Raw genomic sequence first — 101,732 nt, forward strand, 5'->3', positions numbered from 1 at the left:
TTGAAAATAAAATGTTAAATTAGTTATTTGTTTGTCTATTTGTTTATGTTTTTAGAAATGTCTTCAAAGTGTACACTTACTTAATTGAGATTTAGAGGTTTCCTAAATTCTAATCTTCTAGTGTGTGTGTGTGTGTGTGTGTGTGTGTGTGTGTGTGTGTGTGTGTGTGTGTGTGTGTGTGTGTGTGTGTGTGTGTGTGTGTGTGTGTGTGTGTGTGTGTGTGTGTGTGTGTGTGTGTGTGTGTGTGTGTGTGCAGCTGGCGAGAAGGATCTATAAGGGAATTCCTCTGCAGCTCAGAGGTCAAGTTTGGTGTCTGCTGCTCGACGTCCCCAAAATCAAGGAGGAGAAGAAGGACTTCTACGAGGTAAAAACAGTCTCTCCATTCCAGCATAGCCATGATTTTCTTGGTGTGTGTGTAAGAGAGAGTCAATCTCTTTACTTAAATATGACTTTCTAAACTAGCCAGTCCCTGAGGTTTTCAATGTAACACTTATGTGGTTTGACACACACACACACCACAGAGGGAAACATCACCCCAAACGGACAGTAGCAGCTTTACTAAAGCCCTGCAGCATCCAAGCAGACAGAAAACATGATTTGTAGGCTGTATTCTCCTTTAACTGGAAGTGTTTGTGTGTGTGTGGCAGAAATCATGATGTGGTCTCTGCAGAATGTTTGACTATAATTCACTGCTAGTTAATATGTATTATGAACTCAATGACCTCTCTTTATTTCTCCAGAAACTGAAGATCAGAGCGAGGGGGTTGTCTCCAGATGTCCGTCAGATTGATCTGGATGTCAATCGTACATATAGAGATCACATCATGTTCATGCACCGTTATGATGTCAAGTGAGCATCCAAAGACACATCAACAGAAATACACACACAGATACACAGGAAGATTTAATGTTTCATGGTACGATGGGCACACTGTATAAGATGACCACTGGGCAATCTAGGGCCCTTAGTGCATACAAAAAGTCAGACTGAAACCGGTTTCCACAAATGCGATTTGAATAGGATTTCAAACAACATGAATGTAGCTCAAAACTGATATTTTGGTAAAAATCACATTATGTTCTGTTTTGTTTTTTGCCATTCACACTTGCTAAATATGATCAGAATCAAATCGGATATCCACAAAAAATGGATTTTAACTGACAGTCTGAACATAGCCTAAATGTTTGTTTTTTTGTTTGTTTTTGTTTTTATTCTGAATTTTTGCTTCTGAACAAGATATTCAAGTAGCCAAATATTTTGTTTTGTTTTTCAGTTTTGTACCCGTTTTGTTTTCATATAATCAAGTATTAAATTAATTTAATGTAATATAATATAATTTAATTTCTTATATCTGAACAATTCATTCAAGTAGCCAAACATTTTATTGCAAATATTGCATACATTGTGGTGTTTTAGCAGGCTTTCATACTAAATTGCTTTGCTGATGGGGACTCTTTTTTTATGTAGGGCTTTAATCTGTCTGTGTAAAATACATTTTTTATTTCACCTCGGAGGTGCTTCCATTTCTCATGGCCATAAAACTGCTACATTTAACCAGCATGTGAAATGGAAAAGTTGCGAACGCAATGGAGCGATAGAGAGAGACGCCCACACCCCACCGTTTCTCTCCGAGTCATTGGTGTATTGAATTGTGGCAGGGCTAAAGCGCTCATATTGATTGATGTGACATTTACCTGTGGAGATTTGAAAGGGTCAGATCATTCTCACAGTGTGGCCTTAGACATCCACAAGACAGAAAGGGTGGGTAGGGGGGGGGGGGGGGGAGACATTGAGAGAGGGAAAGGACAGAACATGCAAAAATGCGCTAAAATTGAATGATCTATGGCATTTAAAATGAAAAGGAGAATGGAGGATGATTGTTTTGTGTGTGCTGTGTTTCAGACAGCAGGATCTGTTTCACGTGCTCACTGCATACTCCATTTATAACACGGTGAGTCAAAAATACCACTTTTTAAATAGCCACGCTGATTTCAGTTTGCTTCCCATTATTTTATTAAATTGCTGTCTCAGAGTCAGCAATCATTTTTGAGTATGATTTTGGTTTATGTGTGGAAAGAAGCTGCACACAATGGATTCTCACTCTTATGGTGTGTGTGTGTGTGTGTGTGTGTGTGTGTGTGTGTGTGTGTGTGTGTGTGTGTGTGTGTGTGTGTGTGTGTGTGTGTGTGTGTGTGTGTGTGTGTGTGTGTAGGAGGTGGGCTATTGTCAGGGCATGAGTCAGATCACTGCTCTGTTACTCATCTATATGAATGAGGAAGATGCTTTCTGGGCACTGGTTAAGCTGCTGTCTGGACAGAGACATACCATGCACGGTACATGAACACTCTTTTACCCACTCTAGAACTGTGGTACTGAAATGGTGTTGAGAAGTAATAATAATAAAAATCATCATCATAACAATAGTGTATATTAGTTTGCAAAATAATAGAATCTATGTAATGGAGGAGAAAAGAAATGGAAGAGAAAGTGCATCCATTTCAATTCAAGATAATTCAAACAATTATAAAATTAAATAAATATCTAAATTAAATGACAACTAATACTACTAATAATAATATCGTTATTGTTTATGTATGCATTTTTTCAAAGAACTGTGCGTCCACTTACATTACATATAATACAAACAGCCTGCAATTATAACATTAAATACATTTCTAAAAGAAATAAATTATTAATAATAATATATAATTATTTTATTTTTATTTATCTTTTTTTTTCTTCAAAGAACTGTGTCCACTTAAATACAAGATAATCCAAACAGCCAGCAATTATACAATTAAATAATATCTAAAATAAACAAAAAAATAATGTATTTCTATTATTATTATTATTGACTTTAATTTTTATTTATGAACTGCAATTAAAATAATTTATAAAATTAATCAAAATTGAATAAATATCTGAAATAAATTAACAAATTAAATAATAATTATTAGTAATAGTAATACATTTAGGCTTATCTTATTTATAGTATATAAGTTCATAAATTCATACTATTTTGTTTTACTTTTTTTTCTATGATTACATTTTGGTACTGTCTTCAGTCACCACTTGATGTCCAATGTAAAATCTGGGTCCTGAAGCATAAATTTGTTGAGAACCATTGAGCTAGAAAACTAATGTTTTGTTTACCTTTGCACTTCACACACAATTTCTTTACCAAATTGAAAAATGTTGTTGTGATCCTCTAGGTTTCTTCGTACCAGGGTTCCCTAAACTCATGCGCTTCCAGGAACATCATGATCGTATCCTCCAGAAGATGATGCCTAAGCTCAAACAACATCTAGTAAGACAACAACAACAAAAACAACTCCAAAACATCATGTTCTAGATTCAAAAAGTGACATTTGAACTCATCCGGGCCACTTGACTCATACTTTAGAAAAATTCCATGGAACAGTTAGTTATCAGATAGTTGCATGCCGAGCTGTTTTGTTAGTGTAGATACACTTAGAAAAAATGGTACAAAAGCTGTCACTGGGGCAGTACCCTGTAAAAAGGGTTTACTATGTACCATTTAGGTACTAATATGTACCTTCGAGGTGCTAATATGCACTATTTTGGTACAAAGGTGTACCTTTTTAAAGGGTACCACCCCAGTGACATTTTTTGCACAGCTTTTGTGTAATCATTTTATACTGATTGATGCGGTGTCCCCTAAATTAACTTCACAATGACTGAAAAGCTTCATATGCAGTATAATTTTTGGCCTATATTGTGTTCTCAGTGTATTGGTGTCTTTTCGGAAGTAACCCGAACAGAACAGCTGGCCAACCCTGAGGGCTCATGTAACAGAGAATCCACAAAGAAATGCCAGCAGGGATACATTAAAGGGCAGAGTAATTAATAAAAGGCAAAATTAATTAATAAAGAGATGGATAGAGTGATGAATTAATAAATTATTAGTGTGTGAGAGTCAGCCTTTGATGTGGGTGGATTAGAAAGAGGATAAAAGAGAAGGATAAGCTTCACTCTTTAATGTGTATGTGTGATTATATGGCCATATGACACTATACAAACGCAGTACTTGCACTATTTTTGCAGTATATACACTGTGCACAATTATATATGAATCATCTATATGCATGGGATGCATGTACTTGGATGACCTACATTTTAGGAATACAAATGGTGCCGTATACAACCAAAGATCACACACAATGTGTGAGAGTGTATGTACATTGCAAAGACTTGACCTCCCAGGTATAGAGTGAGAAAAATTATATTTTTTTTAATATTATTATTTATTTATTTTTACAAAAGTAGGATTCTAGGTGGAAAAAATAGAAACTCAAATGTGTAACGTACTACTTTTTTTTAAACATTCACCCATACAATTTAAAGAAGTACACGCTGTGCATTGGGTTATACAGTAGTATTGCTTGTGTGCGCATGCACAAAATGTTTGTATCTGTCTTCTGTTGCCATTCACTTATTAATAACTGTAACTTTGCTGCCCTCTACAGGATAACCAAGAAGTGTTCACCAGCTTGTACACTATGAAATGGTTCTTTCAGTGTTTCTTGGATCGGGTATGGACACTTAAAACATTATTTCAGTAAATCAGAGCATATTATCTTTTTCTGTTGTAATATTATTTGTGAAACCTCACTGATTTGAGTGCATTTCTATGTGTTTTGAATAGACTCCATTCACGCTCACGCTGAGAATATGGGACATTTATATTTTGGAAGGAGAGCGAGTTCTGACTGCAATGTCCTACACCATCCTCAAACTACACAAAAGTAATTAATGTGTGTGTGTTGTGTATTTGTGTGCCTTTACTTGGCTTTGTGGACAAAATTGCTTCTAAGATACAGGTATATATAAGGTTTAGATGCTAGCTAAAGTAGTAAAATCTCCTTAAAAACATAATTAAAGCTAAAAATGTTTCAAATATTAATATATTAAATAAAATGATTGATATGTGAAAGGGACAATGGGCAAAATAAACCCTGAACGGACTTAATCATAATAGACTGTATAGTTGTTATAATTATTCTGTGGTTCTTCTTAGGATTCAAAGACTTTGAACGTGTGTGTGTGTGTGTGTGTGTGTGTGTGTGTGTGTGTGTGTGTGTGTGTGTGTGTGTGTGTGTGTGTGTGTGTGTGTGTGTGTGTGTTTGCATGTTAGAGACCCTCTTGAAGTTGTCTATGGAGGATCTGGTGAAGTTTCTGCAGGTGACTCTGTCAAAAGATTTCTGTTTTGAGGACGACTTTGTGATAGAGCAGCTTCAAAACTCCATGTCTGAGCTCAGACGATCTAAACTGGAGCTGCCACCTCCAGGTACTTTAAAAACACACACACAAACACATACTAAAATCATGGCAAATCATAAAATGTATGGCTGTGTGTCACCACTCATAGAGGGAAGCATCCTGCTGCACACACTGTCTCCTGGTAATCTCTCTCTGACTCTATCTACTTTATCTTTTCCTTTATCTCTTGCACATACAGACACACAGACAGACACACTCATTCACTGCTGCTATGTATTGTTTGTCTAATCTGCGTTCTCTCCCTTTCGCTTCAAACATAGCTTCTGCTTACACTAGTGGGTCTGGGAAAGGAGGGCGCCAACCCTCCTACAAAACCAACCGGTGGGCAAAAACACACTGACTACTTTATCTGTCAATCAACCAACCATTCGTTCGTCTACCCCTATATACACACGTCCCTCTCCCCTCGTTTGTTTCTCTGTCTCACACAAAACCTGGGTTCTTCACCAAAACATTTTTTTGGGGGGGTATGTATTGCAACAAGCTGAGTTATAAAATTCAGTTGACAGAAAATGCTTATAATAAACGCACTTAGATTAGTTCACTACAAAAATTAGCTATACAAATATTTTTAACCTTTGTGTTTTTGAGTAATAGAGTGTTTCCTCATTACCTTAGGAATGTGCTAACACCAAACTATTAGAATCAATTCTAAGTCTCCTAGCTAACAGGGAACATTCCCAACGTTTAGAAAAAATGTTTTCATAACTTCATGGGAACATTTTTTTTTTTTTTTGCTGGGCTCATGTTCGATTTAAAAGGGACTTATTATGCAAAATTTACTTTTACATGGTGATTGAACATAAATGTGTGTCGGCAGTGTGTGTACACAACCACCCTATAATGGTAAAAATCCACCCACTTCTTTTATTTAATCCCCATAAATAATAAGCAGGGCAAATAAGCCGTTTGCAGTTTCTATGCAGTGTGACGTCACACTGCACATGCCCCGCCCACGACCGCTGACGGCCTCTGCCGTATTAGCATAGACCCGCCCTGAGCATTTTCAAGTAGAAATAAAGTAAAAAATATTATATTATCAAAGCTACTAAAGTCATTTAGTCAAGAGCAGTAAATGATTTTCTGTTTTTCTCATTGTTTGATTCATATTAACAGCATATATAGCAGTAAGTACTTTATAATACACTGCTTTTTACACAGATCTAATATACACATGCAATTTCTTTACTTGCTGTTTACGTTCACAGACAAAACCGACTGCGTTTATGTGAACTTTGTGTGTTTTTGACATAACCTTGGTTATTATTAAATATGGCTTTAAAACGTATGCAGATAATACACTTTCATGATGATGAAGAACTGCAATGTCACATGATTGGGACCGCGATAAAGATGATAATCAAAGCCAAACAGATGTTTTAGTTTTTGTCAGAGTATCCGAGGCATGAGCTGTACAGGCTCCGCCCTCTTCTGGAAAGTGGGGTGGGGAGCAGAAGCTCATTTGCATTTAAAGATATATACACGAAAACAGCATGTTTTTCCTTCCACTCAAAAATGGGCATTTACAATAATGTTATTCTAAATTATCTGTGGGGTATTTTGACCTAAAACTTCACAGGCACATTCTGGGCACACCTGAGACTTATATTGCATCTTGTAAAAAGGGGCATTATGGGTCCCTTTTAATGAGAAATCATACCTAACCATTCTTGATTTAAACAATACATGCCATTTGGCTTGTAACCTGCATTTGTGCTTGGCAAATCTTAATTTTGGAACTAAAGTATGATAAACTAGCACCTTTAAAGGTGGTTTGTTTGGATTTGACGTTTCCGTTCCTCTCAGCCCTTTCTCAACGCAAACCAAGAACCGCCCCAACCATCACTATCTGTGTGTAAACGTTCATCATTCCCTTGACGTTTTCTTCAGTTTCCTTCACTGCGAACTTGAATATCGTGCACATTCTGTGTATTTCAAAACGTACCTAACACATCCTTTCTCCACATGATTTGAATGTTCACCGTCAGGCTTGAACAGTAAGTGTTGTGTTAATATTTTTATTTTTATTTTTTAGCTTCTTAAATCCTCAGTGTTCCCAATCTGAGCTTTGATTTGACACCAGCCGTGGATGTTTGTGGTTTGATTTTCTTTCAGTGAATTGTCAACTGTAACTCTTGTTTTATTTGGCAGTTTGGTTCTGCTAAAATACATTCAGCTGCATGACTGTTGTGTGTGTGTTTATATTGTCATGGTTTAAAAACTCCATGAAATGCAGTTTGCTTTCCAGGGGACATTCTCGTTCTACAGAGTATTTTATTGTTCATAAATTTGTTTACGCCCCTGAGAGCAAGAGTCGTCATCAATATTTTGATCTGTTTCGTATGAAGAGAGAGACTGCTTATAAAGTTTTCATGGAGTCTTTAATACCTAGCATTTCTGTGTTGATATTGGTTCTGATTGGCTGCTCTGCTGTCACCCGTGCAGGTAAGGAGGATGAGTTTCCTAAGAAACCATTAGGTCAACTTCCACCTGAGCCTCCAGGATTGGCGACAGGAGCAATCAATCATGTGGCTAACGGGCAGCCGGTCGGACAGACAGGTTTGGGTCTCCCCCCTCGTGGTCTGAGCCCTGCCGCAAGCACCAGTAAACGAGCAGAGTCTGGTTCCATCACTGATGGAACACCAGAGAGGTACCAAGAGAGTCGGCCACCCAGCTCACTGGACAAGGTGCCTCATCCAGACAAGAGCGAGAGGGATGCACGGGGTGTGGACACTCAAAAGGAAAGAGTCCAAACCCACATGCCAAACAGCAGTGCAAGAGTTGGTGGGAAGGCGTCGACCCAGAACCAGACAAATCACAACTCCAATGTTAGATCCAGCATGCGCAGGGAAATTGGACCTCGCTGGGTCAAGCCTTCCGAGGGCAAACTGGAAGCAGTCAAAGCTGCAGCAATTCGGGAAAGTCAGTCGAGTCTAAATACGGGTGTTCCACCCTCGCCCAGCTCCCTAACTCCAGAGGAAGCCGCTGGGGCACAGCGCCGACCCCATTCTCGTACATTTGTTTCAGGCTCCAACCGCGCTTCTAATGCCTCACAATACGACAATGTCCCGGGACCAGACGGAGAGGTTATGGAAATTATAGAGCTGGAGAAACCACCATCTCGCCCCCCAACCCGACCATACACTGGACCTTCTTTGAGACAAGGTAGTCCCACCCGTTCTCCTAGTGGTGTAACTGGTGTTTCTCCCTTTAGAATGCCCAAACAGAGCATGATGCAATCTAAACCAGAACCTCGTGCACCTCTGCACTATCCACCTGGCATGACGCCTGTCTACACTACCTACATTTCGGATTCTCGGCCAGAGGACAGACTATACGCGACTACGGGACGTGGCTCATCTAACCCTTCGCCTGAGAAAACTCTGATGAACAACAGCTACTTAACCTACCGACGGCCTCCGCCAAACATGCCCCCGCTCAGGGTTGCTCCGGCTGAGCTCTCTTCCCAGATAGACAGTGTTGGCGAGGGCGGGTATTACATGAGACAGCCCACCCGACTGGGGTCTCCAGCTTACCTGCCCACAGAACTGCGTTACGAGGGACACAGACAGAGAGAGGGCTGGTATGGGGACATGGAGGCAGGGCCTCCGCGATCTCCTGTGGGACTACCTCGATCTCCCAGCTTCCAGAAGGCTCAGCTGTCTCCCATTCAACCAGTTCAGGAGTTTAACTTTGCTCCTGCAAATATCTCGGACGCTGTGCTCCATTTCAGAGGACACTACCAAGAGCACTCCAGCAGGCAACAGCTCCCCCCACTGTTTGGAGGAGCACACTACAGGCAAGCACAGGAGGCCTTCGCAATGCAGGAGTCCATGCTGCTCTGAGAGGGACAGACAGAGACCGGAATAGAGGGATACACTGTATGAGTGATGGCTAGCAACCAGTTATCTGTTGGTTTAATGCTTTTGCATTATGTTTAGTTTGTTTGTTTGTTCGTTTTGTCAGGCAAGTCTTACTAAACAAGAGTTGCCAGTTTCAGGCATTTGTACTGATCAAAGACTGACTGAAGAATTGTACTTTTTTTTTTTTTGCCTGTAAAATAATCTTTAACTGCCAATGTGAGTTATATAACAGAGCTTTAATGTGCAAAGATAGGTTTTTGTTGTTTGTTTAATTAGTACACTGAGATATTTAAATGGAGGGTTAAAGACAAACTCAGTTACTGATCTATTATCATCTATTTTTTTAATGCATTTCAGACATAAACACATACTTTAGAGGACACTTTATTCCTTGATTGTGAATATATATTTTAAGAACAAAGATGTGTGTAGGCTAGATACAGTATGGATAATTATGAACAACTAAAACAGTGAACATAATTGCTGTTGGATAGAACATTCCGATGCGTCACAACAGTGTTCAAGCGAAAGTAAAAACCTTGTTTGTAAGGCTTGTTTTTGAGGTTGTATATAAAAATGCAGATATTTAATTTTAAATTGAAAGGGAAGTTTAGGGGGTATATGCATTCTCAAAATCTGTTAGGCACTGACCAGCAAGTAGATTTTATATTGTCAGTTCATCAAGGTTAAAACATAAAATAACAGATCAAACCGATTGATACTCGAGTTTGTTCAAATTCACTAACAGACGACTCTGTAACATAGGGTGAAATAAAGTACATTGGGACGCTTTCGGCAGTCAAAAGTGGCCCAATTTACCCAAATTCATCCAATAAATGTCTGTGATGCCCAGTGCAAGTTATGCAATGAAAACTCTGTTAGTATTCAATAATATGGCTGCTAGTTTGTTGTAGCATGCAGCTGCTGTGTTAAGTTGGTTGTACCTGTGCTGTTACTCAGTGGAATTCTTCTAATAATGGACCTTTTTTTATAGCAGCAAGATTATAAATTTCAAATTTTACAAAAGCACAGGTTTTACACATTATAACACAATCAACTCATTGAATCTACAGATCTATTGGTATTTTTTTCCCAGTCCTTGCTATTTCCTAATCTTATTTAGGAAACTAGATTAGGCTGCTAACCCACTAACCTGTTTTTGAGTGAATATTTTCTTCTTCTTCTTTTTTGCATCAGCCTACTTGACATGATTATATGGCATGGCAACACTACCAACTCATTCATTTTAATATTACACACCAGTATATTTGCTACTGAATAAGCAGATGGATTATTTCATACTGTAATATACCCTAATGACCAGCCCAAACAGCTTTCAGAACACTCCACGCGACACTCACTCTTTGTATCCCTTTCTGATGCCATCTGCAATCATATCACAGCAACAAAAAAAATGTAAAAAATATATTTTTTATGTCTTATTCATGGACAAGCAAACTAATTTATTATCTGCTCTAGCCCCAATTGTTTCCTTCTTCCATGCTTGTCGTTTCAGTATATAAACTGGTTTAGTGCATTTCATTTTGACACCACATTCCAGTTCAGATTGTTGGACTGAACATTGTCTAAACTACTAAATGCAACTTGATTATCAGATTTCCCCTTCTCTAATAAAGCAACATGGGGTGATTTAAAAAAAAATGTGGCCCCTGTGTTTTGTTCTGGTGTCTCAAATTGTTTAATGAATGTAATATGTGAGATCTCAGTCAATTCTAGAGACTGCAAAATGTATGAATTTATTGCAACCACCAGATGTCTCCATCTGCTTGAACACATTGTGCAATTTGAGACAAGATATCATTTTCAAACTTAACCATTCATGAAGCTGTAGGTAAGGGTGGTGTGGGACCGAAAAATGACACTTAGTATAAATGTTTAATCTTTATCGTATGAGACTAATGACGCCTAGTTTAGTTATGTAATTGAATAAATGTCATAAAAGACATTTAATTCAGGCCCTGGTGACATTTTGGTCATTCATTTAAAACTGTTCACCTTTAAGAAGCTCAACATGTATAGAGTATGGCTCTAACACTTCATGGGTTCAGTTCCTAAACACACTTACAGATAAATGGGACTTTAATATACTTTAATAATAAGAGTGATTGATGTTTATCATGTCATGATGATGACAGCCTAGATTGCTTTCAGTTTCCATGACTTCTTTGTCTCAGCCATAGATGTGGAAAATGTTTATTTTCATTTGTTCATTCTCCAGCTGTGCATCTCATTTAGTATGAAAACCATCTACAGCCACCTTTTTAAAAGCCAGGAAATCAAACTTCACATATGAACCAAAACATAGAGGTTGCCTGGTGTTGAAATTAAACTGTATGCGTGTCAACCTTTTTCCTGGAACAAACAGAGGAACCTTCAGGTCACTGGGAACTATTTGTTGTTGTGTTTAGTGTGACATAATTTATGGGCGTTCCGTCAGCGTTGACTCGAGGCTTGATCTGTTGATTTATGCTGTCAAATTTGTTGATGCGACTCATTGTTTATAAAAAAAATGAGCTAAAATCTCTAACACAATGAGTCGACCACAGGCCAAAACATAAAGAGAAAGACCCAACTGATAGAAACAGCTTAAGTCACCCTATGGTGGTTTGTTGGTCTAACTGGTTTCTCAACTAGACCAAGCTAGTTTTGAAACTAAAATGTGACATTTTGAAGAACTTTCAAGGACTTTTACATCAATAATACTAACTATTATTATTTTTGTTAATAACATAATTGTTTTTTTTATTGTACAGTGTAGGGTCCTTCTCAAAAAATTAGCATATTGTGATAAAGTTCATTATTTTCCATAATGTAATGATAAAATTAAACTTTCATATAATTTAGATTCATTGCACACCAATTGAAATATTTCAGGTCTTTTATTGTTTTAATACTGATGATTTTGGCATACAGCTCATGAAAACCCAAAATTCCTATCTCAAAAAATTACCATATTTCATCCGACCAATAAAAGAAGTGTTTTTAATACAAAAAAAGTCAACCTTCAAATAATTATGTTCAATTCTTGGTCGGGAATCCTTTTGCAGAAATGACTGCTTCAATGCGGCGTGGCATGGAGGCAATCAGCCTGTGGCACTGCTGAGGTGTTATGGAAGCCCAGGATGCTTCGATAGCGGCCTTAAGCTCATCCAGAGTGTTGGGTCTTGCGTCTCTCAACTTTCTGTTCACAATATCCCACAGATTCTCTATGGGGTTCAGGTCAGGAGAGTTGGCAGGCCAATTGAGCACAGTAATACCATGGTCACATTTACCAGTAATTTTGGCACTGTGAGAAATGAAAAATGAAATCTTGAAATCTTCATCTCCATAAAGCTTTTCAGCAGATGGAAGCATGAAGTGCTCCAAAATCTCCTGATAGCTAGCTTCATTGACCCTGCCCTTGATAAAACACAGTGGACCAGCACCAGCAGCTGACATGGCACCCCAGACCATCACTGACTGTGGGTACTTGACACTGGACTTCAGGCATTTTGGCATTTCCTTCTCCCCAGTCTTCCTCCAGACTCTGGCACCTTGATTTCCGAGTGACATGCAAAAATTGCTTTCATCCGAAAAAAGTACTTTGGACCACTGAGCAACAGTCCAGTGCTGCTTCTCTGTAGCCCAGGTCAGGCGCTTCTGCCGCTGTTTCTGGTTCAAAAGTGGCTTGACCTGGGGAATGCGGCACCTGTAGCCCATTTCCTGCACACGCCTGTGCACGGTGGCTCTGGGTGTTTCTACTCCAGACTCAGTCCACTGCTTCCGCAGGTCCCCCAAGGTCTGGAATCGGTCCTTCTCCACAATCTTCCTCAGGGTCCGGTCACCTCTTCTCGTTGTGCAGCGTTTTTTGCCACACTTTTTCCTTCCCACAGACTTCCCACTGAGGTGCCTTGATACAGCACTCTGGGAACAGCCTATTTGTTCAGAAATTTCTTTCTGTGTCTTACCCTCTTGCTTGAGGGTGTCAATGATGGCCTTCTGGACAGCAGTCAGGTCGGCAGTCTTACCCATGATTGCGGTTTTGAGTAATGAAACAGGCTGAGAGTTTTTAAAAGCCTCAGGAATCTTTTGCAGGTGTTTAGAGTTAATTAGTTGATTCAGATGATTAGGTTAATAGCTCGTTTAGAGACCCTTTTCATGATATGCTAATTCTTTGAGATTTTGAACGGTTTGGGGTTTTCATGAGCTGAATGCCAAAATCATCAGTATTAAAACAATAAAAGACCTGAAATATTTCAGTTGGTGTGCAATGAATCTAAAATATATGAAAGTTTAATTTTTATCATTACATTATGGAAAATAATGAACTTTATCACAATATGCTAATTTTTTGAGAAGGACCTTATACCTAGAAACCTCTCGTCAGATGTGGATGTGTACAAACACATACCAGTGAACACCTTCAGATAGATATCCACATGCATGAACACACTCTCAGTTTCATACATGAAGCACAAAATGAGACTAGATTTGTGTCAGGACTAATGATGTGCAAGAGATACTATAGAGTTTTACATTGAAACTGGAATTATGGGCTTTAATGGACACCGTGTAATGATTAGTCCACTGAAGGAGAGCTGAATTGAACCCATGTGCAGTTTCTAACAAAAACAACTTGACAAACATGACTTGAAACATAAAACTCAACAAACAGCAGTTACAAGAAACAAAGCACAAAACTAAACAAGAGACAATAACATGAGGGCTGTATAAGGACTAATGACATAAGACACCTAAAAGCAATGAACCAATGAGAACATGACTCATGAAACAATGGAACCAATCAGAACCTGACAATACAGTTTGACTTCATACAGCGCTGCACAGACCGATTGGCGGCTGACTTGAAGCAGTGCATGCCGGTTTCCTGGTATCCTGACAGCATCTTTTGCACATAAACATTTCAGAAAATCTATAATTAGTATTAATAAGAGTTCCTGGATCAGTATCTTTGTTGATCCTGGGACAGCATTCCAATCAACGAGTCAGATTTGAGAGACAAGTTATGTTTGTTTTGTCAAGTTCAGGCTTCCAATTCTACATCAGGGTTATTCACCTGTCATGTCCCTGTGATTTTATGGATAACTTATGGGTAGGGTTTGGTTTAGGGGTAGGTCTAAGGATATTGTTAGGACCAAATTTTCAGACAGAAATTTTGTTCTATGGTCAACAAAACATGGTGACCCAGAAACATGTCGTACAAAATCATGGTGACCATATTGGCCAGCTCACACTGAGGTCACTTTCAAACCAAGCAGCGTTCTGTTGGTCAACGCGCCAAATTTCACGTGACCAACTGTAAGCAACTTCCAAATCACATGGATTCCAATTGAAATGACCCGCTTAAAAATACGCTGAAAGGTTCAGTCACATTTACTATCGTTCATCGAATTTCCATGGGCAAAATCCAGTCATTTCAAAAGGAATCCACGTGAAACTTTACGTTAGAAATTTGAAAATTAGGACATCTGCGTGGTTCTCCAAATGTGGCACGTTGACCAACAGCAATTCAAACATCACTAACTATGAATATACAATTCAATTTGTTTTGCCTGGGGAATTTCGTTAATGTGATCTTACCCGAACAATGGTGTGACATCACCTTAATGATATGCTATTAACCGTTTTTGGAGTGTTAAGGTAGGACAGTAATACTACCTTAGACATGACTCATGCATGAAAACATCACTTATGTTTATGTTTACTGGTGTAATCAAGTTTTGTGTATAGGACAGAAAAAGAGGCAGGAATGCAGGCCAACTGTTATTGGAAGAAAAAAAACAGCAAATACTTGGTTTTCTTTAAAACGGATAGGTCTAGTTTAAGTTTGTAGAGGAATGACCTTTTTCTTCCAGAGAGCTCACACTTGTTATCCTAGAAACCTGGGGTGGGCCAAGCTAAAGTACCTTTTTAGATTATTATAATGAACAATGAGGAAACGCAAATGTGTCTTAGTTTATTTGCAACTACTTTGTGATCGATTTATGTGACAATTAGTACACATTCCTGTAATCTACTCACTAATATGGAACATTTTACAGTAGGTGAGGGTAAACTCAGCAGTAAAGAATGTGCTTGCAACCGGTATGCTATTCATGGCAGTACTGTCGCCCTGAGGGACTCTGCTACACCTTGAATTTGACAGCAGAATTTAACAGATCTTCTTATAGTGAAATGAATACGTTCCACATACATGAGACGAAATGATATGGTCGCACAATCCATTTCATTTTCTTTCATCTTTGTGATGCTTTCTTATATGAAATTTGCATGATACTTAAACCTGTTGGTCATAACAATGGTTAAATGTCTGAATTTATTTATTTTCTTTATTTTTGGGGACTGTTTGTTAACCCTTTGATGTATGATGTCCATATCTTTAAAACTAATTTTTAGCCATGCATGTTAGATCCAAACTATGGGCACCTTTAACCATTTCCCATAAACATGACATAATCTTAAATTAAATTAAATTAGTTAAAACATATATTTGAAACTACTTTTAAAAAAGTAAAACTTAAGAGTATTTTTAAGGTAATCGTGGACAATATTAAAATGTCATGATTTATGACAGCCATACGTCAATCAAAAGTAAAATATGCAAATTGAAGTATATCAAGAATCTTGATTGGTCGAGATGTCACGCATTCCTGATGGCATAAGCAAAGTGAGCTTCATTTAATGCCTGTCTCTGTACCGACTGCTGAACGGTACGTACAAAGTACATTTTAAATAGATACAGTAGGTCACTGAACACAATATTAAGTTAGTTTAACTTTCAAGTGTCACTGATTCAGTGTGTGTTTGCACGCGCGTCCGCGTGTGTGTAGAGGCGCTCCGCCTCCACGGACTAGTACACCAAACACACGAGGCTTGCTTGAGTCAGTAGAACTCACAGCGGTATGAAACAAGACACCTTCATTTCATCAATGACACGAACTGGAGGGGTACATATGCACTGTATTAACATGATGTGAGATGTTATAATGACAGCGGAGTAACTAAACAAACAGGAGAAGGTCTTAAGTTAAACTGTGCCGGAGAACAACCAACGCACAAGAGGTAAAAATGCTCATTAACTCATTAACTACTTTTTTACAGTGAATATACCTTAACTACTGCATTTTGTTTCACTTTTATAAAAAAAAAAACATTTTATTTAGGTGCAGTAACGTTACTTGTTAATTTGTTTAGTACGGTTTTAGTTTTTGTATTTGTTGATAGTTCATTCATGCTACACATACTGTATGGTTTAAACAGGAGATTTCTATCAAACAACCATCACTGTATCATGTTTCTACTACAGTATATATATATATATATTTATATATATATATATATATATATATTTTTTTTTTTTTTTTTTTTTTTTGTATGAGATTCATGGCTACCTTAACAGGTAGGCTATGGGCATAATGGGTGTTTGTTTTACCCGCAGTAATAGCATATTTTATATTTTAGTTTATTTAGGTATATACAGTTCCCTACTGGGAAAGGCAAACGTAAATATTGAAATACTTAAAAACAAACACAAAGTGACTTAAGAGAGTTTAAAGCAGATAGATAAAGTAGTAATGTAATAATATCTATCTATCTATCTATCTATCTATCTATCTATCTATCTATCTATCTATCTATCTATTTCTGTCTGTCAATTGATTTGTCTGTCAATATGCCTGTCTGTCTCTGTTTATATATCTATCTGTCAATCTGACTGTCAGTGATATGTCTGTCTGTCTGTGAATTCATATAGCCTACCTATCTGTCTGTCTAATCTATCTCATTTGATATGCTTATCTATCTATCTGACTGTCTGTCGATATGTATGTCTTTCAATTATCTATCTATCTATCTATCTATCTATCTATCTATCTATCTATGCCTCATGCGATTAATAAATCGTGAGTTTAGAATCATACGGTTCTATCTCCACTTTTGGTCGAAATTGAGTTTTTGACATTATCTTATCCATTGGGTGTTTATTAATGCCTGTGTGGTGTTATTTTTGTAACAAAAAAAATATTTTGTTAGTAGTTATTAATAAAATAAAAAGGTACCATCACACAAAACACCAGGGATGTAAAAACTTTGATGCTCAATTTCTCAGAACTACCCTAAACGGAGATAGAACTCTATAATTCTAAGCGCACGAAATGCCCTTAAAGTACTGTGGTGGTACTATGGTATGATATAAGTATGATGATATTAATGCTATAGTACTGAATTTACTCCATTTAAATGGTCGATAGATTATATTAAATGAATGTTATATTCATTGAATGTCTTTCTAAACTTACAGACTTTTAAACATATGTGGTATCCATGTTTGACAGACAATGTCACATCACATCATTGTTGTCTCTATTTTTTCTTTCTGGAAGAGGTTCTCGCACTTTTCTATTGTGCTGGCTCAAAGGATGTTCGTCTTCACGCTCTCCCTGTACTTATGCTCCTGGCTGTCATCCATTCACGGTCTGGATTTCCGCTATCATAACAGCATGGAAATGGAGCAGTACTTGAAAGACGTCAATAGGACGTATCCTGAGATCACACATCTACACAGCATCGGACAGTCTGTTGAAGGTAAAACAGCTGTGGTGCAGCGTTAAACACAATCATGACAATATTTTCCTATGTTTGTCTTCTGTGAGTTAAATTCTTCTCTGTCCGTATGTGTTACTGCAGAAGAGCACACGGTGTTGTACAGTTTGAGGGCATTTCAATTTTAACAAATGCATGCAAAAAGTTAAACTTATTGACTGGCCGTTCATTAGAGAGCTTATCGTGCAACACACATTTTTGTATGAGTCTACAAACAGCAGCAGTACAGTGAGCCATATGCATGTATGTATGCATGCATAAAATAGTAATTAATTTGATTGGCCTTTTGATATACAGTCCCTCAACACTGGGATTTTTCACTGTTTGCATTGTCTGTGTTTGCGCGATCTTGTAAAAATTTAGATTTACAACAGACACATTAGGATAAAATTATTAAAATAGTAATACTTATAAAAATAATGTAAAATAACTAAATAAAATAGATAGAAAAATAAACATAAAAATAAATAAAAACATTTAGATATAAATAAAACATTTGGAAATATTATGTTACATCTTTCATTATTTTTATTTGTGATTATTTATTAAACATTTTATGTGTATAACTATTTACAACAAATCCAAAATATCCTCCCACAATCATGAGACTAAATACAAATACATTAATAATATGACAATAAAATGAAACTGTGACCAAAACAATTGAGGGATCTCAAAGTCTCAAGATCTCAAACCTTTTGTTAAAATCTTAATAAGGCCCAACCAAAATTGTATTGTCCTTCTAGTGGCGCCGTTTACTTTAGCTGTGGTACATTACAAAAGAGCAGCAAATAGGACATCCAAAGAGACATAGCTGGGGTAGTTGATTCAAACCACAGTTTTAGGATAACCTTTTTAGCCTTTTTAGACATTTTATTAATTTATATTGATTATGGTATTTTCGAACTGCCTTCAGAATTAAAAACATTAATTTCCGCCCATATTTACATTTGTGTAAATAAATTTCGATTATAGATGATGCAGATTAATTAAATAATATTCCTTATAAGACAAAACATGGCATAAGTAAAATAACCAAATAAAACTTTTTTCAAAAAAATAGTTGGGCTAGATGTGATGCCGACTTTTTGGGACTTTATCTTATTCAGCATATCCCACTGAGTTAGATAAGTCCATACATACCTTTTTCATCTCCGTGCGTGCTGTAACTCTGTTTGACGCACCCACCGCTAGCCTAGCTTAGCACAAAGACTGGATGTAAATGGCTACAGCTAGCATACTAATCCCAATAAGTGACAAAATAACGCAAACATTTTCCTATTTACATGTTGTGATTTTTATAGTCACAGAGTGTACAAATAACAAGGTCATATGAGACACAGACATCTTTTAACCATATAAATACTGGGAGCTATATTCTCAGAAGGCGAAGCACTGCTACTTGGGCGGAGTGATAACCGCAGCACCTGAGACGCGCCGTGCTGAGGAGCAGAGAGTATGTTCAGAGTTGGAGTAATAGAGTCAGCAATTACTAGATAGTAAAAGCATAGTTTACAATCATGGGTGTTCGCTGTATTGTAAAGAGCTGCGACAATAAACAGGAGAGACCAGGTAATGATGTTTCATAGAATTCCAACCAAAAACGCTGACCTGATGAATCAATGGCTACTTGCTCTGGATATCGATCCAAACACACCTGAAGAGATCATCAAGGACCATCGTGTTTGCTCAGTACATTTCACTGAGGACGACTATTTTGAAAAAATGGAATTTGCCACACGGACCATGAAACGTGTGCTGAAGGATACGGCCATCCCATTGATAGCACAGACAGGACAAAGTGGATCACCTGTGGCTGTGGTAAGTGTTCCGTTATGTTTTTAGATGACTATCTTGTCTATCAAAAACGTACTCGGTTACTAACGTAACCTCGGTTCTCTCTAGAGAGGGAACGAGTACTGCGTAATATCTTACGCAATGGGGAAAACCTCTTTTCCACGAGATATTGAAGCCAAAAATTATCCTTTAATTTTGATTAATGTAAAACGCTGTGCGGCAGCGTGCAGACATAGGCAAGACGGCTCGCGCGCCTATTGGCTGCCCTGCGGCAACAGCAGCAAGCCTATCGAGAGAGGCCCTGCGTGACGTGACATCCAATGGGGGTGCTTCGCGCCTTGCGCCTTTTGGGCCTTAGCGCGTTGTCTACTGCCAGCATTTCTAGACAGTTTATGTGTAGGAGCTTCTCCAATTCTGACCACTGGCCAAAGAAAGGTCTGCCCTCGAGCAGCGCTCCCCATCCCGAGGTGGAGGCGTCCGTGGACACCACCATCACACTCGAGGGAGTCCCCAGACTCACGCCTGACTGGTACCAGTCGGCTTTTTTCCAAGGTTTCAGAGCCGAGACGCATTTCCTGTCGACCCTGAAGCAAAACAGACCAGCGGCCCAAGCCCCGGGCGGACCTCGTGCTTTCAGCCATAACTGCAGTGGGCGCATGCGAAGCAGGCCCAGCTGAAGTACTGAGGATGCTGAGGCCATGAGGCCCAGCATTTTCTGAAACCATTTGAGCGGGACTATAGAGCCGCGGCGGAAGGATTTCACGGCGCGCTGAATGTTCAGTCCTCGCTCCGGCGACAGACGTGCTGTCATAGACAGCAAGTCCATCACTGTTCCCAGAAAAGAGATTTTCTGGCTGGGAGACAGCGAACTCTTCGCCCAATTGACTGTGAGACCCAAATTCTCGAAGATGCTCGAGTAATGCGGTCTTGTGTTCTATGAGCTCTGATCGTGATCAAGCTAGAATCAACCAGTCGTCCAAGTAGTTCAAAATTCGCATGCCCTGAAGTCTCAGGGGTGCGAGAGCCGCGTCCATGCACTTCGTGAATATACGGGGTGCTGGGGACAGGCCGAACAGTAGGACTGTGTATTGATATGCCTGGCCCTCGAAGGCGAATCTCAAGAATCGCCTGTGACGTGACGCAATCTGTATTTGGAAATAGGCGTCTTTCAGATCTATTGACATGAACCAGTCTCCCTGGCGCACGTGCGCGAGGATTTTGCTGGTTGTCAGCATTTTGAACTTGCGTTTCAGAAGCGCTTTGTTCAATTGTCGCAGATCTAGAATGGGTCTGAGACCCCCGTCTTTTTTTCGGTACCAGAAAATATCTGCTGTATACACCCCCTTCGCTCTGAGCCTGAGATAAAGGTTCTACGCCCCCTTTGCTCAGTAGTTTTGCTATTTCGGTTCGAAGTAGATGAGATACTTCGTTGTCCACCGTGGTTTCGACACGCGCCGTGCAACGGCGGGGACGTCGAGCGAACTGTAGCGAATAGCCTCTCTTTATAGTGTTCAACACCCATTCTGATACCCCGGGAAGCATTGCCCATGCATTCGCGTGGATAGCTAGAGGCAGAATGATATCCGGGCTCTGGCCGCGGCACAGCGGCGGCTGCAGAGCTTCGGTGTGCTGAGACATGAACACTGTGTTTAAAGTGTGCGAGGCGGGGGGCGCGCCGATCACGGTGGGCAGCCTGTTCGCACTCGCTTTCTCTATGACAAATTGTGGAGAGAGAACGAGCGGGACAAACCCCGTAGGGTTCAGCGTGTCTGTGAGTGAATGTGGGCGCGGGACAGCGGGCACATTTACTGCACTGAAAACACCGTCGGCTTGCGCTGACTGAATATGTGTTGGTTTCGTTTTTACAGAAACCGTGGGACACGCACTGTGTAGTGTTTGTGGGCACTGTGTCGTGGGCACATTCACTACGTTTGCACAATCGACATGAGTCGATTTTATTTGTGCTAGCCCTGAACTGTGGCGGGCTGTGTCTGCGTGTGGGAATGGGCACTGTGACGTGGGCATTCTTACAACACTCATAACACCATCGGCTATGGCCGGGACACCAAAAAATACACTCTTTATTGGATTTATCTGGGTCTTCGTAAAAATGGCGTTAATGTGCAGGCAAGCGGGCTGTGGTACCGGCTTGTTTACTGCGAAATACACTGGAAAAGTCACATTGTTTGGAACTGAAGGAGCGAGAGGTTTCGGTGGAGTCTGGCCGCGGCGAGACTTAAACACTGTGGGTCTTAGCTGACTGTATGTGTGTTGGTTTCGTTTTACAGAAAACGTGGCACATGCAGTGTGTAGTGTTTGTGGGCATTGGGTTGTGGGCACATTCACTACATTTAATGCACAATTGACATGAGTCGATTTCATATCTGCGAGCCCTGCACTGTGGCGGGCTGTGTTTGTGTGTAGAAATGAACACTGGGCTGTGGGCATTTTTATTACACTCATAACACCATCGGCTGTGGCCGGAATACCAGAAAATACATTGCTTATATGATTTTTCTGGGTCGCCGTGGAAACGGCATTTGTGTGCAGGCAAGCGGGCCATGGTACCGGCTTGCTTACTGCAAAATACACTGGAACAGTCACATTTTCTTGGAACTGAACGAGCAAAAAGTATCAGTGCAAGTCTGGCCGCGGCGAGACTAAATTTTATCTGCTGCTAGAGCTGGGATCGAACCAAGTCTCCCGTGCGATGGCTGTAGGTTTCGCCACTGAGCCACAGGGGGAAACGACAAAAGCTTAAAATAGCTCGAGCACATAATAGAGCGTCATCACAGTTTTGTGTGTGTTGGCGTTTGTTTGCAGGCGTGCGTGTTATACAACAGGCTCATTGCTGCAATATTGACATTTTCAGCCGCTCAAACTAAGAGGAGCTGAGAAATGTTTGAGAAATGGAGATTGGTCCGGCCTCGGCGAGACTAAAAATACACTCTTTCCTCATTTCGCCGGTGACGCATGCCCACGGGGGGCGGGGTAGCTTTCTTATAACGTAAAGAAAGCTAGCCGCGGTTTTGATGCTGGCCCGTTTCCCTGACGACTCGCGGGCAGAAGGGGGAGATCCACAGAGCTCGCCCAATCCTCACTGTCCAACGCGGGGATATAGCAGCTGGCCTCCTCTACAGATGCAGCTATCTCGTCGTCATTAATGGCGGAAGCGGCGGCGCGCGGCGGCCGTTGTCCGTCAGTGAGCGACTCGATTGAAGCTGGTGAAGCTGGCGGGCGAACCGGCGAGCTTTCACGGCTGGAGAAGGATCGGGGACCCGCTGAGTACGGCGCTTTGCGGCGCGGCACTACAGCGGGCGGGAGTCTCACTCACCATGGCAATAGCTGGCCTCCTCTACCGATGCAGCTATCTTGTCGTCACTAATGGTGGAAGCGGCGGCGCGCGGCGGCCGTTGTCCGTCAGTGAGCGACTCGATTGAAGCTGGTGAAGCTGGCGGGCGAACCGGCGAGCTTTCACGGCTGGAGAAGGCTCGAGGACCCGCTGAATACGGCGCTTTGCGGTGCGGCACTACAGCGGGCGGGAGTGCAGACTCGGAGAAAAAATGCCAGGCAAGTCCTCAGAGTCACCATGGCAATAGTTCCACAGGAACGAAGCGTCTTCAAAAAGACGCTGCTCTTTTAGATAGAGAGAGAGAGAGTGTGAGTCGCGACGGCGTACACACACTCTAGCAGTGAAAAAGGATATTAACGCCGGAAAGCGTAGCAGGTACGGCGGCTGAAGGCGGCGAGGTGAAGGCCAGCGGCTTCAGGCTCGAAGGCTCGTCCCGCAGAAGGCTTACTATCAGACGGCGCGGCTTCTCACTCCGGATCCAGCGATGCAGTAGTGCTTCGCTGAAGAGATGAAAATCAGTTTGTATCAGCCTGTCGAGCGTATTTATAGGCCAAGGCCACGCCTATTCTGGCGGGACGCGACGAAATGGGCGCGAAGCACCCACATTGGATGTCACGTCACGCAGGGCCTCTCTCGATAGGCTTGCTGCTGTTGCCGCAGGGCAGCCAATAGGCGCCAGAGCCGTCTTGCCTATGTCTGCACGCTGCCGCACAGCGTTTTACATTAATCAAAATTAAAGGATAATTTTTGGCTTCAATATCTCGTGGAAAAGAGGTTTTCCCCATAGCGTAAGATATTACGCAGTACGAGAGATACTCTTGTAAGAGAACCAAAGTTTTTAACTCCTCGTCTGTGTTTTCTGGCTCAAAACGACATGGTTCTGGATCTTGGTTTGATAACAAGTAAAAATCATCCGACAATTCCTCAAAGTCAGCCATGATCACCATTCACGTCAGCTACTAGCTAGTTAGTCACGTTGGTTTTGTTGACGTTAGAACATCAGTGCGTCTCTCAGTTGCTGCGGTTATCACTCCGCCCAAGTAGCAGTGCTTCGCCTTCTGAGAATATAGTTGCCAGTATTTATATGGTTAAAAGATGGCTGTGTTTCATATGACCTTGTGATTTGTACACTCTGTGACTATACAAATCACAACATGTAAATTGGAAAAAATTTGCGTTATTTTGTCACTTATTGGGATTAGTATGCTAGCTGTAGCCATTTACATCCAGTCTCTGTGCTAAGCTAGGCTAGCGGTGGGTGCGTCAAACAGAGTTACAGCACGCACGGAGATGAAAAAGGTATGTATGGACTTATCTAACTATGGGGGATACGCTGAATAGGATAAAGTCCCAAAAAGTTGGCGTGTTCCTTTGATAAATGGACAGAAATATTACCAAAAACAAGCCAAATGAGGACAACTCCAAAAATGAATGAGATTCTTACATTCTATACATTCTGCATATAGCTTATATGCAAACCAAACAAATATGTAGGCTTCGCACATTTGTCTCTGATACTACACAGAATAAGATATGACATTGGACACTGTATTTCCTTATTAAAAAACATAAATTCAACATATATAACAATTAAATGAAATGCAAACCTGCTGCTTTAAATTTGGCATATTCAGCTAAGAAGAGGTCATTGGTCACACTTCGTAACATAATTCGCAAGTCTGAGTTTTCCAAAATTTGGAACGTGTCGAAATGCGAAAATTCGCATGCTTATGAATGGAAGTCAGTGGAATTATGAAACGAAAGGCGTAGTGTGACGCCCCTTTAGAGGCACGGATATTCGGCGGCTGTAGGTTACAACCTCACGCCAGTAGGTGGCAACATGTTTTAGTTGGTTGAGTTTCACGCGAACGGAGCACGATTCATACTGCGTAGTATGTTTCTTGGAGGTCCTTTTCGTTGCACTCTTTGTTTGAATTTTTTAAGGATTGTAAAAAAGCAATATTACTATCAATCACAGTCTGAATATTACCTGCGCCCTCATGTCTATGGTCGAATTACTCGTTTGATATTCCTTAAAAGAAAAATTGTATTTATTTTAATTAGCAAAATGCTCATATGACTGGATAAGCAGGTGCCTTTTAAATTTGTGAATTGTTTACTGACAGTTGTTTAATGTTTACATAAACAGTGGCATCAAAAATATCTAGTACTTTTTAAATCTGTTTGAACATCATTGCATTAACTAATGTGGTTAACTTTAGGGCACTGATCTGCATCCACTGAAAATTAGTCCTGAGAAATGCTCTAGCAGTATTTGTTTGCTTATGAGGGGATTATATTAATTTTCTAATGCAATTACATTCAAAACACATCATTACTTACTATGAGTGAAGCCTTATTAGTTTTATTGCAATTCCAGGAGCATTCATGCATATTAAAACCACAATGCTTTCAACCCTCGAAAGAGTGATTAGGTTTTTGATTGATATAGTCTACTTGTATTTTAATAATGTTCAAATTGGTTTAATCCTTCTTCCACATCAGATAAACTGTTTTGTTAATTTAGTGATATATACACAAAATTTGATAAGAATTTTGGCCTCTGTCCGAACTTCACGTCTTGTAGTTTCTAAGCGCCAAATACCAAAACGGTTGAAGTGTAGCAAAGCGGTTCATATCAGCGGCAAAATCACAACTCGCTTGAACACTAGTTTCCCATGGTTCTACTCAGGTGCTTTGAAAGACCAGCCAGTTTTACTCTATTACCCCAACAAAAGGATCATGGGTAGCTTCAGTGCCATGCTTCAAAGGTCTTTCTCTACGCCTATACGGTCATACTGAAAGAACGTTTTGAAGCAGGCTGTTTTGTCTGGGGATGTTTGAAAGGATAGTTTGCTCATCCCATTTGTTATTTGAAAGGGAAATCAGTGCAGCTAAAGATTTGCTGTTTTTCCACAGACGGTCAATCTGACAGTGTTAAACAGAGCCGGTAAACACTTGCCCGCACAGGAGCACAATGCAGCTCCTGTGCTGAGAGATTTGTATAACAAATAAAGCTGACATTTGATTTGCATTTGGGTGACAGGACAGTAGTTTTACAATTAACTAAAATGATTGTCCGCAATCATTAAGATTCCATGCTAAAGGTTTAGGCTTTTTCTTATTTTAGTGTTGCTCATCCTGGTCCTGTATGACAGTGATTCCCAACCAGATGATTTCGCCCTGTTTAAAGCATACAACTTTAACACTTTTAGAATATTAAAAATATTAGGCTGATGTAAAAAAAATCAAATAAATAACATTACCTTTCAAACATTTGGGGTCTGCAAGTTAATGTATGGGGGTGGTGATGGAGCAGTGGATAGGACACATGCCTTTGGTGTGAGAGACCCGGGTTTGAATCCACTGTGAGACACCAATGTGTCCCTGAGCAAGACACTTAACCCCTAGTTGCTCCAGAGGCGTGCGACCTCTGAAATATAGCAATTGTGAGTCGCTTTGGATAAAAGCGTCAGCTAAATGAATAAATGTAAATGTAAATGTAAATGTAATGTTTTTGAAAAGTTATTCTTACCAAAGATGTATTTATTTGATAAAACAGAGTAAAAACAGTTAAGAAAAGGGACTTCAGCAACCATTACTAATATTATTCTTATATTCTGATTTGCTCAAATATTTCTTATTATTATCATTGTAGAAAACGATTGTGCTGCTTTTTTTTCATGATTTTTTTATGAATATGAATTTCAAAAGAACAGCGTTTTTTTTAAATGGATCTTTTTGTAAAAATGTAAAAGTCATTACAATCACTTTTGATGTATTAAATACATCCATGTTATTATATATAATTTTTTTATCATCATTATCGTTGTTATATTTATTTATTTATTTATTCAAAATGACACAATTACTATTGATCTTTCGTACTTTCCTTCTTAATCTCCCATTCAGTCAAGCCAATATCAATCTAAATGCTCTTATAAAATTACAGACTATATTTCTCTGCTGTTTCATTTTAAAAGGAATAACAATGTATAATAATTTGTAATACATTTTTGTAATACATTTTGGGCTATTTTATATTATAAATGAGAGTTTTAAATATATCCTGTGTAATACAGGTTTGGGGTTGATTTTTAAATATATTCTAAATATATCCTTTAATACAAGTTTGTCTGGGGATGTTTGAAAGGACCGTTTGCTCATCCCATGTATTATTTGAAAGGGAAATCAGTGCTGCTAAAGACAATAAGATTGAAAAAAATTAATGGGGTGATATTTCATTGCATGCTGTAAGACATAAAAGTTGTGATATAACCACTCCCTGCCATTTGTACCCTGATTTTCCTTTTAAGTAAGTTTGATTAGTTTCTGTGGCCGCCTAGCTCACAGTTACGGTGTTTAGGATTACAGAGTGATGGAGACATTGGCTTATCTTTGGTGAAGGTGCTGCTAGTCCGTGACATTTTAAGTTGATTTGGTTCATGGATCAGGTTGCTCTTTTCGCTCAGCACAAAAACATCATTGAGTAGAACACATCCGCTGCCAACTCTCTCTCCCTCCCTCTCTCTTCTCCTCTCTCTCTCTCTCTCTCTCTCTCTCTGTTTTCTCCATCTGATTTAGATGCTAATATCATGCTGTACACATTCTCTCAACCTTTGTTTCTACAAGGGTGGTCCTCCGTATGCTTCAGACCAAATCTCGTTTACTTCATCTCCAGACAAGAGGAGTGCCCCAAGGCTGACTCCTGGGCCCACTTTAGTTGATTAAAACCTCAAGTAAACCTCTGCTTCCCCCGTTAAAAATCTCTTTCTGCTAATGTAGGTAGTGCCCAAAGCTAATCCAAGGACACTGCGGTACCATACCATTTCATTTAGCTGATGGAGTCTCACTTCAAGAAAGCAACCCCTTATGAAGTTGTTCCCATCTCCTTCATCCCTTAGAATCTTTTGTTACTAGCTGATTGTAAAGCCCATTTCTCCAATCACTTCAGACCTCAAGGAGATTGTGTAGCCATTGTACGCTCTTACCCTGTCAAGCTAACCCCTTGTCCTAATCCCACTGTGTCGCCTATTTAAGTCCAGGAAATAAGAGACCCGAGCTGACTAGAGGTAATCTAGGACACCAGCTGCTTAGCCTGGAAGACCGACCTTGTTTGTTGACTGCCCTGTCTTGGCCTAATCAGTGTTACAGTTGCCCACTAGGGTAAGAACGGGGGTGGAGGCTGACTATGATTATTTCTGATGTAATATTATGTTTCATATGCTTGATTAGTTGGGCCTAATTAGCTAAAGCGCTTGTAGGGTGATTATCAACCCAGACAAATGCCAGTTGTCATTTGGCAACATCGTTGGCTTAATCAAGATTACACTACAGAAATCCTTTAAGCATTCATAATTCTGTACATCATTTTGTCTTGTTTGATAAACAGCAGTAATTGGATTTCAGTTCTGGTAGGAAATGCAAAAACAACTTTTTTAATGGAAGAAGTGGCATGTAGCGGCTCTTGTGATTTGTGTAATAGGGAGGTTGACTCTTTGTAACCTCTGTTGAAGTTGCAATGAAATGGAAGAAGCGACAGATGTTTTCTTAATGTAACTACATCCGAGTGTAACAGATTATCTAAAAAGAAAAAAATTGCATTGTTCTAGAGGTGGCCATAATGGCAAAAATATATCTTACAATGATTCTTTACGTTGTTTTTTAAGACTGGTTCATTTGTTACTAAACAGTAATTTTTAAATAGGGAACTCATGCGTTTCAGGTATATCATCAACTGTATATCAGAAGTTTGAACTGGCAAGGTTTTAAAACGCATGCAAATAATAAACTTTGATGATGATGGAACAACTGCATGTGAGTGTAGCGCCACATTAGAAAATTAAAAACCATAATAAAAAAACCTTTGCACTGTAGCACTACACTATGATATCTATGTAAAGGCAGATTGTGAAGACATTTTAATCTTTCACCATCTAATATAGTCATGCTGTACACCTTTAACTTGGTTCTATGCATCGGTTGTTGATTGAATTTGCAGATGTGGACGTTGCACTCAAAAGTGGGTTTACAGAGGTGAGGTTAAAGCAGATTACATGATTGGTTAAATGAAGTCCTGCATACATCATCTGTGATTTTCACTGGAAGGTCCAGCTATGACATTTTCATTAAACATTATGTGGTCAAAATTATTATTTTTTAAAAATAAAACCCATGACCATTGGTTTGTTCACAGTACGATCTATAGCTTGCAATTATAAAATAACTGGGGTGAAATTTCATTGCATGCCGATTTTAAAGAGTCAAATTTAAATCTCACAAAAAAACACATTAGAGATCAATCCTACACTCTTCTGTTGCTTTGGGAATAAAAGTCCAGGGACTTTAATAGCTGGGCTGATATTATTACAGTATATTGAAGCTTATTGGACCAGAAGTCCGTTGACTTTTCCGATGACATGTAGACTTGGCTCTAAATGTTTTTTGTGGGTTTTTTTCTGTTTGGATGTTGTGTGTGAACAGGACTCGCTGTCAAAATGTCATCAAATAAATGCTGGCAATGCCAAACCAAGCTGTTAAAGTTCTCAATCGATGTGTGAACAAAGCCATACTATTAGGCATGCACGTTGGAGCATGTATAAGGTTGTGATGCTCTGACATACTGCAAGAAGTCTGCTTTCAATGAGTTTGACCCAGTCACAGAGATTGACGCAATTAGGACTCGTTCACACCAAACGCGTTTTTGCTTTGAAAGACACAAAACGCAGGCAGTGGAATGGGGAAAAAACACAAGATCTCGAGAGGCATTTTTTAAAAGTTAAACTGATTTTAACATTTTTAGAATGCTGTGTCATTCGCAAACGCAACGGTTATACAAGTCCGTCTAGCGCGAGTTTACAAAGAAAAGGAATGGGAAAATAGCACATTGGAATGGAAAAATGTGTTCTGTGTGAATGGCCCCTTACAAGTAAATTTTATGGACTGTGACACATCATGAACAACTGTATAAATTGTGCATTTAACAGCATTTTGGTGGGGTGAATAACAGATGCCTTTACCAGAAAAGTTAATCCAGTAATATTACACGAATTTAGAGTAAAAGTTGCTAATCTGTTGGAGGTAGAGAACCTGACACTCTTTCTAAAAGTAACTAAAGAAACTATTGTGGACTTGGAGAGAGGCCCACTAGTGAGAGTGAAAGGCTTCATGTATCTCAAGGTCCACACCTCAGAGAGCTTTACATGGACCACACACACCACAGATTAGTTGGGAGGCCACAATAGTACCTCTACCTTTGGTGCCTGGGGATGTCCCGGATGGTCCCCATGATCTTTGTAAAGGTGCACAATAAAAAACGTTCTCACAGGTAGTACTACTGACTGGTGTGTAAGTTCCACACAAAAAATGGTGGGATGTGTGGATGGGGGTATACATTTTTGCATTTTAAGAAGTCTGGAGGGCAAAAATTGGATAGCAATAGCTTTAAAAGCATGTATTTTCACTTTTCGTCTTGTTCACTTTGTCAGTGAAGAAAAGTAAACACATGGCTGTGAAGAGTTGCATTTGTTTTTTGGAATAACAAAATTACAATAAATTTTACTTAAATTTTCACTCAGGTGAAACTATTCATTCCGATTTTGAGCACAGGACAGCAATGTACGTACTCTATCAATATGCAAAGGTTGCAGCGATTTCAAAAAGAGAAAATATTTGGATTTTATTTTTTAATATATTTTTTAAAAAAAGACTAAGTGACTGTCCTAACCACAGCCTATTAACACACTTGTCAAAGCCATGCATTTTACCTGTTGTGGTCTATGTATGCATTACAAGTGAATTTACTGCAAGGCTGTCAGGAAATATTATTAATTATTAATTATTAATATGCCTAGTATGTTATAAATGGCTCTGGCACTCGAGTTGTTTGCATCACTGAAAATTAGGCTACTGCTAGTTGAATTTAACATTTCGGTAGCACTTTATTTTACAGTCTTGTTCCCCATGTACATACTTATAGTAATTGCAATAACTGGGTAATAATAACACTGTAACTACACGTAAGGTCATGACCTGTAAAATAAAGTGCACCCTATTGTAAGCTAAAGCAGTTGTCAAATTGTAAATGTTTAGCTTAACTTGCACCAATTTTAAATTTGCTATATACGGTAAACATTATGTTCACAACTTGTATACTTCAGTGAGCTCATTGTTTCTAATTTAAATTAATACATGATGTTAGGTAACTGCGTGATTTATATATGTACATTTCTGAAATGCTTAACTTAGAAACAGTCACCTCTGATAACAGATTACTCTGAATTGTAATGTAGACATGCATTTTCTGTAAAGCTGCCTTAAAACGATATGTATTGTGAAATGCACTATAAAAGTACATTTGAATTGAACTGAATTAGCTACGGGCATCTTACATCTCAATTGCAGGATGTAAGTTCAGCTTTGCCATCACAGGAATAGCTACATTTCATTTAAAAATAGACTATAATACAAAAGTTTTAGTAAACTGTAATATTACAGTAATCTTGGTTTGGATTACTGTTTGGATTGAAGCTCATCTTGAAGATTTATTTATTTTAGTTTGTTCTGAAGCAAGCATGCTTTAACTTGCACAGTGAATGTGAGATCTCCATATTCAGTAATCCTCTGAAAGACAGAGACCGAGACAGACAAATAGAGTGAATAAGAGCTAGACGTGAGATTACACGGGATTGGGTTGCCAGGTGCCTACCCAAACTGTGCAAAAACATTATTTGAGTATCTGGTTAACCCAGTAAACAGTGAGACATTAATCATGTGACTGGCACAAGATCCACACTACTTAATTCAGTTGCAAATGCACTGATTCACTAATTGAAATATTTGTTTGCAGTCGATTAACATATACATTTTGTCTTTCTAGGACGAGAACTCTGGGTCTTAATACTGGGTCAACATCCGAGAGAACACAGAACAGGCATCCCGGAATTCAAATATGTGGGAAACATGCACGGAAACGAGGTAATGCAGCTGTGTTCCTTTGTTATTTATTACAGAACATGGTTCTATTTTCAATTGGTCTCGCATTGTAAGCAGTTCAGTATTACTGATCCGCTTCTAAAGAACCCAGTCTGGCATGTCTGTTTTCTTTAGATCAGGCTAAATTAGGAATTGGAGGCTTCTTTAAATAGATCTAGCTCTTCGTTTGTTTAGGTTTTTTTTTTTTCCTTCTTTTTTCTTGTTTGGGCGCGAAGGGGCCAGCGCTGGTCTGAAGGGGCGTATTCGGTAAGGGGTGTGTGGGAAAAGCGGTCTGTGCACAAAAGCATTACAGTCCGAGGAACCGGCCGGGACGCCAGGGAGGAGCAGTGGACTGTGACCCTTACTGGGAAAAAAATAAAATACAAGGTGGGCTGTATAGGGGGGATCTTTTCACCAATGTGCTCCTCCTCCAGAACCACTCAGAACTATTGTGAATTCAGTACTTCCTGTCTTTGTGAGAAGACTAAACCAAATTTGCTGAAGAAAAACTGTGATTGGAATTACTATTTGAGTAATGGGCTAAAAAAAGCTTTAGGAGAGAGATTTTTTTGGGGGGAAAGGGTAACACTTTAGATTAGGGTACAATTCTCACTTTTTACTAAATATTAACTATAGCCGTGTTAACACCGCAGGAACGTTCCCCAGGAACTAGTAACTTTGGGTTGGGACTCTGTTACCCCTTTTCCACCAAAAAAGAACGGGTTCGGAACTGGTGCTGGTTCAAAGTTGGTTCGGAGTTGGTTCAACTTGCGAACCTCCTCAGAACCTGTTTGTTTTTCCACTTCTAGAGCGCCCAGCGAACGACGTCGTTACGTCACTGTGTACGTCGCTTTACGTCTCAGCTAGAAACGCTTGCAAGTACAACATTACTTTGGGATTATCTCTAACTCGTGAACCAAGAAGGCTTTAAAAACAATTGAAATATGTAAGTCTTTTAATCTTTTCCTTTGATATGTAATCTTTTCTGATTAGTTATGTACACCTGTCTTGTCTTTTTTTTCTCTCCGTTTATTTGTTCTATTTTGTGACTGTTTTCTTCTTTGGGTTGGGACTCTGCATTATGTAAATGTACATAATGTTTTCAATAAAATTTTTTTAAAAAAAGCTAGAAACGCTTGCGCCAACTTCAAGCATAACAATTACAATGGCGGACTACATCGTGTTTCTGCAAATGTTTCTCCTGGCTTTGCGGTCAGAAAAGATGTTTAGGACACATCTAAACCCGCCCCCAGCCCCCCAACGTAAGCATGACGTGCCAAAAGAACGGTTCTCTGGTTCTAGTCCAGCAAAAAGTTGGTGCCGCTTTGGAACCAGTTTTCCTGGCCGAGAACCGGTTCTTTGGCTGTCGAAACACAAAGAACTGGTTCGCGCGCAGGCACCGGCTCCGAACCGGCTCTCAAAACGCTTTGGTGGAAAAGGGGTATGTGTGTTTTCGACCACAGGAATCAGGGTCTAAATGAAGTTCTGGGTACAAATTTCCCCCTCAGAATGTCCCTGCTTGCGAGGTAGTACTTTTTCAAAGTTCAGGAACTTTCGGGGCTGGGACTTCGGCACCGAACATGCTGATTGGCTGAGTTCATGCCACATTTTGATTGGTTGACTCCACACAGCATTTCATTTTAATCACCATTTACACAAATCTATTGCGGTGCGTGCAGTTCTACGTCATCTGACTAATTTGCTTAATTTCACGGTGCTTTAGACCACGTTGGAAACGCAAAAAGCAACCGGTCTGGGGGAAAAAAAGTTTCTAGGACAAATTGTCAGGGGTAATTTTGGTGGAAACACTGCCCATGCCTTTTGCCTCAATAAAATCCTAATTACTGCTTATTAATAGTAAGGTAGTTGTTAAGTTTAGGTATTGGGTAGGAAAATGGGATGTTGAATATGATCATGCAGAATAAGGCATTAATATTTGTTTTATAATAAGCCAATATCCTAGTGATATGCTAATAAGCAACTTGCTAATAGTGGGAATTGGACCCTAAACTAAAGTGTTACCAAAAATGTACTCTGTCCTAGTTTTAATTTGCAGGGATGACTTTCCACATCTACTGCATTTTAAATTATGGGTGGCACTTCTGGTTTGGGGAACTTCAAATCAAAAAGACTGAAACAACTCATTCCAAATAGGGTTGCACTTAACTTACTCCTTATCCATCAGTTTGACTGAATAAGCATATACATTTTCCATCATGCTTTATTTTTATCCATCAGAAAAATAATGTCAATCTTGAAATTGTAATGTGACATTGGTATAATAAGAAGCTAATGTCAGTCTGCTGTGTTCTTTTCTCCCAGATTAGTTTATTTTTATTTTCCGCTGTGGATATGGAAAAGACAACAGATGCTGCAGTATTGTGGTCTACTCTCCCGACAAATCCACGTTTTTAAAACTGTAAAAACTCTTATCATGTAATCTTAATCTTATATTGCTTTATTGGTATTTAAATAACTTTGGAATTTGAATTTAAATTAAGTTCTTGCACATATGTGCGTTCTACATAAAGCAGCACATAAAGTACTGAATGAAGTGCTACTGTTGCTACATAAAAATGTCTTGTATTTGACATCATCAAATCCACTTTGCATATTTCATTAATCCGAACGTCACTAAGGGAAGCAGACATTTTTTAAATTGACGTCTCGGTTTTCAACTCGGCAATGGCAAGCTGCAAATCTTTCTGACCGGTTAAACCCAGCTAAAGTCCAAGTTCCTTTGACTTTTGATCTGACTTTGATTTTAGTCAATAAGCAACCACCTAGAATGCAATAGCAACACATTAAAAAGCACTGTGAACATCTGTGATCATCTTCGAACATCATCAGTTTGCATACTGTCATTTTGTAGTCAAGTTTTCTTTGTTATTTTTTATAATATAAAAAGAACACAATTCAGATTCAAATGATTTCACATATATCAGTAGCTACTGTACATTTGTGAAATGACCTTTTACATTTAGCCAGTCAAAGCTTTACTTGTATGGCACCATGGTGTCACCTAATGAGACCGCATCCTGTCTGACGTTTTCAAATCACGCAAATGCAAGGAAGGGAGGTGAATTTCATAAAACTGTAAACATGTAAACATTACTCAAATTAGTCACGTAAGCATTACCCATCCGCCTCCATGAGTCATCTCATAAAAAGAGGTGTGCCAGAATTTGATACACCACTAAAGTGCTCCTATAATGGTCCGAATCTCTTAATGACCCCATAAGACAGAACATAATCCTTTTGTATAACCCCGAATTGCAAAAAGTCTCTTTTAAACATCTAGCTAAAGAGAGCATACAGACTGTAAACACAGACAGGGCTAGTATGGATTACGGAGGGATGAAAGAGGAGAAGAGAGGGGAATTTTGCATTACATTAATGCATTACTCAGAATAAATGTAAATAATTGCATTACTTGGGGCATTCATTTATGAAACAAAAATAATTAATCTGTGTTGAATCTATTCCAACAATTGCTTGTTTGTTCATAAAAAGCTCAATTAAAGAGCATAGGTTTAGCAATATCAAGCAAGGTTGTACGTTTCTCAGTTTGTGTTTGTATTGGGAAATATTTCTTTAGGCAATTGATTGATTAAACATTGATTAAAATGCGTGGCGCGAGTGACAAATCTCCGACAGTAAACGGATGGACCATTCTGCTCTGTAACGGGTGCTTTTCCGCATCTCATGTAAACAGCTGTTGCGACTCACGCGAGCAATAAGGGCCGCGTCCGGTGTGTAGACACAGTGTTAAAGCTCATTCTGCCTATAACGCTACGTTACAACATCAAGCAATATTCCAATAATTTATATAATTATAACACTTTATAAAGGGCCATTTTGCATTAAGAGTAGCCTAGTTTCACGTTTAGTAGGTACATTTTGCTTACTAATTTAAAATAGTATAAAAGTCTGTACATTATGTAATTAAAAACGTTTTCATTATGATAATATACATTTTACCTTAGTAAAAAGATCTGAGTTCTTCCTCCACCAGTTTGGTTACAGCTCAAATGTATCATTCTCAGTCTATCTTTCCCCCTGCCTCCATTACATATCTTTGTCACACAAGTGTTTGATCACCACAAAACTTTTATATACTTATTCTGTTTAAATACTGTGTATTCTATATACAGTACCCATCAAAGGTTTGTACACCCCAATAGGAAAGTGTGTCCAAACTTTTGACTGGTACTGTACTATAATACACATACATAATATTGCTATTGTACACATAAATAATATCGGCCGATATATCGGTATCAGGCTTTTTTTTATCGGTATCGGCATCGGCCCCCAAAAATCCATATCGGTCGGGCTCTAGTTTTGATAGTATTTTGGGTGCTGGGTCATATTGCTATACCTACACCATACACCTATACAATTATACAATTTGCAGAAAGAGAAAGCTGTAAATCATCAGAAGAGCGAAAACAAAAATGATTCGATGGAGATGGGTGACATGTATAGCAGCATGCGGTAAGGAACATTCTTCTGTTTATGATATATCATACAGCTAGACCTATAATAACGTCAAGACATTTCCAAGCAATTGCCTATTGACATCTTATCCGGGGGGTATGTGTGAAGGTATTGGAGGCGATTTTAAATACAGCCCAAGTTTCGATGATATTCTGGTCTGTATGGCTTGGGTCCCTTTATAAAGTCTATTGGATTTTCCCAATAGAATAGTGTTATCATCCAAATTAAATCCTTTTCAAGAAGCTTCACCATTTGAGGAGCATTCATGTCTATAACATAAACAGAATGCCAGCATACAGTAGTAGCTCTATCATCTTCAAAGTATCATCTACAGGCATGTAGAATCAGCATTATTTTGCATTCAAACAGTGATCCCATTAAGTAACCAACAGTGAGAGAGAAATTCATGGAAAGCTAAAGTCTAGTGACTGTGTAACAGTCAAATGACCTTCGGCCTTAGTTCAGTGTGACTGACTTGTCTTTTTCCAGCTCTGGTTTTACTTCAGTCTTAAATTATTCTGCTGCACGCTGCTCCGGCCAGAGCGGACTCACCGCCTGCACAAGCTGCGCTGCATGAAAGCACGATTGTGAATATACAGACTGATCTTAGTCCTACCGGAGGTTTTCAACAGTAGCTCCCTTTTTTCCCTGGTCTCTCTCTCTCTCTCTCTCTCTCTCTCTCTCTCTCTCTCTCTCTCTCTCTCTCTCTCTCTCTCTCTCTCTCTCTCTCTCTCTCTCTCTCTCTCTCTCTCTCTCTCTCTCTCTCTCTCTCAATGTTGTTCCAACTGTAGCATGATCTTTTTTTATTGTAAAAAATACATTAAGATTGTGATGAGTCAGTGTTTGAGTGGTCTTGACATGAGGCTGGGGGTATAATGTGTGTTTGTTTATTTAAATCTCTTGTTGTCTGTATGCCAACCTAAAAAAGCAGCCCACATCCCTCGGGAATCAGAAATAGATCCAAAAATATTCACTCAATAAAAAAAGGAAGCTTTTATAGGCAACAGTGAAGTTCAGGAAAAAAACTTACAAAGTTTTACAAAGCCAGATTTTTGACCAGCAGTAATCAGCATAAAGTCTGGTAAAGAATTGCCTACTTAGACATGACAAGACCACCTGTCTGACATGTAAGGGACAAATCAGTTCAGTTGTTTTTTTTACCAGTGGAAATAAGAACTGCTGAACAGAGGGAAAAAAATGATTTTAGTGATAGAATTTAAAACAAGTGGTCATTTTATTAATCGCTTTTCTGTTTTGAGTCTTCTTTTAAACACGAGATTACTTAGATTTTTCATCCGATTAATTGTGCCTAACTGGATATACATTAAGGCAAATAGACTGTCACAATCATGGCATTTAAACATTAGTTTTGGATTTATTTTTGCCACGTTGTTCTAAGCACTTGAGGTACCACTGTTAATGTCCTCTCTCAGGCTTGTTGGCAAACATACTGCTGTTCTCTTTTAATGCACCATTTAGTCAACATAATAATAATTGTATAATTACAACGTGTTTTGTAATGTTCTATATACATAGTCAAAGTTTTAAATCTTTATCTGTGTATTCAGCTTTATGAAGATTGTAGCGTCATGTCTCATGTGTCAGAACAAACAGCACGAGGCTTCAGTGATAGTTTTAATTTTGCCTCTTTTACTGTGTAATGACAGCAGACTTTTCTCAGCCACTCCCGCAATGGACGCAGCCAGGAAAAACTATCGGTGTGGATTGTTGCCGATAACCGATAGTTCCAGAAATCTGTTATCGAGGCAGATAAATCTGCAAAATCGATATATCAGTTAACCTATACAGCCAATCATTTATTCACAGCATAATATGATATAAAATAGAACATTCAGTGCTGGCGTTCTGTCTGTGAAGAATCTCGGGTGAACACACACCCGAAACAGAAAGCCTCTTCTCAGACAGGACGCAGCAGTCCTCTTTTGTGATTTATTAAGCTTGAGTGACAAAAAAACACACAAAATTATGTCGAAGCCCTATTTTTTGCGAGTATCCTCATAAGCACTGTCTTAAATTAGTTAAAGTCTTAAGGGTCATTCCATTTCAAATCAACCAAATTTCAGAAACTTCCCCGGCTCAAATTTAATTTATTTTTCTTATTTTTTTTATGAAGAAAGACCAACATAAATGGTGATGAAAGCCAAAATGTCAGTAATCCACTCAAATAACCATAATGTAAAATCATATTGAGATAACTTTAATAATTGAGACATGACGTATGACACATTGACATATGATGTAATAATTTGTAACCCCCTGTAATCTGGCTCCAAATATCTGCTATTGGATTAGTCAATATTGGATTACTCAGTTAATATCCATCCATGACATTTAATGTTTTGACTTTCTTCTTCATTTATCTGTCTTTTCAACAAAAGAAATAATCAAAATCAAAGTTTTTAGCCAGGAAACTATTGTCTTTTCATATTAACAAAACATTTCACAACATAAAGGGATAGTTTCCAGGAATCTACAACCAAATATACTCACAGCTGTTTAGTATGTCAGCAAAATCCTGTGTGGGTGTGAGAATTCCTCCCTAAATTATTAAACTGGACCCTTCTTCCTTTTTTTTTTTTCTCTCAAAGGTGTTTTATTTCACCAACAAGTATAAGCTTGGCCTCAAATGCATCACCCCACAGGTGTGAGAGATCTGTCTGTGCCCTCACACACATGCTGAAATGTTTTGGGAGTTGATCTAGAGGTGTTTTAGTGTGAGCATCAGGGTACCGCATGAAGAACATCATGTTTTTCAGGCCTGGCGTGTGGCCCTGTAGTCATTTCTGGGACGTTGAAGGGACTGAGGGTGTACTGTTTGTTGTGGTCTTTTGAAAGGAAATGGTACACAGTTATTGGATCTTGTTGTTGTTCACTTTTTTCAACTACAATAGATGGACACTATGTAAATTGAATGGTAAACAAAAACCAAACCACATCAGTAAAGTTTCAACCACATCACTGAACGTTTTAACAGAGAAATGTAATGACATGTCAACATATGACCACTAAGTAAAGCAATTTGCAGTAATGCAAACATGACGTGACGTGTACAATGTTCAAGGACTATTTAAGATGTGCCAATGAACCGTGAAACCAGACTTTACTGTTTTCTTCTGAACAGTATAATTGCCACTGGAGCAGATGTTTTTGTCTGAGATGAGTTGGTCACGTTGCTGATGGGGACAGGGAGAACTACATGACTCAATATATCATCATCAGTGTATGTTTTCAGCTCTCTGTATTTACAGAATTTGCTTAGAGGTCTTATTGAGCCAGTGGTTCTTGTGTGGACTTGAAATGCTCATGGTCTGATGAAGGAACAGGACAAAACTTAGTATGCCACTAAGTCCTCAAATGAAACTATTAAAAAGATGAAAAGAATTGTGATATAACAGATTTATAAGCTGATGTAGTTGAATAGTTTATAAAAGTCCAATTAGGGACAGGACAGCAGTAAGCCTTTTTTCTAATGCCGATAATCATTCAAAACAGAATGAAACCATTTAAATTACACATTAGGAAGGAAACTGTATATTTAAACTGTTGTTTGATAAATGTTCAAAACGCCTCTACATTTTTCATTGTGCTTTTCTGGGAAATTAAGCCCTATTAACATATATATTATAAGGATGTATGCTTTGTGCTTATACGCATTGGCATGTTTTGTTTATGGGTGTCTGTTTGTATGAGTGAGGTTGTTGCTACTCTTTTGGAAAGGTGTGTTATCACATTCACACTGATGAACTGATGTGTGCTGTGGTCTGTTTCACAGTTAAAAGCAATCGTACACACCGTGACCCACTGTTAGACACAGACTACAACACTCCAGGACAGACAGTTTAACCCACAACTCTGCTGGTCTGAACTTGTGCTTCATAAATACAGGTCTCACGGTGTCATGATGTGTATGACGATGCACTGTAACTTCAGAGTCTCATTCAAATATAGATTTCTAAAAAATGGGTTGTCCTTGGGACAAACAGAGGCAGTCGTTTCTTAGGAAGAGTACAGAGATATTCACACCATACCGATACTATCTATCTGTAGTCTCAATGCTTGCATGTTGTCTTATATACGCACCTCGGGCATCAGGTTCTGTAAGTAGTTTCTGGTATAGCTGCTCCTGTAAGATGAGAATAGCCGTGCGAACTCTCCTTTAACCACATCAAACCGCCCCTGGCGTCCTGTGACGTCCAGAAGAGACAACACCGATGTGGCATTAACTATCTATTCAGTGATCTCCTACTAGGAATGGAGCAATTCATTTCCTGCGGAAGATTCTGCCATTGTTCTGTTAAGCATGACAAATACTAATGCAATTTGTGTGGATTTATAATTGAAGATATTACATTTGAATGAACAAATATAAGTTTGATGTATTGAATTGAATTAAACAGTTACAATGCATCACTTCGACTCCTGTGACGTAAACGGCCCGTGCATGACGCTATAAAGCAACAAGATAAAAGCCATCTATGTTCTGTTTATATAAACGATATACATTACATACATTTGCTACTGTATATCTAGCAAAGTAAGGGTGATTCTCACAAAATTGTATTCTTTTCACGCTTTTTTCAGGGTAAATTTAGGTGTCTTTCCAAAAAAGGAGACTTATGGCGCTTTTCCATTGCATGGTACGGTACGGTTCGGTTCGGTACGGCACGCTTTGGTGCTTTTCCACTGCATGGTACGGCTCGGCTAGGTACGACTCACTTGTGGCGCTTTTCCACTGCATGGTACGGTACGGCTCACTTCGGCTCGCTTTAAATGGTACCACCTCTGTTGAGGTTCCAAGTGTACCGTACTGTAGTGGCTTTCCTTAAGCCCAGGGCAGGTGGTAAGGCGTTCTTCACACATAAAACACTGCACACACCGATATCCGTTTGAACAGTTGTTTTTGTCCATTTATTGAGATGTTACAGAGGTTTTACATTGCATTGCTTTCTATGGTAAGAACCATAGATTCCCGCAACCTGTCCCTTCTGATTCAACCCAACTCAGTTTTAATACCATGTGAAGGAACAGGTGTGGCTTTCACCTGCACCACAGATGCACAGCGCCATCTAGTGGTGGAACAAATTTCATTTGGCTCCTACAGATAATAAAATGTGACGTGAAAACACTGCAGATCACTGGTTGGTCAGACAGACAGAATCGTCACTACCAGTGTCATTGTATTTGCGAGACATCAAACCCGCTGGATTTAAGTAGCCAGTAACAGCCACCGCTGTAGCACCTGTTTTAAAACGACTTGTTTGATTGCTTGAAGAAAAAAAACTTCCAAAAAAGAAATGGCTGAATTGTGGTCAGTGGACGAAGTGCAGACGTTCTTCTTGTTTTTTGCTGAGGAGCGGATAAACTATAAAGATCAGTCATAATCCCACCCACTTTGAAGCGGTACTAACTGCAGTGTTAAAGCAACCGAGCTAAAGCGAACCGAGGCGTGCCGCGCCGAGCCGTACCATGCAGTGGAAAAGCGCCATTAGAGACTCCGAAATGATATGAGCCCATATAATTCATAAATGTATGCACAGCGAAACAGATTTATCAAAATAGCAGTATTATCAAAAATCTTTAAAGTTGAAACTTTTTTCTTTTTGACTATGTATTTGTTTCTCTGTGTGCAGGTTGTAGGGCGTGTGTTACTGCTTCAGCTGATCAATTATCTGACCAGCCATTACCTGAGTGATCCGCTGGTGACACATATGTTGAACAGCAGCCGTGTGCACATCCTGCCATCCATGAACCCGGACGGCTTTGAATCATCTGCCCGGGACTGCGTGAGCTCAGTGGGGCGGTAAGTGAGAGAGAGATAAATAATACAATTTGATATGAATATCCCACATTTGTGCCACAATACCATGCTTGTAATACTGTTACAACTGTAAATCCATGGTGAATGTTGGTGATTTGTGGTTAAAAAAGCCTAGATTGTTGTAGCACAATGTTTCTCCTGTCTGATGTGCAAGTCAGTGCGGTTTCATGTGGCTTTAAACTAGTTTAAATCACCAAGACATTTGTGGTTTGTTTTTGAGAACTTGAATACTTCTCACTGAATCTCGCTATTATTGACACCAGTCAGCGACTAAACGCATTTGCTCTGCGCTGTCTTTTGGACCGAGATAATAATCGGTGCAGTTCAAATGAATAGTGCCGTTTTGTTCTGCTTTTGGCAAGTTTGCCATTGGATGTTTTTAAGACGCAACAGAAATGGCAGCGCTTACCATTTAGGCAAATAAGTAGTGGGATATGTGCGACCTCTAAAAAAATGCAGTGGCACCGGCAGGAAAAAGTCACAAAATGTGACCATATAGTCGCAGTCTGGATCCCTGCATTTAAATCGAAATGGGAAAACCAATGATATTGGTGAATTGTAGCCTCGAGCTTACAGCTGATTGGTCCGTGGTGACTTTCAGCTTCAACACTTCTAGTGGCATCGGTCATAGATAGAGACATAGATAGAGTATACATGGTTTAAATTAATGATGTGGTAGAGAGGTTTACATATACGATATAAGTTAGTATATCGGAAAAAGCAGGGAAAATCTTTTTTCCCATGAAGTGACCCTTTAACATCCAATTGAACAATTTATTTTTGTCTTTCAAAAGCTGAATGTATTTTGCTGGAAGGAATTCAGAACAGTTTATTTCCAAGTTGTCAGAGTCTGTAACTGTCTGCCCAGAGAAACCATGGCTCAGATGAGACGTTTAGAGATAGAGCCTACTTTTCCCACAAATCATCCAAAACTTTGCTGATAAGCAGGATACAAAGACTCAAACACACGTCTTATCTGGCATGAGGGATCTTACTCACACATACACACACACAAAGATAAACATCCATTATTGCAAACTCAAACTATTTGGCCCACAGGCTCCCAAACAGTGGTACATAGTTTTTCCAGAGTAAAGGGGTGTCAAAAGCCTGAGGCAATGGGAAATATCTTCTTGGTCTGTTGCCACAACATGCTGACAAAAAATCTACCCAACTGGAAATCTATAATCTGTAAGATATGAAAACCTCTATCTGGATGACTAAGTTTCATTCATCCTGCTTTTGATTAGACCGTGCCCACAATGCTGTAAAAGTCTGCTGTTTTTTGTCAAAAACCTTACGTTGTCTGTTTTTGTTCAGAAGAACTATGATGTAGATAGATCGTATCTGTGGAGGCTCCCACTGGGTGACCTCAATCTAGAATCGCTCTGTATGATTAGCAGTAAAGTAAATTTAATTAGCCAAGCTCAAACATTGAAGACAAATAGAGATGAATAGTTGGATGTCATTCATGTCAAGGGAAAAGGGGATATGTATGACATTTATTTAATTTAGCTGACGCTTTTATCCAAGCGAGTTACAATTCGGATTATGTCAGAGGTCGCACGCCTCTGGAGCAACTAGGGGTTAAGTGTCTTGCTCAGGGACACATTGGTGTCTCACAGTGGATTCGAACCCGGGTCTCTCACACCAAAGGCATGCGTCTTATCCCCTGCGCCATCACCACCCCTATGACTTTTCATATATATACGGCGTACGGTATATATATTCATATATATACATTCGTTATACGGCGGGCTTTTGACAGCTCTGTTAAAACTACAGATCAAACTTCCACATTTTTGTATTCCTGCCCACAGACAATCAGATCGTTGGGTGGCACTAAAATCAGAAGTGCATTATGGGTGTTGAAGGTTTTGGTAAAAGGGAACATCACAGCCCTTTTTCTCTGTTTTCTGTAGTCTCGTAGCACTGATTTATTCATTTATTTAGTTTCATTTCCACTGTATAGTCAAAATTTTAGTAAAAGCCCATCTTTCCGTCTTGAAAAATAATGTATAACGATGTTCAGTAGTTTTTTCTCATTATTAGAAGTGTTTCAATTCATATTTACTTTTATACTGCATAAATAAACATGTGTATCGTTCCAAAGCAGCTTTACAAACAATATATCCTTATAATATAATTGAATTGCCTTATCAGTTAATCCCTCATGATTTCTGACAGGTGTTCAGATAGCAGAATCATATACAAATATTGGTGAATGTGTAAAATCGTTTCATATTTAATATGCGAACAACCCTAAGAAAATACATTTTGTAAAATCTTTGTATTCTCAGACTTTCAGCAGAGCCATTGGGCCTGTATTACGGTCACAGTGCACACATATATCGGTGTTATTCATTCTCAGCGAGTTTGCATTATTGATGTAAGTCACAAAGACTATTAGTGAAGTGAAAAACATTAGCTCAAAATTATACAAATAGCTTCTTTTATATAATGTAGACTGAAGCAACTCCCTAGTTTTTGAAAGGCTATGTGAGACCAGTGTCAACCATATGTCCATCTCCAAAACTTTGGAGACACACCAGACCTCATCTAATACCATAGAAGCCACATCCTTGAATACAAACCATCCTGCTCCTGCAGTCTGAGACCACATAAGCGCTCCTGCTCAGATGGGGATGCAATTGGAAACAGATCTGATCTGGATTTGATGATATGGTGGGTAAACTCGGAGAGAAAGTGATTGTGCAAGAGTCAAAGCGAGAGAGCACACTACAACAGCAGCTGTGCACATTGAGGACGATGATTGTATTTTTACACGGTGTGGTTCGCCCTTATTGCCGTGGCTCTCGCTATGAGCTTCCTGTGAGGTTTGGCACCAGTCTCAACCAAGTGAAACAAACACAATCTCTTATTTCAATCCAATGGATCATGCTTAACCTGTGACAGTTCACATTGTAAGGAAAAGTGATGGGAATCACAAGCAAATGCATCCCTCTTGATTCCAGTTCTGATTGAATTAGGCTACTTTGCCTGTGTGAGCTGGAGCAGAAGGAGCTGGGTGAAATATTCTGAATGATACCAATCCTGAATGATTTATGATGCCGCCCAGAAGCATAATCACATTATGTTCTTTCATTTGGCCAGATGATGACTGGTCCCCCGACTGAGTCTGGTTTCTCCCAAGGTGTTTTTCTCCATTTCTGTCACCTGATGGAGTTTGGGTTTCTTGCCAATATCGCCTTTGGCTTGCTTTGTTGGGGAAACTTAACATTCAGCAGTATTATTGATTTGACACTACTGACACTATTGGATGAGAACTGAACTGAGCTGGATGGCATCACTATTTTCCCCAGAGCTGCTTTACAGCAGAATTAAAGGCTGTTTGTACCATCGATCATCATCTTCCTGCTTATCACTGTAAATCTGTTTTGCATACAGCGCTTTATAAGTTAGGGTGAATTGACTTTAATTGACTTAGCACTTACATAAATCCTTTTACTAACTGAGCAAGAACCAGAACTTATTCAGTAACTTTGTCGGTAGTAATGCCTTGAAATACTCAGGAAAAGTTGTTGCATTGTATTTAAGTTTATACATGCATTTGAATCATTCTCCTTATGCAAGACATTTCTTACCCTGCTGTACCACCACTTCATGTATTTCTCGTAAACCCTTACCTTAGATTTTTGTATGTGCCAAGTCTGCAAAGAAAAATATACATGCCACGGAAAACCGTTTATACATTTCACAGGAAACAATGAATCAACACTTGTAAGTTTGACACAAAAATACACAAGCCGATCACCGTAAAAACGTCCTGAAAGGTACTATATGCAAGTACATGTTTGTGTATAATGTAGTTCTTGAAACAATGCAACAAAACAAGTTGAATTCTCAGTATTGCTACAAGGGGCGCAATAAAAGACATTAGCATGAACTTTTACTGTTTGATGTAAAAATGTTTAACAAGCGCGTTCCAGAACTGCACTGGTTTAATTTTTTTTTTTTAATGCAGTTTATTCCTGTGATGGCAAAGCGAATTTTCATCAGCGAAAATTGTCACATGATCCTTCAGAAATCATTGTTTGTTTTGTTTTTTTGATTATTTGCTCCAATCCCCTTAAAGTCACAAACTAGTCGACTAAATCAAATCATCCTTGGGATCTAATAAATTATATTGTAAAATCTCAGATATTAGTGTGTGGGAAAAGGTTATATTAGTCCTTTGCAGATAGGAATTACAGATCAAAATTAGCAATATCATGTGGTCACTCTTAGGATTCAGAGGAAATGTGTCATTCTCAAAGGACTAATTGACAGGAAAAAGATGTTCTGATAAATACATTTGGGCAACGGTCTATATTTGGAAGCTAATGAAATCCGTTCTGTGGCAACATACAGTATGGCAATGATTTGACCTTCCAATTTAAGAAAAGACTCTTGAGGTTTTAGACATTTAGGGAGACTTGACTCGATCAAAAGGTCCACAGATGTTTTGGCCTGGCATTCGTAGTTTTCTCAGCGGAAAAAGGCAAATACGCATCCGACTGGTCAGTTTGTCATTGGCGCAAATTTAAGTCATCTGAGGTTTCAGTGAAAGTACTATAATTTGATGCCGAAAGCACAGCTGGAGTGCAGGAATTTTCCATTAGGTCGAGTTTTAGAGTCTGCAGTGGAACGTGGTCACTATATCTTCATTCCATATATCCATCATATCTCTCTCACACCATAAACATTGAGGGTATTTTCCTTGAAAGGGCAACCTGCAATAATTTCTGTCTCATTTTAACATACAGAGGTAATTAGAAGTAAGTAATTTCTAGGTCGACTTCCTGAGTAGTGTAAACACTGCGGCTCTTTTAAAACATTTGCGTTTGTTTGAGCGGTCGGACATGTCAACCTCTGGCTCTGAACAATGGCAGAGACGGGGCGGGGTGGAAGGAGGATTTGGGAAATCCGGCTATGTTTGGAATCGAATACAATTATACTAATTAGTGAATCCTGTGTAAGATATACTGTGTATCTAAAAAGTGAATCCTTAAGTATTGTACCTCATCACACTGCATGCAAGTGGTATCTTGAAAATATAAAGCATTATTTTGCTTTTTTAGATACATTTCTCTTCATACATCAAATATATTTTCACTTTTCAATGTACACTTTTTTTTTTTATACTTATGGTGACGACTTGTAATTTTTGCCGTTTGACAGAACCAGTCCCCGTTTAGTTTCATTGTATAGCAAAGAGCAGCTTGCGCATTCTGCTAAACAAATACTTTTGTGTTCTGTTGATGGTTTGTAACACTATGAGAGTGAATAAACAATGACAGAAGTTTTGGCAAATTATTCCTTTACAGATCAGTGAAACACACCAGCAAAATTTCCATTCTGCACCGATCACTCCACAGCCACAAAGCACAACATAAACACTATTTAATGCTTTTCACTCAGGGATTAATGGCTCTCACACATCCTGGCGCCCCGTGACAGCCCTGATACTCCTCCAAATTAAACTGACAGACTTAGAGTGCAAGTTGACAGAGATTTTATGGCTGTGCGCATGCATAGAGATCTAAGTGTGTGGCATGGCGTGTGTGTGTAAAATTGTACTGATACAAGTCATCTTGAAAACACCATGATCTAAGCTGTCACTACATATAAACAGTGGTTAAAGGAAAGTAAACCACACTATCTCTGTTATATAGAGTGGAGATATGATAATTCTAGATATCACAGATGGAACAATGTGTCTTAGTCTGACCCAGGATCAGCTACCCTAACAAAACCATATCCTGAGCTTACTGTATATAAGAGAAATGGCATACATTGATCTGATCACAAATGCTGAAAGCGTCAGACAAGATGAAGGCCTTCAAACGATCTGTTCTGCCCCATCAAACTAACAGCTCACCACTAATGGAAACCTCAAGAGCTCTTTTGGACAAATAGTTTATGGAGCTGAAAGCAGTTAATCAACCATTTTAACGACAAAATGTGGTTTGCGGCACATCGATCAGCTGAAGTGTCTGGCGTGATTTAGATTCTAGGGTCTTAAGAGAGAAATCAGGTGTCTGGATGAAGCCGGCAATCAGCGAAAGAAAACAACCCAAGTCCAAACCGAGCCAGAGACACAAGAGAATCTGAGTAGATTTATAAGGTGCTTAATCAGTTTTCAAAAAGCTTTCAAACAAGTTGAAGAGCTCCAATATTTGCGAGAGAACCCTGGCATAAACAAGCTCATCTCTGCCATTAAACTACAACCGCAATCAAGGCTGAGAGTGCAGGCCAACTTTTTTTTTTTTAAATTGTATTGTGAAAGCAGGAAGAAACAGCTCTGTGTTCAAACGCCAGCGAAATGTGGCACAAACACATCCTGTTTATTGCGTCTAGGTTGGTTTCATATGCACTTGACGTTGACCACCCAGGAAGGCTTGATTGTTGAACCTCTAAACCTCTGTACAAAACTCAACCTAACCATTTAAATCTGTTTGTTTGTTTTTCCCCATTGGCTTCTGATCAGCATTGGACCTTGTTTGATGTAATTTGGGTCATTTTCTTTTTGTGATAAATATATTTATTGATTTTTATATACTGTATGGTTGTATGTAATAATTCAATATATGAGCCGGTATCCAGACATGCTGCTTTAGCTCAGCAGCATTTGTTGACTTGAGAGAGGCTGTTTAAAAGCACTTCAAAGCATTGCAACAGTAAGCAGATAGGAATCCCTGAGGGAAGCACTTCTATATGGCGCTCCGTGTTCGGGATTAAGAAGGATCGCTCCATCCGATGGTGTCACACACTAATCCACCCACACAAATTTAGACCTGCCAGTGCAAACTAATGCAGAGGGCTGTCACTGGCCTGTTAGTTTGCTAGTTAGTCGTTTGATGTTCTTCATCCTTGAAGATTTTAGTGTCAGCTGACAGTCAGGTCTGCTGTTAAATATGTCCACAAAAGAGTCAGGTTAAGTGTTGTGAATGTGTAAAAAATATTTGCAATTATTCCACAAAAGCCATTATAGGCCATAGTTTCCTTGAGTAACTAGTTCCTCCTCCCCTCCAGGTATAATAAGAACAGCGTGGACCTGAATCGTAATTTTCCGGATGCATTTGAGAGTAATACCGTGCAGGAAAGTGAGAAAGAAGTCAAGGCAGTGATGGACTGGCTGAAGACGGAGACTTTCGTCCTGTCGGCCAACCTCCACGGAGGTGCAGTGGTGGCCAGCTACCCCTACGACAACAGCAACAGAGGTCAGTTGCTTGTACACATTAATGAACCCTTTTTCAATTGCTTTCCCCAGTTAAAAAAAAAAAAAAAAAAAAAGCATAAGGGATTCATGTTAAATGACAACCAAAAAAATATTGTCAGCTCTTAAAAGCCACATGAAAAATTTTACCAGAACAACGAGCTGATGACCGAACAGCAATTCAGTTGGATTTGTCTCGAGTCCAGCATCTGAATCTGCACGGCTCACCGCTGGGACTGCAAACACGCCGTGATCATGAGATTAACAGGAATGTCATTTGCTGTCTTCCAGGAAGCGAGCTGCAAGGAGGCCAGAGCATCTCCCCCGACGATGACGTGTTTGTCCACTTGGCAAGGACCTACTCCTACAACCACACTGAAATGCACACCGCAAAAAGTTGTTCCGAATTGGTGGGCTTTGTCAACGGCATCACTAACGGATACTACTGGTATCCTCTAAAAGGTAAAAGTGTTGTAGCATTTTAATATTTATGACCTGTGTGCTAAGTGCTGTATTAAAAAAGCTTGAAAAAAAGTAAGTTTTGAGAAAAATCTATTAAGTTTTCTGAAGGTTCCAAAACAAAATCACCTAGGAACCATACCTTAAAATCACACACCAAGTCAAAACTAAATATCTATAGAAAAAAAAATATATTCAACCTTTTTACCAGTATACCACAATTGTTTGATTAACATTAATTAAAACAGACAGCTTATATTAAGACCTACAGTACCGCATGGATCTAATAATGTTATACTGTTATGGCGCTTTTCCACTGCATGGTACGGTACGGTTCGGTTCGGTACGGCACGCTTTGGCGCTTTTCCACTGCATGGTACGGTACGGTCAAACCTGCTAGATTTAAATAGCCAGTAACAGCCTCCAATCTTTTAAAACTACTTGCTTGACTTGCTTGAAGAAAAAAAACTTCCAAAAAAGAAATGGCTGAATTGTGGTCAGTGGACGAGAAGCGCAGACGTTCCTCTTGTTAGTTGCCGAGGAGCGGATAAACTATAACGATCAGTCATAATCCCACCCACTCTGAAGCGGTACTAACTGCAGTGGAAAAGCAACCGAGCTAAAGCGAACCGAGCCGTGCCGCGCCGAGCCGTACCATGCAGTGGAAAAGCGAAGCGAGCCGAACCGTGCCGAGCCAAGCCGAACCGTACTGAGCCGTACCATGCAGTGGAAAAGCGCCATTAGTACCACTGGATGGTTCTGTACTAATTGAATGTGTTTTTCTCTTAGGGGGAATGCAAGACTATAACTATGTGTGGGCACAGTGTTTAGAGCTCACACTGGAAATCTCTTGCTGCAAGTTTCCTCCCGAGTCACAGCTTCCTGCCCTATGGGAGGCCAACAGACCTGCACTACTGGCTTACATGCAGCAAGTACACCTAGGTAGGTTCTGATTAGTGTCAATCCTCACACAAGTCACTTTCTAATCACTCAACTTTGTGTTGGTCAACGCTGTGAATTTGAACACAATCCAAACTATACAGAGAACTCGTTTGCCCTTGCGTGAAACTCCCGATTGTCCAGTTGCAATAAGTGTATTTCTCCAAGTAACGGTAGATGTGACAACACCTTTAGCTCTTTCATTAACTCGAGAAGGTAGGAGATTTCAGATTTTACCAGTGAAATGTCCCACCCACACTTAAGTGGCCCCTAAATAAACAAACAAGCTAAGCAAACATTTAAAAAAAGCAGTTTTGCCAAACCATATAATTGTAGCCATCAAATAATGAGCTAAATTTCATGCGGTATAGGGCTCTGTATTATTACAACACACTGAGCACAGTAAACATATTCTGTTACAGTCGCAATGAAATTACACACACAGCACCATCCTGACCGTGATTGTCCCACATGGACAAAGCTGCCGTGCACACCCAGCATTGACACAACTGTCCCTGTAACCCAACCACAAGCAAAACATCCCAACATTTACTACCACACCTCTTAAACAGTGTTGTGAAAGAAATGGCTAACCAACTAGAGAGCACCTTAAAGGGTTAGTTCACCCAAAAATGAAAATTAAGTCATTAATTACTCACCCCCATGCTGTACCAACCCCGTAAGACCTTCGTTCATCTTCGGAACACAAATGAAGATATTTTTGATTAAATCTGAGAGGTGGATCACTGCTACATAGGCTGCCAGAGGGAATGAAACTTGACGGCCCAGAAAGTCATTAAAGAAAATGTTTAAATATTCCATGTGCCTACAGTGGCTCAACTATAAGTTTATCAAGCGACGAGAATACTTTTTTCCCGAAAAAAAAACATAATAACGACTTTATTCGACTATTCCTTTTCTTCCTTGTGGGCCTGAGACGAGAGTTCAAGAGATTTCCACGACGCATGCGCGAGAACTGAGAAGAGAACGTTCTTCTTCTAATACTTCTTGTTCAGTTCTCGCGCATGCGTCGTGGAAATCTCTTGAACTCTCGTCTCAGGCCTACAAGGAATGAAAAGGAATAGTCGAATAAAGTCGTTATTATGTTTTTTTTTTTCGGGAAAAAAGTAGTCTCGTCGCTTGATAAACTTATAGTTGAGCCACTGTAGGCACATGGAATATTTAAACATGTTCTTTAATGACTTTCTGGGCCGTCAAGTTTCATTCCCTCTGGCAGCCTATGTAGCAGTGATCCATCTCTCAGATTTAATCAAAAATATCTTCATTTGTGTTCCGAAGATGAACGAAGGTCTTACGGGGTTGGTACAGCATGGGGGTGAGTAATTAATGACTTAATTTTCATTTTTGGGTGAACTAACCCTTTAAGTTTTGTAATACCAAGCAAGTAGACCCGACTAAAATGTTTAATGTCAAGTTATTTGCATTTATCTACTTGTCAGATGGTGCTGTGCACCTTTTAAGGTGACATATTATGCCCGCTTTCACAATATGGTGCCCTCATAATGTGGTCAAATAATGTTATGTGCTGGTCTGTGCTGCCAACGACTGAACAGTTTGCATGCTTTGAGCTAACAAGACAATACTTTCGCCTTTGGTTTTGACGCTTGCGAAAACAAAATGGCGGCGTCGTGAGTGGAAGTTTTACGTTACAGTCTATGGTGGAAACGTGTAACTTAGATTAAGGGGCGGTAATATTACAATGATCGTTTCATCTGCTTATTTTTTTTTTAAATGCTTGCAGAAAGGCTTACCAAATCAAAAGTTACTAGGTTGTCACTTTTCACGTTGTCTAGATTGGTAGATCATGCCCGATTACAGCTCTTAAACACAGAACAAGACAAATTTTCATGATATGTCCCCTTTTAAGTATCATTTATGTCAGACAGTTATGTCACCTGTGTACACAGACCAGCAACTACAGTGTTTACATGCGACTCAATAATTGATGGAGGTCATGCAGGTTTACAGAAAACCAGGAGAAGAATTATTTTCCATTTAACTAGAATGGTGGATGATTGATAGGTGGCCGCTTACTGGCCCAGGTGAAGCAAAAGTGGTTAATCTACCTTATATATCAGGTCCAGTGTGATATTTTGCAAACAGAAATCAAGTCAAATAGTTTGTATGTATGTTATTTTGCACAGGAGTGAAAGGAGTAGTGATGAACTCAGACGGGAAACCTGTGCAAAACGCTGTAGTCGAGGTGTCAGGAAGAAGAAACCTCTGTCCATTCAGTAGCGATCGCAACGGGGAGTACTTCAGACTCCTCCTGCCCGGCAACTACACCATCACGGTACGATACCGCCCCTGTGTGGTCAACATCAAATCTCATTTCTCTCAAAGCTTTGCAGATAGGTTACAGCATCATTACAAAAAGACTCCATATTCAGGCCAAGTGTGATAAGCAATCACATTTTAAAGCGCTATTTGAGTTGAGTCTCTCCGGCAGTTAAAAAACACTTCCAAAATACGGCACCTCGGGTTTTGAGTTAGCCAGGGGTTTATTGAGCAAATAAAGACGGAGCACAGTATGCACCACGTATAAACGCACGGTTTTGGTGTGTCCCAAATAATCATTGTGAAGTAATGAATTAGACTTAACTGTAAATTTGGGCTAAATGGCCACAGCAACTGGTGATTTAAGTGAGTCAAATCACTCAGACTAAATACAAGATTGAGATTAGGAAAAACAATAAGCATTTAAAACAAACTCCTCTAGGTTTGTTTAAAATAAAAAAGATTGTGGCCTTGCAGGATCAGTTATTTAACCTGTTAACATACATCAGGATGAACTGATGTTTACATTAAATCAGGTTAGTAGTGATCAGAGTTATGCCAAATCAAACAGTGAGTCCATACCTTTAAAAAGAAATATGTGCTTAAATTAATTTATTACCGGTAAATTGCTCCACCGATTATACCAATTATTCTGAATCATATCTGCTGATAACAATAGTTTGATTTTCTTAAAGGTACAATATGCAAGGATTTTTCACCACCAGGGGTCGCTAACCTCTTACAATAACAAAGGCGTATACTGATGACGTATATTCCACATTAAGCTGAATTATGGATCTTGTCGTCAAGCTGATGGATCTTTATGGATGAGTGAATACATTGATGTTTTTAACATAACTGTGGTGTGAAGCAGGGTGCGATTGCTAGACGTATACCAGTGCCACACACAACGCGAGTCCCGTGGATATAAAGGAATAAGGACATTTCATTCTACCAAACTACACGCAAGTGCTGAATTAATACTCACACAGGTCAGTTTATTAGGCCAATTAAACTTGAGGTAATGCAGCGCTGTTTCACTTGCTCTAACAGTTACACTATCACACTAAACAGCATTTGAGTGTGTTGAATGTTGTTAGTTAAGTTGTGTGTTGGCCGTGTGAGACTAACTAAGCTAGATCAACATTAGAATAACATACAGATCATATTCTAACATTTCATCATGTTGAACTAAATAACATTGATAGTTTTATGGACATTTGCCCACCTATCTAAAAGTACATGCAACACTCGCATCTGTCAAGTCGAAGTTAGTCGCAGACGTGGAGCCCTCGGCATCTCGAAAGATGTTGATCTTCGTTTTAGTCCTCTTTTTGTCTCAAAGTCTGCTTGCCATGATCCATAATGTTTGAACGAAACAACAACAGCGTGAGCGTCCTGCTAGGCATAACGGGCCGTTTGTCAACGTCTGTCGCCATGGTTACTATCGCAGTACGAGGTCAAACCTGGCGAAAACCGAGGGTAACGCGGATATGACGTCATTGACTGGCGGCGACTCACCCCTGCTTTCCTTGGTTAAAATCGCAATTTTCTCACGATTTACAAATTGTTTGAAACATTTGGGATATTGTTTGCAATCAACTAAACAAAATGCAAAATAACATTGGCCTAGTGGTTTTTGGATATTTTACTGCAAAAATCCTACATATTGTACCTTTAAGGGAAAAATCCTAACTGATGGGATTTGCTAACAACTTACTTTGTTCACAGTCATTGAGAGTAATGCATTACTAAGCAATAAATTACTGTCATTTAATTATTTTTCCCTTAGGAAATACTCGCAATTACATCAGAATAATTCTGATGTAATTGCATGTAATACTATTCAAAATTTGGTCATTTCAAGAAAAATATATGCAATCATTTAAAAGAGCATTTTTGTACTATATGGTTACACGTCAAGTCAAGTCATCCTCATTTATATAGCGCTTTTAACAATGTAGATTGTTTCAAAGCAGCTTTACAGAGATAAACATATAATTTAAGGTAACAGAGATTGGTTTAGTTTTATAGTGGCTCTTGAAAAATGTTTTTTCCAGCTAAAGTTAGTTTTGATTGATTCACTTCCACCTAAATGATCATTTGTTATTAAATTAGGGGCCGCTAAGACGACACCGTTCTCTCTAAACAGACTTTAAACGTGAACCTGTGATAGACGCTGATGGCGTTCACATGCGCATTAAGAATTGATTCTATAGTTATGTGCGTTTGAATATATGTGCGCAGGTTTGTAATTCCTTACAAACCATGCCTAAAAAAACTACTTGTCTATAAATTTTGATGCAGAATTTTTATTTTATCTTATCACTTCGGGTAGGTACGCGAACCGAAAAATTCCACAACGCTTTATCTGTAGAGTGGTATAGGGATCCTCCATAGGGAGAGGCTAGTTGGCACTTCAGCACTTCATTGTCATCAGGGGTCCAGGCGAAAGTCCTTCGTCAGATCTGGAAACGGCCTGGATCCGGCAGGCTGCGGGAAAACCTCGAGATAAACAAAGACACTAAAATTAGCGTAGATGCCATTCTTCTTATGATGTAACGAGTACATCAGGATTTGAGGGAAGTGTTCCCAGTTCCGGCTGACCTAATCTAAGCAGTCTAATATTGAATTATAGATTCTATAGAGTGTTATGTGAATGCTAGGTCAAAGAGATGTGTTTTTAGTCTAGCTTTGAACTGACAGACAGTGTCTGCTTCCCGGACAATGTTAGGAAGATTGTTCCAAAGTTTTGGTGCTAAATAGGAAAAGGATCTACCGCCAGCAGTCGATTTATATATTCTAGGTATTATCAACTGGCCGGAGTTTTGAGATCGCAATAGACGTCAAGGACTATAATGCGTTAAGAGCTCGCTCAAGTACTGGGGAGCTAAACCATTTAGTGCTTTGTAAGTAATCAGCAATATTTTAAAATTTATACGATGTTTAATAGGGAGCTAATATGGTCGTACTTCCTGGTTCTGGTAAGAACTCTAGCGGCTGCGTTTTGGACCAGCTGTAGTTTGTTTATTAAGTGTGCAGGGCAACCACCCAGTAGAGCATTACAATAATCTAGCCATGAACGCATGAACTAGTTGTTCCGCATTTGTCAATGAGAGCATATGACGTAATTTAGATATATTTTTAAGATGGAAAAATGCGGTTTTACAGACACTAGACACGTGACTTTCAAATGAAAGATTGGTATCAAAGAGCACACTTTGAGCACACACATACATAAAACAAATGTATTAGTTTGTTTTCACAAGTATAGGGTTAAGTATTTGTTCTGTTTATGCAAATTAGCTCATGCCGAATGAACTAACATGGTAATTAAAAAAAAAACTTAATTGTACATGATATCTTATGCATAGCTTATATGAACAGAAAAGTATTTGAATACATACAAATATATGCTTGTAGGCCGCCTTTGCAGAAACATCAGAATCAGTAAGAGCTTTATTGCCACGTGTGTTTGCACACAGTAGGAATTTTCTAGGTTAATGAAGCTTTCAGTTCACATGTATAGACATATGAACATTTTACAGTATCATGGATGATAAATTAAAGACAATTAACAAGACATTGCACTAAACAATGCCTTGGGAGACGCCTTACTGTTCAGGAGTAAGAAGGCGTTCCTGTGCGATCTAGTGTATTGAATCGCCGGCCGGAAGGCCAACAGTTCAAATAGGTTGTGGACGAGTACAGGTCCTGGAGGGTGAGCAGGGGAGCACCAATAATCCTTTCAGCAGTCCGGACTATGAAGGTAAAAGAGTAGCAAAACTCTGTAGCTGTATAATTGATAACTTGTACGCTGAAAATTACACTCGCGGGTCGTGTAAAATGCCGTTTGCAGTACAATCTCAATTAGGCACTTGCAACTCAAATTAAGAAAAATTAAGACCCGTTTAAAAATGATTTAAGACCCTGCCAGAAAACGTGGCTTAATGCATTAAGACAGTATGTGTTTACTGAGTTTGATCTTTTAATTCCACTATGTACAGAAAAGCAGATGAGCCAGGAATGAGACGAAAGAAAGCGCAAATGTGCAATGGAATGGTTAATGGATTAAGCCACGTTAGCGTTTCAGAACGTCCCTAAGGACGCGGGTTTCGTGACATCATCGCATACAAAAGTACCATTTCATTTAGGCTTGGGCGGTATCCAAATTTTGATACCGTCAAACCTCCTCCCTATTTTACCGGGGTATACGGTATTACCGTGACTAATTAAAAATTATGACATAAGGCTCAGACAGCGTCACCAAACTGTTGGCTTGTGTCTACACCGTTCAGAAACTGAATACCAGATCGGGCATAAAAAACACAAAAAAAAAAATCAAGGCCAACCCGTGCACGTTGTGTCTGATCCCTGTTGACGGCATTAAATGTAATATGAGCCGGAGCCCTATTTAGACTCGACTATTTTTAATACGTGGGCCGTTATAATATGGTGGCGCCAAATAATTGTTTAACCCAGATGCTGGGTGGTAGATATAAATACTATTTTTAAATGAGCAAAAATGGGACAATTAATAATATTTAATTATTTTAATTATGACAATTGTATTCATTTTATTAATTCATTTAAATTAAATTAACAAGCAACAAGCAACAAGTGCATTTGTAAATCCGGTCACACGGTCCATTGATTTTTATTAATACAACTTTTCTGTCAGTGCTGCAAAGATTAAGCTGAACGCCCATATATAGAGAGAAATGCAAATCATGGATTACATAATCAGAAGGTATAGGCTAGCCTTTTTCTTTTCCTTTTGAATTGTTTCGTTTAAAGAAATTGACGATTGATATCTCCGCAGTGAACGCGCCTATAGAGAGAAATGCACATCATGGATTAATCAGAGAGTATGCTGCCTATATTTCTTTTCCTTTTGAATTGTTTAGTTTAAAGACATTGATGAATCGCCATCTTCATAGTGAACAATAGAGAGAAATGCACATCATGGATTAAAATAATCAGAGAGTAGGCTAGCCTATTTCTTTTCGTTTGGAATGGTTTCGTTTAATTTGATGATCGCCATTTCCGTATGAACACGCATAGAGAGAAATGCACATCATGGATTAAATAATCAGCGAGTGGCCTATTTCTTTTCGTTTTGAATTGTTTCGTTTTATGAAATTTCAAGCTTTATTTAGATATCTGTCATGTCTGTGAGACATACACTGAGTTTCGGTTAATTTATGATGAGATTTCAATGCAAGTGACCGCGGCGCGCCAGCGCATGATCAAGTCATGATTATGTTGTCTGATATATTTGATTCTTATTTATTATTGGTTGATAAAAAAAAAAATTAAAATTAGGATACAATTTATACAAAACAAAATTCCCTTTAAAGAAAGGCCTTTTACAAAATGAAACTTAATTAATTGGTCAATGTCTGACTCCCGATGCATCCCATCTTACTCGTGCTCTTCAGTTTTCATTATCAACGTAAAAAAAATAACATTATAATATTTTAACAAATATAAACTAATGCACTTATTTAATGAACTCGGGGCAAAATGCATCCTCGCAGCGGTGAGTGGGTCTTTGTTTCGGAGATGCGACATTAGGTTAGAGGTGTTTCCATCTCTCGCGGTCACCTTTTTTATTGCAACATTTACAAATTGCCTCGTCAGTATTTACCCTTCTCTCTCTCTCTCCTTCTCCTCCACACTGTCACTTGATGACAACTACATAAGCATTTTTAGGCATTGAATAAATTATATTTATTTATTATATATAAGTGCCGGTAATGACGGTATTGAAACTGATACCGTTGCTATTTTAAGACCCCGCGGTATACGATATTACCGAAATACCGCCCAACCCTAATTTCATTGGTTAAACGCCAACCAATAAAACGACTCCTTTGTGCCCTCCACCTCTCTAGCTGCCACTGAGTTGCAAAAGCCTAAGTGATGTAGTAATGTGAATGTAAGAATAAGTGCAAATATTATGTACTACAAGTTTGTGTCTATGTCTGTGAATGACATTTTACACATCGTAGTTGTGAGTGTAAATTTTAGCGTACAAGTACGAATAATTACTGCTACTCTTTTACCTTCATACCGGACTGTCTGGTGTAGTCTTCTTACGTGACTGTCCCAATTCTGGCCCTGGAAGTGACTCCCCGACGGCCACAGTGCTTATGATAAGATAAGGGAGTGTTGGGGTGTTCCTCCTGAAGTCCACTATCATCTCCACTGTTTGGGTTAGGGATAAAGTGTGTTCTCCTCAACCATGTAGGGGTGTAGTGGGGCACCAGTGCTGATCGTCCAGATGTTAGATGAGAATTTTCCCAGCCTCACTAGCTGTTACCTCTCTGTCAGGTAGTTGGTGACACAGAGAGCCCAGTTAATTTGGGCAGGAGAGTTCGGAATGAACGAAATAACATTCTGGAAGAAGGAAACACAATATGAAAACAACATCACAACATTTTAGCATCCTCACATCAAATCCATTTATATTTGGAATACAGACATACACTTCACTCAAGACAATTCTGCATGGACAAATTCACATACATCTTAAACAACTTGACAGCCATGACTAAACAAATAGTGCCGGGAGCACACAAGTGGTTATATAGACATGTTATTAGTCTTTTGTCTCCAGCTGCATTCAAAATTACTAATTGGTTATATTGTATTACCCTAGTGATGCGCAGTGACCGTCTCTTCTCCATGAGCTGTAGGACTGAGAGGTATAGGAGGTCATTTGTTCCGGCCGCCATAAGACTGTATAATGGATCTGTCTGAAGTGCATTATTTACTACTAATGATAGTATTTTGTTTTTGTGACTTCTTATTTTGTCTCTTTAACTGTTATCATCCGTGTTTTTATGAGTGTATTGCGGTGAGAATGCTTGTTGGTAGTCTACACACATATATGCTGCTGCTGGACATCTGAATTTCCCCTGTCGGGATGAATAAAGGCATCTATCTATCTAAATTTAATATACATAAAAATTGAGTAAAATTCTCCCTCCCAGAAACACTCAGAGGATTTGGTGTTGGATACATTGTTTTAACTACAGAGGTTACTCATTGTTGCTTTGTCTACAGGTGACACACCCAGGACACAACACCCTCACACAGAGCATTAAAGTGCCATATGGTCCCGACTCGTTCTCTGCCCTGACACACAACTTCCTCCTCCAGCAGAGCACAACAGGAACAGCACAACCCCAGTCCTGCACCACTGCAATCACGACACTTACCTTATTCATCCTACAAAGACTGCTGCTGTCCTGAGAGGGACCAAAGACTCTTTTAAACATTAAGGACAAAGTCAACTAGTTGCCTTTCTTGCACATATATATTTTTAATTCTGTACTAAATCATGATGCCATATCTAGCATTGTCAAACAATCAGTAGTACGCATGTAGGCAATTCTTTCACCAAGAACTGCTCAACCACTTTTAATTTAGGGGTTCACAGTTAATGCTTTCAATATTGGAAGACCAGTTGCTATGATACTGACATATTATGAAGACTGATAAAAGTTGAAGGATATGCGTGTACAATTTTTAACTCTTGGAAAAACTTAGTAGACATAATTGTTTTTATTTGGAGATGCTGCAGATAGTTTGTCAGGAAAATTACCTTAACCTTTTGCATATTAATGTGTATTTGCAGCTGTGTAACATGAAGACAACCAAGCCAAAAAAACTGGTGCTCTTTCTACCTCACTCTGTCTTACTCTTTTTTAAGACTGGCAGTGCCTTCAATAAACATCATACACAGGATCTAGTGTCAGATTTTTCATATGTAAGATACTGTATTTAAAACATGAGTAGTGCTGTAAAATCAATTAATCGCATCTAATAATGAATCTTACTTTTAAAGGAGTAAAAAGTCCAACACTGCTAAAATGTATTGCATGTTCACATTTGGAGACCCAAGTCAGGTAATATAAAAAAAAGGCCAACAAATATTTCAGTAACACTTTACAATAAGGTTCATTAGTTAATTACCTTGTTGACCTAAGAATACATGAATACTAATTAACATGACCCAAGAATGAACAATACTTATTCAGCATTTATTAATCTTAATATTAATATCAACATTTAATACATCATTAAAATCAAAGGTTTTATTTGTTAACATTAGTTAATGCACTGTGAACAGCTGTATTTGCACTAATTAACATTAACAAAGATGAATGAATACTGTAACAACTATTGCTCATTGTTAGTTGATACAGTAACTAATTTAATGAACCTTATTTTAAAGTGTTACCAATATATAATGACATTACAAACATTTACAGTCTTCTCTATTTTCCAAAGCCGTATGCCAGTATTTTATTTAAAGACGTGAGCTAATACCAACACTATGAATTAAAATTTCACTCAATTAGCCTATAGGTTTTAATGAAAGGCAAACATGTCTGAAATGTACATCTAGGCCTATCTCATGAAATTACTGATTAATAGCCCTATGAGTCATATAAACTTTTAAAAAAATATTTAAATACTAGCTACACTCAATTATTGTATCTATTTTTTCAGTTGTGTGTTTAGTATTACGGACTGCTTATTCAAACAACATGCCAGTGTATTTATTTACCGCACGATCCCTTGCGTAAAGGACATCGTTTTAAAAGGATTTCCGAATTCACCGTGGCTCACCATTGTTCCGAGTCTGTGGCAGGGTCTGCTCCCTCTCACTCCAGCAACGGTCAACTGTGTCATGTGGTACAGAAGTGCCATTCCAGCAACCAAGACAAACTGCTAACAGGGGGGAGTCCTTCAGTACATGCAAAGTCATCTGTGAAGATACAACATGAAGATACTCAAATCAATCAATGGAAAAACTATGTCATACTTAAGAAACATTTAATGAAAACGTAAGCATCAATATTATGCAACTATATTTTGTAAAAGGGACGCCCATCGACAGCAATTTCAAAGTATTCCTTTGCCAAACAATTGTTAGCATATACTACTTGATCTGAGATAGTATAGCTGCCTGAAACCATCAATTATTCTTGTCCGCACTGTTTGAATTGTCTTAAATAAGATAACCTCAAAATGTATCCTGGTTTCACAGACAAGGTTTAAGACTAGTCCCAGACTAAAATGCATGTTTTAACCGAAAGCAACTTGCACTGATATATCCTAAAATATATCAGTGCTATTGTTTTATCTTAAGATGAACACCAGTAAAAAGAAAAGAAATCTAAGGCACGTTTATAAAAGCTTCTTTAAATGTCCTAATTGAACTAAGGTCTAATTCTGGCTTAATCTAAACCCTGTCTGTGAAACCAGCTCTATGCTACTTTAAGGGCCATTACATGGGCCACACACACGTTAAGATGGGCGAATATCCTCCACATGCATGTCACACGTCGACACGACTGTAAGCTTGGTTAGAAAAGAAATGAGAGAAGAAGAAAAAAAAAACGCAGCGTGAAACATTTCACAAGCCAGTTCAGTTGGGCACTTGGGGAAGGATTAAGGCTACGTTCACACTTCAGACTGAAACGACCCAATTCCGATTTTTTTGCCCCTATGCGACCTGTATCTGATCTTTTCATGACAGTCTGAACGACCCAGATCCGATCTTTTCAAATGCGACCCAGGCCACTTAGATATGTGGTCCAAATCCGATATGTATCCGATCTTTTGAAACGCGACTTCAATCTGAACGGCCAGGTCACATGTATCCGACCCGCACGTCATTGATATGCGACAAACGTCATAATTCTGCGTTGAAGTAGGCGGGAATGAGAAGATAAACAACAACTATGGCGGACGATGCTGAGACCAGTCAATGGAAGGGAAGCGAGGTTTCTGATTTAATTAATATTTGGGGGGACAGCTCTATTCAGGCCATGTTTACTTCCGAAAACAGCAAGTGACGTCGTTGAACGTTGAGTACTCTTCTGCGCATGCGGGTCACTTCTGGGTCATTTCACGTTCAAGTTCACGTTCACACAGGAGATCACAAAAGGTCGCATTTAATTGGAAATGTGAACGGCCTTGCAAAAAAATCGGATTTTTTCAAAAAATCGGAATTGAGCATTAAGCCCCTGCAGTGTGAACGAGGCCTAACTGACCAAAACTGTACTTTGAAACCTTTCTCATACTAGAGTAGTTAAGTTAGGCACTCAGGGAATGGTAAAGTGACCAAAACTGCACTGTGAAACATTTCACAAATCTATTTGGTGGAAATTAGCACAAGTGCTCCAACCTGGTAAAATGCATCTCTCCTTTCATGTATATTTTGCATTGTCCAAAAATAAATAAATGGAAAAAAAAAAATTTCAATCTTGTCTGTCATTTTTTTTTGTCTTATGAATTGTATCCTATTTTCCGTTATTACAGTTAACTACGCGAAGTGATATGGAACGGTAATGCGGTCAAGACCTGCCTGGAACTACTTTAGCCCTGCGTTTCCCTGAAAATAATTGCAGACCTTAGAACATTCACAACCAATCAGAATCATGCATTCAACAGCCTAGTAGACATATTAAGTTGACTTTTGAATTAAATGTTGTTTGGCCAATATTAAACAAGGATTTGATCATGCCTTAGGCTTAGTGTAACCAGGCCATTGGCGCCCTCTGTGGGCATTTGTTTCAACCCATATGATTACTTTGATACTTTATTTGAACCAATAATTATTGCTTGTTATATTTGGGTAACAATAAGGTTATTTTAGTTAGGCTAACACTAATGTAGCCTATTAACCAACGTGAACTAACAATGAACAATATATGTAACTATTTATTAATCTTTGTTAATGTTAGTTCACAGAACATTAATGTTAACAAATACAACCTTTGATTTTAATAATGTATTAGTAAATGTTGAAATTAAAATGAACTAAGATTAATAAATGCTGTTTAAGTATTGTTCATTCTAATTAACCTTATTGTAAAGTGTTACCTATATTTGTATTTTAAGTCATTTTAAAGGCTGTTGTTCACTCCGATAACTCGATTAAACAATTGACTAATCGATAGCTACAGCCCTTTAGCAATATACCTTGGATATATTATTTTTGCTATAATAGGGTTAGCATTATACCATTATACTTTTGGCTTTTGGCAAATACTAAAAACATGCACACTTTGTACTGAATAACAGTATACTTTATTACACTGCAAACCCCTGTAAGTTAACAGAACTCAAATTAAGCCTTTTGTTTTTGAACCTATAAATCTAATGTTTTAAATAGTTGATCCCATGCTACTGTCCATGATTACAGTAAAGTTATGTTCTTACTCAAATATTTTCAGTTAAAGGAATAGTCTGAATGAAAATTATGTCAACATTTACTCAACCTCAAGTTGTTTCAAACCTGTATGAATTTCTTTCTTCTGCTGAACACTAAAGAAGAGATTTTGAAGAATGTCGGTAACCAAACAGTTGATACACCCCATTGACTTCCATAGTATGAAAAAAAAAAACTAAAAATGGTACCCATTAACAGATTGAATTTAGGCTTTTATTCACATATAAACATCAACTCACACTGTGGTAATTCGAATCTCAAGCACGTTCACTTGACAGGAACCAATGAGGTTCATTCTAGTTTTAAAGGGTTAGTTCACCCAAAAATGTAAATTCTGTCAGTATTTACTCACCCTCATGTTGTTCCAACCCCGTAAGACCTTCGTTCATCTTCGGAACACGAATTAAGATATTTTTGATTAAATCCGAGACCTGGATGGTCCTTCATTTCAGAGTCACACTCAGGACCTTCAGGTCCAAATGGGCCGGAAGAGTGGGTTTCATATTTATTAAAAGAAAATCATAATTTTTTTTTTTACTTGTTTTTTATAATATTTTTTCTTTTCTTTTTTGGTGTTTTGAGAATTGTATGATTTATAATTAATATTTATCCAATAAATATGACCCATTTCCCCCCAGTTTTCCCCCCATTGAATATAATAGAAAATTATAAATAAATAAAAAAAATATATATATTTTTTTAAAGCTGTATTTCATTTTAGAAAGTCAAGCCTAGACCTAATGAAAGCAATTTTTGAAATGAGATGGATGCCATCTGGTGGAACAACTGAGCATTTTAAAAATGCAAAACACATAGGTAATCTGAATTTATTAGTTTGTTTATGTATAAAAGTGTGTGTGTGTGTGTGTGTGTGTGTGTGTGTGTGTGTGTGTGTGTGTGTGTGTGTGTGTGTGTGTGTGTGTGTGTGTGTGTGTGTGTTCGATATCCTACTAGTACGCATTTATTTCATCTTACTTTTGTAACTAGTTTGAACAAAAGTCTTACTAGTAAGATGAAATAAATGCGTAATAGTAGGATATCGAATAAATGCTCAAGGGGCTTTCCATATGCCATTCAAAATGAATTGTTGATATCAAGAATTGATTTCTTACTAGTAAAAATAAATGTTGATATCAATAATTACATTGTTACTAGTTGAAATGTCTATTCTTGATATCAACAATTAAATTGCTACTAGTAAAAATGTTAATTTTTGATATCTGAAAATGTATTTCTGATATCAATATAATTTCAGATATCTAAAATGGCTTTCTTACTAGTAACAATTACATTCATGATATGAGAAATTAACATTGTCGCTAGTGAAAATGGAATTATTGATATCAAAAATGAAAATTTTTACTAGTAGCAATTCAATTGTTGATATCAAGAATAGACATTTCAACTAGTGACAATTGAATTATTGATATCAAAAATAAACGTTTTTACTAAGAATTGTATTTCTGTTATGTGAAATTGGAATTTCAACTAGTAAGAAATCAATTCTTTATATGAACAATTGATTTTGAATGGCAGCCTATGGTGACTTTTCAGTAGTGAAAATACAATTACAGATAAAGAATTATAGTTCTTACTAGTTGAAATTCAGTTGCTGATAGTAAAAGTTATAATTTTATCTAGTGAAAATTAATTTGTGGATATCAGGAATTAGCATTGTTACTAGTGGAAATGTAGTTTCTGATATCAAAAATTGCCATTGTTACTAGTAGAAATCTAATTCCTGATATCAATAAATATTATTTTAACTAGTAAAAATTGAATTGTAGCTAAAACGGCCTGCCATACCGGCGTGCATGTTAATCACTGAGTGCATTCACACCGGTAGCAGGAGCAGCGCGTGAGCGTCGAGCAGGAGCGTCGCGTGAGCAGCGGGGAAGCGGGGTTTCGGCGCAGAGTCTAATTTTGCTGCGCTGCTTGTGCTCAATTAAAGTGATTGTTTAGCCTGGCTGGACATGTGGCAGACGAGAGAACAACTGTTTGCGAAATAAAACTTGCCATTGATGTACAAGTGATTGCAATAGGCCTGTGTGTGTGTGTGTGTGTGTGTGTGTGTGTGTGTGTGTGTGTGTGTGTGTGTGTGTTGAAAAACATCTTTATACTGCAAGGCTATATTTATTTTATTTTTATTTGCTATTTATATATTATTTTATTGCCATTACCTGTTTTCATACAGAAGTTTAGTTTCCTAAATAAGTAAATATATCACTTTTATTTTAGTTAAATATATGGAAATGAAAATGGTTCTTCCATACCAAAACACTGCACTTAGATGTGTGTGAATTTCCCACACCAGGAGTAATAATTTATATAGTTCTATTTTATTTAATTTATTCAATATATATATATATATATATATATATATATATATATATATATATATATATATATATATATATAGTGGTTAAATGGGGCCAGGGCTCTCCAGGGCTTAGCCCCGGCACATAAGCCTGCTCGTTTGCAGTCAGTTGTCTACTGGAAATTATGTCACATACAATTTGATGAAAGTGATGCTTTTGCATAAAACATATTTCTGACAATAAATGAAAGATTTTTAAAATGGCATGTCTATTTTGTCTCGGCAGAGCTGAGATGAGTACAATCGGAACACGGCCGTATTCTTAATCGACCATGATCGCGCACCGCTCGCGCACGCGCATGCGCATCTAGGTGACACGGATAAATGTTCCTGGGAGATCCGTAGTTGCGCGGGATCATAGATATAAACACTAGATGTCGGCTTGGCTACGGCAGTTCATTGGAACGAATGCGTCAATATAGCCGCCATCTTGAAACAGGGGAACCCCTCATCAGCGTCAATATAGGAAAAGGTCTAACGGAAATAAAATCACTATAAATCGTCATGAATGCGATTTTCTAGTTGTTTTCGTTCGTTCCAACGGTCAGACATGTATTTATTATAGAGTCCAAAGTAGGGCTGAACGATTATGTAAAATAATCTAATTGGGATTTTTTTAACCAATATTGCGATTGCGATTTAATATGCGATTACTTTAAGTTCTTTACCTTCTGTATTAGTCGACAAAGACAAGCAATAAATCATTGTACAGTAGGGATGGGAATCTTTAGGCAGCTCATGATCTGATCTAATTTTTTTCTTATTAATTAATCTTAACACTTAAAATATATATATATATATATATATATATATATATATATATATATATATATAAACATTTAATTAAACCTAGGGCTGCAACTAACGATTATTTTGATAATCGATTAATCGGACGATTATTTTTTTGATTAATCGATTAATCGGATAGAAATTAAATTAGATTTGTTTTTTTATTATAACTAAATAAAACCGTAAATCAGGGTATTTATGTGTAAAAGTGTACTTTAAAAAGTGCAAAAGCCACACATTGAGTTTTACTAATATCAATATTTGCATTGTTTTTAATGATAATTGCTGATGGCAAGTTGACAAACATGATTATTGTTAAAAAAATGATATCCAACATATTATGTTTTAACACAATTTTTGTTAAAACAAATTTACACAGACATGTTGTTCAGATGTGAATATCTGAACTAAAAACAGACTAAAAACATCTAAAATATATAATTCATTTAATTTTTATTTAAAATTAATTATATATAAGGAATATAAGGATAAAGAATATAATATATATTATATATATAATATATAAAAGAATATAATATAAGGATAAATTGATTAAATAAATATAGAAAGACTGAAAACAATTGTGTGAATGTAGAGCCGCAGTAGATCGCGTTTGAAAAACAATTAAAACTTAGTAGACAAATGCTATAAAAAGAGAACGGAATGGAGGTAACGTTACCCAGCAAGCTAACAGGCTTGAGTAAAGGACAGGAGAAATTATGCATTAGTGCACAAGCATTCGCTGAAAACCACTGAGTACAGTGACTAAAAAAACAATATTTTACTGCTGCTGTTATTAACTGCCTTTGTATTTAATGCTTCACTTTGTAAACACCGTTTTAATTTAACCTATTTCTGCGGTAGCGCTATTTTAATCCATCACTTACGTTGCGAGCGAACTGATTGCGCAACCTGATGCTCGAGACAAAATACAGACATCCCGGAAGTCCCGGGAGTCTCCCGCATATTGATTGCGGCTCCCTGATGCCCGCGAATTAGTTCAAACTCCCGAAATCTAGAGCGCGCAAACAAGAGCGCGCATGCGCGACAGAAGAGACTGCTCCAAACCGTGTAGCGCGCGCGCTCGGCAGAGCGCCTGAGGGAGAGAGACCTTGCGTGTGTGTGCGTACCAGTAAACGCTCCCCGTGACGTAAGCAGACCAACTAATCGATAATGACATTCGTTGACAACGATTTTCATAATCGATTATAATCGATTTTATCGATTAGTTGTTGCAGCCCTAATTAAACCAATTACATGTTAAGATTTTTAAATGGGCTATAAACTAATATAGCTTCAAAATATAAAAGCTAGTAAATAAAGAGGAACAAAAAAAACATTACAAGCAATAAACAAAGAGTCCTTTCAGTATTTAAAAGTAGGCTGTCTAAACGTTTTCCATTCAAGAGCTGGAGTGATTTCCCCCCTATACCAGGGGTTTTCAAATTGGGTGAATGTGAGCCTCCCCTTACAGTGGGTTAGGACAGCCGAGCCCCCCCTTCCCCAAAATCCCGCCTGCCTGCCCTAACCCACAAACGCCTCTGCAGTAAATGCCATCTTTTGTGTGTTCCAGGCAGGAAATGGTGAGTTTCAATAAAAACTGACAAAATGTAAATATTTTTTAATATTGTATTTGAAGACATTTTATTTCCACAACTTTTTAAAAAGTGCATTCATAAACTATTCTTTGCAACAGCAAATCATTTCCAACTTTATGCAGTCCTAATTAAGGTACTTTTAAAATAACTGAACATCAGTAAGCCTAACCACAAGTCAACAAAACATGCTTGATGCTTAACATGTGTAATGCAACGAGTAGCAATGTTTCGCCGATGTTATGGGGTTTGCCTGCCTTCGCTATACGTGACACGATAAGATGCTTCTGTCGCCTTTATGTTAAAGCGGTTTATGTTAAAGCACTATGCAGGATTTCTGTTTTTGTCAAACAGCGATCCCTAGAGTCGCTGTAGAGTACTTGTATTTAACGTTACTGTCGTAAACACCACTCACGCAGAGCGTATCTGCACTCACGGCCTCTGCACTTCATAATAATAAAGTAGCCTACCGCTTTAGGCTTACCTGAGCCTAAATGCCAGATGACACCAATAAAGTGTATCATGTACGTCGCATTATTTCGCAGGGCTCTCAAGTTTTGAAGACAGGCAAGAGTGACATCCAGCCGACAGATACATTTTTGTCATTGGTTGTTGCGTTAAATCTTACCCAGATACAATAGTGCTATTTTCGGATTGGCTATTGTGTAGCTCGACGAACAACACCAGAGGAGACGCGCTTGATTCCTGCCGGTTCCACAGAGAGAGCGGCACGGCCAGAGTTTTGGGCTCTGCGGCATATTAAATATATTACAAATAGTTTTTCAGCGTGAGAAATACAATGTGTGGCGGGAGAGCGTGACAAAGGACCGAAATGAGTGACTGTCACGCTCAATGCGTGACACTTGACAGCCCTGATTTCGTAACAATGTCCGTTATGATGTTGTTAGACATGATTATTGCAATTTATGATAATAGTTTGCAAATTGCGCTCATTTACACTATTTACAACATGTAGGCTTATTTATGTCCTGATAATTATGTGAGATATTGACAACTGTTCTCATGATAATCGCAGGAATCAACTTTAACTGTGAAAGCCTGAGCAAGTAGGACTCTTGTCCGGTTCCTCGCGCTGTCAGATTCTCGTTACCTTTTACTAGACTCTTCCGACCGCGCTTCCTTCGTTTTTTTCTCCATTCTGAAAACGCAGGTCCAATGTTTACTCGTGTCTGACTCATCGCTCGGTCAGTCTGCCATTTCCTCTTTCTCTGTTCCTCCGACAATGCTTTTCTAGCTTTCTGCTTCTTATATGCCAGCTTTGCCATGGGACGATAGTTGTTCTTATAGCTAGCCGTATCCTGGATGGGGGCGTGTACGCGTGCAGTGCCGTAAAGCAATTCGTTACCTCGCGAGACCTGATATCACATGATACTTCCTAACACTGAGGCCGGCAGCCCGCCGGTCCAAAGTTGCAAGGGTGGTTTTGCGGCTCACAGGCACCAGGGGGGTGCGAGACGACCACCATTCAACACGAAATCAGTAATATAAACATTACAATGACTACGTTTACATGCAGCCAAATTTCGGGTTATGGTCGGGTTAAGGTCACTATTCGGGTTTCTGAAACATTAGGGATAACCCGTTTACATGCGTGAGCGGAGAGAGTTACTCCTGTATACATGGAATTGCAATATCCCGATGTAAACGCGGCGCGCGGTTAGCGTCTGGACGTACGGACAACCTTAAGACGCAATATGCGTCATTTCCGATTCTTCTTCCTGTATCCAAAGACAACAACAACAGCAGCACGCGGATAATGAATAGTTCGGGGCAGATAGCGATCGCCTTTGTTTGCGCTTTGGTGCTGGTAACGTTACTGACCTCGCTCCAAAAGTATGCTGTGCTGCGTCTCGCCATGTTTACTTCCGGTATACTGCACGCGGGGTTTTGTATGCGCCGAGAAGTTTCTCTACTCAAAAGACCAAGATTCCTTGCGAATAGAACATGCGCAGAACACACATCACTATGGGGATATGCCGATGCGCGTTTAAATGACCAAAAATTCGGGTTAGAAAAGGGGTACCCCAGGTATAATATCCCGGTTTTTAAAATCCGGAATATGAGCATATTCAGGTTTTGGCCGGTGTTTACATGGCCGTTCAAAACCGGGTTATTGCTAATATCCCGGTTTTGAACGGGTTATTGGCTGCATGTAAACGTAGTCACTGACTCCAAAGCTGTTCGGTTAAGGTAAAAAAGTTACTTAGTTCTGCTTTAATAGTGCCAAACAACTGTATCATGCTTTTTTGTGACTGCAAATCATCACGTTTCCTCTCAAAAAACTAAACTGGCTTGCTCACTAAATTTGTGTGCTTAGTTTCAATGTGACGCCAAAGTTTGCATGGTCTCATGCAATAATTTGCTAGCACCTCCTTGCAGATCACACACTGCGGCAGAGGTGCAGCCTCTGACCCCGACTACTCAGGATCATATTTCCTACGTTTTTTGATGGGTCCTGTCTCATCCCTTAATGCTGACTTTTGTTGACTTGGGACAAGGAAACGATGCATTTTAAAGCTAATACACGCTTTACACACAATTACCGATATCGGGGGCTAAAGTTCTGAGTCTGAATTTTTTTATGGCACCTTTTTATGAATAAAGGCCATTATCACTGACATTAATATAGCTACTGATGTCTTCATGAAAATGATTTTCCCCAAAATGTTTAACATTTATTAGGCTTCAAAAAATATAACAACTTTTAATTTAAGTTAACTTAAAACAATCCTCACTTAAACCCATAATAAATGTCATATTTCCCTGTAGGCTACCTTTCCTGTCTAACAGGTATGAAATATACAGAAATTGAATAAAGTTATAAAACAGTTTGCACTGCATAAATTATAAATGAAATCTAGATTAAGCCTTATTAAAGCTACAAGCGTTCTTTAGTCAAGAGCAGTGAGTAATTTTCTCTGTTCCCTTTGTTCTTTGGTTAACTTTACTGACAGAGAGAATGAGTGCCGTTGTCACTTTAAGATCTGCCACATCTCTAACTACTCTTTACTTCCATTTAAGATTTTATTTAACTCATTTAGGACTGTTCTTGTGAGGATACTCGACAAAACGCGCGTCTTTCTGTGTGTGTGTGTGTGTGTGAGTGTCAGGAGGACATTCCCTGACAGCGGATTCTCTTTTCGTCTTGTCGCGAATGAATGGTTTAAAAGCATTTGCGTGAATAAGAGCGTGATCATATACAAACATGTATCGCATGCGTTGCCGGAATACTTTAAGCCCTGCGATATTAATAGAGCTGCATACAGAGTTATTTTTTCTTCGCATGTAGGGCCTCCCCTGTGGCTCTTTGGCGCCCCCCAGGGGAGGCGCGCCTCACATATTGAAAACCGCTGCCCTATACGATAAGCTGCATTCACACTAATGCACATATCTCTTTTGAAATTGTAAATGTGGTTTGTCTTGTTCGTTTAAGATATAACGACCGTTTACATTAATTTCGCGGTAAAGTACATTTAACCAATGAGTCGCTCACAGCCGCATGTACGAGCACTCTTCACAAAGCGCGCGTAAGTAAGGAAAATTCCGGCGGCCAAGACCGCGCACTGCAAGAGTAACATCAAAGCGGCAAAACCTGTGCAATAAAGCCAGCAACTGTCCTTTACTGTCCCAACTGTGAACTTTATGAAAGATTATTTTTTGGAAGGTTCGAGCAGTGTCGTGTGTGTGTGTGTGTGTGTGTGTGTGTGTGTGTGTGTGTGTGTGTGTGTGTGTGTGTGTGTGAGAGAGAGAGAGAATTAGAAGCAAGCAGGATACGGTTGTTTCTAAAGCACGCGCAGCGTCATCACGCATGTGTGTTTAAAAACTAAGCTCAGACTCGATTCTGAAATTCTCTGAATTGATCCAGAATTGTTGGAGAGAGAATAAATAACACAATATCACATACATAAAAATAAACTCTTCTTTCCTGTATGCCAGACCTATATGCGTAGCGTGGCAAGTTGATGCTTGATCTGCAGACTGCGTTTCTCTCGCGTGTCACGTGACCAGTGTAATCGCATTTTTTGCGGTTACAAAATCGCATTTCATCATATTGCGATATTATCGCAAATGCAATTAATCGTTCAGCCCTAATCCAGAGAAATGAAAAAAAAAATTACAAAATTTCACAATCTTGTGAAATGTCATCCCTTGCTGTCTGGTTTTTAGATTTCGTTCGTGTAAACATCCATACGCAGCACAAACGTCCGGCATCATCCATGAATTCAGCGTAACCTAGATACTTCCTATGACAAGACCCCTGTTCCAAGATGGCGGTGGTTTTGACGCATGTTTAGAACCCAAAGGCGACATCTAGTGTTTATATCTATGGCGCGGGATGTGGAAGCGCGCAAAAGTTCCAGAAATGTACAAAAAGTGCCCTGGCCTTGAATGACAAGGTAAGGAAAATAAGACTAAATCAAAATTAAATAACCAAGACTAGGTTGACCATGTGATTTTTCTCAGGAGATGTTTTGAGCATTTTACTTCAGACACCAGATTATCAGCAAACTGCCAAGAGAACTGCTAGCTGGCTACTCAAAATAAACTAGCAATCTATTCAGTCAGCATATTTGTATTTGATCTCTGTGAATTATAGAAATATAAGACTTGCTAGACCTACTTTAACTACCAAGCAACCTTTCCACAAGGATAGATTGATTTTATTTTTGTGACTTGTGCATATCTTGATGAGAAATGACGCAGAGTAGGCTGTGTGTGTGTGTGTGTGTGTGTGTGTGTGTGTGTGTGTGTGTGTTGTAGTAGTAAAGAGAGAGAATGGGAGAAGGAAGTGTGTGTGAGGTGGACCTGGTCACCACAGACCCAAATCTTCTCAGCTGTTGCTACTGTCATATGCTGCACTGTCTCTTCATGTGGCACATTATGTTTGGCACATTGTATGGGTCACTACACAGGTCCATCTAAAAAAATTAGCATATTGTGATAAAGTTCATTATTTTCCATAATGTAATGATAAAAATTAAACTTTCATATATTTTAGATTCATTGCACACCAACTGAAATATTTCAGGTCTTTTATTGTTTTAATACTGATGATTTTGGCATACAGCTCATGAAAACCCAAAATTCCTATCTCAAAAAATTAGCATTTTTCATTCGACCAATAAAAGAAGTGTTTTTAATACAAAAAAAGTCAACCTTCAAATAATTATGTTCAGTTATGCACTCAATACTTGGTCGGGAATCCTTTTGCAGAAATGACTGCTTCAATGCGGCGTGGCATGGAGGCAATCAGCCTGTGGCACTGCTGAGAAGTTATGGAGGCCCAGGATGCTTCGATAGCGACCTTAAGCTCATCCAGAGTATTGGGTCTTGCGTCTCTCAACTTTCTCTTCACAATATCCCACAGATTCTCTATGGGGTTCAGGTCAGGAGAGTTGGCAGGCCAATTGAGCACAGTAATACCATGGTCAGTAAACCATTTACCAGTGGTTTTGGCACTGTGAGCAGGTGCCAGGTCGTGCTGAAAAAAGAAATCTTCATCTCCATAAAGCTTTTCAGCAGATGGAAGCATGAAGTGCTCCAAAATCGCCTGATAGCTAGCTGCATTGACCCTGCCCTTGATAAAACACAGTGGACCAACACCAGCAGCTGACGAGGCACCCCAGACCATCACTGACTGTGGGTACTTGACACTGGACTTCAGGCATTTCCTCCTCCCCAGTCTTCCTCCAGACTCTGGCATCTTGATTTCAGAATGACATGCAAAATTTGCTTTCATCCGAAAAAAGTACTTTGGACCACTGAGCAACAGTCCAGTGCTGCTTCTCTGTAGCCCAGGTCAGGCGCTTCTGCCGCTGTTTCTGGTTCCAAAGTTGCTTGACCTGGGGAATGCGGCACCTGTAGCCCATTTCCTGCACACACCTGTGAACGGTGGCTTTGGATGTTTCTACTCCAGACTCAGTCCACTGCTTCCGCAGGTCCCACAAGGTCTGGAATCGGTCCTTCTCCACAATCTTCCTCAGGGTCCGGTCACCTCTTCTCGTTGTGCAGCGTTTTTTGCCACACTTTTTCCTTCCCACAGACTTCCCACTGAGGTGCCTTGATACAGTACTCTGGGAACAGCCTATTTGTTCAGAAATTTCTTTCTGTGTCTTACCCTCTTGCTTGAGGGTGTCAATGATGGCCTTCTGGACAGCAGTCAGGTCGCCAGTCTTACCCATGATTGCGGTTTTGAGTAATGAAACAGGCTGGGAGTTTTTAAAAGCCTCAGGAATCTTTTGCAGGTGTTTAGAGTTAATTAGTTGATTCAGATGATTAGGTTAATAGCTCGTTTAGAGACCCTTTTCATGATATGCTAATTTTTTGAGATAGGAATTTTGGGTTTTTATGAGCTGTATGCCAAAATCATCAGTATTAAAACAATAAAAGACCTGAAATATTTCAGTTGGTGTGCAATGAATCTAAAATATATGAAAGTTTAATTTTTATCATTACATTATGGAAAATAATGAACTTTATCACAATATGCTAATTTTTTGAGAAGGACCTGTATATCATAAAGGTAATACAATGTGTAATCAAGTGATGACTGATTAACAGTAATGCAAATGCTAGATGTCTCAATACCTGTTGTTGTTGATACTACAACAATGCAAAGCTCTTAACCTTGCAGTTTTTCACATATCATGTAATACTCAATTTCTCCATTACTTTGCACAAAACTCTCCAGAAAGTGCTATTTAAAGGGTTAGTTCACCCAAAAATGAGAATTATGTCATTAATGACTCACCCTCATGTCCTTCCAAGCCCATAAGACCTCCGTTCATCTTCGGAACACAGTTTAAGATATTTTAGATTCAGTCCGAGAGCTTTCTCTCCCTCCATTGAAAATCTATGTATGGTATACAGTCCTTGTCCAGAAAGGAAATAAAGACATCATCAAAGTAGTCCATGTGACCTCAGTGGGTTAGTTAGAATTTTTGGAAGCATCGAAAATACATTTTGTTCTAAAAATAACAAAAACGACGACTTTATTCAGCATTGTATTCTCTTCCGGATCTGTTGTCAATCCGCTTTCATGAGTCCGTTCACGAGGCCAGTGACGCTGCTGACGTAAGACAAGCTGACGTGTTATCTGGTGCGCCCGAGCTTCGTTTACAGTCAGAGGGAGCAGCACGCTGTAAACAAAACAATCTTTACAAACATGTCTAAGGATTTCGACACAGGGGAAGACTTGCATTTTTTTTAACCAGACATATTTATTTGAACCCGTATACACGGACGCACCAGATAACACGTCAGCAGCGTCTTACGCCAGCAGCGTCACTGGCCTCGTGAACGCGGATTGACAACAGAACCGGAAGAGAATACAATGCTGAATAAAGTCATCGTTTTTGTTATTTTTCGAACAAAATGTATTTTCGATGTTTCAAAAAATTCTAACTAACCCCCTGAGGTCACGTGGACTACTTTGATGATGTCTTTATTGCCTTTCTGGACAAGGACAGTATACTAGGGATGGGGAAATGAAGCCTCGTGAAGCAATGAGCCTTTCCCCTAACTGTTCCGAGAAAAGATTCAAAGCTTCGAGAGTGTCGAGAACAGCGCCATCTGGTGCTTATTTAAAATAAAGCAGCCAGAAGCCTTTGTCAGATGAAGCAACCACAACACACTCCATAGTATCAATGTGACTGTTGTCTCTGTAAGGTATTTATCCACTTCTAGGATCGCATCAGAAGTGTCATTTGAGCTTGTTTGCGCTGGTCTACTGCACTGTCCAATAGAAGACAAAGGTTTCCACCTCAGAAGTGTGAGGATACAATTTTTTTGTTGGGAGTGACTACATGTACATTGACTGAATATAAGACAACAATTATACAATACAATGATAAAAAATAAAATAATAAATAAATAAATATTTATTTTTTCTTCTTCTTTTTTAGAAATGCATTCATTTGAAGCTATAGCTCAAAATATTCCCAGTTAGGGGAAGTCTTCCTTTTTTTTGCTGTTGCCATTGCTGTAAATGCAAACCCTTTACCAAACACCAACACCAAATTACCTAAAAAAACACCAAAAGTGCAACGATCTTACAAAAACAAAATTACACAACAAAAACAAAAAAATAATAAGTAGTTTTGGTTATTTAAATGTAATGTATTGATAAACTTTCAAAGTACAGCACTCTAGTCTCCTTACAAACCCATCCACCAGACTGAGCCAACAAGGACCTTCGAACCTTCTGACACCCAAAGCGAAACGCGCACGTGATTGGACAGAAAGTGAGGCTTCGTTTGTCATCGATCACGTGACCTCTGGGAAACCAATACACACCCCGGCACGGGGCTTCAATAGAAATTGCTTCACTTTCGCAAAACGCACATCGAAGCTTCAGTGTCATACGTAACATCACTACAGTATATCATACATAGATTTTCAATGGAGGGACAGAAAACTCTCGGACTAAATCTAAAATATCTTAAACTGTGTTCCGAAGATGAACGAAGGTCTTGCGGGCTTGGAACGACATGAGGGTCGTTAATGACATAATTTTCATTTTTGGGTGAACTAACCCTTTAATGGTTTATTTAAAAAAAAAAAAATTAAAAATTTCGGACCCCCCTAGGGAGAGCACCCCCACATAATAAATCCCAATTTAACCCCTGTGTGTGTGTATATATATATATATATATATATATATATATATATATATATACACTCGATCTACGAATGTCTTATGGGTTTGGAACAACACGAGGGTGAGTAAATAATTACCTAATTTGACATTTTTGGGTGACCTGTCCCTTTAAGGCAGCAATCGCGACCACGCGAACTTTGTTAACGTTACATCAAGCGAGAGAGAACTTATACACGTTCAGTATACAAACAACGCTCCACTTATTATTTCACATGATATTACACAACTTACCCGATCAAAGAAAACAAAAGTGCAAGGAAGAGGCGAGCAGTCCAAGGCGTTGGCCAACAATTCAGTTTGCATTTTGCAACAACTCTCCTCGCGGCTCACATAAGCACCACAACTATCATGACGTAGAGCCGCACTGCGCAGCTGCGGGAATTACGCGGGGTGCACCTGGTCTGGCGTGGTTACGTTGCCAAAAAATTACGTCAAACTTAACATTCAAAAGGCACCGAAAATTTGCAGCCCTTTCGGTGTAGCTGCAGAATACATTCTGATCCAAAAAGCCTGAACATCAGGAACCATGGACAAAATCCCATAGCATTTAAGCCTGTATAAACCACCCATACTGTTTCAAAGGGGCTGTGAAATGTTGTTTTTATTTTTTTTTTAAACAATGAAGAAATTAAGCTAGTGGAAGAATGACTAAAGTTTAGCATCGGGTCAGAAAGGTCATTGAAAGAAACAAGAACAGTGCACACTAATATTTATTTCTATGACCTAAATATTTCTGCAGGTGGCAGTGTTGCTCTTTTCTCATAGCCATTGGATTATTGGCTCTCATATACCGGTAAGTCAAACGTTTTTCTTTCTTTCCACAATACCTCTCTGTGTTGATTTGGCAACCAAATCATAGCAAATTGAAATACAAAAACATCTCAAGACTATAAATTAAATAGACGATCCCTCACTAAATAATATTAAATAATTTGTTGACACATTTACATTAATTGTGTTCTATATGTAATGCAATAATTATTAATAGTATTACAAGTTAATTATTTAAATTATTATCATTGTTATATAATAAATTTAGGGTATTGCATTGAATTTAACAAGTGAATATAATTACTACTTAATTTATGAGAACGAATCCAATAATACTTCCACCATGACTGATTTTAACAAACAGATATTCATTGGACCAGTTCTTTCTGTCCATTTCAGTAAACATAAATGTTTTAATGGCGAACAGATTGCCTATGGCAGAATTTTTCAGATGCCCTCTGCTTCTTCCTAAAGTGAATTATGCTAATTTTCTTTCTGAGTTCAAAAGAGGCCCTTGTGCAAACATTCTTAATGTAGCGCAGAGCATAAAAACAGAGAAACCATTTGCTCCTCTCTGTGGCTCTGAGCAGCTGTGGGCGTTAAAGAAGCTACACTTTGGACCACCTCCACCCCAGTGCTCATTTAAATGCACTTTAACAAGTAATGCATAAATCTCTGATTATGTCCGTCTTCTTACTTATCTTACAAGAAAATCCAAGACATAAGTTAGGAACAAGTTTTTGGGACAGAATTCAATGTGACAGCTTGAGTTATACGTTTGGAAGCAGTACATGTTATTCTTTATTCAGAGTTGAGGATATAAAACTACATTAAAGCCTGAGGCCAACATTCAGTTGTTATGAGTCACTGTGAAATATTTGTGTTTCTAGACATAAATTGGATGCTTTGTTTTATTCGAATGAATGTATTCAGCGAACAGAAAGAAGAGGGCACTCTTGAAAATGGAGACAATTCAAAAGTGCAAAATATGTATCTGGCCTTCAGAAATGAATTACTAGTTGTAGAGTTTGATCAGACACTCCTCAGGTGAAGGCTGGACTGATCCGTTCATTAATAAAAAGTCAAAATAAAAAGAAAGTTAGGCTAAAATATTTCAGATTTTTTATATTACGTGCAATATATAATTAAAAATATTTAATATTAATATTTAAAAATGTAGCTCAGTAACATTGTTTTATATCTGTATTTGAAACCCCAAATAATAGGCTGATCCAAACTAAAACAAACATTGTGACAGTTGAAAGTTTTCAAATCAGGAAAAACAAACACTTTCAGGATGTGTTAACGATTACAAATGCAGATTTTAAATGAGACTAAGAGTCTTTTTGGCTTCAGAATTTGGGTTTGCGCCCAACAGATTGTGTTTATCCACACCTGCATAATTCAAAAATTGCATACCAGCCTTACATACAATATTTTGTCATTTATGCAGAGATCTCCCTGTCTATTCTGTGTTTATGATCAAATATGGCTATAACTATAGTTATTAAATGTTGATTTGAGTTTAAATTCGAACAGTCTTATACTTATTATGTGTAAAAGAAATGCACAGTTTAGTGAATCAGAATCAAGCTTTCAAGAAAGTCGTGTGAATAAATAAATAAATATTACTGTCCCTTAGTCAGACTTTTATATAGAGAATATTTTTTGGTCCACTAAACTTCACTAAAACTCAAAACCAAACAGATGGCCACTGTGTTTTAATGGACACGGTTCTGTGCAAAATAAACATAATGATTGAAGAGATTGTTATTTTAATGGAATATTTTTAAATGCATTATTTTGTTCCAGATGAAAAGCAGTGATGGTGAAATACAGTCAGATCTCATCACCTTGTGGTAAGATCAATGCATAATGTATATGGATTGCAGGATATCTAGTCAATTTGTTTTGGCAGGGAACATTGGCTGGTGGACGTCTGGCAATCGACTGCGCAGCAATCAGAAAGAAGAGCTGGACGCTCGAACACACACCTGTAATATTCAGAAACCCCAGAGAGACATCCATGTGCATGGGCTGGTTTGTTCATGGTCAGAGAGACAACAGACTGAAAAGCTTCAAATGATTTAACTGCTGCAAGCGTCGCTAACCGTCAGCCCGTGACTCTTTTGATATTTTCATGAAAGATTATACTAAATCATGTTGGTTTTAATTATAAACCTACTAACTTCCTCCTGAGCTGACAAAATGTCTTTCAAACTGTGTGTTTATCATAGCGACTTACAAGAGCACAAAAGTACATAACCAGCAGCTAGCTGAGAAAACACAACGCTCGCTAAGCCAGACCTCTGTTTCTCAGCAAACGCCTTTAGCTAACAAACACAGACATGAAACACGGAACATAATCTGGCTTTACACATTTTAATTACCTGTTCTGTGTAACAATAATGTGAATTATGAACCAGCCACTAAAAACACACTGGTAATTGCACTGTAATTGTCATTTGTTTCTGCAAAGCTGAAAACACCCATCATCCCCAGGCTTTGTTCGGAAAGCGAGCCTGACTGTACGTTTGTGTGTTTGTGAATTGAACAGGAACTATATGGTTGCTTTTCACTATTGACATGCCTCTCAGGTGCCTGACTTGTGTGGTGGGTGATAAGATGAACTTCCAATCAGAGTGAAAGAGCTCAGCATTCAAGTCAGGTGAACTCAGTCTGAATCCCTCGCTGAGACTCGGCATACAGATATTTAACCTTTGCTAGCAAAGGGTTTATTAATTGTTCATTCAAATCGCCCTTATTCATATCAGTGAAGGAAACTCATGTTGTTTTAAACCAACTGCACCATCATTTGCACCATCATCACCAATAAGAAGGAGAATATTCCTAACGACATCTCATTCATTATCGTATGTTGCACTTTCATTGCAGTACAGACCTGATACAATAACAGTCTCATGATTCTTTCAAAAGGTAATGAAACATTACTGATGCGCCTCTGAAGGCGACGAAGCAAAAACAATAAGAAGGGGGGACGTTGATATGTGCCTCTATTTGTGGTCGATGAACATAATGGTTTGTTAATGATGACCAGTGTTACTTTAAAAAAGTAATTAGTTATAGTTACTCACTACTTGTTCCAAAAAGTAACTGTGTTAGTAACTGAATTATTCTATAATAAAAGTAACACGTTACCAGGGAAAGTAACTATTTGCGTTACTGTTAAAAAAAAAGTTGCTATATGTCAAAGAATTTGGATTTTTTAGCAGTTTTCACAAGTCAGTTGAAATGAGTAGAACAGACAGGTGTTTGTACATAACTTTCGATATTTATTGCACGTCGAAAGACAGCAAGAGTTTTATCCTGCACTTCAAGTATTATCTTAATAACGCTAACGGCGTTGTAACGACGGGAAAAGTAATTAGTTAGATTAGCCCGTTACTGAAAAAGTAACGTCTTTACCTAACGCTGTTCTTTTAAATGGCGTTATTCCAAACACTCATGATGACTGAACAAATATGGAGGAGACGAGGTGAGATTCTCATTGACTGCTGCTATCGGACACATTATTAGTCTAATAGGAAGCGAGACTCCGTCAGTCTTATGTTAAAAATCCCTGCATGACTATCAGTCCCTGAAATCTCATCGCATGTGGGACAAATCAGACACCTGGCCGACAAAATAAAGGGTGGAAAGAAAAACAAATTAGTTTCATGATGAACAAATGACGACAAGCAAATGCATTCATACCTGCGAGTGGCTGAGACACAAGAAGAAAAATGACTTTTGGTGATTTTGGCTGCTCTGTTGTACTGATGATTGCTGTCCTTAAAGCAAATGTTTACTAGCAAGCTCAAGGTCACATGCTGCCGTGAACCATATTCTTACTGTTTGTTGGCTTATTGGAATATCGACTTAATATAGCAGATACGATAGAAGTACTTCAGACGTAAAATGCGATAATAAGCACCTGGTAACTTATTGTTCACCAAACAGGCAAAGCAACAGATCTCGTGTCAGTTTGAAGTGAAAATCATTGTGATAGTTTTGCAGCTATATTGGCTCCTCTCTGTTTTTATGCGACGGATCATCCGCCCTCCATGTGGAAGTCCTCATTATCTTGTTCCACCCACTCGCTATTTCAATTATTTGCCCTCCTCGACTTCAGGTCGACTCCATCATATGCCACTGGTGTTCAGACAAACACGCAGAGCTCAAAATAATGCTGACACGTCGTCACAGTTGATCGAGCAGGAAACCTTGTTAAAGCCAAAACGGATGACGCAAAAGTCCAAAGCAGAAGGACTGAATCAATCGATTCTTTCCTGGGCTTTTTTATTATTATTATTCATGTATTTTCAGATATGAAGCATTTTCAATGTATATAGCCTCAAGGCTTTGACACAATCAGAGTAATGTTTAAAAATCTCCTGAAGATAAATAATTTCAGATGGAAAGATAGAGAAGTGCGCATGGCAATGATCAGAATTATTATGGAAGGGAAAACTAGAAGGGCTGGGTGACATAAGAGAAATATCAGGAACCTAAACCCGAAAACCTACTTGAAAGCAGTTTTTGTAGAGTGTGACTTTGGCTGGGAGGCAGAACTGCATAAAAAGCTTTATATTTCATAAGCTCTTTGCTACAACTCATTTTTATATATTAGCTGTTGGCTACGTAATATCTAAAGAATAAAACACCAATTAGGATTAAATAACCAAATTATACACACCACACGGACAATATGCTCTTTGTGTTTCTAATTAAATACATTGTTTTGAGTGGATTATTTCCATTATCTCATGTGAACAGAACAGCATGACCAGCGCGGACAGCAATGCTTGCTCAGACTAGTGCAATGTTAGCAGAAAATGACATACTGTACTGTAAGATTTATTTCCTAAATCCATCTGGTGTAACAGGTGTGACAGTATTTCACTAAACCAATTACTGTAATGATTCTGTGAATGTATGTTCATTGTATCTCCAGTTGTCTCTCTATGTACTCTGAAACTGTTTGATCAAACTGTTCAATAAAAACACACTCAAAATAAACTGAAACTGGAGCCTTTTCTGAATAAAAGTGGATGTACTGTTAAATAAGCTGCTTTATATCTTATGCTATAGATTTCTTACCTACAATAGACTGAGAAAATATTATGCTGCTGCACAGCTATTTTGGCTTCTTTTGATTTATTTTGCTATAAAATTACATTTCTAATCAAAAACTGAATATTATGGTTACCAATGGCCTTTTCGGTTTCACTTTATTTTGATGGTCCTTTAACACATTCTGTTGACTATAAGTATAGCGTTGCACCTACATGTCTACTAGCTCTACTAGTGTTAGTAGAGGATTAGTAGACTGGTAGGGTTAGAATAAGTTGACGTAGTTGTAAAGTGTGACGTAGTTACTTATAGTCAGTAGAAAGTCTGTTGGAGGACCATCACAATAAAGAGTTAGAGTTAATAAAGATATTAAGCAGACAGTCTACTAATCCTCTAATGAGAGTTAGTTGACATGTAGTTGCAAAGTTACTTACAGTGAACAGAATGTTCAAAAGGGATCATCAAAATAAAGTGTTACCGCCTTTTGGGATTGATGACTGGCATCAGGTTGATTCCAAATAGCCCATATTTCACTGTGAACTCCACTTTGAAGAAAATCTACTATAGATTGAAATCAGTTTATGGATCTTTTTGTTTTGTTTTTCATTGCTGTTGTCAAAAATAGTGATGGGCTCTCAGAATCCAAATGCCAGAAGAGCAACAAAAAACACTTTCGGATCTAATTCATATATCCTGACAGGCATAAAAAAAACTCAGTATGCATATGTAACGTCTCATTTGTGCTGCTCCTTTCAGCATCTGCTGGCAGATATCTCAGACCTCAGTGTCCTCTCTGTGTTCTCATTACTGCAGTCTGGCCACATCTCACTGCTCTCATATATCCTGAGCTCCTACAGGTCACGAGCTTGTGTTTGTGTTAGTCAGGGCTGTCTATTGCAATGCAGGTTAGTTCACTGAATTACACAGAGATATTTTTGAGCTGATAGAAAATCAACAGTAACTCGAAATAAGCACTCGTTACAACCGAGGTCTGGCAAAGAGCATCTCTGAACGCACAAGATGTCGAACCTTGAAGCAGATGAGTTACAGTAGCAGAAGACACACCGTGTGTGCAAGTCCTGTCAATTAAGAACAGGAAACTGAGGCTACAATTTGCACGTCTCACCAAACTTGGGCAATAGAAGATTGGAAAAAAACGTTTGCTGGTCTTTATTTCTGCTGTGAAATTCAGATGGTAGGGTCAGAATTTAGAGTAGAATTTAAACTATATGAAAGCATGGATCCATCCTGTCTTGTATAAACGGTGCAGACGGAAATGTAATATATGACATATATGTCCCTATATCGCAAGTGACGCTGTCATATATGCTAAATATATGACAATATATTGCTATAACATATATACATATCTCTAGATATATGTTGATATAGGTTTATAACATATATAAATTGTCCATATTAAATGAGTATATTGACATATTAATACAATGTATATGATTATTCTTTATATAATATTGTATGTTATAACCATATATTTCACTGATATGTTTATTTTAATATATGCCAATATATTTAAACCACATACACACATTTTACATGCTTATGGTTTCCTTATTAATTCATTCCTTCTTTTCCTTATTTGAACATCTTGAACTTTTAAACAAGTCTACACAATCCACATTTCTTTTCAATTTCTATCCCATTTTAGAATTAGCTAAAAATTTTATAAATAAAATTGTTTTTTAAAATTCATTATTTTACCTTAACTGGCTCAAAAAAACAAAACAAATACTAAACAAATTATATTTGCAAACTTAACTTTTTTTCATATCATCAATAACGATACTCGGTTACTAACGTAACCTCGGTTCTCTCTAGAGAGGGAACGAGTATTGCGTAAGTTTAGCTTACGCTACGGGAAAGATTCATCTTCTCGAGATACTGAAGCCAAAAAATTATCCTTAATTTTGTATTCCTTGTCAACGCAGTGCAGCAGCTAGCAGACCTAGAGCAGGCCATCTCGCGTGCTCATTGGCTGCCCTGCGGGCAACTGCTGCAGCCTACCAGTGAGCCCGGCGTGACGTCACGCCCAATGAAGGGCGCTCGCGCCTTCATAGCGTCACAGCCCGCCAGAATGGGCGTGGCTTAGCGCATAACACTAGGGGCTGTAGGCTGACTTCCCTGGTTTTCGTCGACTGAAGCGAAGTCGCTCGTGGCGCGAGCACGGCCGGTTACGCAATACTCGTTCCCTCTCTAGAGAGAACCGAGGTTACGTTAGTAACCGAGTATCGTTCTCTTACGAGAGGTTCTCTCGTATTGCGTAAGTTTAGCTTACGCTACTGGAACACTTTGTCAACGCCGTGCGCGCCAAGCATTCACATGAGACCCCGGGCTTTCAGGGGAACCCCATAAGTGGAAAAAATAAGGTGGCCAGCCACGCGGGCCATCACTTGTACATAAGCACACATAGGGAATACAGAGCAGCGCGCCGGTCTGTATAGGCACATGGCACATACCCTACTTAGTGCAGCTCAACCAGGAGAGCTGAGTCATGTGAGAGTGATCTGAGCAGGAGATCTGGGCAGAATACACCTCTACTTCAGACTGACAACAGTTTAGCCTGCAAGGCAGGAACTTCTAGGTTATAAAACCTGACAAAGGTAGACGGGGAGCTCCAGCCCGCCGCTACACATATGTCATGGATAGAAATTCCACTGGACCATGCCCACGAAGAGGCCACACCTCTTGTGGAATGAGCCCTGATGCCCAGAGGGCATTGCAGACCTTTTGACGCGTAAGCGGCCGCTATAGCGTCTACTATCCATCTGGACAGGCTCTGTTTCGAGGAGGCGAGACCCTTGGTGCGCCCACCAAATGAAACAAAAAAGCTGTTCCGAACGCCTGAAGGAGGCGGAGCGCGTAATGTAAAACCTCAGCGCTCTGACAGGGCAGAGGAGATTCACATCACCTTCGCTGTCAGATGCTGGGAGAGCTGACAACGAAATAACTTGCGCTCTGAATGGAGTGCCCATCACTTTAGGGACATAGCCATGTCTAGGTCTGAGGATGACTTTAGAGTCATTCGGTCCGAACTCAAGACACGACGCGCTGACAGACAGCACATGCAGGTCCCCTACACGTTTTACTGACGACAGTGCAATCAGAAAGACGGTTTTCAGTGATAGATATTTCAACCCCACGGTGTCTAGTGGTTCAAATGGAAAAGCTTTCAGGGCCTCGAGGACCAATGAAAGATCCCACATGGGAACCGACGGGGGGCGCGGCGGATTCATCCTACTAGCTCTTCTAAGGAAGCGGATGGCCAACTCGTGTCTTCCCAATGACTGGCCGTGCGTCGATTCTGCGAACGCTGCCACGGCCGCCACGTATACATTGAGCGTGGATGGGGACCTTCCCTTATCCAACAGCTCTTGTAGGAAGGTGAGCAGATGCGCCACCCCGCATGTCCGCGGGTCCAGACCTCTGTCGGTGCACCATCCAGAGAAAACCGACCATTTGGACGCGTAGAGCCTTCTCGTGGAAGGGGCTCTAGACTGCGTGATCGTGTTCATCACTCCTTCTGGCAGGGCAACAAGTACCCGTTGATCAACCATGCATGCAGAGACCAGCGCTCTGGATTGGGATGCCAGATCGTGCCGCGAGCCTGAGAGAGGAGATCTGCCCTCACCGGATTCGGCCACGGAGCTGTATGTGACAGCCCTGCTAGTTCCGGGAACCAAATCTGATTCTCCCAACGCGGGGCTATGAGGAGCACCGAGTGGCGCGTTTCCCTGATTCTGTTGATTACCTGTGGCAACAGAGAGACCGGAGGGAAAGCATATAGCGGGAGGCTGGGCCAAACCTGGGCCAGCGCGTCCTCGTCCTTTGAACAGACCGTCGGGCATTGAGCGTTGTCTTTTGACACAAATAGGTCGACCTCCGCTCTGCCGAATAGGCGCCACAGTTTCTGGACCGTTTGGGGTGCAGGGACCATTCCCCTGGGGGAACATTGTCCCTGGACAGTTTGTCTGGGCCGTCGTTCAAATGGCCAGGCACATGCGCCGCCCTCAGCGAGCGCAGGTGCATCTGAGACCAAATAAGGAGGCGTTCCGTCAGATTGCAGAGATTTCTGGATCTGACACCGCCCTGACGGTTTACATAGGATACCACAGACATGTTGTCCGAGCGGACAAGAACATGCTGGTCCTGTATGAACGGGAGGAAGCACTTCAGCGAGTTCTCGACCGCTATCATTTCCAGACAGTTTATGTGAAAACCCTTCTCCTGGTCTGACCACTGGCCAAAGGCCGGTCTGCCCTCGAACAGTGCGCCCCAACCCGAGTTGGACGCGTCTGTCGAGATGACTTTACGATAAGAGATGGTTCCCATCATTACTCCCTGCTGGTACCAGTCGGCCACTAACCAGGGCTGCAGAGCTGCTATGCAGGCCTGAGTCACTCTGATTTTCTGGCCGCCAGACACCCGGCGGGACACGCGAGCATTCAACCAGCGTTGGAGCGGGCGCATGCACAGTAGGCCCAGCTGGAGCACCGCTGCAGCTGATGCCATACAGCCCAACATCCTTTGAAATGTTTTCAAAGGGAGAAAGCTGCCCTTCTGGAAAGATGCGGCTAGGTGGTGAACACGGCGCGCGCGCTGTGTGGATAAACGAGCCATCATGGTCACCGAGTCCAGTGCTATTCCTAAAAAGGAAATTAACTGGCTGGGCAGTAATGAGCTCTTGGTCCAGTTGACCGTGAGACCCAAGCTTTCCAGATGACTGAGAAGCACTGTTCTGTGAGATAGCAGTTCTGTCTCTGACTGTGCCAATATCAGCCAATCGTCCAGATAGTTCATTATTCGCAGCCCCTGACTTCTCAGGGGGGGGGAGCGCCGCGTCCATGCACTTTGTAAATGTACAGGGTGCCAGGGACAGGCCGAACGGCAGGACGGTGTAATGATATACCTGACCATCGAAGGCGAATCTCAAAAATTGCCTGTGACGGGGTACTATCTGAATCTGAAAATAGGCATCCTTCAGATCTAGAGAAATAAACCAGTCCCTCGGGCGAACGTGCGCGAGGATTTTCCTGGTCGTAAGCATTTTGAACGGTCTTTTCGCAAGCACTTAGTTCAAATGTCTCAGATCTAGGATAGGTCTGAAGGCTCCGTCCTTCTTGGGTACGAGAAAATATCGGCTGTAAAAGCCTGACTCGCTCAGAGAAGGCGGTACCTTTTCTATAGCCCCTTTGCACAGCAGCTTTGCTATTTCTGCGTGAAGTAGTTGTGCTACTTCCGCATTCACTATCGTCGCGGCCCGGACTTGAAAGCGCGGGGGACGGCGAATGAATTGAAGTGTATAGCCCTGCTTTATTGTGCTCAACACCCATTCTGAAATCCCTGGGATAGTTTCCCACGCAGCTATGTGAGCCGCTAGGGGGCGAATGGCTGAATGAAACTGAACCGGAGCCGAAAGCGCGGTGCGCGCGCTCTCGGTTCTGGGCATTGGCTGCTCGCTGAAAAGCCGAAACCGGCTGATTTATGTGAGATGTCCCAATCATAAGGGATGGGGAACAGTCTTTTGTCATTTTTTTGACGCGCGAGCAGCACTCCGGGCGGGAAAGCTTCCTGTAAGCGTGAGCACGGGCACGAGACTTACAAGTGTATTTGATGCCCCGATCATAATGGATGGGGAGCGTTTTATTAATGCCCTGCGTTTTGTGATAACACTTAAACGCGCGGGCGGAGCCCGGGGGGAGGTTAGTGTTTAGCAAGCCTGAACGCACTCAGGCGGGCACGAGACTTACATTCATAACCTGCTTTCTTTTGTGAAACTGACCCGGAGCCGAAAGCGCGGCGCGCGCGCTCTCGGTTCTGGGCAATGGCTGCTCGCTGAAAACCGAGACCGGCTGATTTATATGAGATTTCCCAATCATAAGGGATGGGGAACATTCATTTTTTTTTTGTTTCACTTTTTGACGCGCGAGCAGCGCTCCGGGCTGAAAAGCTTCCTGTAAGCGTGAGCGCGGGCACGAGACTTACAAGTGTATTTGACGCCCCGATCAAAATGGATGGGGAGCGTTTTATTAATGCCCTGCGTTTTGTGATAACACTTAAAACGCGTGGGCGGAGCCGGGGGGGAGGTTTGTGTTAGCAAGCGTGAACGCACTCTGGCGGGCACGAGACTTACATCCATAACCTGCTTTCTTTTGTGAAACTGACCCGGAGCCGAAAGCGCGGCGCGCGCGCTCTTGGTTCTGGGCAATGGCTGCTCGATGAAAGCCGAGACCGGCTGATTTATGTGAGATGTCCCAATCATAAGGGATGGGGAACATTCTTTTTTCACTCTTTGACGCGCGAGCAGCGCTCCGGGCGGAAAAGCTTCCTGTAAGCGTGAGCGCGGGCACTAGACTTACAAGTGTATTTGACGCCCCGATCATAATGGATGGGGAGCGTTTTATTAATGCCTTGCGTTTTGTGATAACACTTAAACGCGCGGGCGGAGCCCGGGGGGAGGTTTGTGTTAGCAAGCGTGAACGCACTCTGGCGGGCACGAGACTTACATTCATAACCTGCTTTCTTGATCGTGTAACAGAGCGGGCAGATAGTGGGCACAGACTTGTGGACACATTTCTTACATTCAACACTCGAGCGGCTTTTCTGCGCTTCATGAGAGTGTGCTCTGCGAGGTTCGGAGTGCTTATGTGTAGTGGTGAACACTGGGGCGTGGGCACTTTCTTTACACTTACAACACCGACGGCATGAGCCGGACCAGACATTAAATACTCTTTTTGAGATTTTTCTGGGTCGCCGTGAAAACGGCGTTTGTGTGCAGGCGAGAGGGTCAACAAACCGGCTCGTTGGCTGCTAATTGAACCACTGCAGTAGCCTGTTTGAAGGGGACTGACAGGGAATAAACTTAAACACGCACGTCTTTTCGGAGGCGATGGATGTGTCTGTTAGTAAGTTAAGCGTGAGCGCTCGTGAGCGGGCACGTAACTTACATTCTTAATCTGACATTATACTCACTTGAGATTTCTCTGGGTCGCCGCGAGGACGGCGGATGTGTGCAGGCGAGCGGGTTGCATTACCGGCTCGTTGGCTGCCAAATACACCACTGCAGTAGCCTTATCTAAGGGGACTGACATGGCGAGACATTTCGACGGCGGCGCGCAAGCCCGTCCGGGTCGTGCAAAGAGCTCGAGAGGGCTCTGCATGACGCGCGAACGGGGACGCGAGGGCGGAGTAGCTCTCTTGTAACGTAAAGAGAGCTAGCCCGCGTGCTCGGTGGTCGAGCAGAACTGGAACAGTGTTTGTACGAGGGCGCGCGCACGAGTAGTGGGCACGGGACCTACATGTAACACAGATGATGCCCGTCTGGGTCATGCAGAGAGCTCGAGAGGGCTCTGCATGACGCGCGAACGTGGACACGAGGGCGGGGTAGCTCTCTTGTAACGTAAAGAGAGCTAGCCGCGTGCTCGTACGTGTCCCTCGGCCTCATTCTCAGATGCGACGGCAGTGAGGCTCGTGAGCGGCAGCAGCGCGTCGGTGAGGAGAGGTGGGGGGTGTTGAAGGCTTCGAGTCGAGCCCGCAGGGTCGACAGCGGAAGCGCTTCACAGCCGGAAGTGCGAGGCGTCTTAAAAAAGACACTCGCTGCTCTTTTAGAATAGGTTTTAGCAAGGTAAAGGATACGTCGCCGGATAGCGTAGCTCGCACGGATGGCTGAAGGTGGCGAAGACGGCCGGCTTCCTCAGCGCTCTCCTAAGCTGGCTGTCCGCTGTTCGACGGCGGCGGTGGCTTCTCTCAGATCCAGCGATGCGAAGAGCTCGCTGAAGAGACAAAAATCAGGGAAGTCAGCCTACAGCCCCTAGTGTTATGCGCTAAGCCACGCCCATTCTGGCGGGCTGTGACGCTATGAAGGCGCGAGCGCCCTTCATTGGGCGTTACGTCACGAAGGGCTCACTGGTAGGCTGCAGCAGTTGCCCGCAGGGCAGCCAATGAGCACGCGAGATGGCCTGCTCTAGGTCTGCTAGCTGCTGCACTGCGTTGACAAGGAATACAAAATTAAGGATAATTTTTTGGCTTCAGTATCTCGAGAAGATGAATCTTTCCCGTAGCGTAAGCTAAACTTACGCAATACGAGAGAACCTCTCGTAAGAGAACCATATATCAATGTAATCAATTTCTATATGTAAGAAAATACATAGGTTAATACATGCACTACATATGCAGATGCATACAGAATAATACACAGTTATGTCTCCAACAAAGCGTGGCAGAGCTGCAAAAACTGATGTCAATGATGTCAGATACAAAATTTAAAAGTTCCTTCATAATAATTAAGAAAAGTCATCGGTATAATCACATCTGTGCTGTTCCAAAGGAATGTAAAAACAATTTCTGTCTGCATTTCAAGCCATGCATTTATTAGCATGCGGTTCCACCCCAATACCTTACGTCATTGCCTAATGGCCTATCTTTATTAGGCGCGCCAAAATTCAAACTCAATCAAAAGACCGCCAAATTACGCGCATTCAGAGACCAACGGATGAAGAATGTTCGCCCTTGTTGAGTGGAAAGAAGAAGCTGATAATTTAAGTTGGAGCATTGTTCCAACATCACACATAACAAACTTCAATATTAATGATTTCTTAGAAGGACTTGATGAGATCTGTAGGCTATATTTAATTGAGTGGAGAGGTGGACTGAAGAAAAAACCTAAAGGCGGATGGCCGTACGAGGCAACTCTGTTGCAGGTAAGTTAATTTCTGAACTTTTATTATAATTCACACATTGATATTGCACAGATAATAAATACTTAAAATAATCGCTGAATTGCATGAGCTATTTATAAGCTACTGATAATATCGAAGCTAGTAGAGATCGGATAATTGAGCAGATATTCAGTGTGTAACTGTTAAGTTTTTTTTTTATTACCGGTAGTTTTTTTAACGTTAATATTAACTGCTTTATTGTGTGCGTTGCATTTTCATGATCTCATTTTCATGGTCATGTTTACGAGCTAGGAGTAGGCCCAGATTATTAACGTTAACGTTACACTGCAGTGTATTATTCTAAGATATTTAAATGTTTTTTATGTGAGAATAATATCTTTTATAAAAGTAAGATATTTTGAACACTGTCCCCCATTATGACATCAATAATTTTGTGGGCGCATAAGCGTTTACATTTGGTCAGCCTATGTTGTTGTCATTATCATAGTCCTAGTTGTATCTTTTGTTTTAGATTCCACATTTTGTATTCCCCCTTTTTCCCCACAGAGAGACAGTCCACCCTAGAAAAACGAATGAGGACACATCAGTCCAGTCCAAAACTTCCGAGCAAAAGAAAATGCAGGCCAAACCTTAGGCTTGTTGAAGAGGAGACCAGCAATGACGGACCATCTAGCCACAAAAGGTCACAAGATAATTTTTTTACTGGGACCTCAAACTAGCAACTGCATTTCAAATGTAAAAAAATAATTGGCTGCCCACTATAAAGTTATTGCTTTAGGATAAAATAAAACAAAATCATTATTACTTATAACTTTGCAAATTAATTACTACATTTATAAATTAAATACTTTAAATACTTAAAATGAATCATCCAAAGTAAGGAGTACCTGATAATCTACAACTTTCACTAGATCTTGACAGGATTAGTAATTTGTCACAGCCAAGTACAGTACACGCTGTCTGTCAGAGTTGTTTATGTTGCTTTGCCTGTTTCTACTTATGGTAAAGCTTATATACTATTGAGTCTATATCTGTTTATCTGTTTTAATGCCATCAGCTAATCCACTCTGCTATTATTTCCGAGTTTTGGGCAAGCTGATCTTCATTTTCTGCTAAAGAAATTGAAAATACTGATACTGAAAATCTATTTTTTTGTTGTTTTGCTTCCTAGAAATGCCAAAACTCCTTAGTACAATGGGCAAGCTGGGAAAATGTCTTGAAGCGAAGGAGCAGAGCACACAGGAACAACTGGCATCACCTTCCAGCCTACAGGAAAATGAGTATGCTGTTTTTCCAAACTACTGTAGTACAGCAAGTTACAACAGTAAAGACTTATTAAAAACAAATTCAAATGCCAATAAAACATTTTGTCTTTTTTACAGATGCAGTGATCCAGAAATTTCCAGGGGCCAACTATTATTCAAAAGGTCACTGAGCTGCGGACATCCAAAAATCTCAACAAACTTAAAAAATTAACAGGCGGTATCATATACCTGTTGGTGGATTTTCCTTTTCTGGGTTTGTTTTATGTTTTGTTGTAATATTGTATTTGTATATAATAGTGATGGGAAGTCCGGTTGTTTTCCGTGAATCTGTTCTTTCGGACAGTTTGTTTCAATTACCCGGTTAAAAAAAAAAACGATTCACAAGTTCTTTTACGTCCTCAAGTAATGACGTCAATTCTATTCCCGGCGGATAAAAATAAATTCAGACAAAGGCATTACAGGGTTCCCGCGGATCCTTAAAAAGTCTTAAATTAGATTTTTAAAATTTAAGGCCATAAAAAGTCTTATAAAGTCTTATTTTTACTTATGAAAGGTCTTAAATTTTAGATGACACTTCGACTTAGACATATCTAAATGTTTTCCAAATTAAAACTATCTAATTAGCGTAGTATTATTTTTTTATTATTCTATCTTTGTGGATTTGCTTGTTCACGTGACAAATACACTTTGGGCTCCTTAGTACCAATTGAGCATAATTTAAACACCACAGCCGACCTGAGTGTTGTTGCTAACCATGTCCATCTCTTTATAACCAGAGTGTACAGTAATCTTCTAATGGCTACTTCCAGCAGGATCACACACGATGTCACAAAAGCTCAAATCATTTACTTGAACATGATCACAGTCACCAGATCTCAATCCAGTAGAGCATCTTTGGGATGCGTTCAGCATGACACCACAGTCATGATATAATAATATCATCTAAAAAATCCCATTCAAATCTTCACCAAAAGTTTAACAAGTGAAGGTAATTTTGCTAAATTTATGAGCAATTAAATGTTGAACAGTTTAAAAGCAGTTAAATTGGTAACTAGCGGCCGCCCTGCTGCTGCAGTGTGTAGAAACAGATATAATTACTGTATTTTACTGTTTGAATTCCCCCTGTGCTTGTGCTATTTCATATCTGACGTTTTTGGAAAGAAGCACGGCTCACTTATGATTTATGCATGCCATAAATAGAAGATAGGAAGTGTAAAATTGAAAATGTATCAAAGCTGAACATTTGCTGCTTGACTTAGCAAAGAGAAAAGTCCTGTTTGCATGGGCGACTGCTCTGTGATTGAGGAAAAAAGTATTTAAGACCAAAACGGTGTGTCCTGCCTCTGCATGAAGGACTTACGAGACGCTGCCAGAAGAAACTTTAATCAATATAACATTTGTGTGCCTCACTATGCAAGAAAGTTAATTATACGCACAGTCACGTTCACTATAAACCTGACAACACCTGATGGCTACGTGTGCTTTGATGAAACATTTTGTTCACAAGCAATTAACCTCAGATATCTCATGTCAAAAGTTTACATCGAACGCTTTGTTTATCCAGCTGATACAGATGTGTTTATCAGCGATTATGTGCGGGTGTAATGGCTGTGTCATTCGTAGCTTTCACCTGACTGGATATGAATAGCAGTAATTCATATGAGGAAAAAGACGTTTCACCACTGGAAGTCCAATTCTGCTATATCTTTTGATTAAGGTACATAAAAAGTGAATAGTCATATAACCCTAACAAGCCAAATAACTTGTGTTCCACAGCAGCTATAATTCGTTTTTCCCACTACAAAATATTTAAATTAGTTTTAAGAGCTACAGCAGAGGGGAATGTTTTCAATGAATACAAATATGTATACCAAAATATGGCTTTTTCATTCGATTTCATTTCTTGACTGGTATGCAGGAAATACTGTTTGTCATATGGGAAATAAAAAATGTCAACAGTGACCACGAGCAACTGTGCTGAGTATATTATGATCAGGATTTTCCACACCACATATCCACATAATGAGAAGCACCAGAGGTGTATTTTCACAGGGACGTCTCAAGTAGACAGCTGCATACTGAAGGGAGAGATCTTTACAGCTGACTTTCCTAAATAATTCATGATTCTTGAAGAGTGTCAAGCAATAAAACCCCTTTTAGTCACAGACCACATGCACATGGATGTTTACAGATGCTGTAAACATCAGGCCTGTGGGGATTCCACATAAATGTGATGCCCATCAGTTTCACCTGATCGCTGCATCGGAGGGTGGGTCAGACTTCTCTGCAGACGACGACTCGGCGCTGCTGCCTCCTTCGGGTGTACCAGCAGTACCCAAGTCGGACCCAGAGATGATGGCCATGCTTTCCTGTGCTGCCAACAGGATTGGGCTTGTGTGGAACCCTCCACCGTGTCCCGAGCCCTCGAGACTGGATGATTGGTATATAGGGGTGGTGCGCGCTGGTTTTCAGCAACCCACCACAGTGCCTTTCTTCCCAGAAGTTCACAAGGAGCTCAAGGGGCGTGTGCGGGACCTTTTACTGCCAGAAATCGTCTCAGTGGTTCCTCCTCCCTCACCACTATGGTGGGGCAGCTAAGGGATACATGCGTATTCCGCCAGTGGAGAAGGCCTTTGCTATGCAGTTGTGCCCTAACTCCACTTGGTGCGGAGAACCGTGTCTTCCTTCCTTCGTCCAGCAGTTCTCGACTGTACAAAAGCAGACAGAGGCCATCAAGCACATCCTGTCGCGGCGGTCAGCTGCTGCCTCCACCCCACCGCCCACGTCTCCCCAAGTTTTGGGCCATTCTCTCTCCTACAGTGAGAGCAGCCGATGCCCATGTCTTGTTCGCGGAGATCGCAGTCCTACTGGCGAAGGAAGCGTTAGAGCCGGTCCCTCCAACTGATATGAGGTCAGGGTACTACAGTCCCTACTTCATTGTACCCAAGAAAGGCGGTGGGTTACGACCGATCATGGACCTACGAGTTTTGAATCGGAGTCTCCACAAACTACCGCTCAAAATGCTCACGCAGAAACGCATTTTCGAATGCATCCGTCCGAGAGATTGGTTTACAGCTATCGACCTGAAAGACAGGTACTTTCATGTCTCGATTCTTCCTCGACACAGGCCGTTTCTACGCTTTACGTTCGAGGGTCAAGCATATTAGTAAAAAGTCCTGCCCATTCGGGCTGTCCCTGTCCCCCTGTGCCTTCAAGAAAGTCACGGAGGGGGCCCTTGTTCCCATGAGAGAACAGGGCGTTCGCATCCTCAACTATCTCGACGTCAAGCTCATACTAGCATACTCTTGAGATCAGCTATGAAGAACACAAGGACCTCGTGCTCAGGCACCTCACCTCAGGTCTTCAGGTCATCTGGGTAAAGAGCAAACTCTCCCCTGTGCAGAGGATCTCTTTTCTCGGTATGGAGCCTCACAGAGGAACGCATTCAGTCGGTGCTGAACTGCTTGAACACTGAAATTCTTTCAGAGGCTCCTGGGGCATATGGCAGTGGCAGCAGCGGTAACCCCACTCGGCCTGCTCCATATGAGACCGCATCAGCACTGGCTTCACGGCCGAATCCCGAGATGGGCGTGGCATCACGGCACTCACCGGGTGGCAATCACATCGGCATGCCACAAGACCTGCAGCCCGTGGTCAGACCCCTCGTTCCTGTGGGCAGGAGTCCCCTTGGAACAGGTGTCCAGGCATGCTGTGGTATTCATAGCCCGTCGCATGTCGCAACTCACCTGCCATCTCCTCCTCTGGAGTCAGAAGCATCTGAGGTCGCTTCGAACCATGTATGCGGGGAACAAGATCCAGTCAGGGGGGTCCATGGGAAATCAGAAAATTCAAATGGAAATAAATACGTGTTTAGAAAATATTAAGCACGATTTTAAAAAAATCTTTGCAATGCTCAGTGACCTAATATAGATGGTATTAAATGTGGCACTGAACAAGAGCCTGAAAATCATTTTGTATTATAAATGGATTGGACCACATTTTGTTCTAATAAATAAAAAACATCACCTAGGCATTATTTAGTCATTTAACATGCTTTATTCTCAACACAAACACTGAATGTGTGTGTGTGTGTTGGCGAACGTTCTCTGCATGAAATCTGTCTCTGACATGGTTTCTTCTTAAAGAAACCTTGGATGTCCTGTTGCGGTGTAAAAATAAACAAAAACCCATTCAGAATAAATTACACAGAGTTGTAATTATAGTGCATTTAGTCTTTAAAACAAAAGATAAAGTAATATTTGGGTCATTCCTGGTATGCGGTGACATTTTGGCTTCATAAATGTTGGGGGAAAAAGGGCATGATTTTCATGTTTTTAGCAATCTATCAAAATAGTGACATGTTTAACATATAGGTTTGATGTTTGACATATTGGTCAAGTTCAGGGACTCTATAATAATAATTATTGGTAGATTGTTCAGACACTGTCCATAAAAATATTCCACCCTGTTAGGGACATATACGTATATCACAACATATAATGTTAATATTTTTTTATAATATTATATATATTGTTATATATATATATATATATATATATATATATATATATATATATATATATATATATATTATATATATTATATTGTTAATAATGTAAATGTTAAACAATAATGAGCTTTTTTTGCATAGTATGTCCCTTATGCTATCTTAGATTTTTTCTTCTTCTTGAAACAAGCAAAACAATTTTTGATGAATCGAATATGTTTAACATTCTAACAAGAGCTATGGCTAACTTAGCTCAGAATTTTCCACCCTGTTAGATCTATAAACCTAACAGGGTGGAAAATTCTGAGCTAAGTTAGCCATAGCTCTTTGAGTGATCAACATTTTTAGCTAGCTAACCTTCTACAGATGAACAGAACTTTTATTTTTTAACTTTTAACTATGTCAGATTTGTTTTTACATTTTTTTGATAGGACAAACATTTTCCATAACATAGCCTAACAGGGTGGAACTTTAAGGGTGGGACAAGCAGGATAACATTTCAAAAACTAAAAAAAAAGTTAGGAGTGAGAGCTGAAGCATAAGTTTGTACAGTTGAATTCCAGCAGGTAAAAGAAAAGAAATTTCACTTCTTGAAAATGGTCTCAAGGAAATTGCAGTTGGATTTGGAAGGCAAAAAAGTACATACTAACAGGGTGGAAGATGACTTCAGGTACGCATTAATTGAACAAAATTTTAAGAAAAATACCTATATTTCCACATGATTTATATGTATGATTAGAGGCAATTTAGCCTAGTCTATAACATAATTTCAAAATATTTCGAGATTTTTGTCATTTCATGGTTTATATTTCTTGCAGAAGTTGATTACTGTGCACTGAGGACATGATATAATTGAATGCATACATCAATTAAAATTGTGTAAAATACAAAATAGTATGTTTTAATGTCTATTATCTCTGATTAAATGGTAAAGAATACTTAAATCTACAATTTCAGCCATTTATTATAAATATGTGACTCATTTTAGAGACAATATGAGTAAATAAATCATTGGGACAGGAAAGTCACCGCATACCAGGAATGACCCATGTATCTATTTTATATTTATGTAGACGCGCTGCCGCGGAATAACACTGACAAGTCATCTGCCGAATTTACGTTAGCTAATCTAACGTTACTGGCTTGATCAGTCACACATGAAAGTAATCAGAACAACATATTGTGCGATATTTCAAAATATATACTGTAATTGAGTGTGTATATACCATAAACAGTGACGTGTCGAGGTGTTTCTCTCTCTCTACTGTTTGAAAAACGCGGACCTGTGATTCCACTTTGCGAATCGCAAATCAAGCCGTGATTGACAGCGCTCTGATCCAATGGCGTTGGGCATTGTCAGGTTGACAGTAAATCTAGCCCAATGATGTTGTGGTGGCACCAGGGGGGGCCAATCATATTTAAGGGGGGGCCAGTGCCACCCCGTGCCCCCTTTCTAGACACGCCCCTGCCTCAGTGACCTCCCACTGCCAGCTGTTCTACTCCCTGACCGAGGAAACACTCAGCACGGACACACTGACACACAGCTGGCCCCGGGGCCTCCACAAATATGTGTTTCCCCCAGGGAGCCTACTTGCACAGACCCTGTGCAAAGTCAGGGAGGACAAGGAGCAGGTCCTTCTGGTGGCTCCCTATTGGCCCACCCAGACTTGGTTCCCAGAACTCATGCTCCTCGTGACAGTCCCTCCCTGGCCCATTCCTCTGAGGAAAGATCTTCTGACTCAGAGACGGGGCACCCTATGGCACCCTCTTAGGTGGTTCTAGGTGACTTACCCCCAGAGGTACTTAACACCATCACTTCTGCACGGGCGTTGTCCACGAGACGTGTGTACGCCTTGACGTAGAACCTGTTCGTCGAATGGTGTTTTTCTCGCCGAAAAGACCCACGAAGATGTTCCATAGGGTCCGTGCTTTCCTTCTTGCAGCAAGGGTTGGAGCGTAGGCTGTCTCCCTCCACCCTCAAAGTTCATGCTGCCGCTATTTCAGCATATCACGTCCACATACTGTAGATGGCAAAACAGTAGGAAAGCACTTACCTGGTCGTCAGGTTCCTTAAGGGGGCGAGATGATTAAATCCTCCTCGACCCCCCTCCATACCCTCTTGGGACTTTTCCCTGGTACTTCAAGCACTTCAGGATGCTTCCTTTGAGCCCTTGCAATCAGCAGATTTAAAGCTTCTCTCCATGAAGACTTTGCTGCTAGTTGCATTGGCCTCTGTCAAGAGGGTAGGGGACCTGCAGGCATTTTCGGTCAACAAATCGTGTATCCTCCTGGGCGCTGGCATGTGCTCCTCGCTAACAGATATCTGTAGAGCTGCGGGCTGGGCGACACCTAACACGTTCACTAGATATTATAGCCTACATGTAGAGTCGGTCTCCTCCCGTGTTATCACACTAAATGGGTAGAAGCACCGAGAGATCCGGCTCTGTCGGCTTGCTGCACCCTACTGTGCACCCTTATTACTCCAGAGTGGAAAACCTGTTGAGTCCAGGCCTTTATTCGCTGAATCCTTGAGAACCAGGACTAGGCTGGGTCCCATATGTGTGACCCTACGGGGATCCCATATGTGTATATTTTCAGATTATTTATGTTCATAATCTGTGCATAATAAGCGTTTTAGAATGTCCCCTTAAAACGTGTTCAGTGCAATCGCGGATCCCTCCTCTTCCCCAGCTAACAATTTTAGGTTATAAGAACGTTTTCATAACGTTCCCATTAATTTATAAAAAATGTTCTAGGAACATCCAAAACGTCCAGTGTTTTAGACGTTGTATTAACGTTATGTCTTGGTTATAAGAACTTTATTCAAAACATTATAAGAACGTTCAATTCTCCCGTTATATAAACGTTGTATTAACTTTCTTGCTTGGTTATAAGAACATCATTCAAACGTCATTAGAATGTTCAATTCTCCCGTTATATAAACGTTGTATTAACGTTATTTACTGGTTATAAGAACGCTATTAGAACATTAAGAAATAACAATTTTAGGTTATATTGGGCGCTATTCTATTCTACAATATTCACTAATGACAGTAAAATAGACCATCCTAAGTCAATTTACTGCAGTAATTCCTCTCTCAACCAGTAGAAAATGCTTTGAACACCTGATTATGCATGAAAAAAAAAAACGTCATAAAACGGAAAACCGGCATACTTTTGAAAAAAAACGTGATATAAATTTTTGGTCAAACTGCCAAGCACTATTCCATATATTCTCTGATTATTTCCTCTTATGTTTATTTTTGTTTCATAACAATGTCTGGGCTGGAATAAAATGATTTCTCACAGGATCACTAATTTCTAATGATTTATTTAACAGTATTTTATTCTAAAGATCAATTTAATGTGATGTAATGGTCATCCATAATTAACCATTGCTTCTTAATATGGGATCCAGACCTTTATGCATTAGTAATGCATGATTTCAATAGAAAATGGTATGCAATACATGACTGCAATGCCATATTCATTAAAACAATTCAAATTAAGTTGCAATTCACAACCTTTGTGACTTCAGAAACACTGTTAAAATATTAAAACT

General features: G+C 39.6%; 2 protein-coding genes and 2 long non-coding RNA genes across 7 annotated transcripts in view; 3 read left to right on the top strand and 1 right to left on the bottom strand.

The window, feature by feature from the left end:
* Positions 1-10,827, top strand: part of usp6nl (USP6 N-terminal like) — a 60,140-nt gene extending 49,313 nt beyond the window's left edge. For all 3 annotated transcript variants that reach the window (XM_077234043.1, XM_077234041.1, XM_077234042.1), the window contains 9 exons: positions 257-364; positions 741-850; positions 1,904-1,952; positions 2,214-2,334; positions 3,214-3,308; positions 4,489-4,554; positions 4,668-4,767; positions 5,157-5,309; positions 7,748-10,827. In XM_077234043.1, the coding sequence (XP_077090158.1) occupies positions 257-364; positions 741-850; positions 1,904-1,952; positions 2,214-2,334; positions 3,214-3,308; positions 4,489-4,554; positions 4,668-4,767; positions 5,157-5,309; positions 7,748-9,147 (2,202 nt within the window). In that variant the 3' untranslated portion in view covers positions 9,148-10,827. The remainder of the gene's footprint in view (positions 1-256; positions 365-740; positions 851-1,903; positions 1,953-2,213; positions 2,335-3,213; positions 3,309-4,488; positions 4,555-4,667; positions 4,768-5,156; positions 5,310-7,747) is intronic.
* A 5,214-nt stretch (positions 10,828-16,041) lies between these two features.
* On the top strand, positions 16,042-60,918 carry cpm (carboxypeptidase M). 2 transcript variants are annotated; one of them, XM_077234096.1, is made up of 9 exons: positions 16,042-16,248; positions 17,568-17,769; positions 31,815-31,912; positions 42,061-42,230; positions 49,284-49,471; positions 49,759-49,929; positions 50,716-50,868; positions 53,031-53,179; positions 60,235-60,918. In XM_077234096.1, the coding sequence occupies exons 2-9, from the start codon at positions 17,604-17,606 to the stop codon at positions 60,421-60,423; spliced, it is 1,284 nt and encodes a 427-aa protein (XP_077090211.1). In that variant the 5' UTR covers positions 16,042-16,248; positions 17,568-17,603; the 3' UTR covers positions 60,424-60,918. The 2 variants fall into 2 exon arrangements, with proteins under 2 accessions (XP_077090211.1, XP_077090210.1); XM_077234095.1 differs by lacking the exon at positions 16,042-16,248 and having other exon boundaries at positions 17,546-17,769.
* Positions 56,398-78,224, bottom strand: LOC143741724 (uncharacterized). The gene is made up of 3 exons (XR_013205207.1): positions 78,090-78,224; positions 61,807-61,945; positions 56,398-59,565 (listed from the first exon to the last, which is right to left on the bottom strand). It is a non-coding gene; the product is annotated as an uncharacterized LOC143741724 (long non-coding RNA).
* Positions 78,225-93,015: 14,791 nt separating this feature from the next.
* Positions 93,016-93,810, top strand: LOC143741529 (uncharacterized). The gene is made up of 3 exons (XR_013205110.1): positions 93,016-93,080; positions 93,570-93,678; positions 93,781-93,810. It is a non-coding gene; the product is annotated as an uncharacterized LOC143741529 (long non-coding RNA).
* Positions 93,811-101,732: the final 7,922 nt, after the last annotated feature.

The sequence above is a fragment of the Siphateles boraxobius genome, unplaced genomic scaffold (genome assembly GCF_051911475.1).
Source record: "Siphateles boraxobius isolate OS27281-9 unplaced genomic scaffold, OSU_SipBor_1 19, whole genome shotgun sequence".
NCBI classification, from domain to species: Eukaryota; Metazoa; Chordata; class Actinopteri; order Cypriniformes; family Leuciscidae; genus Siphateles; species Siphateles boraxobius.

What these genes read in the sequence shown, in the direction of transcription:
- cpm (XM_077234096.1), top strand. Translation starts at nt 17,604, where the DNA reads ATGTTCGTCTTCACGCTCTCCCTGTACTTATGCTCCTGGCTGTCATCC. An exon ending in GAAACATGCACGGAAACGAG is followed by an intron (nt 31,913 to 42,060) that starts GTAATGCAGCTG and finishes CTCTGTGTGCAG; the next exon opens with GTTGTAGGGCGTGTGTTACT. An exon ending in CCGGCAACTACACCATCACG is followed by an intron (nt 53,180 to 60,234) that starts GTACGATACCGC and finishes CTTTGTCTACAG; the next exon opens with GTGACACACCCAGGACACAA.